Source organism: Cupressus sempervirens, chromosome 9 (genome assembly GCF_028749045.1).
Source record: "Cupressus sempervirens isolate cs-2001-9-10 chromosome 9, ASM2874904v1, whole genome shotgun sequence".
Taxonomy (NCBI): domain Eukaryota; kingdom Viridiplantae; phylum Streptophyta; class Pinopsida; order Cupressales; family Cupressaceae; genus Cupressus; species Cupressus sempervirens.
This window is the reverse complement of record NC_143126.1, coordinates 624,631,621-624,775,799: the sequence shown is the minus strand read 5'-3', so window position 1 is coordinate 624,775,799 and position 144,179 is coordinate 624,631,621. Positions and strand designations below refer to the sequence as shown.

The window sequence follows — 144,179 nt, the reverse complement described above, 5'->3', positions numbered from 1 at the left end:
TACACTCTATTAAAAGTGACCTGGTTAGAGGATTTACAAACACTCACTTGGAATGTTATCCTGTTAAAGGATTTAGTACATTATTGAAGGGCTTACAACATGGTTATTAAACCAACTTATCATCATAGGATTTTCATTCCTAATACAATGGCTAGAGAGTATTAGAAAGTCTTGACCTGATGACTTGCAATCCTCAATTGTTGATTCTAGATCCTCCTTCTGCTCTGTCTATTCTAATCCTTCCTCGATATGATATGTCTCTCCTTGAAATTATGATACTCTATTTTGATCAGCTAAATTTTGCAATGTTGTTCTTCCTTTTCTAAGTCTTTACACCCCTCTGTACTTTTTCTAACATTCTCCCATAAACTCTCACTTATGCATATGAATAATGGGGTTTCATCCTTCTTTTAAAGGTTTTGAAGACTTAGGGTTAGGTATGAATCTATAATCAATATTCATTCTTCTTTTCCCACTCAATTCTTTCACTTTTCCTATTGTTTACATACTTTCTCCATTTTTCTTATTAGATGCATGTTGATTACATAGGGAATGCAAAATATTAGATCTTATCTTCAAGATCCTTCGAGATTCATCCTAAGTTGGCTCAAAAATGGTTTACATCAGAATTTGTGAAGGCACAAACTCATATGTTGATTCTATGTTACTCGACACTTAGTAATTATTGACGCTGGACACATATAGGAATTTGTCTCACTTAGCTCCTATAGTAATTCATTTTAGCTCAGCTTCTATACTCTACTCAGCACCTATAGTGACTTGGCACCTGTTAAATTTTTGGCTCGACACAAACTGTAGCTTAGAATATTTATTATACTTGGCATCGTCTTGAGAATTAGTTAAGTGTGTTGACACTCAATTGTCAAAACTAATCTGAGACCAATAGCTCTTGTTATATTGCCTCAAGAGATTCATGATGAACCTATCTTTGAATTCCACTTTGGAATCTTCAACACTCATGGAGAATGTCTTGTAAATCTATCATGTCCCCTTTTCAAATAATTAAAAAATAATAATCTTTGCTAAGGTAGGCAGGCCCAAGAAAGTGAAGTTTCAGAAAAAGGGGGTTAATCTTTGGAAACTGTTAGACTAATAAATGAAAATTATTATTAAAATATGTTTGATTAACCTCTCTTGGACATGAGTTACGGTTATGCCCTCTTTTAAGGGGTTTGGAGGCATTTTGGGTGGATTGGAGAACTGGATTTTGCTCATTTCTTTGTTATTCTTCAGAGGCTGCCAAACCTGTGGAGAAGGAGACCCAAGAACGGGAGTTTACAAGTTTCCAAGGAGACCCAAGAACGAGAGTTTGCAGGTTTCCAGGAAGGCTAAGGATGGGATTTTGAAGCCATTCCATGTGCATGCTCATACAAAGTTTGCCTTTGTGCTGAACAGTGCAGATTTGTGGGTTTTCGGGTGTGTTTTTTGTATGAGTTTGGTGTTTTCAGTTGAGTATTTCATATCAGTTTGGGTTGCTACTGTATTTCAGAATTTAAGGTATTAAAATAGAGCTGCATATATGTATTGGGACGTGATTAAACTTATGAGATAGATTATTAGTGTTTTTGTGGTGTTTTCGGGCATTTTTGTGTTAATTTCGGGAGCCCGATGAGCATAGTTTTTGTCCTACATTTGAGAACTGTTGTGTAAAAGCTATACGGATCTGGAAATGTCATTTTTTAGGCTGTTATGCTGCTGAAATTTCTGTAAAAATTTCCACTTTTAGATTTATTAATAATAGGTGAAGCTGTGAAGCTTTTGGCACAATTTCTGGCATACCCGATTTTGGGGTTTCTTGAGAAATTTGGTAGATCTTTGTGATATTAGTTGTTTGATCTTGAAAATCTGATTAGAGGTTGGAAATATCATACAAAATCAGAAAAGGAACATTTCAGTGGTATCAGAGCCATGATCTTGCCAGCCTGAGGGTTTGTAGAAGCTTGCATGTCAGTTTTGACAACTACCCAAATCTTGCATGTCAGTTTTGACAACTACCCAGATCTTGCATGTCATAATTAATGATTGCATGCTGCTTCTAATCAGCTGTATGTCAAAATTTATGGTTGCATGCTACTTCTAATCATTTGCATATTAGTTCTTGGTGAATTTGGTGGTTGCATGTTGCTTCTAATTAGTTGCATGTCAAAATCTATGGTTGCATGCTACTTCTAATCATCTGCATGTTAGTTCTTGGTGTTTGAAGAAGTTATATCCTATTGGGGTTACACTCTACTTTATCCAGAATGGACAGGTATAGTACAGAGTCTTAGAGGACACGATCTTGGACAATTGATATCCAGAGTCAAAATAGTAGAAAGGATGGTTATTTAGACATTCGAGCTAAACTTATGAAAATAAGCCATGACATGTCTGAACAGTTGGTTGAGCACCACCGTATAATGAATGACATGTTGTCAGACCCAGCTAAGGTGGATAAGTTGACTGGATTTCTATTTGGCAAATTTTCTCACAGGGCAGATGACACAGTTACCAAGAACTTGAATGAGGAGTTTGAGAAACTAGCTTATAGCCAAGCAGAGGTCTCAGATTCTACTCTGCCATAGGAGGTGGTGGGAAAGGATATTAGACAGATTGATAGTAACGGTCAACTTGATACTCAAATTGAGATAATTGTTTACAGGTCGTCAAAGGGTGATGCCACAGCTATTCAGGATGGTATAGTTACAACAAGTAGTGACTACAGTGTAGTGAGTTCAGATGATGATTATGAGGATGTTGTTGTGCAGGATGGTGAGATACCTGGTAGAGATGAGCAGACATTGAGCATTCATGACTTTGTTGAGAAAGAGTACCAGGCACAGTTAGATGCTTCATCACATGAGGTTGAGGCTGGTAGTACTTCACATGATTTGTCCAGCCAGCTGAAGGTGAACAAAGATAGTATTGTGACTTCATTATCTCATCATGACAGGTATGTGGAGTTAGTTGGTATTGGTCATATTACTCAGGTGAGGAGTTTGCTTGAGTTACCAGTTGATTCTAGTTTACAGATATGGACTCGAGATTGTTATATTGGCGTTTGGGATTTAGTTGACTGGAGATCTTTAACACTTTTTGGTAGCAGTGTTTGTTTGGGTGCTATCATGGATTTGATTAGCATATTACACGGTGTTGTCTTTTCTTGTGCCAGTATCTTGTCCGATGTTGGCATTAGTTTTTATACACCGATGTTGGGCTTTGTTCATATATCTAGTCAACCATACTTGCTAGAATGTGTTGATGATATTTCATATTTGGCAGTGTGTATAGATGAGTCCCAGGATCATATTGGCATTGATGACATCCAGGAGGATGCAGTGGGTAGTTTTGAAGACTTAGTTTCCTTGGGTATAGAGGATTTGGACAGAAATACTAATGTTTTTGATACTCCGTATGTTGATATGAGCTTTAGATTTGATTCACAGGATATGGATGGTAATACTCTAGAGACTAATAACTTTGAGGATACTCCTTTAGATAGTGCATCAGAGGAGGTTTGTAGGAGAGAGTCAAGCCAGTGCCATCATGTGTCTAATCAGTTGAGAGTTAGTGATCGAGACATTGCTATCATTTGCCAGCATTTTGATGATGCTCGTTAGTTGTTAGCAGTTTATGGATGGGTTTCTCCTACTAGTGATGAGCAGGAAGGTAGTTATCTTTCCTTGCAAGAGATCCACTCTTTATGCGAGGCTATTCGGATTTTGAGACAAAATTATATGCAGTTGGTAGCCGACATAGATTATCTTATGGATTGGGGTAGTACAGCATATGATGCATTGTTGGCCAAGGAAGATGAGGTGAGTGAGCTTACTGAGCAGCTTGAGGTGACTTCTGAGATTCTTGAGAGTACACAGTTGGCTTTCAAGGAGTCACAGTTTCATTTGGCTAAGGTGACCATGGAGTTAGAGCGACTACAATCTTTACCTGATTCTATACAGTCATAAGCTGTGGTGTTTGGTGATCCAAGGATGTCCATGGCCGAGATTGTCAGAGACAGTGGAGATGGGGATGCATCCATCCTTGATACTAACATTGGCATATCAGGTTCATTCCCACTAGAGTTCAGTTGAGTTGGGTGTTGTAGCAGATTTTTGTGGTATGCCTGACATGGTGGTGACCTCTAGCACTAATGGCACGAAGACTAGAGATGATGTATCAAAGACCATGTGTGATGTTGGTGAGCCGATAGTTGCCATGGTTCCTGCTAGTAATACTACTCCCTTGGTGATATCTTTAGAGGTAGTAGTCAGTTCCAACTTGGTTAGTGATCGATTGCAGTTAGTTACATCTAGATTGCAGTCTGAGCCACTGACTGAGATTGGCGCATTCTATCAACATTACATTGTGAGGTATGCTCATCAATTTACCTTTGATGACCATGTTGATGAGATGATGATACAGAGATGTACTTTGGTTCCTAGTGCTTATCATCAGTTATGGGATAGTTTGATGCCTCGAGATGAGAGTTGTGATGGGCACAACATGGCGATAGGTTCTGTAGTTGATAGCTTGATATTACATGACTTAGAACAGGAGTTTTGGAGTGATGCTTCAGCGGGTGTTGTTATTGATTCTACTCCTTTGGCTATGACATCTCCTGACTTAGCTGGTGATCAATCACAGTGGGTTGTATCACTTGTTCACGGTAAGTTGTTGACTAAGGTTGGTTTTTTTTATCAACATTATATTGCAAGGTATGTACATCAGTTAGCATTTGATCCTTGTGTTGAGGAGTTGATGGTAGGCAAATTTGGTTTGGGTTCCATTTCTTGCTGTTTATCTTGTGATGGTTTTTTTCCATCAGGGGTGCATGGGAGCTATGTTATGAGACAGTGGTCGGTGATTTACAGACTTGTGTTGACTGCAAGAGTTGTACAGTGTGTGGATTCTTCATATTTGGTACAGTTTCATTCGAGAGCATTCACCATTGTTGTAGAGTTGGATTGTACATTCCGTATAGGCCAGTGGGATGCGTTGATGGTATTTTCTGTGTTGGTAGTTTGATTTGTCCACTTTACTTGGGTTCTGATGTTCTAAGAGTTTGTGTCTCATGGGTTTTTGAATGTGGTAGTGGTGATTTTGGAGTTTGGTTGAGCTATAATTGTCATTTTGATTATGGATTCCTCTTGGTCATATTGTAGAGGATATTGCAGGAGCCTGTGTTAATTGGTTGTAGTGTAGTTCATGACTACATTTGGGATCCAGGTGGATTGATTGGTTTATTGTTTAGCCATTGCTTGAGGACAAGAAATTTTTGGGAGGGGAGGACTTGTCATGTCCCCTTTTCAAATAATTAAAAAATAATAATCTTTGCTAAGGCAGGCAGGCCCAAGAAAGTGAAGTTTCAGAAAAAGGGGGTTAATCTTTGGAAACCGTTGGACTAATAAATGAAAATTATTATTAAAATATGTTTGATTAACCTCTCTTGGACATGAGTTACGGTTATGCCCTCTTTTAAGGGGTTTGGAGGCATTTTGGGCGGATTGGAGAACTGGATTTTGCTCATTTCTTTGTTATTCTTCAGAGGCTGCCAAACCTATGGAGAAGGAGACCCAAGAACGGGAATTTACAAGTTTCCAGGGAGACCCAAAAATGGGAGTTTGCAGGTTTCCAGGAAGGCTAAGGATGGGAGTTTGAAGCCATTCTATGTGCATGCTCATATAGAGTTTGCCTTTGTGCTGAACAGTGCAGATTTGTGGGTTTTTGGGTGTATTTTTTGTATGAGTTTGGTGTTTTCAGTTGAGTATTTCATATCAGTTTGGGTTGCTGCTATATTTCAGACTTTAAGGTGTTAAAATAGAGCTGAATATATGTATTGGGACGTGATTAAACTTCTGAGATAGATTATTAGTGTTTTTGTGGTGTTTTCGGGCATTTTTGTGTTAATTTCGGGAGCCCGATGAGCATAGTTTTTGTCCTACATTTGAGAACTGTTGTGTAAAGGCTATACGGATCTGGAAATGTCATTTTTTAGGCTATTATGCTGCTGAAATTTCTGTAAAAATGTCCACTTTCAGATTTATTAATAATAGGTGAAGCTATGAAGCTTTTGGCACAATTTCTGGCATACCCAATTTTGGGGTTTCTTGAGAAATTTGGTGGATCTTTGTGATATTAGTTGTTTGATCTTGAAAATCTGATTAGAGGTTGGAAATATCATACAAAATTAGAAAAGGGACATTTCAAAATCTCACCATTCAAATGGATTTTCACTATTCTCTAATTCTTTATTAGAGAAGTTTGTTAGATTATGGTGACTAATCAAAATTTGTAGATTCGTCATTCATAGATTCGGGCTGTCATGTTATAACCCTAAACCAATTTAATATTTGTATAAAAGGGCTTAGGGTTAGGGATTGTATTATAGTGTGATGCGAAATTGGTTCTTGTGGCAGTATTGAGTTGTAAGGGATTACGAATTGTAATCAGGTTGTAATCACTAGATTGTAATAAGATCGAACTTGTTGTTTGGTGGACGTAGCCCAGGGATTGGGTGAACCACGTTAAATCTTGGTGCCTTGTGTTCATTTTTGTGTGATCTATTATTTTATGTTATTGGTTAAATTTGCATGTAGTTTTTATTTATGTCCATGGTTTTATCCTAACAAGTGGTATCAGAGAGAGGTTGTCTTTTAGTTATCCTCTACAAGAAAGTCTCACGGTTGAGTGGGAGTAATGGCAGATGAGGGTAAGCTAAGGGTTGACAGGTTTAATGGGCAGAACTTCTAGTTATGGAAGATTATCTTTATCAGAAGGATTTATGGAAGTCGTTGGAAGGCAAAGCCAAGAATCAGGGATCTATGTCAGATGTTGAATGGGATCTTTTGGACAGAAAGGCACTTGAAAGCATTCGGCTATGCTTGGCACCATCAGTGGCATTTAATATTACAAAAGAAAAGATGACAAAAGAGTTGATGAAAACCCTAGTGACACTGTATGAAAAGCCCTCCGCTTCAAACAAGGTATTTCTCATTAAGCATTTATTTAATATGAAAATGGTAGAAGGTGGATCTATTGGAGATCATTTAAATGAGTTTAATACTATTACTAGTCAGTTATCTTCTGTGGGTATAAATTTTGATGAAGAAATTAGGGATCTCTTGATTTTGTGTTCTTTTCCTGAAAGCTGGAATGGCTTGGTAATGGCGGTGAGTAATTCTGTTCCTGGATCTAGTACCCTAAAATGTGAAGATGTGATCAATGTTGTTTTGAGTGAGGAAAGTCATAGGAAATCCTCAGGTGGATCTACATTAGGAAGTGCTTTGAATGTACAAAGCAGGGGCAGAACGATTGAGAGAGGAAGTAACTCTGGAAATCATGGGAAATCAAGAGGAAAGTCAAAGGGGAAAAGGTCTCAATCAAGAGGACCAAATGATTGCTGGTACTGTGGGAAACCAGGTCATAAAAAGAAAGATTGTTGGAATCGAAAGAAAAATGAAGGAGATAAATCAGATGGAGACAAGGAGGCAAATGTGGTAAGTAACAAATCCGAAGAGGATGCTTTGCTTCTGTCTTTAGAAAGTATTGATGATTCATGGGTTTTAGATTCTGGTGCTTCATTTCATGCTACACCTCATAGAGGTTATTTCATTGATTATGTCCAAGGGGATTTTGGGCTTGTTTATTTGGGGGATAATGAACCCTATCAAATTGTTGGAAAGGGAAAAATTAAGATTAAGTTGTAGAATGGGAATCATTGGCTACTACATGAGGTAAGACATGTTCCAAGGCTGAGTAGGAATTTAATTTCAGTAGGGCAACTTGGTAATGAGGGTTGTGTAGTTACTTTTAATGATAAAAATTGGAAGGTTTCAAAAGGTTCCCTTGTAGTAGAAAAAGGTGTGAAAGTAGGCACCTTATATCTTTGTACAAGTCATATTGTTCCTTCTACTTTGATTATTTTAGAGAAAAATGAATGTTCAAGAACAATTGTTGTAGTTGAGCAGGGAGAACAAATAGCTACTGTAGATTCTGATACAACACTATGGCACAACAGACTTGGGCACATGAGTGAGAAAGGTATAAAAGTACTTCATTCAAAGAAAGTTTTACTAGGTTTGAAATGTGTTAATATGGACTTCTGTGAAAGTTGTGTGTATGGAAAACAAAAGAGAGTGAGTTTTGTAAAGACTAGGAAGGAAAACAAAAAGGAGAAATTAGAGCTTGTGCATACAAATGTATGGGGACCAGCTCAGGTATCTTCCCTTGGTGGCTCTCATTATTATGTTACATCTATTGATGACACAACTAGAAAAGTATGGGTTTATTTCCTTAGACAAAAATCTAATGTATTTCAAACTTTTAAGAAATGTAAATGCTTGGTTGAAAATGAGACTAGTAAGAAATTAAAATGTCTCATATCTGATAATGGTGGTGAGTATTGCAATCATGAATTTGAAGATTATTGTGTCATGCCCAATCTACGAGGGCAAAAACACGCAAATATTTTTTTTTTTTAATTATTATAATGCTCAAGTTGATAAGTTTGCGGTCACATTACAAGAAAAGATTCACTTCATTACATCATAAGTTTATAAACTCTTGTGGAGGAATACATTGTTAAACTGAAGCTCTCAGTATAAAAATAATATCGACGTTTCCTTCATTTCATATTAATCTTAAAATAATAAATTTAAAATTTCCTCTATAACATTATAATTGAAGATAGATTGAACATGTATTACATAGCATCTTTCATCTCATATGAGGTTAACATTATAAAAGAAAAATTTTAATCAATTTCAACTAGATCAAGTTCAATTATAAATCTCTTAGACAATTATCACTTGACAATTAAATCGATATTGATAAGTCACTATAAGAAAAACAATTAACTAGAATTAAAACCTAATGTATACATAAAATTTATTAACTTTAAATATTTCAACTACTTTAACATAATAATTAACTATCAACCCTACTAAAAAAAAATTAATTAATCAACTAACTAAATTCTAACTAATTTAAAGCTTTCTAAATCAATTAAACAACTAATTTTAACATAATATAAAAACTAACTAAACTTATTATTTCAAAACTATATTAAAATTACAACTAATCCACATCATACCAATAAACTAATACCACTAAATATATCTTAAAATATAAAACAAAAACTTAAAACAAATAACAAAATGAAAAAAAACTAACTCAAACTTTAATAAATTAACTATCTACTAGTATCAACTAACAAATTTAAAATTACATTAACAACTTACTAATAAAAAAGTATATAAAAAAAAAGAAAATAACAAAAGTAACTACTAACCTAACACTAACACCTATGCTAACATACTAATTAACATCTAACACTAACTTATTTAAAAATATACACAAACTAAATTTTAAACAACAAACTAACTAAACATACTAACAACTTAACTCCTACTAACTACCTATACCCCCTACACACCTACACCCCACCCTACATCCTACCCTACTCCTATGGTCAAATCGACCCAACCCCCACCATGACATAGGTCTGTGCTCAAGGACAGAGCACTGCCCCACGCACCTGCGTGCTGATGCAGGCTTGTCCAAGCGCAGACCTGCTCCCTCAAAAAGGTGGTGTCCAAGATAAGATGGCCCAATAAACAAAAACAAACTTTAAACAAGTCAACAAAGCTGGTATAGATTAAAGCAAAATTAAATTCAAACCTTCACTCAAACCAAAAGCAACGTCCAACCCAAAAAGGACTTGGCAGGTGACGTCATCACATCATGATGACACTTGACTTGTTTTCAAAAACAATTTTTGTGTTTTTTTTTTTTTTGAAAAACAACCCAAGGCTGAGGTGAACACCTTGTTTTGACAAGGACAAGGGATGGGACATGGGGGCAGGGTGACGTCACCCCCCCCCCCCCCCCCCATGTTGATTTAATGACAAGCAAAAACTTTAAAAATAAAACCTATTAAATATTCATTCTAAAGTTGACGCCCAAGGAGAGAAAGTAAGGCATTTAACATGAAAAGTTTTATAGGTAGCCCAAAAGATATTTTAGGATATTTTTGAAAATGTTAAAGTCTATTTTGGAGTTTTGCTCCTATTTATAATTTTATTAAATAATATTTATATTCTTCAAATAGAATATAAAAAGAATCTTTAAAAGATTCTTTGTTGCCCAAACTAATTAATTTGCTCCTCTCATACAAAAGACAGAGAGTTTTTACTCTCTTAATCATTTTTTTTTTATGTAAAAAAATTCCTAAGTATAGAATTTACAAGGCAAGGATATACATACATTTTTATTTTTTTTCAAAGTGTATTTTTTTGAATAGATTTAAAACATAGATACCATAATCATTTGATCTCCTATATCACTTAAAATGGAATAATTCGACCTTTGCCATTATTTCTTTTTAAGGCAAATCTATAAGGGCTTGATACAACCATAACATACCAAGAATTTGAATTATTTGTTTTGTTCAATAATGCAATAATTGTTTGATTCTAGTAATCATCAAAACCGAATCTACATACATGATCATAATTTTCGTTTTCAACATATAAGAAAACTTGAAATTTTGCCAAATACTAAATCAACATCAATTCCATCCTATTTTTTATATGCATCCATCTAAATTTAAATCACGATTAAATCACATGATAATCAAATATACTCAAACACCAATTTTATTGGCAAACTTGATTCAAGGGCTCAGCCGAGAAAGAACCAGGAAGAAAACCCAACGTCGTTGCCATTACAAAAAAGTTTGCAATACAAATTACATAGGATATCAATCCCAAATTACAACACTTAAATTGAATTTTCTTCATGACCCTCATCAAGGGATTCATAACAATTTTTGCAACACATCTCAAGAACCATGGAGGGAATAGAATCTGATCAGGTGACCACAAGCATGACCAAGAACAATTCAACCATGCATATTCACACAAGGTTATCACTATATGATTCACAATGAATCAACACTAGGGAAAGGTGGATTCTTCCAACCAGGAGAAGTCAAGCACAACACCAAACAGATGCCCAATCGGGGCTATAAACCAAGAACTTTCGTTCTTCCATTTCAACATACCATGATCATACAAGGTTTGTGCTGACAGGTAGGGGCCCATAACACCCTACCCTTTCTCCCTCTTCTCATCCTGAGAAGAGACTCTACACTGGTTGGAGTCCGACTAAACAGACCTTTCTCAAAATTGGTCACTTCTACCCTATCCAATGGTGAGTAATACCAAAACACCCATGCAAGAAAATCTCAAAATTTCAACATAAATATGAAAAGAAATCATCCAAAATAACATGGTTTTCAAATCTTCCCAACATACCCAAAAACATACAAACATTCAAGCAACAACAAGGTAGCATAAGCATGAAACAAGAATGAAATATGAACAAGGGAGATGACAATTCCTGCCTTCACAAAGAGGTAATGGCAATGAACAAGTTTGAGTAGAGCTTTCTCCTTCCTTGCTCCAATCTTCCAAGACTCCTCTCTAAATGTAGAGATTGGGTAACCACCTCCACTAGTCCAAGAAAGGCCTCTAAATAAGCCTCAAACTCAACCACCCAAAAGGATCAATAACTACTCCCACCCACTTACAATTCTAGAAACTCCTAACTCAACCCACACTATGGTTAAACACTAAATGGAGGTGAGGTAATAAAACTCATGGGAGCCACTTGCAATTTTCGCACAAAGGCAATAAGAGACTTTTTGAGTGGCCTCAAAAGTCAATAAAAGGGGCTTAGGGGTTGGAAAAGACCCCTAACCCATACCCTTACCCTTTGGGTATAATTTTCCATGTTTTAAAGCCTTATGAATAGGTTAAGAGCCAAACAAAAGTTAGGAAATATTTAGAACCAACTAACAACTCTAAAATGCAGATTAAACACTAATCCGAATTAAGGATGACTAAACTCGATTAAGGACCCAATAAGCAAAAAGGCACTAACTTAATATGACTTAGGTCCAAGGGTTACACAGTCAACCCTAGTCAGCAAACTGAGGGACATAACCAATTCACAAGTGTCAAGCGACACTAAAAGAACATAGTCACAAACATTAACATTTACTGATCACATAAGGATACATACATACATCTCATAGTTAAAATAATTGAATTACGAACAACAAGGTTTCCAAAATTAGCATATAGAGATCAGTTATGTTCCTTTGTCAGTTTTCTCGGCTAAAATATTTGCACACTCATTACACACATCAGTAGTCCCGAAAATCACATGTACATATGTTTGTATACATATCATAAATTCACATAAATTGAAACATACATCAATCAAGGTTTCTTGCATCCTACTTATATCCTTAACCATAAAAATTCCAAAATCAATGTGTTAATCCTACATTTATTGATTTCATCAACATACATAAAACATTAAATGACAAACATCAAATATCTGAAAGTAACATCACACAATATGAAATAATGTAATATGTTCTAAGCATCAGATAATGTCTTGACATCTTGAGTCGTGAGTATCAAAATGATAAAGTAACAACTAAGGCTACGAAGGGTCGGGGCAAGGCCTCACATATTGTTCCACTAATGGTATTCGTAGACAGAAAACTGTTCCAAGCACTTCGCAGGAAGATGGAGTGGCTGAACACATGAACAGGACTATAATGGAGCGCGCAAGGAGCATGAGGTTGCATGCTGGGTTGCCCTTACACATGTTGGTAGAGGCTATCGATACTGTAGTATATTTGATTAATAGAGGTCCCTCTACTCCTTTGGGCTGTGGTATTCCAGAGGAGGCATGAACTGGTAAGAAGGTGAGTTATTATTTTCTCAAGACCTTCGGTTGTGAAGCTTTTGCTCATATAGACTCTGAAAATAGAACCAAGCTAGAAGTTAAATCAAAGAAATGTGTCTTTGTTGGATATGGCATTAATGAATTTGATTATAGGCTTTGGGATTTTGAAAATCATAAAATTGTTAGAAGTTGGGATGTCATATTCAATGAGAAAGTGTTGTACAAAAATCTGTTGCAGCAACATGAGAAGAAAGAAGATGATTATGTAGTGTTGGATGATACTCCAAAAGTTGATGTTCCAGCCATTCCTCATGATGAGCAACAACCGCAACAACAAATACCACACACACAAGTGAATGTTAGACGGTCAATAAGGCCAATTAGACATCCACAAAGATTTTCTCCCTCTTTGTATTCTATTTTACTTACTAATGCTGGTGAACCTGAAAGTTATGATGAAGTTGTGCAGGTGGATACTAAGATTCAGTGGTAGTCTACAATGAAAGATGAAATGGACTCTTTGTTGAAGAATAAGACATGGGATTTGTGCAAGTTGCCTGCAGGTAAAAAGGATTTACAGAATAAGTGGGTTTATAGGTTGAAAGAAGAGGAAGGAGGTAAGAAATGATTTAAGGCTAGGTTAGTTGTAAAAGGATTTGTACAGAAAAAGGGAATTGATTTTGATGAGATATTTTCTCTTGTTGTTAAAATGACTTCTATCCGTACTGTTTTAAGTCTTGTGGCTACTGAAGATTTGCATTTAGAGTAGCTGGATGTTAAAACAGCCTTCCTTCATGGTGATTTGGATGAAGAAATATATATGGCTTAGCCACAGGGTTTTGAGGTCAAAGGTAAGGAGAACTTAGTGTACAAATTGAAGAAAAGTTTATATGGCTTGAAGCAAGCACCTTAGTAATGGTATTTGAAATTTGACAGTTTTATGCATGAGCATGGATATAATAGGTGGCATTCATATTGCTATGTTTATTTTAAGAGGTTGGATGATGATAGCTACATTATTTTATGTTTATATGTTGATGATATGCTTGTAGCTAGGTCTAACATGGATCATATTAAGGGGCTAAAACACCAGTTAGCACATGCATTTGCTATGAAAGATTTGGGGGCAGCAAAACAAATCCTTAGTATGAAGATTTGTAGAGATAGGAAGAACAGAACATTAACGCTATCTTAGACTGATTATGTTGAGAAGGTGTTGTAATGTTTCTCTATGGAGAATGCTAAAGCTGTCAGCACACCTTTACCTGGTTATTTAAAATTGACTAAGGAGATGTGTCTTAAGACACAAGAAGAGGAGTATAAGATGTCCAAGGTACCCTATGCTTTAGCTGTAGGAAGCTTGATGTATGCTATGGTATGCACTAGGCCAGATATTGCACATGCAGTGGGAGTCATTAGCAAGTATATGAGTAATCCAGGATTTGAGCATTGGAATGTTGTCAAGTGGATTCTCAGATATTTGAGAGGAACATCCAATAAGTGTTTACACTTTGGGGGCTCTACTATTGATTTGCAGGGCTATGTTGACTCAGATTTGGCAGGGGATATTGATACCAGGCGGAGTACTATAGGTTATGTCTTTACTGTTGGTGGGGCAACCATGAGCTGGGTTTCTAGGTTACAGAAGATTAATGCTCTATCCACTATAGAGGCAGATTATGTTGCTGCTACAGAGGTAGCCAAGGAGATGATATGGCTTTAGTTCTTCTTGGAAGAATTGGGACATCCTTAGAAGGATAATTATTTGTTCACAGCTAGTCAGAGTGTCATTCATCTTGCAAAGAATTTAGCTCTGCATTCTAAGACCAAACACATACAGTTGCAGTACCATTTCATTCAGTCAATTTTGGAGGATGGACAGTTAAAGTTGGAGAAGATACATACCAATGACAATCCAGCAGATATGTTGACAAAGGTTGTAACAAGGGAGAAGCTGAACTCCTCTCCAACTTCGGTTGGTCTTTTAGACTGAACATGAATAAAAGAACAGTAGAGTCCAGGGTGGTTTGATCCAATAGAAGCCTCATGTGGTAGTAGTATTGCTACAAGATCAGTCTCCAAGTGGGAGATACATTGTTGTTTAGTGGAGCCTAATCAGTCCCCAAGTGGGAGATTGTTAGATTATGGTGACTGATCGGGATTCATAGATTTGCCATTCGTAGATTCAGGCCGACATGTTATAACCCTAAAGCAGTTTAATATTTGTATAAAAGGGCTTAGGGTTAGGGATTGTATTATAGTGTGATGTGAAATTGGTTCTTGCAATGGTATTGAGCTGTAAGGGATTACAAATTGTAATCAGGTTGTAATCACTAGATTGTAATAAGATCAGACTTGTTGTTTGGTGGACGTAGCCCAGGGATTGGGTGAACCATGTTAAATCTTGGTGCCTTGTGTTCATTTCTGTGTGATCTATTATTTTATGCTATTGGTTATATTTGCATGTATTTTTTATTTCTGTCTGTGGTTTTATCCTAACAAAGTTAAACCCCTCCCTGTATTACTATTATATATTTCTTATAATCCTTTGGATATGCTATCTTGCGAGAATATCTCCTTTTTGTCTTATCGTTCTTAGTGAATACTATCATCTAGAGTTTATAATAGTTTGACTACAAATATATTGGTGACTATACTGACGATGTAGGTGTTTGAGACTGGTTTGTAGATTGTAATGACTTGTTATCATGTTGCCCGATGAGAGGGAAAAATTATGTGCTTTAGATGTCATATAGTCCTTCTCCTACCTACGTGCCAACCTCTAGTCCTAGTCATGCTTGTTTTGGCTATCATCTAATTGGATCAAAACTCTGCTTGTTATCATTGTTTGCCTGGGTGTCATTATTCATGTGATTGTTAGATGGAATAAAAAATTGCTTCCCATGATATGTATTATCTCCAACCCTCCTCGTTGATATTCTTAGTGCGATCAGTATGTAATATGAATTATCAATTCCTATCACATCTTGGGTGCTAATAATATGTGTCTATTTGAGTCGTGCTTTGTCCACAATTAGTATTTGCTTGTTTAATTATGTTTTCTCCTTATCCCATCATCAATTTTGGTGCTATCTTCTTCTGTCGAATGTGTGTAATCGAGGATTCACATGATTTGATTTATGTCCTCTCCAACTTCCAGATATATGTGATGTATTTTCTTCCATGCCAATCATTCATTTGGTGTTTAATATCTCAGACCTCCTTGTGTTGTCTTATTTGCCCACTTCTCCAATTAGAACTTCCATCTGCCATTATCATGTCTTCCTTCGTATATGTATCTGGTTGCCCCTTCCCTTATTTGCAAGATATTTAGTTCCTTGTACAAAGTTTGCTTCTCTTCCATCTGCCATCTCCTTCCTTATTATCCTCCTCCTTTCTTCCCAACCTCGTGATTATTCCTTAATATCTCACTGGAATGCCTGAGTGGTCACGACTCTTAAGGGAAGTGTAATCATATTAATACAATTAGATATAATATTATAAACATAAGATATTCTTGTCTTATACTATTATATTTATCATTAAATTAATTATTAATTTATATATATAGATTTGACATATTATTATTTATTACTATAAATAATATTAAAAAATATCATCTTATTATTATTATTATTATTATTATTATTATTATTATTATTATTATTATTAAATATTAAAACTAAGGTTTCATATAAGGGATATGACAGTCCTACCCTCCCAAAATTGCTTGTCCTCAAGCAATCATTCTCTTCATGCTTCAAAAATTTGGTCGACAAAATTTGGGGCATGTTTCTTTCCATGCTTGGGAGCTATTATTTTAACCATCTCTTCGCGTTGAGTTTCAAAAAGCCATGTTTGTATAGTACCTTATTCACTCTTATAAATAGATATATTGTTCTTAGCTGTGTTTTTCCATGGGCTCGCCACTTCCTCCCATCATTGCAAACCTATACATGGAACATTTTGAAGAAATCACTCTCCATTCTTTTCCCCTCAGACCTAGATGGTGGAAAAGATATGTAGAGGACACCAACATCTGTTGGCCCCATGGCCGGGAAAAACTCCAAGACTTCCTCACCCATCTCAATAGCATCTCTCCTTGCATTTCCTTCACATTAGAGATTGAGGCAGACAACCAACTCCCTTTTCTGAAAATCTTACTCATCAAGAATCTGAATGGATCCATAGGCCGTCGTGTCTTCCGAAAATCCACCCACACAGATCTGTACCTCCATTCGTCTTCACACCACCACCCTAGTCAAAAATTTGGTGTTCTTAAGATGCTCATCCTGAGAGCCTTTCGTATTTGCGATGATAAACACCTAGACCTTGAGCTCTCACATTTGCGCCACATCTTCCAAATGCATGGGTATTCGAGCAGGCAAATTACAAAGACTATCAAAGACACCAAAATCTTTATTCTTTCTCAATCCAAACCCCCCAAATCTCTCACTCACCTAGGGTCTCGCTGCCCTTCATCAATGGTATCTCCCATAAGATTGCCAAAATTCTAGCCAATAAAGGCATTCATAGTACATTCAAACCCTTCTCGTTGATCAAACACCGTATCTGCTCTCTGAAAGACTCAAAAGATACCCTTTTGCAATCTGGAGTCTACAAGATTGAATGTTCATGTGGTGTTCCCTATATAGGAGAAATGGGGCACATTATTAAAACTCGATTAAAGGAACATGGGGCTGACATACAACACGATCGAGTTGCCAAGTCAGCCCTAGCTGAGCACTCCTCAACCACTAAACACCACATTTGCCTTGAGAAGGCACAAATCTTATGCCAAGAAGACAATTTCTTTAGGTGAAAAATCAAAGAGGTCATTGCAATTGGCAACCACCCATGGAATCTTAATCATGATGAAGGGTTATTTCTTAGCCATTCATGGCAACCCCTGTTATCATCTATCAGAAACTTTTCTTGCCAACCCTAATGCTCTCTCTCTCTCTCTCTCTCTCTCTCTCTCTCTCTCTCTCTCTCTCTCTCTCTCTCTCTCTCTCTCTCTCTCTCTCTCTCTCTCTCTCTCTCTCTCTCTCACACACACACACACACACACACACATCATCCTCCACTCTACCTCTCTCGCTCTCCCCCCCCCCCCATTTTTCATTCCAGTTTTTACTTAGTTTTATTTTATCTTTTGCTTTTCATATTTTTAGCTTCAAAATTTTTATTTATTTTTATTATTTATTTATTTATTTTATTATTATTATTATTTGTATAATTTATTTTTTATTATTATTGAAATTTTTTTCTTTAGTTATTTATTCATTTACTAATTTATTTTCATTTCCTTTCATTTTATTTCTTTATATATTCGTGTGTGTGTGTGGGTCAAATTTGCTCTTTGGTGTTTACGCAGGTGTCCTTGTTAGACACACACACTTAAAAGCACTCTTAAGCGTTCTTAGGTTGTATCCATGTCGTTATTGTCTTATAGTCCCTTTCTAATGTCTTTTTATTCTATTACCATTATTTCCATTATTACAATATAGTAATGATTATGAGTATATAATATTGATTATTATTAGATAATAATGACCATTATTATATAATAATAATTTCTATTATATTATTTGGTCATTACTTATTTAGGATTTTCTTTACCATTTCTTGAGGTTGTATATATATATATAATTTTATGTAATAATAAATATCATGCATATTTGTATATATTCTTCTATTGTTGTGTTATTATTTTGTTTCCAGCCTTCCTATTCACCTTTCAAGTCACCCTCTTTTGTTTTGTTTTTTTTCTTTCGCTTTGGGTTTTTATCATTAGATCTGTCATTATTTCTTGTTGTTGTTTTATCTCTTGTGGTTGGATATATTTTTATCTTCTCTTTGGGTTCTCCTTCCCTCTTTTACCTTATTATTGAACCTCAAACCTTTCTTAATTGTGGTGCACCTACCCCCCCCCCCCCCCCGCCCCCTTCCTTTCCCCACCTTTTTATTCTTACTGGGTCTGCAATATTTCCATTTTTTTCCTTCAGCTCTCTCATCCTGATGATGGATCACAAAGTGTGATCCGAAACGTTGATGCAAAAATTGTAACACAATCTACCCAGAAAACATAGCTAAGAATTCTAATGGATTGTGGAAAACTACTATCTACAGATATATTGTTATTTATAATCTTAGTTATACATATTTATATATTTCCATTCTTTAGAATTGTTTTGGACTCCATAGGATGGCAAGATTAGACTTTGATACCACTGTGATGTCATCAATTTTTAACTAGGTTCCTGCAACCATTTCTCAGTACAATATCGAAAATTGTATGTAAAACATATTGGCAACATTAGATATTAAATAAGTACTAATCTAAATACTACCCAAGCTATCATTCCTAATCCTTCAGAAGAGATCCTTTCTCCTATCACCTAACCCTCTGGTGAGAACTATGTATCGATTAGGTAATTGTCATAGAAAGAGCTTCTCCCTTAGGCCTCTTTAGGATCTTTGGTAACAATACTTGGTAGAGATCCCACCTCTACCAAGTCTCTATCTTTGACGTATGCATATGTTTGACCACTAAAATATATATTGTTTCAAGAAATTCTCTAAAATCTCTCTCTGGGATTTTGATCCCGACATTCATTCCTAAATGCCCTCTAATGTCTCTAAGAGATTCTCTAAAATCTCTCTCTGGGACTCGGATCTTGACATTCATTCTTGAATGCCCTCTAATGTCTCTAAGAGATTCTTTAAAATCTCTCTATAAATTTTGAATGTTTGTCCACTTAAGATTCTTTGTTATATATCCTTGTCCTCTTTGATATTGTTCTCTTTATATGTGGACATGCTTCTAATGATATGTTTTCCACATCTATGCTTGACTTAGTCACGTTGTCTTCAAAGCCTCTATTGGTTCTATTTGCTTGCTCCTATTATATTGCCTCTAGAGATTCATGATGAACCTATCTCTGAATTCCACTTTGGAATCTTCAACACTCATAAAGAATGTCCTCTGAATCTCAACATTCAAATGGATGTTCACTATTATTTAATTCTCGATTAGAGAAGTTAAACCCCTCCCTATATTACTATTATATATATTTTATTATCCTTTGGATATGCTATCTTGTGAAAATATCTCCTTTTTGTTTGATCATTCTTAGTGAATACTATCATTTGGAGTTTATAATAGTTTGACTGCAGATATACTAGTGACTATATTGACGATGCAGGTGTTTGAGACCGGTTTTTAGATTGTAATGACTTGTTATCATGTTGCCCAATGAGAGGGGAAAAGTATGTGCTTTAGATGTCATATAGTCCTTCTCCTACCTACGTGCCAATCTCTAGTCCTAGTTGTGCTTGTTTTGGCTATCATCTGATTGGATCAAAACTCTACTCATTATCATTGTTTGTGTGGGTGTCGTAATTCATGTGATTGTCAGATGGAATAACAAATTGCTTCTCATGATATGTATTATCTTCAACCCTCATTGATATTCTTGATGTGATTGGTATGTAATATGAATTATCAATTCCTGAGACATCTTGGGTGCTAATAATATGTGTCTATTTGAGTCATGCTCTGTCCACAATCGGTATTTGCTTGTTTAATTGTGTTTTCTCCTTATCCCACAATCAATTTTGGTGCTCCCTTCTTCTGTCGAATGTGTCTAGTTGGGGATTCGCATGATTTGATTTATGTCCTATCCAACTTCCAGATATACACAATGTATTTTCTTCCATGCCAATCATTCATTTGATGTTTAATATCTCAAGCCTCCTTGTATTGTCTTATTTGCCCACTTCTTTGATTAGAACTTCCGTCTGCCATTATCATGTCTTCCTTCGTATATGTATTTGGTCACCCCTTCCCTTATTTGCAAGATATTTAGTTCCTTGTACAAAGTTTGCTTCTCTTCTATCTGACATCTCCTTCCTTATAATCTTCCTCCTTTCTTCCTAGCCTCATGATTGTTCCTTAATATCTCACTAGAATGCCTAAGTGGTCACAACTCTTAAGGGAAGTGTAATCATATTAATATAATTAATATTATAAACATAAGATATTATTATCTTATACTATTATATTTATCATTAAATTAATTATTAATTTATATATATATATATATATATATAGATTTGACATATTATTATTTATTACTATAAATAATATTTAAAAATATCATCTTATTATTATTATTAAATATTAAAATTAAGGTTTCATACAAGGGATATGACACATTCTCCTCAATGGCAATTTCATTCCTTCTTCTCAATGATTTCTTTAGATCTTCTCTTGCTTCATTGAACTGATGTAGAATGAGTTGTATTTCAATCTCCTAGTTCTCAATGATCTTTCCCAACTTGTAGACTTCCATTTCCAAGATCATTCCTCAAAGTTGCAAAGCTTCACTTTCAAAGAACAAAGCTCTGATACCAATTGTTGGAATTACAATAGGAAAGGTAAACTCTGAGAGGGGGGGAGGGGGTGGGTGAATCAATGCTTTAAACTTTAACCCATAAAATATTCACCTCTCATCCATCTCATATATTCAATAATTAAATTGAAATACCATGTAAAGCATATGCATCTAAAGTATGTAAACAAGTAAGCATTCACACATATATGACACAAGATATAATTACCTAGAAACCCTCCAATGAGAAGGTAAAACTGAGGTGGGGATGACACCCACAAGTATTCACTACTGCAGTAATAAAGTGTATCTAGTGAAGGTTATAATTTTTTATCATGAAACATGATCTACCCTTTGAAAGGTCTGCCCTATTAAAGGCTTTCAAAGACTGTTAGGTCTTACCCTGTTAGAATCTCTCAACAATGATCCTATGGTTAGCACTCTATTGCTTGATGACAGATCACCTCTATACTGATGTGTACTTGATACTTCTTGATCAGACATCTCTCTGTTGTTAACTGTTTCCTTCCTTTATTCTCCTTTAACTGATTTTGCAATGCAATTCAGATCATAATACCTTGTTCACCATGAATGTCCTAGTTTGCACATGCAAAAACTCTCCTTGATCATTCATTCATCCCCTTTCCACATATAAGAAGTTTAGAGTTTTTCCTCCTTAAGAAGACCTAGGTGACTTAGGGTTAGGTATGAATCAACAGTTGTGATTCATCCATAATGCTGCTTAAACTTTCCCTTTACTTGATTGGATGCATGTAATACATAGGGATTATGATTTTTCCTTATTAACAAAATATCATAATTCAATCCTTAAGTTAGCCCAAAAATGGTTTACATAGTAGTTTGTGCCAATACAAACAACTATGACAAAATTGTATTACTCGGCATCTAAAGTCCCTGGTGCTTGGCACTAACTATGACTTCAATGTTGTCACTCAGCATTTGAATGAATTGGCATGCACTGCTTGCTCGACTCCTAAATCACTTAGCACATAAGTGACTCGGCATAGAGTCACTCGACACTCACTATTTACTTGGCATGATGTAACTTATATGTTGTGCTTGACATATGTTACTTGTTTGACATAAACTAAGTAAATGACCTAAGTGTATAGACACTCACTTGTCAAAACTAATCAGAGATTAACATTTTCATTAGTTTTACTTTTTTTGGTCAGTTTTTGTTTGTCAAGTCATACTTTAGGGTCATTGTAGGTTTCAACATCAAGGCTACTGGCATTTTTTCCCTTTTGTGAAGATATAATGGCATCATCCTCATCCTTAATGGTAATAAAGATAACACCAAAGTTAGCCACTTTCAAGTACCAAGGAGCACCAAAGAAGTCTTGATTCCAAGACAAACATTTAGAGATCCAAGACACCGAAACAAGGCACATTGATTGGAACATCTTTCTAACCTTGTGCAACAAACCCAAAGAGAGGTCAACCATGGTGTCAACTCTAATATGAATTGGGTTGGTGAAAATTGCTTCTCACCCAACATTAGCTCTATAATCTGAATTGATCATGACTTAATCTCTTCACTACATAACAAAGGAGAAGGTGGTCAAAACTGTGACTAGAGAAATAGTAATGGACCTCAGACTTCGAAACATTGAAGAGGTCTTCTATCTTCCATGATCAAATTAGTACCTTCAGGTCACTTATGAGGGTGCAGACACGTGGTACAAGGAGAATGAAATAGAGGCCAATGAGTTGGTACCCAATGGACAGGACACCCTTGGGAGAAGAGTCAAAAATGTCGACATGACATGTGGATACATGATAAATGGCATTGGCTACTTGATAGTTCTCTTGAGTAGAGCCAGGGACCTTCCTATAACAAGTCATCTCAAAACATGGATGGTACATTTCATTGACACCATCAAAACATGAAAGATGCCTATTGATTGGGCTACAATAATTAGTGATAAAATTGATGAGCAATTGATTTCAGTAAAAGATAACCCCCCACTTCTACATGACATCCTATATGGTATATCTATTGGTGGCAAGAGCCACACATTATTTAGGATTATATAGAAAAGGGAGCATGTAAGATGAAAATGCCTGGCCTTATGTCGTGTACCCATAGCTAGTGAAGAAGAAGCTCTCACTACAAAGTGTTCAATATAGAGTGGTCAATAATGGTTTTATATTTTCCATCATTGGGTTCATTAAGGGAGGCTACACTAAGAGAATATCAGTAGAAGTTGTCATACAGATAATGCAAGTTGGAGCATATTACATTTAGTTCGAGACATTCGCCTATCTCCAAGTAGTTGGTACCCTCTTGTTCTCAAAGAAACTCCTGTGATATCCATTGGATAGGCTAATATTATTGGAGAAAGCAAGGAAACTAGCTTATGCATATGACAGGGATAGAAAATAGCATAAGAAAATGTGGGTGTGGCCCATCACTATCAGAGCGTTTGAGGTAAAGAAAAACAAGATATTGCTACATTTGATTCAAAGTGGGATTAATATCCTATAGAATATTATCAAGCACCTTGCCCTTATTTTGACAACATTAGGATGGTACAACATCTAGTAGGGAAGAAGATCATGCCATAAGAGGCACTAAAGGATCATTGGATGAGTGCAATAGATGACTACGATGTCCACATTAGGGACTATTATAGGATGAGTCTACAGCTTGTAGAGAAGGTGTTGAACATGGAGATATCTATCAAAGTATGGGACAAGGATGCCCCTGAGATATTAGATCCCTTGTACAATAGGGACAAGATTCATGAAAGGCCCATTACGAATGCAAAAATTGGGCATGAGGAGAATGATGATAATAATCATCGAGACCAACATGTAGTTGAGCTAACAAGAGAATGGATAAAGAAGCCTATCTAGATGGATCCAATACCTCAAGCACTACCTCTTCAAGCTACAACTCGACCTAAGAGAGGTAAAGGGGAAAAAGTCACTGTACCGATCTACCCTGCTAAATCACCAATCAGACCAAAATTAATGCATCAACATGAGTGCGAGGTTGAGTACTTTGAGACACAAAAGGGTAAGGGAAAGAAGAGAAAGGAAGCCCCTTGGGTAAGAGAGGAAGAGACAGAGGCCCAAGCAAAACTAGCTACTCAAGAAGAAGAAGCCCAACTTGAGCCAGAACTAGCTCAACCTTAGCAAGAGTAGGCTCAACTAACACAAGAAGAAGCTCCACCACCTTAGGTTTGGATAGAAGAAGCCTCCCCGTTAGTACCCAAAAGAGCCAAAATAAAGACAATGGTGTAGGTGTAAAGAGGAGAAGAGTAAAGAAAAAGAGCACCCCATCACCCCAAGTATTAGAAACTATCCCTAAGGTGGAAGATGAGGAGGAAGGGGAGCAAATAGAATTTTTCCCTTTAAATAAGAGGACTCACTCGACTACAACTAAAGAGGAAGATAGGAGAAGGAGCTCGAATCAGACACTGCCTTCTCTCCCTCAAGAACCTATCCATGTTGAAACCTAGGATGAGGAACAATAAAAGTGGATTGCATAAATGGAAGGCGAGGGAGCAAACATTTTTGACCTCTTAGATGTTGACTTCATGCATGTAGGTACTGAGGTGGTAGGAGAGAAGATACATGATACTCCTTAAAATGAGCCATTAGGAGAATATTTTAATCAACTACCTCCCTTACCATAAGGGTCTCTTAGTGTTCCTCCTCCACCAACACAAGATATGCTAGAAGCATTGGATTAAGGATTAGTGGTGCTACCTCCCCTAATAGTTGAACCTGAGAGTCAAAATCTAAAGGAATGAGAATATGCAAAATTACGTGCCAATTAAGTATCTAAGAAAGGATATATTATGGAAGAAAGGAAACAACCTCCTCCTAATATAGAGGCTAAATCCCTAGCCCAACATGTAGGGAAGCTCACTTTGAAGTTCTTCCTTGACACGAGAAGATACTAGAGAGGAGTGACAAGGGAAAGGAACCTATATCAAAACCTAGCTCTTCAGCATAATACATGTCACCAATGGGGGAAACGCCATCATGTCTCAAGAAAGAAGTCCTATTCAGGTAAAAGAGATAGATGAATTTGATAGAAGAGGAGGGAATGACAAAATTGATAAAAGAAATCAAGAAGCCTGAGCCACCTAAGTGTGATGCAAAAAAAATTGGCCTTCATAATAAAGAATCAAGATTAGGATCATCTAGCACATATCATCATTCATTCGTCCATACCATGTAGATACAAAGGAATTAACTCCTAAGGATTATCAAATGAAGGGGATAATACTAGGGAAGCATACTGTGGATACCGCAAAAGTTTTGATCACCACAAGTCTCAAGTAGGTCTTTGCACACCTCAATAAGGATGAGTTAGAGCTTTTAATGTTAAGGAAACATGATAAATTATTAAGGGGATGATTGAATGAAATAGTATGTTCTATAGACCCAGATAATCCTGATATTGCTCTTAGAGCTACATTGGAAAGAAAGGAGACGATGCAACCTTTGGATTCATTTTTGGATGCCTGTCAAAAATGGCATCACAGTTTTGAGGAAAGAGGAATGAAAATAATACAAGATAATTTCAACCTTCTACACAACATACATGCTAATGCCGAAAAATTGGTTACCATTATAAACCAAAATTTTTGGCTAATGGGTGAAGTACGTACTCGACAAATGATTTACAGGCGCTAAAATCTATCAAAGGGAAAAGGTAACATATGTTGATGGAGATTTGATCAGCAGAGGAGCTATATAAGTTAGATGATTAGATAGAGAAGATATCTTCCTAAAATAAAGTCATGCACATAATATACAAGGATATTCAACAGATAAAGACTCAGGCTCAATAGCAATTTTTGGAAGTGGATAAATACTACAATGTTGCGAGCCTTGAGATTTTTGAAGATGAGTCAAGGACTAAACTTTCCTTAGTGCAACGATAGTTCAATAATTTAAGGATTCATTCAAAATAGCTTTGTTTGAAGATGATGTTAGGCAAACATTCAAAACAAAAGAAGCATTATTAGAACTAGATTCTAAGCTTGAGGATTTTGCTGACAAGAGGATAGAAGTAAGTAACTACCAACAAGTAGTTCAAAATAAATATGAGTCGCTAGATGTACTAGAGGCTAAGGAAGTAGCAAAGAAATATAGAATTTCAAAACCAAGCATCTAGACATCATTTTAGTATAAAGGGGAAGAAAACCCAGATGCTGGAAATAAAGTTTTGACACTTAGAAGATTTTTTTTAGATTTTTAGGTCCTATCATCAAGGTGCGATTTTTGAAGGCACATTTTTCCTAGGTGCACTTTTTGAAAGGTGCAATTTTTACAAGGTGTGTCGACAATTTTGCAAAAGAATCAATACGCCAACAGTTAACTGCTAGTTGCTATTTTAGAGCATTTCATACATCAGAAACACGTTTTGACAACAATTCAACTCCTAGAGACACTTAGAGAAGGCCAAGCTTCCATTTTTAGAGCTCTTAATGACTCCCAGATCATCCCATGGCTTCTATTTTCTTATCTTCTTCTTCTTTTATTGTTTTAAGTCAGGTAAAGGCTCATGCACCCATTAATTAATATAAGTAGTGGAGACCTACGTAGTACCATTTAAAGAGTCAATTTGTATGTAAATAGCTTAATTTTATTAGTATTGTAGCATGAGTTGCATTAGAAGAGCTCTCACTTTTAATACAAAGGTAGGAGATGATTTCTTTCAAATACATGAATGTAATATGTATTCAAGGCCAACATTTTTATACAATAATATATGCTACTAGTGCTCTCATTCTGAGTGTAGTATATCTTTCAAGAGTGTGTTCTTTTTGTGAATGCATGTTCATGAATAATAATGGAGGTAATAATTTTATTGTGTTGTAATGATTTTGTGATCTTTTAGTTCTAGTTTTTTCCTTATGTTAATGAATTCCACTGTTGTGACAAATTTGAGAAAGGATTGCTATTGTTCTCACATAGCATTTTGGCTTGCGTGAGTGCAATTTTTCATGGCCTCATGATTCTATGAAACTTGAAACATATTTTAATTTATTGAAGTTCCCATCGACGATTATATAATTGGAGTTAAGGAAGCATTGCTTCTAATTTCATTAGTTTCCTACCAGATCTTTTTGATAAACTCATGGACTTGTTGTTACTTTGTCCGTTAGGAATTTTCCTTTCAGTAATTTGCTTTGATCTCTCGTTACTCTATCATTTTTATTTTCTTTTCATAACACTTGGTTAGAGTAGGAATTCATATAGTTTCATTGGTTAGAAATTGCATTCATCATAAAATAGAAAATACAAAAATATCTCTTTTGTGGTTACATTGTAACAAAGTTATGCAGATTGGTGGGTACTATCAAAGGCCTCCTTGTGATCATTCTCGTTTATCTTCAATTAAGTTACCTAGCAATTTGAAAAATAGCCATCTAGATCCTCGAAGTTGGTCATTGCTCAAATTTTCAAGAGAAAGATTTGAAAGGATTTCTATTGTTAAGCATTGTGCAAAACAATCACTCAACAATAAATAATTGACCTTAGAAGTGTGTTATAGATGCAAGGAATCAAATTGTATTGTTGCCTTAAAATATGAGAAGGGGTAACACTGAGTGTTAACCCACCTACATACACCTATGGAGTTGACCCCATGGAAAATATTTGATTTGCCCAAAAAAGAGGTGAACCATTGATGAAGATCTTCCCATTTGAAATGGATGGCCCAGATGCTACAAAAATTTCCCAATGAATGATGAAAACAAAGCCATTGATGGAGAAAAATTAAAATCTGATGGTTGGCACATTTCCCAATAAATATTGGAAGAAACAACAAAATATTTGACTATTTTGCAAGTTACCAAAAATGACTCTAGCAAAACAACAAAATGGGTTAACACAAAGGTTAACCTTTTGCCACTACCAAGCCTACTTGGTAAACCATAGCAATTACCTTCACTGAGAACCCCAAAGTAGAAAGTTGAGTCACTCAATGAAAGAACACCAAGATACAAAACTGAGCCACTCAGTGGAAGAGGGTAGACATGGTCCCTTGTAGAATAGAAAAATACATACAACACACAATGTTAACTGTAAATTTGGATGTGTTAACCAACTGCAAGGAATCCAACCCATTGAAGTTTTCTCATATTAGTTATCTACGATGGGCTAAATGGGACCAAAAATAGCCAACATTTATGGCAACTCAAAGGGGATGCTTGCATGCTAAGTGTAAGATAAATGGCCTTAAGAAATCCATTGGGCATAGAATCACCAGTAGAGAATGACATTTTAGCCCACTTATAACTTCACAAAAATATGCAACTAAAAAATTGGCATAAGCTCCTGGAAGCCCTGGGAGAAGAAACCAATTATGTACATGCACTTCTTTGAAAGCTAAAAATACCTACTCTACTATGTACAAACAAACAAATTAAACAAAGCCATTGATTAGCTTGTTGAAGCGATTGTCCATCCTCACAAGCTTTTATTCCTTTCATGTATGTGGACAGTCAAATAGATCAATGAGTATGAAAAGCATATTGTTGCATGGAAAACCTTCCCAATTTTGAGAAGAATAAAGCTCTCTAGCACTGGGACATTGTATTTTTTATCAAGAAAAACTTGCTCCTTCCTTTGAAAATCATCCTCATGCTCAAAAGTAAGCATGACCGAGGGCAACATGGTGATTTTTTGTAGACCTAGATGTCTTAAAAGGCATCCTCTTGATGGCTCTAGTTCTAAGCAATCATCCTTGACCACGTTGTTGTCCTCCAGAACCTTTGTATTTAGTTGAACCAAAAAGAGATAGCTCTAATGGTACAACTGGTAGTGCTCTCTCTTCTCGTTGATGTTGCAACACATCTTCATCATATGGGGAAGATGACTTGTTAGATAAACACGAGGCCTCAAGCTCATATAAATCAATCTCCCTGATCCACTATGATATCCCCATGTCATAGAAGCCCCTATGATGGCTTAAAGAAAAATTAAACTCTTCTTCTTGGCCAATTTTCTTTGTTGTGACATTGCACATGGATTGAGGAACAACCTCATGCACATCAATGTGTTCCTCTTGAGGGACAAGGATGTCCTTGTGATGTTCTTCTTCTTTGACCTCCTACTATAACACATGTTCTTCAATTGGAAGTTGCTCTTGTGTTGTCTCTGATGTGGGTAAAGACATATCCACTTCTTCGTTAACAATGAAGAAGGGACAATAATTATGTGGGGGATCACAATCATCAACATGAAGATGAAGTGTAGACTTAGAATCTGGGTAGCTTAAAATAGTAGTAAGGGAAGGATTGCTCCTTGGAGGCTCTTGTGCAAAGTCCTATCTTCTTCTAAGGTCCTCCTCAAATTGCCTTCTATTAGACTTCTTCTTCTTGCTACAACTTGAGGAGGCCTAGTGAGCCTCATTGAAAATTTTCAATGCATCATATAACATGTTGCAGACATATGAACTGTGCTCCCACATATGCTTATCATTGTACAACTACTTAAGCTAAAAAAGGAGCATAAGAAAAGAAAATTTTCATAATCAATTTTTGGGTAAGGGTTTTCAAAATCATTAAAAACCTTTCCCAGTTCAATAAATCCAAATCCCAAACTATCTAAATTATCATGAAGCTCTCTTATCTTTGACTTGAGATCATTTTAGGGCTCTCTAGGAGATTGAGCAGGTTAGTCATTTGATGTTGTAGTGGAAACTAGACTCAAGGAGAAGTCTCCATGTAGTTTTGATTTGATCTCCCTCTCTTGTTGCTCTTGGAGAAAATGTTGGATCTCTTGGGCTGTGATGAACTTGGTGGGGGGAATTTTAACAAAATCATGGTAAAAAAAATATGATGACTTGGACCAAAAGCAACCTTATGGAAATTTGGGTAATCATGTTGATCATAGCCAGGATGTGGCTGAGATGAAGGATCAGAGGGCTAAAGAATAGCCTCTTTATGAAATGGGAGAAAGTGGGAGGTATATCTATGAAGTGGATCCATGATAAATCATTTAAGAAAAAACTTCATAGAAATCCTAAAGAAACATGAAAAACTAAATATAATTTATTCATACCAAAACTTGGTCCATTGAAACCAATCGATGTATAGAGTTGTTAAAGTGTTAGATAAATGCCTCCAAAGGGTGATTTCACTGAGAATAACACCCAAATTCTCAACGAATAATTTCATACCAACAAACTTATAAGGCTGGATCTATGTGTCCCACAGAGCATGCCAAAAATTGTTGACGCAAAAGTTTGCATCCATGTCTGACGTGTTAACCTTGTACGACCTCATCTAACATGGAAATAACCTCCAAGTGTGGGACTTACACTCTGAGGTTGAATTTATGGAGAAGGTCAACTTCCTTATAATAAGGATACTCCTAAACTAAAACATTGAGGGGAAAGGGAGAAGGAATGCATAAAAGTAAAATGCTAAAAGGGAAAAGGGTTGATACATTGAATTGAACTATTGTTACTACCTCTACCTTTAGTTTCATTAACCATCAATGAAACACTCAAAATAAACTAGTCACAATTATAATATACTCTCCAAGAACTTGCATGTAGGTTAGAACTAATCAGATGTTGAAAGGAAAGAGACTCTTAGTATACAACAACTACTAGCAGATTAAACACAACACAAAAATCTAAGAAAATGGAGAAAAAATATTCAAATTGAGGCAAGATACATGCAGATACTATTGAATAGAAAGCAGAGGTAATAATAGAGATATTTTATTAATATTAGGCAAAGGAATACAATTGCAAAGCATACAGGTGCTCCAAAATGCAAATAGAGAAGAACCAAAACAAATTTACAACTCTACCTTTTAAAGAGTTCAAGCATACCACAAATGTAAGTTTGAAGTTAAAACTCCAACCATAATGGAGTTATATTGCAAAGCTGGGAAATTAAGAAATATCAGAACAATATTTGATCTTTGTATGCAACTTGCCCATAGAATTAATAGGAAAGACCCAAAAGAATGTACCCAACAAATGAAAGAATAAATTCAAAAGATTTGATCCTTACAAGAAATAAAGAGGCATGTAGATACATTAATGTTATAGAAAAAGGCATTGAAAGTCTCTCAACAGTAAAGAATTGGCCTTAAAAGTGTGGTGTAGATGCAAGTAATCAAATTGTGTCTCTATCATAAAGCACAGGAAGGGATAACACAAAGTGTTAACCCACTTGCGTAAACTTGTACAGTTGACCCTTGTGGAAATTGATTTGATTTTCCCCAAAAAGAGGTGAACCATTGATGAAGATCTTTTCATTTGAAATAGATGACCCATATGCTGCAAAAATCTCCCAATGAATGATTAGAACACAATCATTGATGAAGAAATTCTAAAATTTGATTATTGGTACATTCCCAATGAGCAGTGGAAGAAACAACAAAATATTTTTCTATTTCACAAGCTATTGAAAATGACTCCTACGAAACAACAAAATGGGTTAACACAAAGCTTAACCTTTCGTTACTACTGAGCACACTAAGAAAACCATAGTAGAAACACTTCACTGAGAACCCCAAAGCAAAAAGTTGAGCCACTTGGTGAAAGAGCACCAAGACAAAAAATCGAGCCATTCAACACATGAGGGCGAAAAGGGTCCCCTATGAAATAGCAAAACACAGACAACATGAAATGTTAACTACAAATTCTGACATGTTAGCCCACTACAAAGAATCCAACCTATTGAAGTTTTCTCAAATCAATTATTTGTGATGGGCTAAATGGGGGCAAAAATAAACAATAGTATTAAAATGTATATATTTATTACAAAGTGAAAAATAACTAGTATGCACTTATAAATATTAGAACATAAACACGAGAACGATGCAAATGATAACATCTATGTTTAGATGATAAATCACATAGAATGAAAAGTACATTAGACATATCATTCCAAAAACCTTATTTTCTTGTGATAGACTATAGAGACTTAAGAAACCTAATAATTAAAAAAGTGAACAATGAATTGAGAACATGAAAAATTTGGAATAATATGTCAAAATATCCATGTAAGAAACATAATACACCATTTTAAAAATAAAATTAATCTATATGAAGATTTGCATCTCAAATAAAACAAAAAAAGTAATATAGAAATAAGTACTTCAAATAATGTGGATATTGATCTAATTTACATCATTTGTTAATAAAAAAATTAATTGTAAGTCTAATGCTAAATAATGAAAATATTTTATATCATAAATATTTAAACAATAATAATCCTTTATCTTTGTTTAGAACTAAAAACCCTCCAAAAGGTTCAAGAATTTGGAACTTTATGTTGAACTATCGCCCATTAATAGATAATAACTTAACTTGGGATATTGATTTAGGGAAGGATGCTTTATTTTGGGAAGATTCATGGGATAGGCTCCCTTCTCCAGATAGTGTAAATCTACCTATAAACATTGAAAAAACTCTCTTTTGGTTCAGTGGGGTAAGAATGTGAGTGATTATAAAATTAAAATTAATGATAATCAGTATAGAAGATGGCAATGAAAATCCCTAGATGAAACTCCACTTTCATCATAGGAAAAGTATATTTTAAACCAAATTTTAAAAAATAGACAAACAAATCATAAAGATAAGAAAGATAAATTAATTTGGGAGCCTCGAAAGATAGAAATGATAAAGTCAAAGTAAGGTATGAAAAGATAATAAATTCTCAAGAATGGGATAAGATTGACACCCCTCTAAATCTATGTTGGGATCTAACATCTCTTCTAAAAGCAAGTGCCTTCCTTTAACTGCTCTTCAAAAGAAAATTCTAACAACAGATAGGTTTACAAAGATGGGTTTTGAAGGACCATCTACATGCTCAGTTTGCAAAAAAAAGAAGAATCTAAAACTTCTGAACACTTGCTTTATGATTGTCCCTTTGTTAAGAATTGATGGTATTCGTTATATAAGAAATTAAATCGGCAAACCACATTCCTTGATAACCTATTAAAATGATACACACAAAATCCAACAAGATCACTAGGAAAGAATGTAAATGGGAGCTTCCTCCTACAAGATGGTCAAAGTTAAATTTTGATGGGGCTTCTAGAGGTAATCTAGGACCAATAGGCTTAGGATGTATTATTAGTTCAGATAAGGATTTATGCCTACCTGAACGCGCCAAATCTTTAGGAGTAGTGTCTAATAACTTAGCTAAATTAGAGGCTTTGATAGAAGGCTTAACTCTAAGTAGAGATATATATAATAAAAAAAAAGTTATCGAAGGAGACTCACAAATTATCCTAAATATGTTATGAAAAAGAGAGACCCCAAACTGAATCCTCAATGCTAAACTTGAATATGCCTTAACCATCGTGGATCAATTTGAAGAAATAATCATAAAACATATTTATAGGAAACGTAGGAGAGAAGTATATAATCTTGCTAACAAAGGAGTAGATGTAGAAGAGATTCTAATAAGACAAGCTAATATGATAAGTATAAATTAGACACTTATTCTTGTTGCGAATTGGTTTAATTTTAACTAATACTATGGAAGTTTAATGTTAATGATTAAAGTGACACTTTTCAATTATTTCATACTTTTAAAAATATATTATTTGATTTTAAAAATAAAATTAATAGGAGATAAGTTTCATTTTTTATTATGAAGTATACTTCTTTTTATTCTAACCACTTGATCGTAACCAAGATTAATTCTCAGGTTATATTCACGAGGAAGTATTAAGAGCAAATCTATAAATTTGGAAATAAAAAATTGGTGCTAAAATTGGTTAAATTACTCTGAGATATTTATGTAAGGGATACAACAAGGATACCTATCCATCTTTGATCTTTGGTGCCCAATTGAGATGGTTTTTTAAATCTAAACACAATCTTGCGCCTCATGACCTTTTACCTATCAATAAAATAAAATAAAATAAATAATGAAATATTTATACAATTTTCTATTAAATCCTTCAAACTATACAAATACATATATGTTTTACATAAAGAAACTTTAGAGCCCACAATACCTCTATACTTGGAAATGGTTTTCGTTTGCAAAGATAACATCAAAATGTACAGAAATGTGCAAGTTATATTATTTTGTATAGGAAAAGAAACCACCAAAATAAAAAAAGAAAATTTAGAATAAGTAAAGAAAAAAATTGCTTCTAAATGTTGCTATTTCCCGCACCATATTTTGGAGAAAAACTTCAGGTTGTTGCAATTTACATCAATTTAGGTACAAAAAAATGCAATTCATACAATTATCACATAAAATTTCAAACAACCAAAATCAATAAAGCAATTTTAGAGCATGAAAAGAAAAATCTCTGCTCACAAATAAATCCAAAACTTTATCCTCCATCCAAGCATCACACATTCCAAGGTAGCAAAGGTTGATAGCAATACTAAAAAGTAAGCTAAAAAAACCCAAATCACACCAAACTTGAAAAAAACTAATGATAAGAGATTTATTATGAAAAAGCTTAAATTCTAGTTAAAAAAAAACTCTCATAGTAAATATATACATAAGAAATATATAAATAATTGAACTAAAATAGATTTAAAACCTAACTTCATCCCCAAAAAAATTAGAGCATAGAACATATATGAATCTTAAAGACCAATTTTCTTAGTTTGAATGAAAGTTGATGAATAATTTACTTTTATAAATTAATGTCATAAGGTTAGGTGGTAAAAAACACAGATAAAAGCTAAATTAGAAATTTAAAAGAGCAAGGATAACAAATTATGAATAAAAAATACTGAATTAGAAACTCAAATAAGAGAAAGAAAAAAACTCACAAAAATGGGCAACAAATATAAGATAGCTAAAAACCAAAAAAAAAGTGTTTGAATAAATGATTGGGGAAAAAAAGACAAGAGAAGGACTGTTGGGAGCAAAACTAGCACACACACTATCGACTTAAATATATTTAAACTAGTAGTTGCGTATTTTTGTATGTGCAACAATGAGTTGATATGAGGCATGTGCTTTGTAAAATGTGTTAAAATGGTGTAGAAGGGCACACAGTCCACATAAATATTAATTATTTTGAATTTTTTAAAACTGAAATGAGGATTAAAAAACTTTGTTGAATAGAATATTTCATAAGTGAATATTTACTTATAGAAACTATACAAATATTGTCATTCGAAATTGCAAAAATACTGTAATAATTGGAATGGAATGTGATGCTTCTAAAACTCTGTGGTTTTCTGAAATGTGTTTAAATAGCCAATATTTGGAGTTTAAAGAATCTATTAAGCTAATTTGGAAAACATTAATATATTGTGTAAGGAGCATCATAAATTTGAATTTAATTCAAGGTAAATAAGATTATGGAGAGGCATGTAGTAATAAATAAAATTCTCACATATTGAACAATTATGAAAATGAATTTTGTAACAACTATGGAAATTAATTCTATAAAAAGTATAGATATAGTGAACTATAATAACAGGTGGAATATAATGAAGCATTAGAAGTTGTTATGCAGGTATTAGCTATAATGAGTCACTTACTAAATTTTAGAGGCAAAATATAATGAAGGATAAGAAGTTGTTATGCAAATATTATCTATAAGTGAGTTGAACCAATTTCTGTAAATCATGAACTCAATTGAAATTCTAGAGGCAACATACAATGAAGTATTAGAAGTTATTATGCAAGTATCAACTATAAGTGTGTTATGAACCAACTTTTGTAAATCATGAAGTCAAATGAAATATTAGAGTAATTCGTCTATTGATGTTGAGAAAATATTTTGTAATAGTTTAAACTATAAATATAGATCATAATAATAGAGTTTTAGATCCTCCCAAAAACAAATTCATTAAGACACTCAAATTTTTGACTTTCGCTATGATCTTACTATATTAATTTACATGTAAGCAGCTCATAGTACTTGGCATTTTAAACTTATTTAAAGACAAAAATCATAGGAAGCCACACAAGAATACGATATGTATTGGCATTCAATCACGAGGATATAATACATTAAATAATATGGGAATAGAATCCATTGCATCAAGCAATAATGATTACAACAAGAAATGAAAGTAAATCTGACTAAGAAAAAAAAGTTGGTAACTCAAACTATAATGGAATAAACTAATGCAACCTGCCATCACTTCTTGTAATTGATTTTTCAAGTTGAAGTGTACTAAGCTTGGAGGATTGCAAAAATCATATCTAATATTATGAAAGTAGTTATCTACCAAATTAGAAAAGCTGGACAAAGAAGCATAGAATAGGCACTATAGTTGAAGCATATTAATGATTAAAGAGATAGAATTTGTATAGTAAGAGAGATTTCACAATTCTTGTAACCATGTTATGCTCTTTATCATAATCAAGGACACCCCAAAGAGGAGTGAATAAAATTATAAATAAGCATAGTTCAACAACACATTTTAATCAGCCAGAGCCCTTATAATATAATGAGGGAAAGTTAAAAATGAAACCTGATTATCAAGATCACTAATGGATGTAGGTATCCATGAAGCCCATTTAAAAATCTCTAAACATGAAACCACTCTAGACTGGATGATTCGACAGGTGACTAATGAAAGGTTGGCATGTTAGTAGACTCTTGACTAGTTTATAAAACTTAGCTATCAATTTTCACAATTTACTTTGGTCCTTACTTGATAATCCTTATAAAGCAAAGAAGCCTTACTTGAAGAGACTAAATCCTACCAAGTATGATGCTAAATATATTTTGAAACCTTCTTAGCAATAGAAGGTTATTTTTCAGCCATGGGGCTGATGTGTTTGAGTGTTTCCCCAATAATTATTTAGATATTTATGTAGTTTCATTAGGCTCCAAGATTATATAAAGCACTCAAAAAACTATGAAATGAAGCCAAGTACAAATGAGTACACTTTTGGGGATTGGCTCAAATTTTCTACCTTGAGAGTCCAACTTGCAACAGTAAAATAGTAACACCTAAAACTAAGAACTTGACAAGAGATTATGAAGGTCTGAGTAGACACCATCTTGAGAAATCTAAAGGGGAAACACTCAATTACCCGTTATGTATATTAAGTGCAATAGGCTCTGCCACTTCACATTGAATGTCTTTTCAATTATGTTATTTGCAAATCAATTTTATATATTGGAGATTCTCAATTGCAATAAGTCAACTAATTCATTTTTCTGTTGTTCATCAATGAACTAATAAACTTTAAATTAAAAATTATATATTAAGTATGAGACACAAAATGTGCAAAAGAAGCTAACCCATTTGAAGATTAGACTAAAAATTGAAAACTCTTTGCTAAAAACAAAAAGTAAAGCTTAGATTTATAAAGACATTGGATTTAGAAGAGTTCAATGTAGTTGTTTAAGTATTCAATCAACACTTCTATTTTCACATTTCCCATATGTGAAAAACATAAATAATTATTATTGTTGCATACCATTCAAGACAGGATTGCTCAAACTTTAGAAGGGCAACTAAAACATAATTGCAGGAAAACATGGAATCATTTCATTATGGAGTCTTGAAATGAAATCATAGAAGAAATAAAATTAAAAAAAAACTTCGAAGTGAATCGTGATCTAAAACAACTTGATAAGTAGGAGATAATTTCCACAAGTAGTCAAATTGTGATATTGCTATCAAGATCTTAATTGTGTAATTTTGAGTCAAACTCATTGACCCATGTTTCATGAGTAGTGATTCAACATGAATCCATCTCTCATGATAATAAATGGAACACTTAGCACTCATTGGATCTACGTGATGCTCATAGGGGTGAAGCACCGGGACTTCCTGAGAGGTCACCCATCCTAGTACTACTCCAGCTTGAGCGTGCTTAACTACGGAGTTTCCTCCATGGTTAAACCCAAAGCTTACAACCCCATTTACAAAACCTTCACCAAGTGTTGTGCCTTATGAACCATTCATTAGAAAGCCCCTTAAGCCCATTAATTGATAAGTAGGAGATAATTTCCACAATAAGTCAAATTGTGATATTGCTATTAGAATTTTAACTATGTGATTTTGAGTCAAACTCATTGACCCATGTTTCATTAGTAGCGATTCAACATGAATCCATCTCTCATGAGAATAAATGGAACACTTAGCACTTATTGGATCTAGGTGATGCTCATAGGGGTGAAGCACCGGGACTATCCGAGTACTACTCCAACTTGATTTGATGTCATTTGGATAGCTCTTATATGTAATGGCAACAATAAAAAAATGACAATTTAAAAAGACTAAGTGTATGGGAGGAAAACTCTAAAATGACAACTTACCAAAAAAGTAAAATGCCCGGATTTGATGTCATTTTGGACAACTCTTAAATGCAATGACAACAGTTAAAAAATGACTATTTAAAAAGACTAAGTGTATGGGAGGAAAAATCTATGTTGAAAGGAAACATGATAGAACCAACAAAAATAGAAAAGAAATAAGGCATATTGATTTATTCCAATAACTAAAGTGGTAAATAGAAATGAAATGAAATAAATAAATGAATTTTAAAATAGTCAAAAAACATTAAGAAAAAAATTATAAAATCTGAAGCAAAACTCCCACACACATGAGCCTATTGACTTAACTATTCACATAATTTCCTATCGACTTTTTCCTCAAATCTCAAGTAAGTGTATTTTTCTATCAACCTACCCATTGCAACTTCTTTTAGTACAAGTACTAGTTATCTCTAAATTGATATATAGCATGGATTTTATAAACTAGCAATCACATGTTTTTGTACATGCAATGAGTGCGCCGATAGGAGATGAGATTTAAAAGAAAAATGTAGAATGAACATTAAATAATATAAATATAAGTTTAAAAAAAAATGAAAATACAAAAATAAAAAAGTTGAAGATTAAAACATAGATATAAAATTTACAATATTTAGAAAATTTGAATATTGCTTAAGAAACATGTTCAATAATTTCATTTACAATTAAATTCAATTGGTCAAATATGAAAGAAATAATCATTTAAAAAAACCCATCAATAATTTTATTACGAAAAATTAATAAGAAAATTAAAAAATAATAATATGAAGAATAATGACATCTCTAACAAATATTCTATTGACAAAATAAATTATAGAAATTGAAAAACAATATTTAAAGAAAAAACTAAACTAATATAAAAAATAATTTAAAAACTAAAACCTAAATCAATTTAAAAAATTGAAAGTTTAATAAATAGAGACCACAACGCATAATGTAATGTGAAGATCACAAGTAATTAGTTTTTAAATAAATAAGAAAAGAAAAATAATAATTAAAAGTGGATATTTAAATTATAAAATAAATTAGATTATTAATAATTTTTAATTTAAATAACATAATATTTACTAAAATCTTTTAAATAGATTAATAAATATTATTTATTTAAATTAAATTTATCAAATATTAAAAAATTAATAAGAGAAATACAAAAAAATATGTCTAATAAATATTCTATTGACTAAATAAATTATATAAACTAAAAAATAATATTTAAAGAAAATATTAAACTAATAAAATAAAATTTAAAAACAAAAATCTATTATAAAAAATTAATAAGAGAAATATGAAAAGAAAGTTTAATAAATATTCTATTGACTAAATAAATTATAGAAACTAAAAATAATATTTAAAGAAAAATTAAACTAATATTAAAAAAAAAAATTAAAAATTAACATCTAAATCAATTTTAAAAATCAAAAGTTAACTGAATAGATCACAACATGAGCTAATGGGGAGATCACAACTAATAAATAGAAAAAGAAAAAGAATAGTTAAAAGTGGAGATAACAACTAATAAATATCAAAACAAGAGTAAATAATTAACGTGGAGATAACAAGAATTAAAAGTTGAGATAACAAGAGTAAATAATTAAGTGAAGGATTTTCAATTTTTCGATCAAATTATTTGTCAAAAATTTAATTTCCTTTCCACAACTAGCCTATCGGCTAACTATAGATATACAATATTAAAGAAACCTCAAAATCCAACTATAGATATAAAATATAAAAGAAACCTCAAAATCCAAAATAAGAATTGAGGTTAAATCCATATTTTATTCCGTGTTTTTTATACATCCCTTGAATATCATTTTGTGACAGACTGAAATTCGAAACAAAGCGCTAGCAAAATGGTTTGTGCATTGCTTAGAGGGTTAGAATGTGGATTTATGAGGGCTAAAGAAGTTTAACCTTGGGGTCCCATGGGGGGGCTTGGGCTCTATATTTAAGGAGCAGGAGGTCCCATGATAATATTTTGGGAGGGCTAAAGCTTAATTTGGAATCTTTTCCTATTAACTAGGAGCCCCTACTTTTTAGTTGAGCGGATGCAAAAAAAAAAGGGGGTTGGAAATAGCTCCTACTGTTTAGGAAAGAATTTTGCCACTTGGCAACAACCTACCCTTCATTTTCTCTTCAAATTGAAATCATTCTACCAAAAATTTAAAAAATAACAATTTATATTTTTAATATTTCTTTGAATTCAGGAGCTAATTTTTTAAAGCATATTTATATGTAATGTCATGAGACCGCTCCCTTTTAAATATTCCTAAAAAAGCTCAGCGGCACCCGCTCTATTTTTAAGCAAACGGGTGCCCATGGGACCCGAGGCTAAGTGATAGGAGGATAAATTCTTTAGGATGAAAATCAAGGCCTTTTAGTTAACGGGCGCTCTGGATTGAAAACGCCCCTTTTCCCGTATGGAAATCTGGGCAGCTTCCTCACCCATACTGGTAATGACGAGGATAATTTCTTAGGAAGAAAAGCAAGGCCTTCTGGATAACCACGTGTTCCGCTAGCTTTGACTAAATCTCAACAGTGCACCTTCGGAATTTGATTTACGGATCCGTTTGCAAAAGGACCCCGCAGTATGAATTTTCTCGGCTACCTGCCCTAAGCTTAAAAATCAAGAATTCTCACAACTTTCACAAACAGATGCTAGGTCCCAGCCCGGAAATAGAGATTTGTACTAGATATTTGATTCTGAGAGTGGGTGTTTGTTTGGAGTTTTTAGAGGGAGAGATAATTCTTGCGCAGCAAATAGCGAAGTTTTTGTAGGAGAAATGGGTGCAGGAAGTCACCTAATACTGCAACAGCTCTTCCAACTCAAACTGCAAGGTGTATTTACTTATCTTTTGAGTTTCATAATTTGCACGGTTCAAATCGGAGATTTACATTTTCGGGTCAATAAATTCAATTTATGTTTCTAGTGTCAGTCTCGGGCATTTAATGGAAATAAGACTTTTCTTCTCTCGTGATGGGATGGTTACTGCTATCCATCTCTGGCGTGACTCGAACCTGTTATCACTGGCTTTAAGTTAGTTTGATTACCGGCGATCCACATTGCTCAGGCTGAAGTATAGACATTAGGAGGCCAGCTCAGTTATGTGTTCAATGAAATAAACCCTAGTCAGCTGTTTTAGGCGGAATCTTTTGATTAGGTCTTTTTCTGTGGGAAATATGTAAAGGGGGTTTCGGGTATGTGTTATTATTGTATGGCGCAAACAAGGGCAGACTTCTGCTTTGACCTAAATTTGCTATTACAATCAAACGTGCTATTTTTTGCTTACAGTCGAATCAGATGTATGATATCCTTTTGAAGAGGCTCACGGAGGGAGTTCTCTCTGTATTTTTTTATTGTACATTACTTCGTTTTTAAACCTCACGACTAAGCTCTGAATAAATAGGGCAACCATATTTGCTGGTTATTTCATTAGTTAATATGTAATTTTATTATCACAATTACAGTTCTGGCGAAATATTAACTATAGGGCCCAGGTGAGTTGCAGACAGGAGGGTTTTATTATTTATTATGGTATTTCGAAATGTCAAATGAGTTTTAGTTTTTTCTATTTACGACAAAATCTCCTAGTTTTTTAACATTATTTTAAAATTATTTCTTGAATTTTACAAGCCAACAGGGCTAACTATATATGCAGGTGCATATTTGAGAGCAAGTAGGGTGAACAAGCCTTCAAGTTAATCGCAGTGGTTGCTTCATTTAATTCAGCTAGGGTGAACGAGCCTTCAAGTTAATTGCAATGTGCGCTCCATCCAAAGCAGCCAGGGTGAACAAGCCTCGAAGTTAATTGCAATGGGTGCACCATTCAAATCTCCCCTTTATGGTTAGTACGTTGATAAGTAACCTTTTGCCTTTACTTTTTAAGTATTAGATAGCCAGCTAGGCATGACAACTTGTTTTCAACGTTGTTTGTTTGATGGTTTTATTTTAAACATAATAACACGACTACGAGAAAAACTGGATTTGATTATTACAACTAAAAGACCCCAAATTGATAGCGACGGGACTGTAGAGATCAGAATGCAGAACCGTTGGTGCAGATGTTGTTGGATGCTGTGGGTGTTCATTGAGGAAGAAATGGATGTGCTTCCATATAACTTCAAGCTTTTTAGTATTAACAATTATGCCCATTAATGTATCGAAGATATCTGCTTGCTTTAAAGTACTTTCCATTGATTCCCTAATGATATTTTGAAGATGTGGCCTTTAATATTATCTGCCAACTGTGAGAAGGTATCTTGGTTTGAGACGGCCAGGTTCTGAACAGAAATACTTAAACAATAAATATCGAGAATTGTTTTATGTCTTTCAATGCATCAGCTGTTAAATCTAGAGGCCCAGAAATCAATGGTGATAAACAACAGTAAGAATAAGACAAAAACTGAGCCAATAAAACACCAGAAATATCCTGAGAAAACCCTTCGAGAATGAAGGGAAAAACTCAGCCACACAACAAAAAATGTATCTTTATTGATAATGAAATGTTCAAGTGTACAATATCCTTTGTTTGATGAGAATATATAAAAATATGAGAGACTCTTCATATTATAACCGAAGGTCTCTTGAGATTCTCATAACTCCTATAATTAATTATGACTCTTCGAATATTCATGCCTCAATGCATGTGAATGACATATGTCATATACATATATTATTACAAATTAAACTTCAGTGTCTTTTACAGCTGAAGATGACAATAACAGTAATAACGTCTAAATTTCGAGAAATAAATATCTCTATCGCAGCTACAAACTTTAACACTCCCTCTTAGCAAGAGAGAGATCTTTAGCTGAATGGTCACACAAAGCTGCAACCAAAAATGTCAATGATAAATTTTGAATAAATGAATTCAAAACATAATTCATGGAGCTACTTAACATGAAAACCTGTAACAATTACTCATATTCATGGAATCACTCAACATGAAAACTTGTAACGAGTCATATTCATGGAATCACTCAACATGAAAACCTATAACAATTACTCATATTCATGGAATCACTCAACATGAAAAGATTTGTAAGACTCAGCTAAGCCTTTTATCACGGACTCTCTCAATGTGAACTGTCTTGGAATCTCTCAACATGACATCCAACTCCCATTACGAAATCTCTCAACGTGATGACATCATGGACTCCCTCAACATGATGTTCACTATCGCATAGTGAAAGAGTTATCATAGCTGATCTTACAATCTCATTATTCATACAAGAATATGTATAACAAAATAAAACTGTTTTCCATTTAAGTCAAATTTTAAGCATCACAAGCATATGTGAGAGTGGTGGGGATTCCATAAGTACTCCGTTTTAATTATGTAGCCTCCCTTTGAAGCTAAAACATCTCCCTCTTAATCATTGCTTTTCTCCCACAACGAAAGTAGATATTAATGACAATTCTAATAGGAATCAATATTAGAATATTCACTATTCCTAGTGAAATGACAATTCAAAAATAAGTTGCAAGAAAACACCATGCATGTCATCAAGAGATATTTATTTTCTTGAATAAATTTCTTCAGCAAACTCCATCATAATCCTAAAATAATAATCTGAGTGATTCTTCTTTCAGCTAGTACAGCCCTCTCATTGCCAAAAATGGTTTCCTCAAGTATCCATCCTAAAAAAAAATTAAAATCAGAGGTCACAAAACTCAGAGTTTTACACAAAAATACTCATAAACTACTCCTCAATATTTGATCATTTTAAAATTTGAAGACTGTAAGCAAATATCACAAAAGAATATGTAGGAAACTTCCCTCTGAATGCTTAAATCTCCCTCTAAAGCTCAACATCTCCCCTTGAGCTCTAATTCATACCTTGATATAAAAATTTAAACATACTTCCCAAATATAAAAGTCAGAATACTTATCTATTTGAAGAATAATCATCTTGATCATGCATGCAACCACATACAGCACTAGAAGTAATGTATGCAACCATTACATATAACTTAAGATTGGATTAGAAAATCAATGTTTAAAAAATGAAAACTTATCTTAGAGTAGATTTCCATATCTTTCTTCTATGGTATCACAATTGTGCAATATTTGTCCCCATTTTATTTACCTCTTCTTCACTCAAAACACGAAATATTTCAACCACCTGACCAGCCACTTTGTTTAGAATGTGACTTTCATCATTCTCTAGATTAGCATCCTTAGTTCCATTGGCAACACTCTCTTCTCTAAGCATTTCTTGATGGATATTATACATGCGCATTTCATGATCAGCTGAGCCAGTAACAAGGAAGCGCTCCTCAGGGTCCACACAAATAGACCTGAATTCACTGTGATGATCTGATCTCAATGACCATGAAGACAGAAAGTCCTGCTTCGCCGACTGCATCCCATATGACAATGTCTGTGTCTTTGCTTCCAGATGCAAGCAAGTGACCTGTTTTGCTATAGCATAGCACAGTAGTGGCTCCTTTATGCCCGTTTAAAGTAGTTTCACATGTACCTTATCTGTATCCCATATTCTTATACTGCCATCAGCATATCCACTAGCAACCGTAGAGTTGGAAGAAGGCATGCAGACAATAGAAGTAACAGCAGGTAGTGCCCCGGTGTTTGCAGAAGTCTGCATAAGTTTATTCACACATTCACCCGTCTTGACATTCCATAGAATCAGCTGCTCCAATGCATCGGATAATATCAGTTTTCCGCTATTATCAAAGGTGATGTTAGACTTGTGAGATTGTACGACTCCAAAAATGCTTGCTGCCTCCTATCTCAAATATGCTTTAACCGTTTTTCCTACTATCTGTAAACACAAATGCTTCAACAGATATTGTGCAGGCTTGAGATAATTTTCCTTCTCAGCTTTTTATTTTACCGACACATACCTAAACACTTCAAAAAACATACGATGGATGATGTCAAGAGACCAGATTGAATCGGAAAACTAAGTTGAGAATACTATGATCGATCGAGATGAATCTCAAGCAATGCCAATACTTTTCCATTCATTGCTTAGCACCCGATAAATGACAGAAACGACAAACACAAATAAATCTTCTCAAGAAGAAAAGAACGGAAGAAGCTATGGACATCAGAAGATGACATGCAAAAACTCCCAGAAACCGATCGTGATTAACATGAACAGATTTAACGAATGATGAGAAGACACAACGACAAGGAGTCAATTGCATATTGACATTAAAACTGAAATGCCACACATTATGCTTAATGGACGGTGATACGATAGTTGGCAGTTATGAAGATGAAAAAGTTCCGAATAGAAAAATTTAAAAAACTGTCGTTACACGATCCTTTACAAATGAAAATTGGAGACCTTGTAAAGAAAGAAAAACCCAGCAGTAACAAAAGATAAAATAAATCAAACCATACATGATCATATATAATATCTTGAAACAGACTACGATGAATACATTTTTACTATAAAAACAGTGCCGAGATGGCAGCACCAACGAACACATATGATCTAGATAGCGACCAAAAAAAAACAATGATCAGGACCAAGACTACTGCAACAAGTTCAGAACCAGAATCTTGAAGCTGCATAAGACCATGGTACAAAGAACATGGGACCTGTGCGTGATTCCTCACTCGATATCCAGAGATTAGAAGCTTAGAGATATCCAGAGATTAGAAGCTTTCGATGTCCCTTATAAATGAAATAGAACAATCAAAGAAACCTCTGAAGAATAAACCAAAAGATTGAAAGCATTATCATATGCATAAAAAAGGAACACAGATAGCCAAATAAAATTGAGAGAGAAGCAGCTAGAACCAACACACATTGAAGATATAGCTTTAATGATGTTATCAACCTGTGCTCTGATACCATGTTAAATCTAGAGGCCCAGAAATCAATGGTGATAAACAATAGTAAGAAGAAGAAAAAAATTGAGCCAATAAAACACCAAAAATATCCTTGGACCCCTTCAAGAATCAAGGAAAAAACCCAGCCACACAACAAAAAATGTATCTTTATTGATAATGAAATGTTCAAGTGTACAATATCCTTTGTTTGATAAGAATATATAACAATATGAGAGACTCTTCATATTATAACCGAAGGTCTCTTGAGATTCTCATAATTCCTATAATTAATTATGACTCTTTGAATATTCATGCCTCATGGCATGTGAATGACACGTCATTTACATTTATTATTACAAATCAAACTTCAGTGTCCTTTACAACTGAAGAGGACAATAACGGTAATAACATCTAGATTTCGAGAAATAAAGATCTCTATCGCAGCTACAAATTTTAACATCAGCATCTTTAGAATTTAAGTCCCCCAAGTATTCTTTGTTGTGCTCACCAATCAAGCTCCCATGAACCCTTTTACTGGGACAAGAGATCAAAGGTATTGCTGTATTTTTATTTCTACTTGATGGAGGGATGATGCTCTGGGAAAACTTGATCAGTCGTACTTTCAGATTCTCTGAGGTGGACAGAACATACTGATTAGTAAGGAGGTTCAAATTGTGGGGAGAATTGAATGAGGAAAATCGGGAAGCAGACATCTCTCTCCTTGCATGCCTCATCCTCAAGAATCATATTAGTTCGAAGGCTGCCCATGGGAGAGCTTGTGCTAAAGAGGTAAGAGGAAATGACATGTCCGAGATGCGCCATAAATGTTGACAAGATATAGCCAATTGTAAAGTGATGGAAAGTAGCAAGCATGTTTAACATGATGCTGTAATGAACAAAGAGATATTACTTAATGCAAAGAAAATAAGAACTTCAGCTTTAGTAGAGACTGAAATTGTAGGTGAAGGAAACATATATAAAGGAGAGCCATAGACAGTCCCAAAAATTGCATTGTTTCTCGAGGAAAAGTTATATCGATCACATTTAGGGTCGTCATTTTTAAACTTATTTTTGGATCTTAACATTAAAACAAGGTTGCTGCATTCCTCCAAGAAATCATCGTCAATTAGAAGTCTGCATTATTACTCTGACTGTTGCTGAGCACTTCCATACAAGAACAGAAAGCTGAGGTGGAACGATGTCTGTCTCCTTAGAATACTACTTTCCTTTTTGAGTCAGGGCTGTGAATTGCAATTTCTAGCAGGTTTGTCAGATTTAGGAGAAGAGTAAAAGAAAAAAAGAAACAAAACTTTAGAACTTCTATTACTGTATCCATACAAAGTAAAATCCCCTTGGTTGGGATAATTTTTCAAAATCAGAGAAAGGGTGAACAATATGGAGTTAACATTTCCTTCTGTCATTTCCACGAGCTGCTAGAGTGAAACAAAACCTGAGTTAGATTCAACAGCTATGTTGTCCCCTCTGTAGTTGCTGAGATTCGGTTACAAGCTGAGGCTGGCCAGCCAATCTGCACCTTATTTTTCTCCATTTCTTCTGATATGCTAACAGCACACATCTGCAAGTTTCCTTATTTGAGATATGGCCTCCAGTCTCCAGCCTAAGTATTTCAAACTTCCAATATGAAGGCTTGCCAAACTTATACTTTCTTTAACAAATTGCAAATGATCTTCTTCATGAGGCAGTGGCTTTGGGAAGCCACAAGTAGATCAATATTAAGGGTCATTCCTTTCATTGCAGCAACATTGTTAGAATTGGATTTTCTTCTTTTAGGTCGAAAACTAATAGTAAAAGCTCCCACATGGCAAATGATTGCTCCAGTCAAAACAATCCTCAAATTCTTCTTTGTAGCTTTGTCAAAATTCAGAGTAGTTCATCTTGCATGTGATTAACCCAATCAACATCTTGATTCTTATGTTTGACTTAGGCTTATACAGAAGAAAGGAATTTTTTTCCAGAGGCTAGTTCCTTAGGATATTGAGATCATTTGATATGTTGAAGTATCTAGGAATTGCCATCATATTGATGATTTCCAAATGCAGATTTGAGGACTTGTAAATATGAGAGGAGGAGATGTGTCTCACGAAGAGACATGTCTCTATAGTTAATCATCATTAGTTAGTATATTAATAATATAAATAACCATATATATATATATATATTATTACATATATAATATAATATGTGTAATATATATATTATATACATAATTATATATTTATAAGTATATTTATCTAAAGATGATTTATCATCAATATTGAATCTCATGATCATATCAATTTGACTGAACTACCTCCTACTTCCTAATGATCTAATATTTATAAATCTCCTACCTTCTTTCTCCATTGACAGGGTGTTCCTTTTCCAATCATGCTTTACCTTAGCTTGCACCGGCCACCCCCGTCCTAGGATGGTGTCGTACCCTCTTCTCTTTAATGGAATAACTACAAAATCCAGTAAAAATGGTTGTGTCCCAATTGTTACCGGTTGTGCCATTAGAGTGCCCAAGGGTTTTATCCCATGTTGATCTGCTGTTAGTAACTGAAAGGTGGGTGGCCATAGTGTTGGTTGTCCAAGTTTTTTCCAGATATCTTCCGGCATCACATTCACTCCCGATCCTCCATCTACTATTGTATCTGTTAGCACCGTACCCAGAATGCCCATCTCCACCATTGTTGGGTGTCTACCTGTCGTAAGTGCTAATAACATCGATTCTGTTGCTGCTGCTGTGGTTGTTTCCGTACTATCCTTTGCTTCCTCCGTTACTCTTGAGGACGATGTCATATTTATAATAGCTGTACGCAGCTGTGGCATGGTGAGAAGAAGATCATTTAATTTAATTGGCACTTCCGTTTGCATTATTTGTTTCACCATGTTTTGTTCCGCCAAGTTTCTCTTTGGAGTTTCAGCAGTGTCTTTTACTTGTAACTTCTCCACTTTCATCTGCTTCTTTATCTCTGTTCAGGCTTTTTGTAACCTCTCCTTCTCTTCTTCCGCATTCGGATATTTTGTTTTCCTTGCTTGCTCCCGCGTGATTGCCAACACGTTTTCATCACATGTTTCAATACTTAATAAATTTACGCCTTGTTTTGAACATTTTGAATCTTCATGGTCCCTCGGACTACACCATCTGCACAATAGTTGCGGCGTCTCTTTTGTAGTACAGTCCCTCGGGAAGTGACCCCAAAGATTACATGCCCGACACTATATCATTGGCTGTCCACTCGCATCATATTGTATTCTAGTTTGGCCTCCATTGTTATTGTTATTGTTTCCACCCCTTCCGCCTCTATTATTATATCGATATCCACCTGAAGTTGCATCATTGCCTGCGTTGTTGCTATTGTTCGACGCTTCCTGCGTTAGTAACACCTGTTGGTGTCCTTTTGTTTTCAAGTTAAACGGGCACTCTTTCAGGGAATGCCCCGCCACCTGGCAGATGTCACAAAACTGCTTCTTCGGGCATGAACCCTTCGTATGGCCGTCCTCCTTGCAATCTGTACACCACAGTTCTCCTTTTACTGTATCTGGATTCTTTTTCAAATTTTTGAATTCTTTCGTCATCCGCAACATGTTTTTCTGTAGCGCTTTCACCTTTTTGTTTGATTCCTCATCACTACTACTACTCTCTGAGGATGAATCATTTGAATCAGAGGACTTATGTTTCTTCTTCTTACTCGTCTTCTGTTCGCTTTCTAAATCCATGGCACGAGTATATGCATCGGTTTACGATGACGGTGGTACAATCTTCATTTTCTTTTTAAGAGTCGGCCGTAGCCCCTCCACGAACCACCGTTTTTTCAACCCATCCGCTGGTTGACTCTCCATCTTTTTCGATCAGTTCTTTCAGTCGCCTAGCATAGGTTCAGACTGTCTCATTCTTTCCTTGTTTGGTGCTGTAGATTTCTGCCACTATTTCATTATCATCTCAGAGTAATCTGAATTCTGCTATAAATTCTTTTTTAACATTCTCCCATGCATTAAGTTTCTGAGGACTAGTGTCAGAAAACCAGTCTATCGCCACACCCCGTAGGCTCGTTGGAAATTGTCTTACCCAATCATCCTCATTTGTCACACCATTTGCCATCCATATGGTTTCACACGTTTTACAATGTCTGATAGGGTCTGCTAAACCATCACCGTGAAACTTGGGTAACTTTTCTTTAGGGCCAGCCATCGTTACTTGTCTTGGATTCTTAGGTACTTGTGTACTCGCGCTATTTTGAGCTCTCGCGCTGTTCTGTGCTCTCGCGTTGTTCTGGACTCCCACGTTGTTCTATGTTCCCACGCTGTTCTTAACTCTCGCGTTGTTCTGTGTTCTCGCGCTGTTTTGGACTCTCGTGCTGTTCTGTGTTCCCGCGCTATTCTAAACTTCCGCGCTGTTCTGGACAACAGTCTTGTTTCCAACAACTACGTTGTTTGGTGAAAAGTGTTCAAGTGACGTTCTATTCTCCGCCTGTATTCGTTCGTCTGGTGTATCGAGAACGAAGAGATCCCTCCACGCTCGTGCCCCCTCGGCACTCCGAGCCGTGCGAGTTGCTTCCCTTCTGTTCAGACACTCTCCCCTCGGCGTATACAGGTTAAGGAATTCTTCCCTTGTTTCCTCCACCAAATTCAAGCGTTGTCGAGTTTCTTCCAGCAATTCCTCGGCACTCCTCAGCCTACTAGGTGAGTGCACTCCCTTCGTTTGTGCCTCTTCACCCCTTCGGTGCTCCTCGACAATCTGCTGAAGTCTTTGTCTGCGTTCTGCTTGCTATGTTAAAATGAAAATTTCTTTTGCTGTACTTAGTTCATTCTTATCTTTCACCTTATTCCGATCTTTGTTTGACAAATTTGGCATCAATCTTCATATCATTCCTTCGTTCCAGGTTCGTCCGGCAACGACGCCAAATGTTTTACCGTACAAGGTAAGAAGTTCAACACATGTATATCACAATTCAATTAAGAACAAGTACTTTATTCATGTATGCACTTTCAGATTACAATCCGATTACAATGACTACAATGATCTATCGATTATAACTCCTGATTCCAAAGTCCATCTCGGACGTGTACATATACCTTTCCGAAGGGGTGACTCAAGCGTTACGCACCCGTTCGGATACTACTCTACCCGTCGGCTACACTATACATTTTACCGACAACACCAAACTTATACTTTCTTTAACAATTTGCAAATGATCTTCATAAGGCAGTGGCTTTGGGAAGCCATAAGATCAATATTAAGGGTCATTCCTTTCATTGCAGCAACATTGTTAGAATTGGATTTTCTTGTTTTAGGTCGAAAACTAATAGTAAAAGCTCCCACATGGCAAATGATTGCTCCAGTTTAAACAATCCTCAAATTCTTCTTTGTAGCTTTGTCAAAATTCAGAGTAGCTCATCTTGCATGTGATTAACCCAATCAACATCTTGATTCTTATGTTTGACTTAAGGCTTATATAGAAGAAAGGAAAATTTTTCCAGAGGCTAGTTCCTTAGGATATTGAGATCATTTGATATGTTGAAGTATCTAGGAATTGCCATCATATTGATGATTTCCAAATGCAGATTTGAGGACTAGTAAATATGAGAGGAGGAGACGTGTCTCACGAAGAGACATGTCTCTATAGTTAATAATCATTAGTTAGTATATTAATAATATAAATAACCATATATATATATATATTATTACATATATAATATAATATATGTAATATATATATTATATACATAATTATATATTTATAAGTATATTTATCTAAAGATGATTTATCATCAATATTGAATCTCATGATCATATCAATCTGACTGAACTACAAACTTAACACTCGCTCTTAGTTAGGGAGGATTGATATGGAACACATTATGCTCTTGAGAATATGAAGAGATATCATATCAGTATTATATTCCTAGAATGACATATTTAAAGATATCAACATAAATCCATCAACACACACACATATATATGGAATTTGCTTCGATTCACAATGAGGCTAATTTTCTCAATACTCCCTCTTTAGCAATCTGACTGAATTACAAACTTAACACTCTCTCTTAGTTAGGGAGGATTGATATAGAACACATTATGCTCTTGAGAATATGAAGAGATATTGTATCAGTATTATATTCCTAGAATGATATATTTGAGGATATCAACGTAAATCTATCAACACACACACATATACATGGAATTTGCTTCGATTCACAATGAGGCTTATTTTCTCAATACTCCCTCTTTAGCAAGGAGGGAATTGAAGCACATAAAAAACAAGATTAAATACCACCTTAAGTGTGGTATGTAATAGATTTACGTCATGGTGTGCGGCAAGATCTAGCCCGAAGAACCATAACAAATTGATTTTCATGGTGTCTAGCAAAATTTGGCCCAAAGAACCATGATAACACTTGCTCCTAGACATCCAACACATTTTGGTGCTACAGGTTAATGTAGCATATCTAAGAGATAGGTCAAACTATTAATAAGATTGTCACCTTACAATAGTTAGCTTTTGTTTGTTATCATAACTTTCAACACTCTGGGACAACAACTTAATGTAGTCTGTTATGATAACAGGTCCAACTATTGATAAGATTGTCATCTTTCAATAGCTCCTCTCTAAATATATACATCAATAAAAGATCGTCAACTTTCATGACATAATCACAACAACATCATGGAGTAACTCACATGATATCCACCATGAATCAAGTTAGAGGGTGGACCCACCATAGTTGCTACTAGAGGGTGGAACAAGGGTTTTCACCTCAAACTGTCTCATAGGGGAGAGCATATTACAAAAATTTCACTTAGAACTTCTCCTCATAGAGAGGATATCATCCACAAGGGATTGCATCTCAAAATTTCTCTCTCTGAACAATGATCCTGGGAAGTCAAGTACTGTAGTTACTCCCTAGAGGCTCTCTTCGCCCAAGGATGTTTGTCGGACTCCCTCTGAATTTGATATCGATCTTTCGACGTTTTGGTGATAAGTCATTAATTCCTCACTATGTACACAGGGGTAGGCCCATCAAAATTATGCAGTCACACACATGTATTTCTAGACTCCCTCATAGTATCAATCTTCTAAGCTCTTGCGTTGCCTTGAAGAAGTGTCAGACTCCCTCTTAATGGAAGAATACTCATTTTCAATCATTAAGATTATTTGCTTCAAGAGCCTTACTTTATCCAGTCTGATCATCATATGACTAATGAATTCTAGATCCTATGTTCTCGAGGATGCGTACCCAGCCTAAAAATAGGAGTTTCGGAAATGGGGACTGGGGGACGGGTATGGGACGTCCCCCAGCTGTCCCCAAAAAAGACAAATTAGCAAGGGACGTCCCCGAAACTTGGGGAAGGTTGCCAGTCGCCCCCCGGTACGGAAATGGGACGCCTAGACGTCCCCCAACTGTACCGAGTATGGCAAATTTTTTTTTTTTTTTTTAAATTTTTTTAATAAAAAATAAATGCTAAAAATTAAAAAGTGAATATTAAAAAATAATTTTAAGGCTCCTTACTAGGTTGCCGAGGTGGGCCCCACCCCTCCAAATGCAGTAGAGGCAGAATAGGAGCAGTAGTCCACTTCATCTTTCTATGTTATGTTTTTTATGTTGAACTTGAACATGATTATGATACATTGATACTTATTACTTTATGGCAACCCTCTAACCTTTGGATGTGTAGCTTTAGGCATATTTAGATTTAGATTTTCAGATTTATCATGTTTATCATTATGATATTGTTGACTGATATTGATATGCATTTTGAATCGGATATTATTTCCTAGATGGCATTCAAATGTTATATGTTATGGTTCTATAATGTTTAAATGACATGCTTTGTGCTTAGTTTTATATGAATGACGTGTATATTTGCAAATTTCAATGTATATTTTAAAATTTTCACACACACACACACACACACATATAGCTGTCCCCGTTTGCCGTCCCCCCCCGGTCCCCAAAATCACCAAAAAAATTTGCTGTTCTGGAAACCCATCCTGCTGTTCCCTGCCGTCCCCGTACTGGAAACTTAGGGGAACATAGTCTAGATTATAGCATCTTTCAAGCTACTGTCATAAGATTGAGTCTGCACAATATTTTGGTACCATGTGTAAAGTACCAACCTTCCTTTCCTGCAAGAACATCCTCAAACATAAAGAAAAAAATCAAGGCAAATAACTCTTCTAGTATGTATAGAATCACAAATATGAGAGAGACTACAATAAGTAGACAAATGTAATGCTCAAGGATAAGAATACTTATCTACACAAGTTACTCCAATGAAATGGTATGTGCATCAAATCGGAAAATACCTCCATATAAGTATTTGTGAAACAATGGGAATGAAACATTGGTTATTATTCCCACCACAATGTAAAATTCTCACTCATTCATTTTATTGAGTTTGCAAGCATTATCAAGTCCAATCATGCATGAATAATATCAATTTGTTAGTCATAAACCTCTCTATAGGAATGAGGAAGAGTATTCACTTCCACCAATCCAAAACTCTTCACATTGCATGTTGAGGCCACAATTTTTCTAAGACTCTGCTTCAGATTCAACTATCTTCAAGATTGATTCACATCAATATTTGAATTGTCTAAGGCTTCCAATTCTCTAAATTTGGGTCCATAAACTTGAGTTATCTTTGCACATAATAATTTAAACATCCAATCTGCTTGTAAACTTTTGTCATTGAAGAATGATGATTCCATCCCATTTTTAATGATTAAATACATGTCAAGCTATTTAATTTCACATAGTAATGTTCTGCTCCTTCCTACTTGAATTCCCCATAATTTATCTTTTAAACTTGATAAGCATTCCACCTCATTTGTAGTTTCTAACTTTAGCATGTCATGATGTTAATATGAATCATTGTCTCTTATTGGATGTCTTAGCTACTGATGGTCTTCCTTTTATCTCAATTTTCTGATATTTTCTATCACCATATTATGTTGTTGATGCACCCTATAGTCACTATTCATACTTGGACAGAAGGCATGTTAAGTGGTGCCATATATTAGCTATTTGTTGTACACAATCGAGGGGATAAACTCCTGTGCTGTCAGTGTCTTCCTTGCTTGATTACATATTGCATATCACCCACAGTGTATTCTTGATGACAATTATTAGGAAGTACCATTCTTGGAGTGAATGCATCCTCCATATATCACTGTATTCTTTATTGCTAATGGATTATTCGCATGTGCAATTTGCTTCTACCATGCAGCCTGGGTACCTTTGACCGTGAGATTCCTTGACTGTTCGTTTTGTGGTGGTCCAGTTTGTTGTATGGGAGTATCTAGTCATTTTTATTGAGACATAATTAATCTTTTCTTCTTATAAATTCCAAATTCCAATCTTTGGTTATTACTCCTGCCACAATATACATTAAAATAATCATATCTCCTCTGTAGTATTACTCATCTTCCTTGTATTATCTCTGATTTATCCCGAGACATAATAATCAAACCGAAATACATGTTTCCCTGCAAATCATTCTGGTAAAATTCTAATTGAATATGGGTATGGCACAAGGATTCTGGCATGTAATAAATGCACTTTCGAGCCACAAACTTCTCTATATTCAATTAATTTGATTCTTTTATCTTTTCTTCTTTCCAAAACTCTAGGGTTCAAAATTTGTTTACGATCTACCATATATATAACCTTTAATGCTTACCTTAGTCACCGTACAAGTTTGCCAGCAACATAATGTATTAACACCGATATTAGAGGGGCGGTGGGGTGGTTGTCTTTGATAGACTCCAATACAAAAGATACACTTTTTTTCATTTACCATATAATATTTGATTTCTTTGAAATTTATATTACTCACAATTTTCTATGTGATTCACTCCCTATTATAATAATGCCTTCTGTTTCTTATCGTGCTTTCGATGCTACGGTATTCAACAAAAGAAGAGATCTCCTTCCTTGTAACTGTGTGAAAGGATATGGTGTGGATGTCTGTGGGTTGGTACTTGCAGTATAATGAAGAGATTGGCTTCCACTGGATATCACCTCCATCATTTGTTATATCCATGATTTCTCCTTCAACTTTTGTCCAGGTCTATCATGATGCTCATCACGATACTCATCAGCAATTTATATCATGCCGCAGTTGAATGCCAAACAGGTATATATATTAACAAATAGCTGCCTTAAAAGACACATTGTTTGAAGCACCGTTTCATTAATAATTTGTTTTGCCTTTATTTCCTCGTTGTATGTCTATGTTCCTGACAAGACAAATTTAATTCCTTTAATACTACTGTCATTCTCCAAACGAATTCACATGTCCTGCTGTATTACACAACTTTATGCCAAGAACAACTATGTTATGGGCATTTCGAACAAGACTTTATTATATCGCTCCAACCTATCTGTCGTCAGAAATAAATTCCGTAACACAGATGTTATCACCATTCCACCATGGAACTTAAGAATAGGACAACAAGCTTTTATGTTTGTTTTTAACTGGTCACAAAGATCTCTTTTTATTAATTTTTTTTTTGTATACCCGATACCTATCGGGCTAGCAGGCAGATAAACAGCTCTCTTCAGATAAAACAAAGATCTATTCAAGGCACGTGTAGGAAGCCCAATTGATTTTGTCTAGATATTTTAGTAGTAGATTTGGACACCAATATTCATCAGATGAAGACGAAGTTTGAACTAAAGTATCAACTGTACACATCCTGTCAGCTATAATGAACTACCTGTTGCGAATATGCTAGTTCCTGTAAACTTTTGTAATCTTTGTTCTGTCCATTTACAAAAATCCATTATTATTCAACAGATTCAATATCCTGAATTATATTTTTTCATCAAAGACCATTAGTCTAATAACTCTTTCCTTGCACAATGATGACCTATTCAGAATTTTTATTTTATCTCTGAATTTTGCCTCTTAGGTCTGATTGCCCTTATTAAATTTTATTTTATTAAATTCGCCCTTTCAGATCTGGAAATCACACTTTGTTTGACGTAATTTACTGGATTTTGCTGATGATTCACTATAATTTGGATCTCATCTTTCTTCATCTGATTTCATTCGCCTCTAAATTGATCCAATCACCCACTTTAATGGCTGCTGGGTCTGCTCTTAATTCACATTTATTCAGACCTGATTTGTATTAAATTATGCTTAAATTAATCAATATCTCCTTCTGGTTCTATTCTTTCTTACATTTACAGTCTCTTTGTTCTTATTTCTTGTTTGAAGAGATAAAATCTGAGAGCAATTAGTTGAAAATTCCACCTGAATGTAATATATCATATTCCCAAGTAGGGTTAATAGAACCATAAGTATTTCCAAAAATAGGGCACAGAAAAATCTGAAAATTTACTTGTATATAAGAAATTTAACAACCAACTCAGATTTATAATCAGATTAATGATCTTATTTTTCTGCTAGTACAAATAATCACTGAGCTTGGGAAAGTACAGAAAATCCCTTTAATTCTGGTCAGAAATTTCAGAAATGGATTACATTGATTTCCTCTTATTGTCCTGAGATAAAGATGATTAAAATATGCAGATAAGGATACAAATTTCTCAGTGTTGATCTTCAAACCTTATCCGTCCTCAAAAAAGCTTTCAAACCCTGGGCAACCTTGTCAAACTACCTATAAATCAGTGCTAGGTCTGATAATCTTGTCCTTTTTGTTGCTGTCCTCAATGATGGTCAGAAGTATGAAAATACCTTTCTGCAGGTAGTCCAAATCCGAACTTGTAACTCTGAATTTACCTCTTAATCATTGTCCCTATGAAGGTACCTTGCTGTAGGTAGTCCAAATCTGAACTTGCAACTCTGAATTTACCTCTTGATCCTCCCCAAACCTAGTAAATAATTGCAGCCCTGAAATATGATGTACCAGGGTTTTATAAACCAAAGATTTTACACAGTATCACCCCATTCTTACTAGGGGGAAGCCCATATGTCCCTTTGAACCAAGGGATACCTAAGGGTGTTATACCATAAGCCAAGATTGCAGCAGCAATAGCTAACAAACTCATAGCATAACATAATGAGGTCTAAAAAAACCCCAGAGAGCTATATGATAAATCCCAAAGAGATGAATTAACATCTGCAATGTTCCCTTTCTCAAGTAGTATACTGTATTTATTAACAAATAGCAATAATAAATTTGGAAGACAAAAATAAGGGTATGTGTGTAGCTGAGTTGCTGTGAAGTCTAATGTTCCTGGTCTATGCATCAACACCGGTTTGATTCTCGCTGGATGTATCACAAGCCCTTTTAAAGGGCACATGTGTAGCCGAGTTGGTGCGAAGGCAAGTCATGAGGCATACTGTTAGGCTAATGTTCCTAAGACTACGCATCAAATCTGTTTCGATTCTCACCTGGCTAACCACAAACACTTTTAATAGCGCACATGTAGCCAAGTTGGTGCGAAGGCAGGTTGTGAGGCATAGTTTTAGACTAATGATCTCAATGTGTAATGTCCCCATTTTAGCAGTTGACCAAGTGTGTGTGCGTTAGCCTTGTTCTACATGGTCTCGAGGGCTAACGAAGGGTTTAATGGGATCTTGGAGTGTTTTGGCCTAGTCATTTCCAGTTTGGGCCAAAACGAAGTTGATTTACTCAGTTTCAGGCATACTTACTATTTTTAGTAAGTCGGCAGGACACAGTGCAGGTCAATTTTGGTGATTGGATTCGATACTCCTCGGTGAGAGCTTTCCGATGAGCTATCACTCGCATTATTCAGAGTTCGATTGCTAATACATTTTAATGCCTGAAGTTTTATTAAAGTAACGTCTAATTTAATTGTAAAATATTAAAGTGTTACTTTAATATTTATTTTATGGTGATGTGTACCCAAGGGAGACATAAGGGGTATTTTAATATATGTTTTATATTACACATCTTTTATCCCACATTGCCCATATGAGTTGAGCGGACCCGTGGGAATAGAATAAAAGGAAGCATCTGTGGCTTCATTAGGCAGGTTGAATATGAGAAGAAATTGGTATGTGAGTTGCAGCTCAGTTCTTGGCATTTGAGGACGTCTATCCTCTCTTGTAACATTCTAGACGTCATTCCCTTGGGGTTTGGCCTTTGGAATTCTTTCTTATTGGCTTTAGTATCAGGCAGTTTAGTTGCATTTCCGGCTATAGGCAGATTTGATATTTTGCTCATATCTTCTTCACTACTTGTCCGACGCTTATGCCGCTTGGAGGGAATGGTATTATGAAGGTAGTGGACTGATTGGAGGACAAAGTATTGTAGCAGCAAGTTCGTAAGCATGGGCTGGAGTATTATGACAATATTGCTGAAGTAATTAGTGAGTTGATAAATTTGCCATGCATTTGGTTTTATGAATTCTGAAAATAACATTTTATTAGCAGCAGTTCATTTCCACTTTGCATATTGTTGTAGTTTCTCTCTTGTTTATGTTGTATGATACCAATTCCACGCACGAAACACAACAAACAAATAAACGTTTGATTTCCAGAGTTATAAGGGGTTTTAAGAGGTTGCATGCAAACCGTTTGACATAATTCCTTTCAGCAATTTGGTTTAGTTTTTGGGACATTCAGGGGTGCCCATTACAGTGGTATCAGAGCTATAAGTCTTGCCATCCTGTGGAGGTCTTATAGGGAATTTGGAACAGCCGGATAGAGGGAAAAAGTAAGTAAAAAACACAGGCTAAGCATTTATGTTTGAGCATGCGACAGGGGTCTTATAATTTTCGCGATACCAAAGCAAGACAAAATAGGATTTCAGACTTGCAAAGCAAACAGTCTAGTACATCCGTGCAAGGGGACATTGAATTCAACCATACAGACACAGAGGAGATATTCTGTGATCAGGACAATAATATGGGTGATCGAGATGACAGGAATACAGGATTAGGCGGAGGCAGAAATGCTGGTCCAGATCAGGAGGAGGTACTGTTTCGACAGTTACTGGATACATTAGAGCAGGGGCAGCGTATGCAGCAGGAGCAGAATAGGCGAATGGACATGATGTTGCAGCTCATGGCTAGACAGATGGGTGTCAATATTAATCCAGGTGATGCCAACAACAGAAACAATAACAACGGGGGAAACAATAACCATGAAGGCCAAGGCAACAACAATGGTCCTGAGAATAACATTAATGGTAATAATGGACACGGCAATAATGGGAATGAGGCTGATAACTTTAGACACGTTGCACGCCCAGCACGGACTGCGAGCTCGAGACCTCTTCTACCCACTTTTCCACCCAGAGATCCGGTTCATCCAGTAAACGAACCGCAGATTACCGAGTTACAAGATCAGTTCAGGAGGGACTGGGAGGCTAGTGGACCAGAGTTTCAGGCGGATATTTCTCTTAGAGATTATATGGACTTGAGGATGAGACACATGCCTAAAGCAGGAGGGAGGAATCAAAACTTTGAGCTGAGGAAGAAAGTTGGAAAACTTTCTTTACCTTATTATGATGCTTCAGGGAAGATGACTGCACGAGCTTGGGTGCAGAAGGTAGATACATACTTGCAGCTAAATCCTATGCCTGAGGAGGAGGCTATCAAGTATGCGGCTATGCACTTGGATGGCATTGCACATGAATGGTGGCATCATGGCATGGTGACTTTGGGGCATAATCAGATTACATCCTATGAGGAATTCACTGAAACATTGATTGGGAGATTTGACACTAAGGATCCCGAGTTACATTTCAAGGAGCTAGCACAGTTAAAACAGTCAGGTTCTGTGGATGCTTACATTGCCGAGTTTCAGCGCTTGTCTGTACTTGTTACTGATATCTCTCCTAGGAGATTGGTGGTGTTATTTTGTGATGGTCTTGCTGATCCATTACGAGGTTGGGTGAAGGGACATGATCCACTCACGTTAGCTGAAGCAACTAAAAAGGCACGAGATTTAGCCCCTTCGGTATACAAAGGAAAAAACCATTCAACAGATTCTTCCTACCGCAAGGACAAAGACAAAAAATCATTTCAGAAAGAGTATAGCAAACCCAAAGAAGGATCAAAAGGACTAGACAATGAAACCTTGAATGAACTTCGAAAGAAGAAGCTGTGCTTCCATTGTAGAGAGCCTTGGGACTTATCTCATAAATGTTCTCTCAAGGCTAAGGCAAATCAAATGGAGTATTTTTCAGCAGAAGAGTCAGAGTCAGAAGGGGAGGATCAGCACTCCGATTCAGATGAGGGTAACACTATAGAGGAGAGCAACATTCCTAAGGATGATAGATCGTTGGCACGCTTGACAGGGGCCCAAAAGGCAATCACATTTAAGGTCAGGGGTACTATCCAGGGGCAGAAAGTGATATCTCTTATTGACACTGGGGCTACACATAACTTCATAGATGCACAGTTGGTAGCCAGGAGAGGGTTACAGACAGAGGAGCATGATGGGTTTAGAGTCATGGTGGCTAACGGTGATAAGTTATTATGCACTCGGAAGATATCTAATCTTCGCATCAGGTTTGGAGATGGCTACGAGTTGGAGGATGAGTTCTATGTTGTGGACATGGGAGATTATGATGTCATCCTTGGCATGACATGGATGGCTTCACTAGTTGAGTTCACACTCAATCTAGCAAAATTGGAGATGAGATTCCAGCATGAGGGGAGAACTGTGGTACTTAGAGGGCTTTCAGATGGAGGTTGCAGAATAGTGTCCTTGAGGAGAATGCAGAGATTTTTTCGTCATGATGACATAGAGTGGGCGGCAGAGTGCCACATTATGCCAACTTCACCAGAGCCACAAGAAAAGAGTCATCCACTAGATGTCCAGAAGATACTCGATAGACACGCTAAAGTATTTAGCGATATTCCTCATGGGGTTCCTCTTGACAGAGGGATGGAACATGTTATTGAGCTCGAGGAGGGAGCCAAACCAGTTATGATTACTCCCTATCGTCATCCTAAGAAACACAAGGATGAGATAGAGAAGGCGATTAAGGATTTGTTGGAGATGGGGCATATCAGGCCCAGTAAGAGCCCTTTTGCTTCAGCAGTAGTATTGGTAAAGAAGAAGGATGGGACGATGCGCATGTGCATCGATTACAGGGCACTGAATAAGAAAACAATTAAAAACAGGTATCCCATTCCTAGGATTGATGAGCTGATTGATGAGTTGCATGGGGCATGCTTCTTCACCAAAATTGATTTGCGATCCGGATATCATCAGATCAGGATGAGAGCAAAGGACATTGAGAAAACAGCCTTCCGATGTCACTATGGCCACTTTGAGTTCATGGTTATGCAATTTGGTCTAACCAATGCACCTGCTACATTTCAAAGTTGTATGAACCAGGTATTCAGGAAGCAGCTGAGGAGATTTGTCTTGATCTTCTTTGATGACATCTTGGTCTTCAGTAAGACCTGGGAGGAGCACTTACATCATCTAGAGGAGGTGTTATCTATTCTGGAGAGAGAGTCATTGTATGCCAAGGAATCTAAATGTGAGTTTGGCATGACTGAGCTCCTTTACCTGGGGCATATCATTAGTGCAGATGGCGTTCGGGTTGATCTCGAAAAGATTAGAGCTATTGTAGAATGGCCTACTCCCACAAACCTTACACAGCTTAAGGGATTCTTTGGTTTATGTGGTTTTTATAGGAGGTTTGTTAAGGGATTCTCACAAATTGCTACACCCTTGACAGATCTTACCAGGAAAGGAGCCTTCGTGTGGACAGGGGCAGCACAGAGGTGTTTTGAGCATTTCAAGCAGGTAATGTCTTCATGTCCAGTTCTAGCTCTACCGGATTTCACGAAGCCTTTTGAGCTTCATTGTGATGCATCTGGTGATGGGATTGGAGCAGTATTGATGCAGGAGAAGCATCCCATTGCATTCGAGAGTAGGAAGCTCCGAGGAGTTGAGAAAAGTTATTCTGTCTATGACCGGGAGATGTTGGCCATAATGCATGCATTGGCCAAATTTCGATCATATTTGGTAGGTGGACGTTTTGTGATCAAGACTGATCACAACAGTATTAAATACTTCATGAGCCAGCGTGATCTTAATGACCGGCAACAAAAATGGGTGACTAAATTGCAGGCTTATGACTTTGACATAGAGTTTGTCAAAGGTAAGAAAAATGTGGTGGCTGATGCCTTATCTCGGAGACCTCACTTATGTGCTCTGGCAGAGATTTCAGGAGATTGGAGAGATCGGATTATAGCAGAGTATGTCGGAGATGCTTGGGCTTCTGGATTGATTTCAGGTACCATACAGGATGATCGCTATGAGGTGATAGATGGATTGATCAGAGTTCAGGACAGGGTTTATTTGATTCCATCATCACATTTGAGAGAGGCGATACTGAAGGCATTTCATGATGCACCCACAGCTGGACATCCGGGGGTCTTCAAGACCTACAGGCAGATCCGAGAGCGGTTTTCATGGAAAGGGCTCAAGGATGATGTTCAGAGGTATGTCAGGGAGTGTGTGGTTTGTCAACAGAATAAGGGAGAACACACATTTCCTGCAGGTTTATTACAGCCCTTGCCCATTCCTGATAGGAAATGGGAAAGTATTTCGATGGACTTCATCACTGGTTTACCACGAGTACAGGGAAGGGATTGCATCTATGTGGTGGTGGACCGCTTGACGAAGTTTGCTCACTTCATTGCTATTCCGTCCACTTACACAGCAGCACAGGTGGCAGAGCTTTTCTTTAAAGAGATATTCAGGTTACATGGGTTGCCTAGATTCATTGTCAGCGACCGGGATAGTAAGTTTATGAGTGTTTTTTGGCAAGAGTTGTTTAGGTTGTGTGGTACAGATCTTACACCTAGCACTAGTTATCATCCGCAAACAGATGGGCAAACAGAGATTGTGAATAAATGGGCGGAAGGATATTTGAGGAACTATGTAACTACACAACAAAAGGCTTGGATCAGATGGTTGCATATGGGAGAGTATTGTTATAACACCACTTATCATATGTCCATCAAGATGACTCCTTTCATGGCACTCTATGGTTATGAAGCACCTAGCTTCATGGATTTAGTTTTGGGGGACAGTAGAGTGCCCAAAGCCAAAAACTTATTGCAGGATAGTCAGGACATCCTGAAAGTGCTCAAAGAGAATATACAACAGGCCCAGAATCAACAAAAATTGTATGCTGATCAGCACCGAATAGAGCGTAGCTTCGAGGTAGGGGATATGGTTTACTTGAGGCTACAACCATATAGACAGTCATCGCTCAAGAAGAGCGGAGCTGAAAAGTTGAAATCTAGATTTTATGGTCCATACAGGGTGATTCGCAAAGTGGGCAAAGTCGCCTATGAGCTTGAGCTTCCAGAAGGCAATCGAGTGCACAATGTGTTTCATGTGTCTAGGCTTAAGAAAGCCATTGGTCAGAGTGTAGTGCCTTCTGCAGATTTACCCCCTTTGGATGAGGAGGGGAAGCTTGTGTTAGTACCTGAGGCTATTCTGGATACCAGAGAGAGGAAGCTTAGAAGCAGGATAGTGAAGGAGTATTTGGTCAGATGGAAAGACCTGCCGGAGGAAGATTCTACATGGGAGAGTGAGCAGGTTATTCAGCAGGCTGGACTGAGATTGCTTGAGGACAAGCAATTTCAAGGGGGGCGGACTGTAATGTCCCCATTTTAGCAGTTGACCAAGTGTGTGTGCGTTAGCCTTGTTCTACATGGTCCCGAGGGCTAACGAAGGGTTTAATGGGATCTTGGAGTGTTTTGGCCTAGTCATTTCCAGTTTGGGCCAAAACGAAGTTGATTTACTCAGTTTCAGGCATACTTACTATTTTTAGTAAGTCGGCAGGACACAGTGCAGGTCAATTTTGGTGATTGGATTCGATACTCCTCGGTGAGAGCTTTCCGATGAGCTATCACTCGCATTATTCGGAGTTCGATTGCTAATACATTTTAATGCCTGAAGTTTTATTAAAGTAACGTCTAATTTAATTGTAAAATATTAAAGTGTTACTTTAATATTTATTTTATGGTGATGTGTACCCAAGGGAGACATAAGGGGTATTTTAATATATGTTTTATATTACACATCTTTTATCCCACATTGCCCATATGAGTTGAGCGGACCCGTGGGAATAGAATAAAAGGAAGCATCTGTGGCTTCATTAGGCAGGTTGAATATGAGAAGAAATTGGTATGTGAGTTGCAGCTCAGTTCTTGGCATTTGAGGACGTCTATCCTCTCTTGTAACATTCTAGACGTCATTCCCTTGGGGTTTGGCCTTTGGAATTCTTTCTTATTGGCTTTAGTATCAGGCAGTTTAGTTGCATTTCCGGCTACAGGCAGATTTGATATTTTGCTCATATCTTCTTCACTACTTGTCCGACGCTTATGCCGCTTGGAGGGAATGGTATTATGAAGGTAGTGGACTGATTGGAGGACAAAGTATTGTAGCAGCAAGTTCGTAAGCATGGGCTGGAGTATTATGACAATATTGCTGAAGTAATTAGTGAGTTGATAAATCTGCCATGCATTTGGTTTTATGAATTCTGAAAATAACATTTTATTAGCAGCAGTTCATTTCCACTTTGCATATTGTTGTAGTTTCTCTCTTGTTTATGTTGTATGATACCAATTCCATGCACGAAACACAACAAACAAATAAACGTTTGATTTCCAGAGTTATAAGGGGTTTTAAGAGGTTGCATGCAAACCGTTTGACATAATTCCTTTCAGCAATTTGGTTTAGTTTTTGGGACATTCAGGGGTGCCCATTACACAATGCTACAGATCAACTCTGGTTTGATTACCCACAAACCCTTTTTTGAGCCCGGATGTGTAGTGGAGTTCGCTTGGACTGTGGGTTTGCTCCCAATTGGTCTCAGGTTTGACTCTGAGGCTCAGAATCTACTGATGGATCTGAATTACGGGCAGCTTGGTACATCTGCAGGGATTAGTCTCGCCTCAGCTTGCCACAGGAGGAAATCTGTGTTGCTGGGAGCTGAAGACATCTAAGTATCATGTTATTGTGAAGTCTCTGAAGAGACAAAATTGGTAAGGGTTGGAAAGACAATTTTAAAATTAATCCCGAAGGCCGCATCTTTTTGCAAATGAGTTCTGATATTCTGAATAATGTAAGTGTTGAGAACTGATTTAGCCTAACTAAAATATTTGTGAATGTATCATCTATTGAGCAGAAATCAGTGATATTGTTAATTGAGATCATATTGATTGATTAATAAGTGCCGACTCTGTTGACTATAAGCCGTCTCAAGCAAGAGCTCAAAGATTTTGTTTTGTTTTGTCATGGAATCAATTTCATATGAATTTGTTATGATTGTTTGAGGATTATCTTGGAGTGTCGTGAGACATTATTGATAAAAGGTTATACTTCTGGCTAAGAAGCAGCAGCAAATATTTGTGCCTTGACAATAGAGAATACAAAGTTGAGGATAATTACTAATCCTGCAGATTGAATACAAGTCAGGCTATGAGATATTACAGTGAAACTATTATAAAAGAGTGGAATTATATCATTTATTGGAATTATGCCAATAAATGAAAAGAATTTGCGATGGAGGAACAATGGATAAAAGAAATATGATATTAAGCGACTAAGACATGGAAACACTGGTGATGGAGGTAATAACAGCAAATATTAGCATACTGGCTATTGATCCTTGTTGAAGGAAAAAATCAATTGTAGACATCTATGAGTCACTATTATTATTGATACACAATCAATAAGATTAATCTGGTCAGCATCGATTAAAGCTACTAGAGTGTCGGAAGAAATGATGCCTCTTCATCATATGGTCAATGATAATCAAGAATAGCGAATTGACTCATTTAAGTCAGCGATTAATAGTTATTAAGAAAGGATGCGATCACATCATAAAGCATCCATTTGCCATAGAAGTAATGCATCATTTAGACTTGAATAAAGATAAGGAAAAATAATTAAGTATGGAAGAATGCAGTTTGAGTAATAAACTTGTTTGTTTATATTGAAGAAAGGTGTCTCTTAACATCCAAAGGATGTCATGTATCTACTTAATCAGCAAGATATAAGATGGAAGTCAAATCCATCCAAGCAATCATTGAAGTATACGAATTATAAAAATTACAAAATATATCTGTCCATGTTCAATTCAATATAATTTTACCTCAGGTATTTCATTGCATTCATCATTCAATGATATCTGTCCGTGTTCAATTCAATATAAAATCATATATTCTCTTGCTAAGTAGTGTTGAGTTTTTTGAGTTGAAGCCAGATTTTCTCAGACCACTTAGTGCAGGCATGTGGTTTACAACGTGAGTTTGTAGAAAGCTTGTGATTTCTTTTACCACACAAAAATGTTGTAGTACTCTTTTGGTTTGAAAGGAGATTTGGAAACATTTTCAAATGTTTCATGACAAAAATTTTAATCATGTCATCCACTATATCTCTATAGCTTGTTTTTTGGATAGACGTATAATCTCCTTCACAATTCACCAAACTGCATTAATCACAGTGAAGAGGAGGGCTATAGGGCATGCATGGAGTAGATTTCTCTGCTAGAGGCTGAATCTTAGAAACCCTTGTAAGTATGGATGGAAGAGAACTTATAGATGAATTTGTCCTTAATGCCACCATTTACAAAGTATGCAATTTTCTTGGAGCAAATTAAAATGAGTGACTAACCTGAGGATTAATACTTCTTGGAAGGTGCTTGGAAACTGTTTTTAGCTGTAGGATAGATCCTCTTTCTCTGTCTTTATTCCATAAAATTAGTTTTTGTCTTTTGCTCTCCGTATTAAGCCATTGCAACTGTTCCTATTGAAGATCTGCCTCTGAGAGTGTATTGCATTCTCTTTGTAAAGTTTGTATGATTTTCTAGGTGCTCTCTTCTTTAATTCTTAGGGTATTGGACTTAATTATTAGGAAATTCCACCAGAATATAATAGAGCACAATGGATCTTTTGCCTTTGCTTAAAAAATGTTGTGCTTCCCTTCCCTTGGAATGTGAGGTGATACTCATCCTCTTGGTCATAGGACAAGGGAAAATCTTGTTGTTACTTGTAAAAATCTTTGGAAAACATTCTTCGTTTTTTATTTGCTTGATTTTCTGTTTAGGTTTAACCTCAAAATTGGAAAAATGAGCTTGCTCCTCACCTTCTCTGAATATTTGTTAAATGCTTCAACAAGAGATGCAGCTTTTGCTGGAACATTGAAGGCAACACTTTTGTCTTTGGTGCTCAGGGAGTTCATGATTTGTTGCTTTGTATTTTCTTGACATGGCCCCTTTGATATAACATGAGAGAATCTGGTTTTGGCTGTTACAATTGGAGATAGCGGAGTTTGGGATACTTCAATTTTCCTCCAGTGAAAATGCCACTAAATGTGTCTTTATCCAAAGTACAGTCCTTGCAACCCAAGTGCACAGAAAAATCCTCATGGTTACTGTCCTAGCAAGAGGGATTGTTTTTTTGGTACTTGGATTGATAGTGATAAATTGGTGCTCCTTTGAGAATCAATTGTCAAATCATCCTTTTTGCAGACCTTTTAGCTCATTCTGATTATAGAATGCAAAACTTTTTATTTTAGTAACTAGTTGCAGCTGTTAAAGGACATGGTGTGATGGCTAAAGCGTGGTCTTGTCATGGCCAATTCTTGTCCATTGAGCTCATGGGTTTTGTTCCACAACTGGGGTGCTGTGCTTGCTGGTTATTGCATTTTGTGTTAATGCTTCTGGAGGTCCTCTTCCATCTGTGGCCTCCTCTGGCTTGAGCCATTCTAAAAATTTCTTTGGTACCAAACAAAGGAAAAGAAAAAACTAGTACTTTCAGTTCTTTGATTTAGTAACTATTGTAATGCTGTCAGTAGCCTACTGTATAGATACAAATCTTGTGGTTCAAGTTTTCTCTTTGGAAATAGGCTAATGTGCAGCTCGTCCTTTCCAATAACTATTTTGCTTCATAGTGGTGTTGCATTGTAGAACCCTTTTTTATAGCTTTTATGCTCTGTCAAACATGTAGTTTTCACTTTTTCTTTGTCACCCCATCAAGTAATGCATTTGCAATACTCCATTTTGGTACTTTGGAGGTATTTCAATTCTATTTTTTATAAGTACTCAAGTCTGACTAATGTATGGCATTTTAAACCCAAAAAACTATGAACAAGAGTTTCCAGCCTTTTCCCCCTCAATACAAGGCGCACGAGGGTGTCAACCTTAAATGGAAGCCCTGGATGGGGCTTTGGGAACAGCTTGCCTTGTGACTATCTTCTTCTAACATCTTTGTTTCAGATAGATTAACATCTTTATTTCAGATAGATTAGTTATATGCAATCTTTGTGCTCACAAGATCTCACTGCTACCTGTTCATTATATTCTATAAATATACCTCTAACTTGAGTCCAAATCAATTTTCTATATTCTTGCAACTAAAGAAAATACATGCATGTTATTGTGTTCACACAGGTTAGATAATTAAAGTCTTACATTTTGCTTATATATCATCTTTACTGTGTATTTGCATACAGGAAGTCCAGGTTGGAAAACTCAAAAAATGCAAGTGGAAACTAAATCTTCAACGGCTTGGTGGAATTCAGATGATCAAGTCTCATCATCTTCTCAAAACAATGAAGCTTACAAATCGCAGTTAGAAAGAGTTGTTACTGGTAAAGTTTTGGATAGTGAAAAGAGCTCAAGTCATTGCAAGGACAAATCTCATAGATTGCCGCCTGGAATATATTCTCCTGATAATTGTGCACCTGATATTAACATTGTCGAAGAGATGAGCCAAAATAGTAAGGTGCGAAATCCAACTGGATTGTCAGAGCCACGAACTGGATTTTGTGTTTTTGATATGCCTCCAGATACTGTTGTTATTCTTGATGATGATACGGACACTAGAGTGAATGATTGCGATAAAAGTTCAAGTGGTGAAGGAGAAGATGATATAAGTACAGAAATGAAAAGTGGGGATGAGTTCTCCGATGCAGATGCAGTCAGTGATGATTCAGATACAGGATGTGGTTACAGCGGCAGGAGGCAAACCAACTGGTTTGTTTGGAAAAATATGGGACAGAGTTCGAATTGTAGTAGGCGAGTTTATCTCTCAACAGATGTTTCTGATGATGAAGATGATTGTCAAGTGTTTGAGCCACGCAGCCACTCAGACTTCAATGCAGGAACTGCACAGAAACAACAAAAGCAACGTTCATCGGGACATTTTCGATTTATTTTAGATTCAGATAGTGATAGTTCAGATTGTGAAATCTTTGAAAATTCTGATGGACAGATACGCCAAAAGTGGGAAGAAGCTGCTTTGAGAAAGAGAGTTACAAAGAGCACTGAGTACAAGCAATGTGAAGTGGGGGCGAAGGCTAGTATGTCTTGTTCAAATATTGCAACAGATAGCTCCGCAAGGGAAGGGGCCCCTGAAGTTGCAAGTGATAGGAAAGATGTTGGTTTTGAAAGTTGCAGTGCTGTAGAGGGTACCAGAGATGCATCAGATTTTTCAAATGGAAGTGGTATAAATGAATTTTCATATCAAATGGATGGAGATACCTTAAGAACATCAGAGTTACTTGATACAGTGTGTCCATCTACATCTGGGTCAAACAAGACTGATGGTGCTGTACCTGGCCAAGATCATTTTGAAAATGAAATAGCTTCATGTACTGGGGCAAAAGATCTCAAAGCATCTGATAAGGAAGAGGCTCTAAACAAGAGTTTCCCAGAAAATACTCATTGTCAGTCCCAAAAAGAGGAAGATCCAATCCTCAAGGAAATTTCCATCTTGGGAGGAGCTAAGACAGAATCAGTCTTGAATGAAAATGCAGGAAATTTGGTCTGTGACCGTGAAACGTTGAAGGAAACTGCAGAGTTCAGATCCGCCGATGAAGAAGAGTGGCATAATCGACAGTTGGAGTTACAACGACAGGTTCATGTTCTCCATTTTTGTTACTTATAATCTACTTTATATCTGTGATCTATTTTTCTCTCCTTGAATGAGCTTAGATGAATAGATTCATACTAAGAATCTCTTCTTATTTTAATCATGTTTTTAATTTTTTTTTCCTTCCATTATAGGAAAATTCAGAATATGTTGGAATGCTCAACAACTCTTTACTTTCAAATTAAGTAATATCGACTTTTCAAGTTCTGGACAAATAAATTTCTAGATTTTTTACAATGTGGTGAGACGTGTTCGCTACCATGGTTGGGAACATGGAAAGCGACAAAAAAGGAAAGAAATAATATTAATAGATAACCAGACAAGGTGAAGTATAAAGAATGGGCTGTAAGAGAGCATTGAAATTTGAATGAAATACATTAATAACAAAATAAAAGTATAAATTAAATGCAACTGAAAATCTCTAATGTAGTACTGGCGTTCTTAGGCATAAGTGACCATTTCAAATTAATCATGAAGTATAGTAGCTTGGAACAGCCAAGGGGGAGAAGCTTATTGCTGTTTTGTGGACTTCAAGAAAGCACTTGATTGGGTACCTAGAGATAAACTGTGGAGCAGAATGGAAGTATTAGGCATTCCAGACGTGTATAGAGCAGCAGTGCATAGACTTTATGAGTTAGAGCCAAAATCTGAAGTAAAGAGGGAATGCTCGAGTGTTTTGGTATTGACATTAGTGTGAAGCAAGGGTGCCCGTTATCCCCTACTTTGTTTGGTTTATATATTGTTAGAATTGAATCATGGCTAGACAAAATTGATGGTCAGGGGGTTCCATTGGCTGGCTATGTGGTGAAGCTTCTTCTATATGCTGACGATCTCATCTTAATATAATAAATGGCTCAGGGATTAAGAGAACATTTAGAGGCTTTGGAATGATTTTGTCAGGAAGTGGGGATGCAAGTGAACATTGCCAAGACAAAAGTCATGACTTTTTCTTTGACAAGAAAGCAGAAACATATGGACTTTCTTTTTGAAGGTATCCTGTTAGAAATTGTGAAAGAATCCAATATATGTGGATTGACTTCCATTATATGCTCATTTAGGAGACTTGTCGAGCAGAAAGGATACAATGAGGGTGGAAGGCGTCTTATCTAATGCAAAACAGATGTAGAAAGGCTGAGTTGTGGGATTGGAAGACTAAGAAAACTCTCTTTGGTTTGCTGGTCACACCAGTTGTTCTTTATGAATGTGAGGTTTGTTGGGGGGTGGGGGGGGGGGGGCGGGGGGCGCAGCATGACAAAGTGTGGGTGGAGACAGACATAGGATCTAGAAACACTTAATCACTAGCAATATCAAAGTCAAGGCCTCAGTACCATGTGAAATCCTATTAGCGGAAGCCGATATCCATTGAAGTTGGCAACAATTACACGGTTGGTAAGCTATTTAAAGAAACTTGAAAACATAGATAACCGACTTTGGCCCAAATTTGCAATGAATGAGGGTTTGGCTTGCAAGAAGAAGACTTGGATGAAACAAAACATAAAATGGTTCAGCACACTTTGAGAATTGAGTCACTTACAATTATTAGATCTGAATCTGTAAAAAGAGACAAATAGAAAAAAGGCAGATGTACCTTTATTCGAATCATATATGAAACAATAACTTAGCCTCCACCATAATATATATACTGTTTTCTGTCCATGCTTGTAAAAGCTATGGAAGAATTTGAATCATAATATGTTTAAGTCATAATTATTTTTATTGAACTTCCAGCTGTCAGCATATTTGTCACAGAGGCTTCAAGAAACAAATGATGTGACTAAATTACAATATTAAATATAGTCAAAATTTTAAGAGAAAACAAGTGGCTACGTTTTTTTTTTTTTAAATACGATATTGAAGAACTAGTGTCCACCTACAGCGGAAGTATAAAGGCTCGATAATACTCATTCATTTCGCGGGTATCTTCTGGTGTTCGCTAATATATCTGTGATGAAGAAAAAATTCCTCACAATGCCTATACAGATATACGTAGTTGTCACTGTCAAACAAGACAGTGTATAATTGTTTAGTTGTATTTCTATTTTGGGCCTTCGTATGTTAGAATGGTTTAGCAGTTAGAGTTCATGCCATGTTTTCAAACAGATGAACAAATAAACAATTGAAATTAAAGATAGTGGCTTTGCATAAATTACATAAGACTAGCCACAAAGACAGAGATTAAAGACAGTTGGATGTTACTTAAGAAGAGGTTGCTAGGGCATTAACTATACAAATGGTAGTCATTGGTTTGATTCACTTGAAATGGTTTGATTCACTTGAAATTCTCTACAAAAGTGTTATTCATTTGAGTGAGTGTGAATGATGAAAACTTGATGGAATATTTTTAGAATACGTGACAATTATATATTGTCAAGACAATTAACTCAAATGTCTTGGTATGAAGAATGGTCCATTAAATAGTTGCAGTGAGATGTGCACAGGCTGTTGACAAATATTTTGTGGTAAGGGAAGAGTTTGAAGTTATCAGGTATAAGTCTTTCTTGATCTGCTGTTAATATTTTGAAACAATATCAAGTTATATAACAGAGGCACTATTACGATATACAAGCAAATGCTTTCTGATTTATTACAGTTTGCAGGAGAAACTGTGGTGACTTTGGTTCAGATTAATGTTGATATGCATGAGCTATATTCTGATCAAGAAAGCTCGAGTTCAGACTACAAAATGATGAGTAAATTCTCAGATTAATGATTTATTTTGGGTAAAAGTTGGTGTTTGAAAGAACTGAGTAGGTGCTCAGAATTTTATAAGAGTGCTCTAGATTGGAGGTTTGGTGACTCCTTAGGGTTGATGCCCTCAAAACATTGTAATTGCAATCTTCTTGTGAAACTGGATTAGGACAGTAGATCCTAGCAGCTCGCTGTGGTTTTTTGGTATATTGGATTTCCACATCAAATATTTGTACATTGCTCTTATTGTTTGGTGCTGTTCTTGAACTTTCAGTTCAGGGTTCTTATTTCAATATTTAGTTAGAAGGTGTTGATTAAAAAGTTGTATTGGATAAAAAGTTGAAGATATATTCATGCCTTTCGTTCTTACACAGTTTAATAGAGTCTTAAAATTTCTGAATTGTATTCAGGTAAGTCAGATTTATTTAATATACTAATTTCCTCTTTCTGAATCGAGATCGATAACCTTCTTTCCACCTCTTGTGAAAATAACTTTTTTGTGCATAGTGCTGTCAAGTCACCAGATCTGTTGGGCATGATTCCAGGTTGGGATAGCGACAACACTGCTGACCTTTTAAGAATACTTTCATTGAGTCGAATTCTGCATATCCTATTTGAAAACAAGGAAAATACTGTGAGGGGGAGGGGGTGAATCAGTATTTTCAAAATTTAATGCTAATTATAAAGTTCAAGCTAGTAACACGTCAATGTGCCCCCTCACTTCTTTTTTGCCCCACGTCTTGGAGATGGGGACACACTGGGGATTTGGGGACTCTGTCCCCAGCAACGCCACTTGACTATTTGTTGATTCGACTATTATAAAGTTCAAGCTAGTAACACTTCAATGTGCCCCCTCACTTCTTTTTTGCCCCACGTCTTGGAGATGGGGACACACTGGGGATTTGGGGACTCTGTCCCCAACAACACCACTAGACTATTTGTTGATTCGACTATTTATATTCAATGTTAGATGTTCCAATTCAATGCAATGTTCAAGTATTTACTCTTTTATATCTTATATTGCAATACACCTCTTCATAACGAGCATTTTAAGTACCATATGTATAGTATATACAAACCCCCTTGTCCCCCTACCACTGTCCCCTTGCCATCCCCAAATTAAGGTCCTTCTGTCCCACTGTCCCAGAAACTTGTCGACCTGTTCCGCCTCCCCCTTGTTCTCCTGGGTGGTGTAACTATGGTTCAAGCACAAAATAATGAAGACAGTGACACAAAGAATTATCACGTGGAAACCCTCTTGGGTAAAACCACGGTTTACTAAAATCAGAATGGGCTGCTACCCAGCTCAAAAGAGCAACAACTCTCTTCACATCAACAAGCAAGCTCACGCTTCAACTTATACAACTAGAGCAACAACTCATACATTCAGAAGGCATCAACCATTTGAATCAAGGCAAGAGAATACATGAACTCAAGACAGCTTCTACTAAGCATAAGAGTTCACCTGTCAACTCATCTTATTTGTCTTTTACAATATCACAGCAACTCCTGACTTAGTATGTCTTCAAATCTCAACTTCTCCAAGAACACTCTCAGGTCTCTAAGCAGTACATGACACAGTAACGCTTTTTCACACTTGCACCCATTTTCTCAGTTAAAAATATAGATGTGTAGCTTCAGCAAAAATGACCAAAATCAAATTGCATTCTCTCCAGAATTTTCCAAAACATCCTACAAAAATTTTCGCGTCTTTTAGCTCATACTTAGACAGTCACAAAAAATTCCAGAAACATCTACTTGGCCGCTATACATCCCCATTCTTTCTGATGTTTTCATGCATTTTTAAACATAATTGCATGCATTACCTGATGCCTTTTTCTGAAACACCATGTGTATATTTTCTAAGTGCATTTTAGCTTCTGTCCAGGAGCGTTGTTTCTGGAGAAACATCATGCCACAGACTTTATTGCCATTTGCCTTCAAAGTAGACTTCACCCATTGGCCGACCCCTGGAACTGCCAGAAAAATATTCAAGATGGCAGCAATTCATTTTTTGCAGTTACAGTTACGCCCACTGAAATGGTTCTTTACCTGTGTCTTACAGTTCACATTCTTAAAAACTCGATATAATTCTATTTGAGCACATTTATTTACACCACACAGTCTTCATAAATTCGTTCCAAAAAAAGGCTTATTAAGTCTTAATTACAGTTTGAAAGGCAGCTAAAACTGCTTGTCAGAACTTGTATTTCACATTCAAAAGAAAAACTGTCCCTCTCGTCTCTCTAAAAGGAAATGAATATCCATTATATTTTCATCAACCCACGATCAAACTGTTCTTTTTTCATACATCTGGAAGGTGCTGGAAAACTTTTCTGAAACATAGTCACGACACCACCAAACAACCTTCGTTGTCACTGTATCAAAGAAGACACTAAGCCAACCATGTTTTTTGAGCACCCAATCGACTATCACCTTGAGAAAGAGTTCTCAAGGAACAGAGTTGTGTGTCAAAATCGCCCAGCAACATCTCACACCTCTTAAGTTCAGTGCTTGCGAGTTACACACAAAAGAATAATAATGGTTTCTTCTGAATTGTAACGATTCCTTCTGATTAGTAATGACAGTAATACCAACCAAAAAAAGGTTTACCGTGTCCTGTACCAAGGAGAAATGTAAACATTGATGGTGGTGAATCATTTCTCTTATATCTGTGATACACTGGCATATACAGAAGCATTTTTAATTTCCAAGCAATCTCTTAGCTGTCAGCACATAGAAAAAATTTCGAACCTTCCAGCTCGAATACACATGGCATGAAGAAAAATTCAACCAGATTGAAAGGTGCAACCGCTGATGGAGCAAAGATGTCAATCTGATGATGGCAGATAGACAAGCAGGGAGGCAGCCAGCTCAAGACAAGTAGGTACACAAGCAGTTCAGACAAGCATACAGGCAACTAGCACAACTAAACAGATACACAACAATTTTCTTGTGTTTAGAGTGTACACAAACGTAATCACGAGCCTTTTGACATCAATGATGAAAAACATCCAACACTGTTGTCCATTATGAAATCAGCTAAATTCTGAGTATACTTCTCTTCATATGGGGCTCACTACCATCATTGAAAGAGCCCAAGCAATTGAGGCTGAAGAGCAAGTAGTTCAACTGAGTTATCTTAATGCGTAGGTCACCAATGGGCAATTCTAAGGGGTAGGAAAATGGAAATTCAGAATCATCTCGGAATTGGGCAGACAGCAGAGAATGACTGCAAAAAGTTCTACAAGAACCTCCTTAAACAAATTGAAGCCACTGAGCTGCTTTTGACAATGAAAAAGTTGATTAGGGCTTGCTGAAGTGATCCAGTAGAAGAAGCTAGAACTGGCTGTTAAAATGATTGTTTCATCTGTGAACCTCCTATTGCTAATCTACTCTTCATTATGTGATCCAGTATAAGTAGCTAGAACTGGCCGTAAAAATGATTGTTTCATCCGTGAACCTCCTATTGCCAATCTACTCTTCATTAATAGAGAAGTGGAACATTAGCCGCAGGGTTAAAATTCATTAGGTATTTATAGGCTGGAGCTCAGTACAAGGGGAGATGTTCTGCAGAGCAGGCTTTACATACTGCCAAATGCTGCTGTCTTTGTATCTGCTTGGAAAACTAAGGATACTATGCTCCTTTTTACCATACTGATAGCTTTTATACATTTAGTGATCCTTTTCTTATATTACTCTCTTTTGGGCCTTTAATCACCTCTTGGAGATTTTGTTTTCTGTTTGTATCTCTGGGTATTAAAAAATCTTTTTATATCATATAATTTTATCTTCTATTAAAAAAGATTAATGTCATGGATAGCAAGTGTCACAAAAGGCTACAGGATAGTTAGAATACATATGAATTTTCACCTGTCCACAAGTACTACACACAAAAAGCACCTTAATCTAACAAAACAGTTGAATTCATAAATTAGATTTTCCATTTTGTCATCATTCTGATGATTTAAATATCTAGAAAAGAAGGGTAACCATATGCCCAAAACTTCTTATAAATCGTTTTGTTTGTCAAAGCATCATATAGTAGAATTTTTCATGATTTGTACAAAGTCCATGTGTTTCTTGCTTACAGGAAAGCCGTGTACCTTATCCATTAAATCAATCCTTGTTATTCATAGCAAAATAGCACCAGTTACAAATGAACATATAGAATGAATTTGTCATTGTATGGGGTTTCAGTATTTGCCACTTCTGTGGTGCTGTTTTTTAACTGTGATAAGTTGTACCATATGCACTGGTAATTCTTTGACTAGGCAAAGGAGGTGCAACAGTTACGTAGGAGGAAAAGGGCAGAAGCTGAACGCACGTTAGAAATGGAACGAAGACAGAAGAGACGCCTTGAAGAAATTCGGATAACTCAAAAGAAGGTAATGAATTGTAGAGTTGATTCAATTTGTCTTCTACTATATAATAAAGCTGTGAAAACTATCTTGTGGTCATTGCAAATATCTTTTCTAAAGTTGTTATCTATGCAATTTATTCTATTTTATGGTGGGAATTGTTTATTTGTGGCTTTCATTGTCAAATCATTTTCTCTATGCCCTAAAACACTATTTATTACAGGAAGAGCAAACAATGGATCAGAAAGAAAAGTTGCGTGATCAAGTCAGGTCAAGGCTTGAAGAAATGGCTTCTACATGCAAAGATATGGCGTCATTGCTTCGATCTCTAGGGATCCCAGTGGATGGAGGACCCCTACCGTCATCACAGCAGGTTCTCTCTTGCCAAGTCTCAACTATTATATTTAGAAAGTTAAATTATGCACTCTTGTAAAGCGTCCATCTTCTTGGCTTACGATGTGGCAATCTTGCCTTCCAATTCAGCTTTCTCTATTTTCCAGGCTTCCTGCATTGCAACTTTCTTGGCTTCTCATTGATGTTGAATATTTTGCCTTTCTAGCCCTCATGCCTTAGCTAGGCTTTTTTTCTGTTGAAGTTCCAAGAAGGTTCCTCGAAAGGCAACTTCTATAGCCGCAAGAGTCTCCATGAGCGGAGGTGAGTGTTCCTATCCAGTGGAAATGATAGAACTACTTGTCCACGTAGTGGCTATGTCTTTCTCTGAATATCCACCCTACTCTAATAATCCCCAATCTGTATGGCAGCCAGTCCGCATAAACATGATCAATGGTTTTGCTTCTGTTATGATAGTCTCCAGATTTCGAGACCTAGCCTGCTCCATGACCTCTTTGGTAGAATGTTCCATGGCCTGCAACTTTGTGAAAAACAACTCTGCCTTGGTTGCAAAAGAAGCCGTGTCTGGAGGTTCCCCACGCTCAGTTTGTATCTCTACCTGTTCCTCAGCAACTGCTTGTAAAGGGGAAGACACCATGCCTTCTTCCTCAAGTAACCTATCAACCTCCTACAGGACCGTATCTGCTATAGCCCCAGCCGTCATACTTTCCTGAGTGTGGACTTCCCCTTGCTGTTTATCCATTGCTCCTACTACTGCTTCCACTGGTTGTACCACGAGAGCAAGTGGATGTACTATCTCTTGGCTGAGAGGTGTTTGCAACCTCACTTTATGTGCACACTTTGGCTGGCATCTCAAATCTATTACTTTAGTATAGGACTGTTGTTCCGGATAGATTAATGGCGCCAACCTTGGAAGTGACATTCTGGAAGCTCCCCCTATCAGAACTTGTTGCCTACCGCCTGCTCCTTCCTCCACCCCTGCCTGATTTGGTTTGAAAATATCTTCCATAGTAGTTCTTTTGGGATCACTAGTCATGTTATGGTAAATCTCTGGGGATTCTGATATCCTAGTTGGAAGTGGCCCCTTCGTAGGTGGTAAAAAAGTAACTTCCCGTGGAGGCCCCTACAAGTGACTTAGGCGGATTTCTGCCTCCTGTGAGTTCGAGGAAGATGAATCCGTATCACTGCCCCCCTCTTCTGAACACTCATCATCCTCTTCATCCTCTTCGATCACCACTGTTTGTTTTGGTTTCTTTTTCTTTGGTCGCCTCCATTGTGAGATCCTTCACCCATGGTATCGAGATGGAGCCAGTATATCATAGCCGGCTTGTAGGGTTCTACTCTATTAGCCGGTACTAGTGTCCCTCGGTGCTCACTGCTCACCTGAGTGCATACTGCTTCTAAAACTAAGGCAACAACATGATGAGGCATGTAAAAGGTTGTGTTTCAACTCCATGAATTCTCGAAGTCTATTAGAAAGGAATTTAGCCCAGTTACATGCCTGTCCTTTATATAGACCATCCACTACATGCAACATCCAAAGTGCAATTTCAAAAGTGTGGCTGCCCGCAGTGAGCTTACTTTTCACCAAATCTACAATACATTGCCATTCATCATTTGCAATAAATTTTTTCTTGAGACCCCTACCGTTCTTCAAAATTCCTTCCCATTCCAGACTTGTAAGATCTTTTCGGCACATTAGTTTCAACTACTTGTCTTCTACTGTTTTTTTCCAGTTCCTGTCCTCTATCAGGAATTCCAAAAACTCTACTTATTTCTTCTGCTGAATAAGAAACTGTCACCTTTTGTTGGAAATATTGTACTATAGATTTATGACATGATTTCTTGATTTCTCATAACTTGTGATTAAATTCTGTAGTATAGGTTCAAACACTTCTAATTCAAAAATTGGCATGAAGATTATTTTGTCTACCTCTGCTGTGCGCAACGCCTTTTTTAGAGGATGTTTTGCTTTTGCTTTCTCCCACCAAGTCTTGCACTCACTTCCCATCACACTTTCAAACGTAATATTCTCAGCGGTGATTGTGATTTTCTGTGCCATTTTCCCTTTGCTTTTTGTCCTCTTCCTTATCTCTTTTTTTGCTTTCAGTGCTATAGGTTTCTTCTTTTTGGAGTCAATAATGTTTCCTCTGCTCAGATTTCTTATGCTTAATTTCACCATTGTGTGTTGAGGCATCAATTCCAAGATTTCTTTAACTATTTGTATATGCCACCTGTACCAACCTTTCTTGTGATGTGATTGCTTGTAACAAACTTCCACGTATAGCACTGAAGTACGTGTATATAGATTGTCACCGTTCGACCTTGAGTTTCTTCCTGTCTTAGAGATGAGAAGTGTGGCTGTAGGTTTTCCTTTTAATGTCTCTTGTCGTACGGACTGTACGGAATCATCCACACGTACAAGTGACCTCACTCATACGAAATTCTGTACAGATGCTTCCGCGTACGGACTCCTCGCTTACGGACTCCTCACGTACAGACTCCCCTTGTACAGATGCTTCTATAGAATCCTTTGCCTTTTGTCCTCTCATACGGATTTATCCCTTGTACGAATGTTTGTGCCTGCCTCTCGTACAGATTTCTCCCGTACTTGTACACATGTTTGTGTTTGTAGTATGATTGTGGATGCTTGCTGCCATATGACCTTTTTTTGCCTCCCATACGGATTCCTCACGTCCTTGCAGAGATGCCTGTGTTTGCCGTACGAAGTTACCACTCAATGCTTGCTGCCGTATGAATGTCTGGCATACAAATGCCTTCTTTCGTACACTTCTCTTTCGTACGGTTATTGTCTAGAAATCTCCTTGTTTGTCCACCCTTCGCTCTTGTTGTACGGATGTTCGTACGACTGCACTCTCAGTTGCTTCTTCCTCTACTTCTTTGTCAAGTATGGTGATGTTTGTGACTCCGTCTCTTTATAAGGACTTGGTTTAATTTTTTCTCCTTCATCAGTTTCACTTTTTGCTTCTCGTACTTGTTCCTTGTTCGTACTTATAAAATAGCTGCTTGTCAATTTATTTCTTTTCTCATATGCTTTTAACTTAGACCCATTTACTAGGTCTCTGATAGGTTTATTATCTAAAGTAGATAACTTTATTGCTTCATTCTCCTTTATTTTTGATACTCTCAATGGTCCTAGCCATCGAACTTTAAATTTTCCTGGCTTTATTTCATTTTTCCCATTACACCTTTGTACCAATTGTCCTTGTTTAAAATTCATTTTCTTTAAATGCTTGTCATGCCAAAATTTTTGCCTTTGCTGGGCCACCTCTGTACTCCATTGAGCTAATGTTCTCCTTTCTTCCAATTTGAGTAAAGTACATAGTCTTTCCTTGAGGCTCTCCTCATCATCCAATTTGTTTTGGATTGCCACCCGTAAACTTGGTACTATATGTTCCATTGGCACCACAGTTTCCTGTCTGTACATAAGATAAAAGGGAGTGTGTCTTGTAGTGGCCTTATACGTAGTCCTGTATGCCCAGACCACTGCGGGGATTCGTTCTTCCCAGTCCTGTCCTTCTACTCCACAAGTTTTATATAGGATCGCCCCTATTACTTTGTTCGTGGCCTCTGCTTGGCCATTTGCTCTTGGACAATAAGGACTTGAGAAGGAATGAAATTTTTTATACTCACTTGTCATCCTCCTGACGGTATGATTCACAAAATGTACTCCTCTGTCACTTGTTAGCTGGAGTGGAATCCCAAATCACGTGACTATTTTCTCATACAAAAATCTAGCCGTGTTGAGAGTCGTGTTGTTTGGAAGGGCCCGTACTTCAGCCCATTTTGTTAAGTACTCTGTTGGCACCACTATGTACTTACACCGATGACTTTTGCTTACTGGTAAGGGTCCTACAAAGTCTAGTCCCCACCGCTCAAATATTTCTTGTGGTTTAGACGAAAATAGTGCCATGAGGTCTTTTTTGAGTGGTTTTCCTACTCTTTGACAAATGTCACAACTCAATACCCATTCCCTCACATTTGCGAACAATGTCGGCCACTAGAGTCTTGCCAAGAGTACCTTCCTCTCCATAGTATCTGGTCCCATGTAACCTCCTGTTACAAGATTCAAGAAGAGTTGGCAGATTAACAGATTTTCAGATGATTCATTAATTAAATAGAGGAACAAATGTGTTCCTTATAAAGAATTACAAGGACGTTGTTTCTAAAAGAAACAATGTAGACTGAAGACGGAATTAGAAACAAAACTAGAGACAGGATAGGAAACATTCCTATCTGGACTGAAGAAAAAAGAGACGGGATAGGAAACATTCCTATCTAGACTGAAAGAGGGACTACACACAAGTAGTTGACTATTATAGAAAGTATAAGATATTATCTTAATACCCTCCCTTAATGGTCAACGTACGGATGTCGAAACATTCTGTGATAATTGAGACCCTCCCTGGATCTACAGAATGTTGAAACCAAGAAGCTTTGCAAGAAGAGTGCTATGACTCAAAATAAGTTGCAATTACAAAACTTCGTTTTTGTGGAAAAAACGGTAAAACCCAAAATCTCACGCAACCTTGCGTATTACAAACAACTTGAAATGATTTTTGATGAGAAAATCAACAAACCCAAAATCTCACACAACCTTGTGTATTACAGACAACTTGAAATGATTTTTGAGGAGAAAATCAACAAACCCAGAATCTCACACAACCTTGTGTATTACAGACAACTTGAAATGATTTTTGAGGAGAAAATCAACAAACCCAGAATCTCACACAACCTTGTGTATTACAGACAACTTGAAATGATTTTTGAGGAGAAAATCAACAAACCCAGAAAAAACAGAAACAAATTCAAAAGGCTTTGCTCTTGTCGGAAGTCTCATGAAGACCTTTTAGATGTGTCCAGATTTCGACAGCTGTCTTGCCGGATGGAATCTGATAAAGCTGGCCATCAGTTACGGATAGTTTGAGAAGCATTACTGCCTCTCGATTGTTCAGATCCCATGTATCTTGATCAGGACCCGGAGAAGTCGGACGCTGCGTAACACCCAGAACAAGTTGATCGGTGTTTCGATATTCGAAGATTGCGATGATGCGCTGCTTTCAGGTTCCATAATTGCGACCATTGAATTTGGAATTATGTTCGAGCAAAATATTTGTCAGAGATGCCATGGCACGTTTTTCAATGAAAAATTGTGAAAATCTGTAAAGGCACGTTCTTCGAGGCAAAAATACGAAAGACCCAGAAGAATCAGAGAATGACCTAGAAGAGAGCTCGAAAACCCAGAAGGAATCTATTGTCATTTTTTGGATCCGCTGGCTTGAAAATCGAGGCACCCAGAAAAAACGGACAACCCAGTTGAGCTCTCGAAAAACCCACCAAGAATTTGCAAACAAAATATTTTTTCGACCCCAAAAATTAGGGTTTTGAAAAAAAACGGCCCTAGCTGAAAAAAGCTTGAAAAAACTTCAGATTTCTTGATTAAAAATGGCAGATTTTTCTTCAAGGATCGATGTGCATGGACGAATGGGGCTAGAGTGTGCTGAACAAACACAGGCAGACTCGAGTTCGGGAATTTCTCTAGGCCGAAAACCCTAAGTGGGTTTTAGAGAAATTCAACAGAAATAATTTTGAAAAAATTTAAACAAATAATTTCACGAAGAAATTATAAATTTTTTCGAAAAAATTTAATTAATAGCTCTGATACCATGTTACAAGATTCAAGAAGAGTTGGCAGATTAACGGATTTCCAGATGATTCATTAATTAAACAGAGGAACAAATGTGTTCCTTATAAAGAATTACAAGGACGTTGTTTCTAAAAGAAACAACGTAGAATAAAGACGGAATTAGAAACAAAACTAGAGACAGGATAGGAAACATTCCTATCTGAACTGAAGAAAAAAGAGACGGGATAGGAAACATTCCTATCTAGACTGAAAGACGGACTACAAACAAGTAGTTGACTATTATAGAAAGTATAAGATATTATCTTAATACCTCTTGCCTGTCTTTCATGGGATTCGTTTAGAACACTTGGAATTTCTTCCTCCATCACACATCTCCTCAGTATTCTGTCCGGTCCCATTTTGTACAATAACCCTTCAATTAGCTGGAATGTGCTGCTTTTTAAGGCAATTTTCTCCTTTCCGCTGTAGGCATTTCTTTTGGAAAGGTTGTTGTTGATAAGTACTGTCCAATTTTTTCGTACCATTGAGGTAACACTGCAATTTGAAATAAGTGTGCATCTTGAAAATCCTTACACAACCCACTACTCGAGGCTTCTCTTGACTTGATCCTTGACAATTGATCAACAATCAAATGAGATTTTCTTGGCCGAACTATGATTTTAAATGTAAATTCTTCTAGTAGAATTATCCATCTACTTACTCTCCCTTGGATCACTAGTTTGTTTACTAAGTACATTAGTGCTTGGTGGTCAACAAAAAATGTAAAGGGTGTAGCTAGTAAGTAATGTCCGAATTTCTGTACTGCATACACCATACCTAATGCTTCCCACTCCATGGTATTATAGTTATGCTCTGCTTTAGATAGAAGCCTGCTTGCAAAATATACAGGATGATCCAACCCTTCCTTCCCTGTTTGTGCCAAGGTGACACCTATTGCATAATTGGAGGCGTCCACGTGGATACGAAATTCTTTGTCCCAGTCGGGATATATGAGGATAGGGGCCCTGACTAATCTTTTCTTCAGTTCTTGGAAGGCGTCTTTCTGTTCTTCCTTCCACCCAAATCACTCTCCTTTCTTGGTTAATTTCTCCAGTGGCATTGATGCTTTGGCAAATCCTTTTATAAACCTTCTATAGTATCCTACATGACCCAGGAATGATTTGATACTGTTACATTGGACAACACTTCCATTTCCAAAATCACCTTGATCTTATCAAGATCTGTCGTCAATCCTTCTTTGCACACAATATGCCCAAGAAGTCTCCCATGTGAAACCATGAACCTGCATTTTTTCGGATTGAGGGCTAATCTTGCTCTTCGACATTTCTCCATGCATTTTCCAAGAATTTTGAGGTGTTGCTCCTGCCCATTGTAAACTGACAAGTCATCTAAGAATGCTTTGAAATTCCCCACAGACATGCCATCGGAGATATGTAGTATGATCCTTTGAATATGGTTGGTGCATTGCATAGTTCGAAGGGCATCCTATTATAGGCATATATCTCGTCTTCAACCACAAATGTAGTTTTTAGCCTATCTTCCTCCGCAATGCTAATCTAATTGTATCTTGAAAACCCATCCATGAAGGAATACATCTCATGGCCAACTACCTCCTCCAAAATGCTATCAGTAAACGGAATGGGGAATGGGTCTTTTATTGTCACCCGCATTCAAACATCTGAAATCTACACATTCGAATTTGAGCGCCATCCTTCTTGAGTGATATGACTATAGGAGATAACCCATTCACTTTTTTGTACTTTGAATATTATCCCTGCTTCTAACATCTTTGTGATTTCTTCCCTGACCCTTTTTGCATAGTTTTTATTCATTCTATAAGGCCTTTTTCGCATTGGTCTTGCTCCGAGTACCAGTGGAATCCGATGGACACACAGTTCTGAGGGTACTCCCTTCAAGTCTTTGTACGTCCAAGCAAAGATGTCCTTATACTCCAAGAAGATTCTAAGGGTTGCAACTTTCAACATTGGGTCCCAATCATCTCATATCCATATTTCTTTAGGTTGATCTGCTTCTCCGAGGTTTAAAGCCTGGAGTTTGGCCTCTTCGTATTCCACCTTTTTTTCTAAAATGTGTGTAGGTGTCTTGTTGAGAGTTGCCAACCCTTCCTTATACTTTGTGTAACCTTCCAGGTATCGTTCTTCCAACTCAGATTTCTGTACTTCCAACATATTACATTCCGCATGGCAAACTTCATAGTCTTCCATTTGCTAGTGAAATAATCCATTAAGGGAACTTTTGTCATCTTTTGAGCATTCCCCTAATCAAAGTACTCCTTCCTCATCTGGTTTCATCCCTCCATAGTCTTCTCCTTTAGAGTCTGATGCCAAGTCCTGACTGACTGACTAGTTTTTGAGATCTATGATGTACTTTCTACCTTCGGACTCAATAGATAAAGTGTTCCGTTTCTAGTTATGGGTAGCTTTTGCTGCAACCAACCATCCTCTTCCTAATAGAGCATCCTACCCTTTCTTCTCTAAATTGATAACCACAAAATCCAAAAAAAATTGTTGCATACCAACTATGACTTTTTGTCCCATGAGCGTTCCTATACTCTTTATTCCATGTTAGTCTACTCCCACTAGTTGAAATGTCGATGATCAGAGTGTAGGTTTCCCTATTTCTTTCCATGTTTCTTCTGATTAGACATTTACACTGGAACCTCCATCAACAATAGTGTCTGAGAGCTTGCACCCTAGTATCTCCATCTCTACTACCGTTGGTGTTCTCCCTTTTCCTATGGTGAATAGGGTATTGTCTTTTGTCTGTACTTCTCCCTCCTCTTTCTTTGAGGTTATTCCTTTCAGATTTCCCCCCTGTGTTAGTGCTACTTGCAATTGGGGTAATGTTTCTAATAAATCACCTATTTTCACTGGGATAGTAGTTTCCAATACTTGCCGCACAATATTTGTTACACCCCTACTGGAAGTAGGCTTTTCCAGTTTTGTCTTGCCTTCCTCTCTCGTGCTATCTTGAATGTCTTTCTTTGCTTCTTGAAATCTTTCAGTCTTCGTAGTGGCATCTGGATAGGTTAATTTTCTGGCTTGCATCCTAGTGACTACAAGAATTTCTCCTTCTGGATCTTTAATGTCTAGCATATTTACCCCCTTCTGTCTTGGGCAATTTGCATCCTCATGATTGCCTGACCCACCCCATTTAAGATCATTCCTTCATTTTGTCTACCGTCGCTTTGACAATCTCGTGCAAAATGTCCCCATTCATTGCATCTCCTACATTGGATCATCGGCCTCCCCTTGGAATCATACTGGAGTGGATGTCGTGGTGTGTTGTTATTGCTATTGTTGCTATTATTATTTCTTCCTCTCCTGTTATTTTGTATCCTCCTAGTGAGGCTTCTGTATTTGTGTTCTTCGGCGGAGTGGAGGGGGTTGTAGATTGGCCCCCTTGGGTCAGGAATACTTGAGCGCTCCTTGTTTTTAAATTGTAGCAAAATGCTTTCTTCGGGCTTGCTCCTTTTGTATGGCCTTCTTTTTCACTCAGTACACCAAAGTTGTCTCCCTTCTTTTCTTCTTTACTCCTTGTCACTTCCTTCATCAATCGCCTCAAGTCTTTTCTCAGGGCTTGAATGGTTATGGATTCTTCTTCGCTCTCCTTCGAACTTTAACGCGCGCTTCCATGCCTTCTTGGCTTGGAAGTTTTACTCTTGCTTTCTATGTCCATGGCACGGGTACATGCATCCCCAAAGGTCGATGGTGGGACTATCTTCATCTTTTTCCCGAGGGATGATGTTAATCCTTCGATGAACCATCGTTTCTTTAGTCCATTTGCCGCCTTGTTTTCTAGTTTCCCTATCGACTCTTTCATTCTTCTACAATAGGCTTTGATGGATTCACTCTTCCCTTGCCGTGTGTTACAAATCTCTGCTACTATTTCATCATCATCCCTTAGGAGTCTGAATTCTTCCTTGAATGTTGTGCGGATATTATTCCATGTGTTTTTCTTTGCTACCTCCAAATCGGTATACCAATCAATGACAATAACTCTTAGTGTGGTTGGGAAAGCTTTTAGCCATTTTGCGGCGTCATTTTCTCCATTCGCTTGCCATATTGTTATACATGTTTTACAATGGCCAGCGGGGTTCTCTGAGCCATCCCTTGTGAATCTTGGTAATTTTTGTTTGTCTATTGCCATTATGTGAGGCTTTTTCCCTCCTGTGGGAACACTTCTTCCAACACTTCCTCCCAATGGAACACTTCCTCCGGAGGGAACACTTCCTCCTGATGGAACACCTCCTCTCGATGGAACACCTCGCTGATGGAAGTTCGCTCTCAAGGAGGAACTACTGAAAGTATCCTCTTCTTGACTTTGCTCCTGTTGGAGATCTTTCCTTGCAGGGGTCTCTGGATTTCTGTATCCCAACTTCCTTGTCGGTGTCTTTGAGATGCCTAAATTTTCTATACCTTCAATTGTATGCTCGATCAACCCTTCTTGGATTCTCATGGAATCCCCTTGTGCTCCCTTCAAGTTACGACGTCTCTCCTGCTGCTGCTGGAGACATAGTATCCTCAAGGTGACTTCTTCCTCAGTTTCTTCTCCTTGTAACCGCCTGATATATGTGTTTGGAATCAGGGGCATGAATTAGTTTTATTGTCTATTTCCCTTTTTGGATTTTTCACGTTCTTTGCCTTCCTTGGTCATCCTTTCTGCAAATTGCTGTAGTACTTGTTGTCTCCTTAGTTCCCTTTGTGTCTCAGCTCTTTCCTCTTCCACTCGTAACAAATTGCGTGCTAGCAGGCGAGGGATCTCTCCCAAGAGATCATACACCACTGGTGGTACCAAAAGTTATTTGCGTACCGTACCTTCAGGGACCGTTCTCTCACGGGCTTCCCTTTGTATGTATTGATTGATCGCAACTTCCCAGGCCATTACTAGATCATGTGTCAACTGATCTTTTTTGGTTATTTTCTCCTCTTCCCCGTCACTATTTGTTATTTAGATGAGCAGTACAAAGGGCCTTCCCATTACTCCATCCTGTTGACCTCTAGGTTCGGAGTTAGGAAACAACACCAAAAATGTAGAGTGGAAATATCACTCAAGCTCACAGAGATATACTATGCTAACCATATAGAATAACCCAATTAAGATACATATGAAGTAAAACACAGAATATACCATTCATACCACAATACTAGTAGGCGAGGGAATGATTTCTTTATTAATACCAAAATCAGCATGAGTACATTAACAATATTCCAAGTACTTATAGAAGGGTTGGTTGGTTGGGAACCAACTGACGCATTCCCTCACCTCCCAACTACCCAGCTCGACTAGCTTTAACAAGTACTAAACGTAATAGTTACTTTATTCCGACTACACTCTAGTATTTACATTTGATGTTTTTTTGAACTTCACCTTATTTAATGTGATTTTTTTCTTTTGATATTTGGTTGGACTTTTATATATTTTGTTTGAAAGAGTTATAGGTAGTCAATTTATCTAAACACTCTTGGTGATGTTTTTCTCTTTTGTACGCTAGTTGGATACAGTAATCATTATAGTGTTACTTTCTTGGATGCTGGGCAGAGTAAATTTTTTTTTCAACTCTTGAATTATACATACCATTATATTTAAACCATGGCATCATCTCTTTTTTCTTGATGGAGGTGGAAGAATGAGTGAACATAAATAAGGATAGGTTCTTAGATGGCCATTGTTTACATCTGTCATTGTCTGTAAGATTGAGCAGTAGTATTACACACTTCTATAGGAAATCAACCTCATAACAAAATCTTTTAAAATGTTAAAAGATTTCTCATGCTGTCTGCATGTTTTTTTTGGGTAACAAGTAAATATTTTGGAAGGATTGGTGCTAGATAAGAAGGTGTAATTACATTTTATGGAACTTGACTCAGGGATGGGGGGACCAAGGATCCTAGTTTGGGGACCAGAGGAGGGTGGTGCTGATATACATATTGACAGTAGTAGTATAGACTATATAGTCAGTGATAGTCTTGGAATGATTCTTATCCAAGATTGTCTTTCCTCAATTCGATCTCACCTGGTGGACATATGATGGTCCTCCCCATGCTACCATTGACATCATGTCCCTATAATAAGGAGATTGAGCTACATGTGTTGTGAACTTAGATGCCATTTGGTGAAGAACTTGCCAGTGGCATTGATTATCTCATCCTTCTGCTTCACATTGAACAAATAAATTAGCCATGGGGTTAATTTCCAAATTGTGTTTCCCCTGCATGGGCAATGGCAGCAGAAGAATCTGACACCACTTCTCTCTGGAATGGATGACTGGAAGTCTATGGATTGTCCTACTAAACATGTGTCTAATGAGATGAAGCAGTGGCTGTAGCACCAGATGCATCTTCATTAGGAACACCCCATAGCTTGTTTATCTTAGCTCTATATTTGAGGTTTTCCGCTTTTGCCAATAAAGAACATGTCTCCACAGCTCCTTGAAATAAAAGGAGGGCTACATTAACTCTAGTAATGCCGACGTACTACTCTAAATCACAAAAGTTGCATTTCCACTACTGTGTGGAACACTGGGAAGAACAGAGTAGGAATTCATTTAGAAGTATTTGGGGAAAAATTTGAAAATGGTATGATAGGAAATTTTATTTGCAACTTAATAATATATGAAATGCAAGATTTTTTAATTTTTATCACCTCTGACGGTACAATCTCTAGGTTACTAGGCTACTGGCAATTATAATTCCGCTTTTGCTTGTTTTGTAGAAGGCAAAACACATTCCGTAACCATTAGTAAACTTTGATGAACTTAACTTGTTGGTACTCTACTCCTTAACTCTCCTCTCTCCTGATGATAGATTACAGAGTGGGACCCGAAATATTGATGCGAAAAAGTCAGATGGAGTTAACACTGGAAATGAGTCTTAAGTACTGCTATGGACTGTGGAAATGTAATGTCTGTAATGTTCACAATTTGTTACGTTTTGGTAGTATCTAAGCAGCCACAATGGCTCTGATATGTATTTAGTTTTCCTACATCTGATATAGAATATCTGTATAACTATCTGGGCTGCTGGAGCTATTCCTCAGGCCAACCCAAAAGTCCCTAGTATTTTCAAATGCTGCATTTTCAATTTTATTTTGCAATTTGAGGACCTGTAATCTTAGACTGGGATGAAAAAGTGATTGGCAATGGATTGAACCACAGAAATATCTTTTCAATTGATGAGATTAAAAGGTTACAGGACTCTGAAAATGTGATAAACCTAATCAATATTCAATATATTCGTTCTCCGACGGGTAATCGAAACACGATGATCAACTTTTCACTGTTGCTCTAGTACAAGAACTGGAAGCTCTTTAATTGATGCCTTCTGAGGTATTTCCTTGTTGAAAGTTGCAGATGATTTGCTAATTTTGTCTTAGATCATCATTTCTATAAAAAATAAAGTTTGATAAATATTTGAATAGAATTAACTGTTTTGAAAATATACATGAATGCTTATATTTTTTTTGTACCAACATACCTGTGTCATAGCATATCTGGGGTTCTTAAAATATGATCAGATTGCTCTGCCTGTATCCATGTGAGTATGTTGGTAACATAGGATTTCAGGAATATTACATTGGGCTTGGTCCTGATTTGATCTAAGCTAATAGAAATATTAATTGATGGCCATCTGCTTTTGGAGGTCTGAGCTTGCTCCATAATTCAGCTCCATTGCTGACTTCATCTGACAAAACTGGTTCAATTCTACACAATTTCTACAAATATAATTTTTATAGAGTTCATCGCTGGCACTCTTTTGCTTACATCTTAATGATATGATGTTTTAAGGACAAAGGACTTAGTTTTCCACCACTAGTCATATTGGTGTTCCCTCCTTGAATGCGTCAGCTCTCTAAAAACTTGGTTAGACAGACAGACCCACCCAAGGCCCCCCCACCCCCCCCACACACACAATGATGTTTGTTAAATGCAAAGTAATTACATGCATTGGGGATCAAATTCATGATGCCAAATATAAGCTTTTGTGGGATGCCTCTTAGAAGGAACATGTGACCCTTTTGGATCCAAGAGCACATCCACAGAGGGAAAAAGATCAGGGGATGAACTTGCACTTTAAGGTTTGAATCCACAGTTGCAACATGAACATTACACTGGGACGAACACTACAGCTGAGGGAAAATAGGTCATAAAGATTGGGGGGATGAACTTGGACTAGAAGTTTAGAATCCACAGTTGCAGGATGAACACTACACTGGGACAAACACTACAGTAACATGCACACACGTGCGCGTGCACACACACACACAGTAATTATATGCATTGGGGACTAAATGTGGGATGTCTCTTAGAAGGAACATGTGACCCTTTTGGATCCACAAGCTCATTCACTGAGGGAAAATATGTTGTGGTGTCAATCTATCGTGGAAGGCGGGAAATGGAGGAATCTGTCAGTGTTGTTCCGCTTGTGTGTCTGGAGCACACGATGCTTTAATTCAAATAAGGGATGGAGAAAGATACAGAGCAAATGCTGAACAAAACGAGGTATGTTGAAGAGCTGAACAGGGCAAATTTGGAGAAATGCACTGTGAGGGGCTTCAAGGATGGGAGTCCCACAAATAGAAGTCGAATGGCCACTGTCAACGGATTCTGAAAATCTTTACAAAAGTTAATGTTGGATTTCGAGATGCTGAGAAATGTTATGGGCACTGGGTATTTTTTCTGAGGTCATTCATGAGAGGTGTGATGTAGTTAAGCAGTTTGGAAATAAGCTCACAAAATTGCATGGATTGTTCGTTGAAATGTTTGTTTTGCAACTATTTGCTATTAAATGCAAAATTTCACCATCCCAGAGGACTTATTGCACTCCAAGATCCGATTCTGGATTATAAAGCTTTAAAGGAGTGTAATGCTCTTTAGAGCTATCTTGTCACATAAGTTATATCTTGGCAATACATTTTACTGAGTAGGCGAGGATAACCCACACACCTCTTTCCAGCTGAAATTTTCTACCCTTAAAAACTGAAGCCCATTTTAAAAGTGAATGTAACTGCATCAAAAATTAATCCAGATGCATTAGGTTTTGCTTTTATGCATTTCTGAGCTACACATTATTTCATGGATCCCACCGGCCATTCCGGTCCATTTGTAGACAATAAGGTTGAAACTAAATTAATCAAAATTGGTCACTTGCAACAAAATTTAAAGCAGACACTTCGATATGAGTTACCTGTCCTCTCGATATTGATCTAAATCTTCCACGGCTGTCTTTTTCCAGTACATTATTGAAATTGGAAACCCATTGTTTAGAGTAACAGTTTAATACAGAAATGATCCATCCAAACTTCACCTATTGCCTGGTAATTGTGAATATAGGCCCTGGTTTCCTGCTCCTCGTGGTTCAAGGAATGGCTTTTTTTGCTTTTATTTACTGTAAATTATGATGGTTGATGGCTGCTTGAAAGTGCCACATATAATCAAATGAGATATTTTTTTGCAGCAAGCTCATTACTCATGATGATGCTTCTCCAAAAAGACTTTATTCATTTTGAAAGATGAACTATTCTCTCTACATTTTAATTTATCTACAATAATTTGACAAACTTAGATTATTTTACATTTTTGAATTTAAAACATAAATTTAATTTAAAATATACTATTCAAATGTAAAATACTTGATCTAATTTAATTATAGAATTGAAAATAAAATATAATATATTATTATGTAAATTAAAAAATATTAAAAATCATTTCTTTTTAAGAATGTTTAATGTCTATATTTAACATTTTAGATTTAACACTTGATTTTATAATGTCTGAATTCTTAAATGTAAATATGTAAAAGAGTATATGAATCATTGAATTCTTAATATTTTATAATAATAGATTAAATCCATAGTAACAAGGGGACGTAAGCCCAAGTGGCAATTTCTCTTTCTTCTAGAATAGGACAAGTGTCTATTTCCGATTGGCCACCATTTTGGTGCCTTCTCATTGGTTGCCACTTTCTGCACTTTTTTCATTGGTCCATTAACGAGGTGACAGCTTCTCATTGGCTGATGGGGTGGCAACCCTAATTAGGGTTTTTAGGATCCAATCTGGATCGTTGATCTCGTTTTGATCTCTACCGTCCATTGTATTTTGGCCTCTATATAAGGCCATTTTGCTCTCATTTGTGAGAGAGTTATGTTGGAGAAATTGTTGCTAAGATAATACCAAAATCGCTCTCTTTTTCATTGTTGCGACTTGCATGGTGATCAAGAACATTGGGTGTTATTGCATGTTTTCTACTTCCAAATAGTTAGAGTTAAATTTCTTTTCAAGTTGTCAAAGTTGGTTGCATTTCAAGTTGCTAAGTAGGAGTAAAGTAGATGGATAGTTGTATGGTAGCATTAGTAAATGTTTGATAGGGATCAATTACTAGACCACTAGCATCCTAGCGGCTGGTTGGGAAGCCTTGTGTGGTAAACTAGTTCCTTTTCGCTTGAATCATTGCATCTATGGAGGTGGGCCCGCTGGTTAGCCTTCATTAGATTCGATCCCCGTCCATTTGCTAACCTTCCATTCATAGAGGTAAGAGTAGAATAGTGAGCAGCTGGGTAGTCGAAGTTTAGAGAAGGAAGTTAGAGAAGTGAGTCAAGCATCAGAACACATCCATTCACCTTCCACCACCACCACTTTCCCACTAGCATCATCATTGGCAGACACATCCTATGTCACCACCACCATCAACATTATCTGCCACTTACGTATTTCACAAACCGAACCACCATCTCCATCATCCCACCAAAGTCCAAGTCATCCTCAACAATTTGCGTAAGGCCGCCTACGTGATTACCAGCGAATCACATCGATAAAACTGAGCTAGCATCCACAAGTGTAAGGAACATTGGAGTTGTTCTCATATCCCATGAGCAATAACTTTTCAAGAGAGGAATTGTATGTTTGATACTCTATATCGGATATCGAATTACTAATATGTTATATAAGTGATACAAAACTTGCATCAACAAGATTGAAGCTAGAGACATTTTTGAGGAAGATGTAGCGAGATGCATCTATGCAAATAGATTATCAATTAATAATGTTGGGTCATTGTATTGGTGAAAAATGGTGAGATCAATTAACGAGGCTCCAAAGGTGTTCAAGGGCCTAGGTTATGAGATGGTGCGCACCACTTTATTGTATAAAGAGGTGATTCATGTAAAGCTTCCATGCAACCTATCAAGGTTCATGGATCAAAATAGGTGTGACTACAATATCTGATGGATGGAAAGATGCGAGAGATCCTCCTTTGGTCATTGTTATTGCAGTATCCACAAGAGGTGCAATGTTCTTGAAAGTTGTGGATTGTGAAGGGGAGGTGAAGGACAATCCTTTCATTGCAGATATTCTCATCCAAGCTATTGAGCAAGTTGGCCCTCAAAATGTTGTTCAGGTAATAATTGACAACACCAAGAATTGTAGGGCTATTAGTTTCTTGGTTGAGGAACACTTCAAACACATTTTTAGGATGCCTTGTGCTGTCCACTCACTCAACCTAATGCTGCAAAAAATTGGCACTAAAGTTGAGTGGATCAATAAAATGTATGAAGATGCATAAGTGATCCAAACTATTGTTTACAAAAACATTATTTGGCGCAAGTCTTATTAGACACTTATCGAAATTGGAGCTCTTGAAGGTAAGTTAAATTGTTTTAAATCTAAATTTGTTTTAGAAATTTAGGCTATAGTATATTAAAGTTTTATTTTGATATTAATTTATTATTTTTTTGATTTTAAAATTGGTTGTTGAGACTTGTTTTGTCTCCAACACTAATGTTTTGAGATGCCTTGCGAAAGTTAAAAGAGGCATTGCGTAGAATGGTAATCACATATGGAGGCAATCTAGCAGTACTAGGGCAGCTGCCATTAAGGCAATGATACTAGATGACTCTTGGTGGGATCATGCTGAGTAAACCTCTTGAGGTTTATTGAGCCCATTTTAAGCATGATCTGATACATTGACATGGATAGGCCTTGCTTGGCTGATGTATATGATGGCATAAACTCCGTGATTGAGGATATTAAAAAGATCATAAATGAGAAAGAGAAAGGTATTGATTAAAAGTTCTACAAGGAGCTAAAGATAATCATTGTAGAGAGATTGAACAAAATGACAACCCCTTTGCATCTCCTTGCCTTTGCATTGAGCCCTAGTTTGTATAATCAGTCGGTCCTCATGGAAAGTACCACTAAAGTTGTCCCATACAAAGATCTTGAAGTTGCTCACAAGTACAAGGCAACCCTTCGTAATCTCGATATTGATAATTTATGATCAACAATTAGCTTTGAATTCATGAATTTGCAAGCACTGATGCTTCTAGTCTTGAGCCTCTTGAGGGCAAGAACAATGTTGATGCTTGTAAATGGTGGTACTTCTATGGGAAAATGTATCGACACTTACAACATGTTGCCATCAATTTTTTTTGCAAGTTATTAACTCTTAGATTCTAATTTTTAAATTCTTGTTGAAGAATATTGGATTTATAGGAAGATTCGATTGCCCACTTTGATACACTTGCAGTTGATGATGATGATGATCATAGGCGACCTAGTGATGTTGAGGCTGCTCCTGAGGCTGACATTGCTAGTGGCAGTTTTTGTGCTTCTATTTTGCAACAGTAGAATGATGATGATTAGTTTGATGATATTTGAGTAGTGATTGTTGATATTATTGTTTTTCAACTGAAACTTTGATATGGTGGTGTATTTTTCTATGTTGCTTTAATATCAGTATAGTGGTGTTTGAATTTATTTGCTGCTGCATACATATATACATGCATGCATACATGTATAGACAAATCCAAAATGAATCCGAACCCAACCCAAAAAACTTTGGATGAATTTTGAACCCAAATTGCAAACCAGAATCTGAACCAGCAACTTAGACCTCCATGAATAGAAGCTAGAAAATTCTATTGAAATGTGATCTTGATGCTATAGTTATTGTTGTCACTGATGTCAGCATATCTAGTGCTTAGACGTGGGTTTGATGCTTTGGTGATCTCTACACAGGGTTTGCATTCTGGGAGGTTGACTTGGAAAACACTTGCAGAGATAAAAAATATTCGATCAGAATAGAATGATTCCATTCTCAAACCCCAATCAACCCTTTTATAAAAAATTCTAGCCAAAAGAGTAGTTGACCCCCTCCTTTATTTCTTGCCTTTGGTGTTGGGCGTTTATTAATATTTACTTCATATTAGTTAAATCACTGTTATGGCCTAGGGATGATAATAACTTAAAATGAATATTTAAGTGCCAAGAATAATAACTTTGACATTTTGTTCCTTAATTATTCTCATTATTCCCCTATTATTTATTTTATTTTCTGACCTCCAAGAATAGAAGCTAGAAAATTCTGTTGGATTGTGATCTTGATGTTATCATTTTTGTTGTCAATAATGGTTGTAACTAATGTCAACATATCCTATTCTTAGATTTGGGCTTGATGCTTTGATGATCCAGTATAGTTTACTTAGGATGATGTGATGAAAAGATTTTTCTTTAGCCGTGTTCATGTTGGTTTATCTTGCAACATGAAGTAGTCCATATCTTTGGGTCTGGTCCTATTTGGAAAGCGATTGTTGTGCTTCGGTTCAAGCTTTTGCATTGTAATGTATACATCCTATCCGTTAGTTTCGAAGTTTGCGGTGAATGTGTAGCGTGCGGTTATGAGCAAGGCTTGTTCATGTTGATTTATCTTGCAACATGATGTGGTTCATATCTTTGGGTCTGGTCCTATTTTGAAAGCAATTGTTATGCTTCGGTTCAAGATTTTGCATTGTAATGTATACATCCTATCCGTTGGTTTCGAAGTTTGCAGTGAATGTGTACTGTGCAGTTATGAGCGAGGTTTGTTGTATTACTGGAGTAGAATCTGTGTGGTCCATCTTTCATTCCTTACCACCATGGGAATGCTTTGATGTTTCAAATTGTATTAGGTCGACCTAGTTGTTGGCATGGCATGACATATGAAAGCGATGATTCCATTTGATGAAGTATGCAAGTGATATGTGAAGTGAATGCGAATATGGCAAGGAGAGATCTGTGTATTGATGCATATGCATGTTTTGTGCCTACTGGTAGCAGACTATAATATCATTCTTGTGTTGCTGATTGTTGGTGACAGAGACTTTAGTGATGGATTCTTTTCATTCCTTATGTTGTGGCAGTGAACCCTTTACCGGTAGTGAGCCTTACCTGCAATGAACAAACCAGCAGTGAGTCTTTGTAAAATCACCATAACTTGTGTTCTGTTCATGAGAAATAGTTTCTCCCTTGTTTTTCCCATCTTGGGTTTTCGTGTAAATTCTTGGCATTTGGTGTTTTGTGCTTTCATGTTTATATCTGTTTTAAGTTTTTGATTGCTTAAGTATTCACCTGATTAACTAAATATAAGGAAACTGTTTATAAAATCTGATTCCCTCCCCATCCCTAATTACCTGGCCTGTTCAACAAATTCATCCGGATTAACTATCAAGCAAAAGGGGCATGTGTGCAATGTCACTTGTCACTTCATACCCCATCATATATGTGTGCTGTTGAGAGAATAATGTGAATGTGAACAAGTTGTAATCTCCATGCCGACTTTGGTTATGTGATACATTGTTGAACTGTTATTTAATTATTTTTGAATAAAGTTGGGGGTGCCAACTATGTTGATGAGGAACTATAAAGCATGCATCAATATAGACACTTTTCTCTTCGGTCCAAATGAGTCTTAAATCTCGTCATCAAATGTCAAAATGAAAACATCAATTTTGATGGTGACACAAAGTGGTTCAAGCCTCTCGGATGGTAAAGTAATGATGATCTTAACTTTCAACTTTTCTCAGTTATGAATCATATCATCTACCCTTAAATATCCCTTTTTGGTAATGGATTTTTTTAAAATTATTATGATTTATCTTTTATTATAAAAATATCTAGGGATTTGTGTTTTTCCCATCTTCCAGTTCATGTGTTCTATCTATCTAGGTGCAGTGCCTCATATGTTTTGATTTTGTAGTAGAGGTCTTCTTAAAATGTCTTTACATTGAAGCAGACTCTTTAATACCAGTTTAGGGCCTGAACCTTCCAAATAGTTGCATATTAGTGAGTCCATTCACCAATGATATGGCGTTTTTATCTTAGTGCGGTAAGCTTATAATGACATCCATTAATAATTTCACCTTTTTTTCTGCTTGCATAATTGAAATCTTGCCACGAATCACTTGTCACTGCTTCCCAAAGCATTCCATTAGAGTTACTAGGAGACTGATATTGGTACAGCTATAGGAGACTGGTATTGGTACCTGTGTGGCTATTTTTCGAAATGGGAGATGGGGTACTTGGAGATGCCAGCTATTTTAATATAATTTAATAAACCTAGTTGACCTGAACTGAAAGACTTCCCATGCCTATAGGAGACCAAATGATGTCAAGGGAAATAAAATACTTGGGAAATAATAACATGCAATCGACCTATTTGGGTTTTAACTGCCACATTTTAGCAATTATTTGTCTTTGCATCATTTTTTAGTGGGAGTCATCTCCTTTTCCACAGGAAATGGGAGGCGATGCTGAGATTCTTTCTGCCGAGCTGCTGCATTTAGATGCATCTCAAAGGACATATTTGGTACTGGAGATGCATCTCTATCTCCAATACACGTCTCATGGGGCAGGAAACACATCTCCCAGTTACCATGTATCCCATATATCCTTTATAAAGTCTTCAATTTATGTTTAAGTTTTACAATAGATGCTTCTTGTAACGAAAAAGCAAATGATTAATTAGTTATATTTTTTATATTCGATATTAGTATGTCTATCTTGCAGCTTCAATTTTTATTCTATATTATTTATGTCTATGATGAAAAAAGATTCTACACAATCGAATCCAGAAACGACATAGCACTCTAATGGATTGTGGAAATCTTATAGCTCTGATTGCATTTAGGCATTAATAGATATGCATATGGACAATGAAAACCATGAAAATGTGTTAATCTGTGTGTTTGATTCTAATGTGAAATCTCAATTCAGCTTTAATGTTACGCATTAATACTCGATAGTGTATATGATGAATGCCTTATCAATGCTAATATGAACATTCAAAAGTTGCTATATTTAACAAGTTTAACTATTTTAAAAATAGTCCCTTGATGTCCCATAAAAAATAGCCTCCCAACAAGTCCATCTCATGAATGTCTGCCCATCCCCTGCTTAGAAACCTGGGTAGCATAGATAATCCCGGTTGTACAGCAATTCAATTTTAGCTGTTTTGAAACAATGATGTTTAAACCTCATCATCTTTAATTAACCATATTGATTACATTTGATTGTTTATTTGATGGTTTTCATAGCGTCTTTGAGAGGCTTTACTATTGTTTAATGTAGTTATTTTCTTTCCCTTCACACCAAAACATATGCATCCTGGGAGTTCTATGAATTACTTATATCTCAAAGTTAAGAATTACTTTTCAATGGTGCCAGGTGAATGCAGCATATAAGAAAGCTTTATTAAGATTTCACCCAGATCGTGCATCGACATTGAATGATGGTGCGACATTGAATGATGGCTTGCGCCATCAAGTAGAAGCGGAGGAGATATTCAAGATGATTTCACGCATGAAGAACACATCGTCTCCAATTTTTGCAGGCTATGGTAATAAAACGGGCTGGTAGTGGCATGCACATCTCTATGGATATCACCATGAATGTAATTCATATGCTTTCCACACTACCAGTATGCATGTTTCTGGTTATCATTCTTGTATTTTAGAACATTATTCATATTTACAAACAAGTCAATAATATTGTTGGCTTGTTAGTTACCTCTTGTAATATTTTTCAAGCTTAATCATAGGTGCGCAATCAATTGTTAATGTGGCTTGTAACTTTCTCTTCATGCAACCATAGTCAATACTACATGCAAAGCTCTTTATTTCATTACTAATCGTAAAGCTGTGTCTGTGTATGGTGGGAATTTTTACTTTTATGGTATAAATTTGAGACAGCCTACCGGCTTAATGATGCATGTGTGTGGGTGTGTTATTTCTTTTATGGTACAAATTTGAAAATCTAGCTTAATGGCCAGTGATCGATTTGTCAACTAATCTTGGTTGTGTATGGATGCAGCATCCTGGTGCTCGAGGTTTACTGATTATGGTTTTTCATTTTTGTTTTGGTTTGCTAATGAGGGACCTGGTAAGATCAATTTTTGTAGTCTTTTCCATCCGTTAGTATGTATAAAATTTCTGTATTGAGGACTGTAGAAATGTAATCTGCACTTTCTCAGTTGCTCATTGTAGAATTACTCCTTAATTCCAAAAATGATTGTAGCCTATAGAAAGAAAGCAAAGAAAGTTAAACTCAAAATGAAAGGGAGCGGATCCCAGTCTTCATTGCTAAGTGCAAAGGGGAAGAAAGAAAAAGTCAAAATTGTGGCTTGGCAGTTCAACATGTTAAGAGATCCTACTATCTTTGCCATTAACTCTTGTTGGTGGGGTGTGGATATGGAAATTGATTTGGGCATGGAACACTGGAATTTAAGCCCATTTATTTGTTTGCGCATTAAGCAATACAGTGACAAGCTTTAAAACATCTTCTCTATTTAGAGTGAAAAACTTGTTTCTTTTTTGTTGTTAAAGTGCAATTTTTCGCCCTTCGAATACAATTCAATTTGTTGCAATTTAACGTCCTCTTCTGTGACCTCTCTCACCGCAGCATTTTGAATATCTACTGTTCAACAGCTTGATTAACGTTAGTTTTTGAATTCACATTTTTGTGTTAGCTCAATTTACGACCCATTTTTGTGTATTGATAAAATTTAGGGTCCACTTTTAAGACCTAGTTAGCATGCATATCAACGTGACTACCTGGTCTTTTATCAATGCGACTACCTGGTCCTTCTCACATTTGAAGGAATCCTTTTATGAGGGTACTTTCCTTTGGTTTTAGGGAACGTGTCTACCTTTGAGATATTATCTTATTCGGTGTATTTGTTAGCACCTGTCATCTAGTACTAACTATTGTTACAACGCTTCAGCAATCAAATAGGTGACGCAAATCATAGTAAAATAGCTAATACTGGAGACAAGTGAAAAACGAATAATTCAATATAAATTGAATTTTCGGAAAAAAAAATGACAATGCCTACATAAGTGCAACTATAATAAAAAGTTGGCACCAAAATATCCTATTTTTGTGGAACTCCCTACTCTTAAAACACGATCGTTGTGATCACTTGCGTTTGTACGGGGGCATCAGAACACGCGAAATCTATTGTGCAATTAGTTCAATGTTAGAAACAATTTAGATAATCATCAATTACGAAGTTTATGATAATACAAACAAATCATTTGGCTTGAGGAATATGCCTACTTGATAATACAAGTAATAATATCTATTTCATCAGAGTATGCTGGAAGCATAACCATTATGATTAAGCGTAGATTTCTATATACCAGTTGGCATCGTTAACAGAGACATGTTGGAGATTCATATCATGCATGCCCCTTTATGTAAGCAAGGACGAGTCAGTCTGTCCGTAGTCTTTTAACGTTAACTTAAATTTGTAGTTTGTATCGACGTTGTTAATGGCAATAAGTGGCAATTACGTTAGTGAAAAATTATCTCTCTCTCGTATGTTGTATTAAAGATTGCTTATATGAATGACGATTTTAGTTGCATACTGAGCTTTTTCCAGTTTGCAAGGCATATTGCCAGCTTTGAATAATACTAAAATAACTAGCATATGCTTCTATGTTTCTTGCTGCACTTGGATTATCTTATTACAATTAAGCTGTATAAAATCAACATAAGAGCCTACAATACAGTCGTAAATTGTGGTTTCTTAATTGGGAAATCTTGGCTTCAACTCTATTTGAACACATAATAATTAATTAATATCATCAACAATAATAATAAATAATAAATAATAAATATTTTAAGCTTCGAAAACCGATATAAAAATAATGATAGATTTGTTTTTCCTGTACAGTAATGCTTTTTGTTTTATGGCTACATTGTCTTTCAAATTTTAAAACTATATATATATATATGTATTCAATAAAACTTGAAGGCGTATCCAAAAGTTAAATTAAGTGGATAATCTGTCAAAATAAAAAATCATATCCGACAAATCAAATTAAATATGACAGGAAGAATCTTCAATGAATTATATAAGTCTCTATGCATCTACTTAAGGTAGGAAATATCATTGAGTTCATTCAAATCCCGTTTTTTTTAACTCTATATATCTAAAATTTCGAAGTTTGTAAGAAAATTTACGAGAAAAACCAAAATAAAGGATAGAAACATATAAAGATTAACGTCAAGCAAATAATATGAAATATAAGAGATATAAATTGAAAAAAAAAAGATTTTAAGATTGTTTGAACTTTAATTTTAGGTGAAATTTTTTAAGGGTATTGTATATGGACTTCTTTGCAGATTAGGTTCTTAATATGTAGGACCTGAAATGTCAAGGGAAATTATGCCTTGAGCTTAGTGAATATGTTGGGAGGTCATTAGAATGAACTCTTTGAATTATATAGTTAACTCTTTGAATTACACAGTTTTAATTCGCAAAAAGAGGGGTAAAAATTTATTAAGACAGAAAGGAATACAACAAGGAGAGCTCAACAAGGAGCTCTATCTTGAGCAACAAGATCATCAAATTCTTGCACCATCTCAAAGGACAGTTGCCTCCTATCCCTAATATTCCAACCCAGATAATGACTAGATGCCCATTTGGCTAAACAATCAGCAGTTCTATTCCATTCACAAGGAATATACGTGAACCTAATGAACTGAAAAGAGGAAGAGAAGAAAAGAATATGCTTAACAACAGTGGCCAGCTGCCAACTAACATCCTCAAGCTCTTGCGAAGAAAGCATGTTCACCACCACCTGGGAATCAGACTCACAGATAATCTTACTCCATCCCCGCAAGCAACACTGTTCCACAACATATAAAATAGCTTGAGCTTTCATGAGATTGTTAGTATAATCACCCTTATGAACTGAGAAGAAAAATTTAACATCCTCAGAACTACAACGAGCCACTCCGCCAATACCAGCCAGACCAGGATTCCCACGGGAAGAACTATCAGTGTTAATTTTTAGAACTTCACAGGGAGGAGGAGTTGAGTGCCCATCCTGGTTAACCCGACCCTTCCTCTGATGGTGAAGCTGCCTGGACATAGAAGGAAACCTATGAGCTGCAGCCCCATCCTGCAGATGAAAATTGAGGCGATTACAGATAGCAAGATCAACCGGATCTATACCTCCATCAAGCTCACACTTCACAAGAATAGTTTCCTGAAGAGAATGTGATATTTTCCAACAAAGATGCAAAACACCAAGCCGAACATCTTGGAATATGCGACGATTCCTCTCCAACCAGATATGCCAAAGCATGAAAGATGGGCCAGCAATCCAAGAAGCATGGAGAAAAGAAGACTTGGAGGGAGCAGTACCCAAGCGGGCCCAAAACTCAGGCAAAGAGGAAGCATGTCGACAAGAGCAACCCTAAGCCCTCCACCAAAGGTGCCATATCTGAGTAGAATAGGAGCAATGGAAGAACATATGAGAGACATACTCCTCTCCATTACCACACAAAACACAATAAGAGGGCCCCTGAAATCCACGTTTACAAAGATTATCCCAGGTAAGACAACGGTTGTGAGCCACTAGCCACATGAAAAAATTGCACTTGGACCAAGAAAATTTATTCCAAACTTGCTTCCACCAAGGGACCTTAGCATCCCCAAATAATTGTCTAGTTATCTCTTGATACCCAACAGAGACATGATATTTACCAGACAAGGTACCGCCCCAAGCCAAAACATCTGGACCAAGCAAATAAGAACACTCTCTAGAGGCCAGAATTCGAGAAAGCTCCTGACGATCCATGTCTGTACCTCTAGGAGGCCAATCAGAAGAATGCTTCCATCCGTAACCAACAACAGGTCCCAATTGATAAGGAGTCTTGTAATGAGCCACTTTATCCCATCCAGCGGTAAGAAAAGAGTCACAAAGAGGTTGAAGATGAGGGCATATGGATAAAATGGAAGGGAATCCATCCCAAGCATCAGACCAAAACAAAGCCTGAGAACCTCCTTTACATATCCAAAACAGACCCCTCTTTACCAACATCGCACCTGTCTTCAAAGTATGCCAAACCATTGAGACACGACCTTCAAGAGGAAGTGTAGAAACAGAGCAAGGATCAGCACCATGAAAATATTTATGAGTGATAATACGAGCCCAAAGTTGATGTTGTCCAGAGCACCATCGCCAATAAAGTTTAGCAGCCAAAGCTTGACTACTCAATAGAGCAGATCGAAGACCAAGACCACCCTCCTTTTTAGGCCTACAAACAGTTGCCCAATTAACCAAGCTCCATTTAGTACTACGCAAATTACCACTCCAAAGGAATTGTCGAGAAAGAGCATCAAACTCCTTGAGAAAGTAAATAGGTGCAGCGTGAACCATGCTTCGATAAGTAGGAAGAGCTTGGATAACAGCTTGAAGAAGAGTAACCTGGGCAGCAATAGAAAGCCATCTATGAGTCCAATGATTTACCTTATCCTGAAGCTTGGTAATCAAATTTTGCCAAAAGAGACGTGGCTGCCTGGAAACAGCAATAGGGATACCAAGATAAGTCAAAGGAAGTGATCCTATCTGAAACCGTAGGATACCAACAATCCTGTGCTGAATAGAATCAGGAGTGTTAAAAAAGTAAATGGAAGATTTGTGCTCATTAACTTTCTGGCTTGAAGTTGCCAAATAAACATCCAAAGCATGTCGAAAGGCTTCAGCTTCCTTGATCCTAGCAAGACCAACAAGAGCAGAATCATCAACAAATTGAAGATGGGAAAGAGAAGGTAAGCCATTACCCCACCGCCAGCCTTGAATAGAATTCTGGGACACCTGATGCTTAATGAATCTGCCCAAGCCTTCAACCATGGTGATGAATAGATATGGGGAGAGAGGGTCACCCTGGCAGAGGCCTCTAGAAGCACCAAATAGTTGAGAAGGTTGACCATTAATAAGAACAGAAAAAGAGGCAGAAGTAACACAACTCATAATCCAACTCACCCAGTCAGAGCTAAATCCAAAAGAAAGAAGAATACTCCTTAGGAAGCTCCATTTAACTCTATCGTAGGCCTTAGCCATATCCAGCTTAACAAACATGGCTCTCTCCCTTGAAGTAGCCATAGAGTGAATAGCCTCAATAGCAATAACCACCCCATCCAAAATTTGTCTGCCAGCAACAAAACCACCTTGTTCTTCTGAGATAATAATGGGAAGCCACCTTTTCAATCTCTCAGCAATCAACTTAGTAATAACTTTGTAAACCACATTACATAAGGCAATTGGTCTAAAAAACTCCAATTGATTAGCACCCTCTCTCTTAGGAATAAGAGTCAAGAATGTAGAGTTCAAAGCTCGAAGCATCTGCTTGCTAGCATAGGATTCTTTAACCACCTCCAACAAATCATGATTAATGATGTCCCAAAATTCCTGAAAGAATTCAACTGGAAAGCCATCAGGACCAGGAGCCTTCCCCTTAGGCATGCCAAAGACCACCTCCTCCAGCTCTTCCAAAGAAATAGGACGCATGAGATAATCATTCATTTCCTGAGTGATAAGGGAAGGAATACAGGACAAAATAAGATTTTCTTCATTATCAACAGGAGGAGAGTCCTCAGAGAAGAGGGTAGAGAAGTACCAAATAGCCTCCTGGAACAAAGCTGGCAAGGAATTCAGTTGGATACCTTGAGAATTAACCAAAGAAGAGATAGTGCTCTGATTCCGGCGAGATTGCACTGTTTTATGGAAAAAGGCAGTGTTACGATCACCTTCCTGGAGCCAATCAACTCTAGCCTTTTGCTTCCAAAAATTTTTCTCTTGAAGTTCCAATTCTTCTAGAGCTCTAGAAGCAAGGGATTCAGCCTTGCCAAGATCCTCTGAGAAACCTCGATCTCTAATCTCCCTTGTGATGACATCAAGATCTTCTTGAGCAAGCCTCTTCATAAAGTGAAGGTTCCCAAAGCATTCCCTATTCCATATCTTGAGCTGCCTTTTAACATATTGAAGCCTTTTAGAAAATGAGAACATTGCAGTACCATATGCAGGAGCACCATCTTTCCACCAACAAAAAACACAATCATGAAGAGAGGAGTCCCGAAGCCACATCAACTGGAACTTAAAAGGAGGATGCTTCAGAACATAAGCCCCTATAGCGGAAAATTTGATTGGCCAATGATCTGAACCCCTCCAATCAAGGATTTCTGAAGAGATAGTAAGGGTGCCACTAACCCAGAAGCAAGAAACAAGAAATCTATCCAGACGTTCTGAGATAGCAGCAACACCAGTCCTGCGATTATTCCAGGTATAGAGACCATTAGAAGGCTTAACATCAGAGAGATGCAAAAGAGATATATGTTGCCGAAGAAGAGCAGAAGAAGGCCCCAATCTAGCCAAACCACCATGCTTCTCCTCCAGACTTAAAACTGAATTGAAGTCCCCTGCTAACACCCAAGGATGATAAGGATGACAATTTCTAACATATTGAATATGTTCCCAAAGTTCCTCCTTTCCCACAAGATCAACAGGTGCATACACATTAGTAACCATGATTACCTCTCCTGAGTCTAGAGCAAAAGCTACCATAGAGAGAGCTGAGCGAGAAGACATCCAGCTAAGAGGAGAAATTTTTTGAGGATCCCAAAATATAGCTAAACCTCTCGCACTGCCTGTTGCCCCAACACACTGGCATTGGCCACGAGACCAAATACTAGAGGCATGTTGGACCATAGACTCCACAGAGAGCTTAGTCTCTTGGATACAAAAAACATCAGGGCTATGATCAACCACCAAGTTATGAATAGCCTTTTGTCTAGGGATGCTATTCAACCCCCTTACATTCCATGAGAGAATAATCATCATTGGGTAGAATTGGGAAAATGAGAATCCAAAGGTTTCACTGAACCAGACTCAATCAATATATCTCCTGTGAGTTTAATCTTCTCTTGGTCTGTTTTGCACCCACTCCTTAGAGGAGTAGAAGAAGCCCGCTTAAAGGGTCGAGACATCAACCCCAAGGGGAGGGGAGAACCCTTGCCCTTACCTGATGGTAGCACATCCTTAACCAAGTCAGCTAAAACAACATCATTATCCTCCAACACTGCAGGAGTCACCAGAGCCTCTGTCACAGGAGTTACAGGGACCTCACAGTTCTGATATACTACAACTTGGGATGCACCACAAGCATCATTAGGAACAAATCTCTCATCTGGGCAAACTGGATTAGAAGAGATAGGAGGAGGAATACCCTCCTCTAGAACCATACTATCCAGCACCTTAAAGCGGTTAAAACCTGAATCAGATAATCTTTCTTTCAAAGGCCTCTTTTGACCACGGGCCTTAGCACGAGGGCGAACAGGGGTAAATCCATCATTATCCTGCATTTGAGCCTTACCCTTACCTGTAGCATCTTGCGGATTCATCCCCGTGGTAGTATTAGCCATTTGAGATTGTCCTTTCCCTGTAGTATCTGCCAAACCACCAGTATTGCCAGCTGTAGAACCATCCACTCCTTTGAAACTTGAGTTACGGGGGCACTGACGCAGTAAATGACCATACTCATGACAAATCCGGCAATGGAAAGGGAGAGATTCATAATCTAACTGCTGCACCCAAGAAAAATCCCTCATACAAATTTCCAAAGAATCTGGTAATGGGTTATTCAAATTAATTTCAACACAAATTCTAGCATAAGAAATAACCTTTTTATCGAGGGATTGATGTGCGATTGCAGCCGGCTTCCCCAACAAAGCAACAATTTGTCGAAGGATGTCTTCACGCCAAAATTCCAAGGGAAGACGAGGCAAGCGAACCCAAACTGGCATTGTTGAAGGGAGATCCTCAGCAGAATTAAAACTTGAATGCCAAGGTTTGACAAATAACCCCACATGGTTGTAGAAATAAGGGCCTCCTTCAAAAACACGATCCCGATCAGACATGCAAGAGAATACAACAAAAAAATAACTATTCCCTGCCAACATAATCTCCATATCGCCTTCCACCTGCCATGAGCGGCGGATCCATGCCTCAAGAGCGGATAGGGAAATCCGGATTCCAAGAAATTTGCATATCAAAGCATGCTTGGTCCAATAATCAATGTCCTCCATTACAACCATTGGAGGAATAACCAGAACAGGGCGATCATGGCTACGCGGAAAACAACCATTAACTTTTTTCAGTTTGGAGCTCTCCCTTGAATAAAACGATTCAGATCGCATTGCATGCATAGTTGGAGAAGAACCATCTATTCTCACCAATGGAGAAGAAATCCCAAGCCCTGCCATGCAAACAATAAAATCGCAATCCAAAATTGACTGCAGAAGATTTTCAAAAACACCGACGCAAATTATGTCCAATAGCTAGCAATCCAAACAGAACAGAAAAATAGTAAAGATCAAACACCAAGAACAGGCTAGGGGAAAAACCCTAGCCCAACCAACAGCCAACGCTTCTCCACATTCTCCCAATTCATCAGCTATTTCTCAGTTATCGTTGATGTATTTCTACAATTTTGAAAAATTAGAAATTAGTGTTTTGTGTTTAAACACACTCTGTACTTAATAGAAAAATTACATGGTATTCTCATTAGTGACTACACAAGACTACCTTCTAAAGGATATTTGGGAAATTAAAAATTAGTGTTTTGTGTTTAAACACACTTTGTACTTAATAGAAAAATTACATGGTATTCTCATTAGTGACTACACAAGACTACCTTTTAAAGAATATTTGGAAAATTCTATATTATGTATGTATACAAGCTAGCTTAGACGAATTTAGATAAAATCTTCAACAATCAGATATTATTGCATTTTTTAATAATTTGTTATTTATTAATGAACTAGTTTGAACTTTTATTTCTATGTTATGAGATTAACAAGGAGAAATAATTTGCGCCGCTATGCTTCCCAGGCTTTCGTTTCTGCTGACTAAGCCGTTGATGATTTCCCTCTGCTGCCTTTGGGGTCTACTGCGGTGGATGGTGTCATTTGGGGGGGGGGGGTAGGTCTTCCCTCACGACCTCTACTAGTGGAGTTTGTTGTCCCTCCGACCCCGTTGTTGTTGCTGAGGTTAGTGCCATTTCTACGGTTTCCCCTTGTGGCTGTTGGTTTGCGGGCAAGGGTTTCTTCCTTTGATGATGTGGCCGCCTTTGAGGCCGTCTTGCATGGCGTTGTTCCTCCTGTGCGGCTCTCTTTTGGGCCTTCTCGTCCTCGAGAGGCCTCTCTGATGAGTGTCTCTAACCCAGCAAGGGTTATTTTAGACCAAGATATTGCGGATGAAATTTTTAGTACGATAAAGGAGTTCTTTGCCCTAGCCGCTATTTTTTGATTTCGGAGTTTTTGGCCCTCCCATGTTGTGATCTCTGAGCTTTGGGAACCAATCTTAGACCATGGTGTTCAGATCTACCCGAATGTTAAAGGATTCTTCATTGTCAAGTTTGAAATTGTTGAAGACAGGTTGACTATTTTGTGTGATAGTTTCTCATGGCAAGATCGTTACCCACTCATGGCCAAACCATAGTATATGGATTTTGACCCACTCAAAGAGTCTTTCAACAAGGTTCTTGTGTGGGTTAGGGTTTCAAATCTCCCTATGCATCTCTGGCCTGACTCTGTTTTGCAATCTGTGGGGAACGTTATTGGAAATTTTTTGTTTGTGGCCTTAGGTACTTCTAATGTTCTCCATTCAACGTGTGCTCAAATTTTTGTTGAGTTGGATGTCTCAAAGGGCCTTCCAGAGAAAATTTGCTTGGCCTTTTCGCGGGGCTCCTGGACTCAAATACTGGATTACGAAGGTATCCCCTTTTGCTGTAGGAATTGTCAGATGACAGGTCGCATGGTTGCTCGTTGCTCTACTGTGAAGACCAAGCTAAGGCGACCTCCTTCTTGGTGGCAGGGGGCCTCCTCCGAGCATTATACTGTGCATAACTTGGAAGTGTCCCCGGATCTTGCGGATAGCTCTCCCCTTGTGGTTGGCTCTCTCTCGACTGATGCTTCTTTGGGGCCATTGGTTGCTAAGGATGTCCCTTGTTGTGCCTGGTTTTTGGAGGTGGAGTCCACTGTCGGATTCTTTAGCTCCTAGTTGGACGTTTTGTTTTTGTTGGTGATAGGCTCTTCTGTCACCATGGTTACCTCTCTTCTTGGGGGTAAGCAGATCCTTCTTAGTCTGTTGTTTCTTTGTCACAGTGCTTATTGAAAATCTTAAGATTTGTACAGGGTTTTAGGCACCCTTCAAAACCTATTTTCCTTAATCAAATACTTTTATTTCTATGTTTTTTCAAGTATAGATTCTATTTGGATATATTATAATTTGAAATTGTTTTGAGGCATTAATCCCTACCTTATCCTTGAATTTTGCTTTGTAGTGGAGGGGTGGGTTAGGATAACAGTTATTTGACATACATATGTCATATATGGAATGTATATTTAGATGTTTTCCTAACTCAAGCAAGCATCCTTTATTGGCTGAAGTGTTTGCAATTCCATTTGCTTCCTTGAAGCAATGTTGAATATGGAAGTTGTCAAAAAGGGGGAATCATCTGCATGCTTCGTTAAGAATATAGTTGAATTTTTAACTTAAGGCTTCAAATTTTGTGGAGGCTGCAATAATATTTTGTGAGTTGCCTTCAATGATCAAGTTTGTTATGTTATGAGTGGCAACAAGTTTTGCTCCCTCGAGGAGAGCCCCTACCTCTTACCATGCTGTTCATTGTTTGCATCCTCAGGGACCTTTAGAACATGAGTTGCCAATATGACACCATTGGATTTTCTAAGCACACTGCCACATCTAGAGATACTAGGATAATCTTTAAACGTGCCATCAAAATTCAATTTGATGTAGTTTAGAGTTGGGGGTTTACTTCTCATCTCGTTTCCATTTGTTTTCTTTGCTTTGTTTGAGAGAAGAGTACCTTTAAAATGTATCAGAATATGTTCCCACTCAACCAAAATCTTGGAATGTGTGGAAGTGAAACACGAGTCTAGGTTTTTGTTCTTAAGATGGTAGGCATGCACTGCTTTAGAGATAGAAGCTTCGATTATTTGAATAACCATATTTGATGAACAAATTTCATTGTGAAACTTTCTCCTATTTCTCTCACCAAATCTTCTAAAAGAAGATAGAAGGGGATATAACCCAAATTGTAGTAGCCAAAGATTTTTTAAAAGGACACAACCAAGAACCACATGCCTTGTGCAATTCATTTGCAAGAGGGGCAAACTAATTGCAATTTTCCTTTAAGCCACTTCGAACAAGTTTTGGCAAAAGGACAATGAAGTATAATATAATTAGTGATTTCAAGTCGAGCACCACTGAATTTACAATTGAGAGCACAAGCTATACCAAGCCATACAATCTTATTACTAGTAAGTATTCTTCCTCTTAAGTCCCAACCACATGAATGAACCAACCCTCTGAAGAATTTTAGGGGCCCAAAAAAGTGTAAACCTTATTGAATTTGGAATGTGATTTTCTCTAGCTATATCTTGATAGCCTTGTTTAACTAAGTACTTCCCCAAAGGCGATGATGACCAAATAAGTGGATCTTGAGAAGCCTTACAATGGATTATTCTTGTTGACTTATCGTTGTAAGAATAATATTATACTTGTCAAGGATGGGAGTGGCAATAAGATATTTTCATGAAGGTTGTGTTAGTCCATTATGAGTGGAGATAATGAAATAATCCATGATGGATTATAGAGTATGATGTAAAATGTTGATGAAAAAATACTCACACAATCGATTCCAGAAGCAACATTTAGTAATAATCATAATTTGGACCCCCACAAAGTTGTCAATACCTCCTTAGCATGAGCAAGGGAGTTAATTATGTTTAAAGGTGGAAGTTGTTGTATGAGTCGCCCTAGAAATCCTATTTGCACCAATAAAAATTATCCCTATGAAATTAGGAAGAAATGCATCTTTTAATTTGGTCACAAAGTTCCACATTTGAGATCTTAGAAGAGGATTGAAAAAGGTGAATATTCTCTTGTGGTTATCCTTATATAAATACTCTTTCTTTAAGATGGCAATCCACTTCAATTGGAAATTAGAAAACAATTTCCATATTACTTTAGTACTAATTGCCAAATTTCTACATTTAGCTTATGAATGCTTGCCCCCACAAGGCCTTATGAGAGAACATTTTATCCCAAGCCAAGAGGAGAATCTTTTCATGAGATTTTTTTGAAACCTCTCCAAAGAAAACTTTTAGGTTTTGTTTCTATGACTGACTGTATCCCTTCAAGTAGTGGAAGGTCTAACATAATATAGTTTGGGATGCTTGTGGAAAATGTTTTTTATCATACGAATTTTGCCTGCACATATAACCAAAAATTTTTCCAAGTCGCAATTTTACTGTAAATAGATTTGATTATGGGCTCCCAGAATAGATGTTGGTTAGAGGATTGTATTGGATTCAAAATTAAAATGACATTTAGAAATGAAAGAAAAAAAGTACAGCCTTATACAAAGTTCAAATTCAATATATACTTTTTAAGACTTGAGATTATCAACATATTTGTGAAAGTCTAATGAGAGATTCTACTAGGGGATTCACAATAAAAAGTTAAATTGTCATCAATACCACTATATCTCTCATTCATAACGATCATCTACACATTGTGGTCGAAAATGCAAGGATAATGTATGACACATATTCATTCAAGTAAATTAATTTAAGAGATGATTAATTGCTAAAACTCTCCAAAAGAGTAGTATGACTTATAGATAATATCTACATAAGATAGAATTACACTTTTAACATGCACGACGTGTAAGACACTATAAGATTATGAAGAACATAAGTTTTGACTTGCATCATAAATGATACATCTCACTTGTAAACTTAGCGAATCATTGCGAACATGACACAATCAGGTACAACGTAATTAATAATAACCCCTTTCACACTAACTACCCCTACTTAGGTGCAAATGGACAAGTACAATTAAATGTTGATATGGTATATGTTCCATCACATTTAAATGGAAGTTATTAACATTTGCATTTGTCTTGTACATAGGGAGAAAACATTGATATCTCGTTTAAGCCAAAATGGATTAAAAACACTTTAGCATTAGAAATAATTCAGATGATGTACAACACATAAATATTATTTAATTTTATCACTTTGACAATGATATTGATTGTATACATATATAGGACTTTGTGATAATATATATGTAATTTCTTGTAACAAATTCAACAAATGAAACAAAAACAAAACATTCAAATTTTCCTTGTGGAGAAATAAGACACCATATGGTTAAATATCTCCACAAATATTCAAATAACAATCAATAAAATGGGAAGAAGCACTTAAATAGAAACTCAAGCTTTTTAGTGAATGAATATAATGAATTATCTAATGAAGAAGATCAAAATCCTTCTAGAAATATGATTGAAATGACTCTATATAAGGAAATAGAGACTCCTACTAAGAATACAAAAAAAGATTCAAAGATGATGGAGAAAGTAATTCATTTGACCATTCGATAAATAAGAGGAATAAAGAATTGTTGAAAAAGTGAAATTTATAGAAATGTTGATACTAAAATGAACATAGAAAAGGTTTGTGAGAAGCTTGAAGCAAATATTTTCACAATAAGTAAAGGTCTTGACAAAGGCAATAATCTACCAAAGTTAGAGTTTGAGAAATGTGTTGAGCACTAGATCAAATAGTTGATCATGGAAAATAAAAACCATGATTGGTTTCACTAAACAACTTGGAAGCAAGTTGAACATACTATAAAGGTAGATTATGTTGAAGACAACCTAGTGTTCAGAGGGGGGTGATCAACACAATTCAAATTTTTAACAATATTATCCTAAATCTAGAATATCTCAAGTAATGCTAAAAAAAGATGAAGTAAAGATTGCATATACCCATGAACACATAAGGACCTCAAATTTAGGTGAAAACCCCAAGATGGGAAAAAACCACACTAAGAAATGTACTCACTATATCCAAACATTTGAGTACAATGTTACAGGCTGGAAAACACAGAACTCATTGTGCCTACCAATTTAGGTTCAATGCCAAGGACCACACTTGTCTCTATTAAAAAAAAAGAATCTCATGACCAACAATAGTGATCCTCCAATATAATCCTTCAAACAACTTTCAATTTCTAACATGTTTACACAATCTTTCCTTCTCAAACAAACTTTGCAGCTATTCTCACACTCATTTATATAATTCTCATTCTTCTCCATTAAAATATATAGTGATTTGTCCATTGAAAATATTAACATAACAATTCAAGTTATTCTCCAAGCATGTCCAAACCATCCTGTCTTACTACCTTATTGTTATGCAAATAACATATTATATATTTGACAAACGTCAGTATGAGAATCTGTACAATTGACATTGCAATGTTATTAAATGTAGAGTCACAACATCCATCATTTCAAGACAATCTTTGATATGATATTGAAATATTGTTTCCTACATATTTGAGTCTTTTAGATTTAGTCTTCTTCACCATTCATGAGCTCAACAAGTCAATTCCTTTCTAAATCTTCTTAATCAATCAATTTTATTTCCTCAAAACTTCATTAATTCTATTTTCAAATATTATTGATCAATCATAATTGTTAAGATTAGAGAGACAAACAAATAATTACATGCAAATATATCCAACATCACAACAAAAAAACACACATAAGTAAACAAGACACAAAGATTTAATGTGGTTCACTCAATCCCTAGGCCACATTAACCAAACAATAAGTCTAATATTATTATCCAGTGATTTCAACTTGATTACAATCTACAATCCCTTGTAACTCAATACTGCCACAAGAAGCTACTAAATCATCATACATTATAAAATCTATAACCATGAGCCATTTTATACAAGATTTATGATGTTTACAAAAATTGGGGCTAGAATATGTTGTCCAATAAATAATAGCTCTTGACACATTTTATAATAGTAAATTAATTTTTGGTCTCAGGGATGCTGCCCATTGACCCCTCCTTGTAACATGACAACACAACCCCAGGACCCCTCCTTGGGTGCTATCCCTAAACCTCGCAAGGGGCACTTTCCCTTGACCTAGTAAGTGTTAGAGTAATACGATATTGCCTTATTAATTAAATCATTTTGATTTAATTATTAAGTCACTTATTATCTTTAGTTTACTTAAGCTACATTTTAGGCATATAATAATTAATTGTTATCATGCAACCTAGGTTTTACCTATTAGGGTTTTGATCTCCTTTTATAAGGACTGATCTCTTTGTAATTTATTCATTCACTTTTGATAATAGCAATTTCTCTTATTGCTCACAAGAATGTCTTATCTATGGATTTGGCAATTCCAACCTCCATAGCTTTTTGCGTCTTTCTTTCTCCGTGACAGGAGTTTGCGTGCAGGTGATTCTTGAGAGCTATGGGGTTGATCTTTCATCAACTTCAACATGGTATTAGAGCTCATCTAGACTTCGTTTTTTGATCTGAAAGAAGCGTCGACAAGATGATTCTGAGCCCATCATGATGGTGCAATTTATTTGGGATTTTGATGTTGTTTGGTGGCCTATTATGGCTGTCAAAGTTAAAAGTTCTATTTTGCACTCCAAGAGACATATTTTGAGACATTCTATTTTCCAAATTCTATTCTAGGCATATCCCATTCAATTTTTTTGCTTTTTTGCATTCTGATAGATATCTTGGTTGTTTCAGGTTTGAGGATTGATTTTGTTGTTTCAGATAATTTTTCATGGGTTGTAATATCTATTGTATCAATCTTATGTCTCTTTTGATATTTTTTGATATCCTTTTATAGTATTTTTGCAAACACATTGAGATAGTGTCACTCTATTGCATTTCGAGATCTTGGACATCTTTATGTTTTATTGTAATCGCACTATATTATAAAGTGCCTTGAGGGGTTTTATTTTGGCCATATTTTCCATCTTCCTTTGTCAAGTGATTGTTCCTTCATGACATTAGCCTCATGATGTGTCGATGACACGTGCTAGTATAGGTGTTTGTATTTCTTTTGCACTCTCAATGTTCCTAGTTCTTCTTTTTGTATGAGATATTGCATTCAATTTCAGTGTTCATGTCTTACCTCTCAACATTAGAGGGGGGTTATGTTGGTTCTATTTCTTTATTGGTTTGATGGAGTGAGCTGTGTATTTAGTATTTGATCCTATGTACTAGGTGATTGCAGTGGCTGGATACCTACGCGTTTTGGTGAGATGGATCATTTACCATATATAAATTCTTTCACTCCTATTTTTGGAGGCCATGAAGATACCTTCCATCTTTGATTGATTAGCTCTTTAGACCTAGTCTTCTCTACCTGGTCATGTTCTATACGATGGAGGTTCTTCAAATCAACAATTCAACAGTGTTTGCAGCTTCATACTTCAGTGGTGTTCTTCATGATCATCCTTTTGTTCCTATCTTGTGGAACATTTTTTCCATCTCTTTTTGGAGTAGGGTTTTTCCCATGTAATTTTCTCTATTTCTCCTCTTTATAGAGATTTGGTTATGCTTGTGTACCTCATTAGGCCTTGTTGCTAGGATTGAAATTTCTTTCAATAGTAGTTTCTAGGTTTTTATCTACTCCCTAAGTTTATCTTGGGGGGGGGGGGTGTTAGAGTAATAAGATATTTCCTTATCAATTAAATCATTTTGATTTAATTATTAAGTCACTTATTATCTTTAATTTACTTAAGCTAAACTTTAGGTATATAATAATTAATAATTTTTTAAAAATTATTATCATGCAACCTAGGTTTTACCTATTAGGGTTTTGATCTCCTTTTATAAGGATTGATCTATTTGTAATTTATTTATTCACTTTTGATCATAGCAATTTCTCTTTTTTCTCATCAAGTTTGTCTCATCTATGGATCTGACAATTCCAGCCTCCATAGCTTTTTGCTTCTCTCTTTTTTTGTGATAGGTGTTTGCATGTAGGTGATTCTTAGGAGTTGTGGGGTTGATCTTTCATCAAATTCAATAGTGAGGAGCATTGCCCCTATCATGGGGGAGCTACCCCCAAGCCCCTGTAGAAGAAATCTGGTGCGGGGTGGGGAGATCACATTGAAGGAAGTGAGAAAAATTAACCTTTGAGTCTTCTTAGGCTCCACATAACAACAATATTTCACTTGTAGACTAATCAGACTCCACAACAATAACCTCCCACTAGAATGTAAAATCAGTTTGGACTCTGTTGTTCTATTATGATCTTTAGTTTAGAAGATGAACCAAAAATGAAGAGGAGTTCAACTTCTCCCTTGGCACTGCCTTTCTAAACATCCATGCTAAATTGTCATATGTACGTATCTTTTCTAGCTTTAAGTGCCCATCATCCAAAATCGATTCAATGAAATGGTACTAAAACTATATCTATTTTGTATTGGAGTGTAAAGCAAAATTCTTGACAAGATGAACGACACGTTCGCTATATGTATACACTTAATTAAAAAAGAAGAAGTGGATGTCCCAACTCTTCCATGAAAACTCGAATCTATATTATCTCTTTGGCTTCTTCTTTAGTAGTAATATACTCTACCTTTGTAGAGGATAAAGCATTCACCTTCTATAATTGAAAAATTCAACTCACTATTTTCCCACCAACAATAGATACATATGTTGTAGTACTCATCCTGGTATCTAGATCCCCTACTGAAGTTGAGTCAACATAGCCTTTTGAATCAATAGTAGAGCCCCCAAAATGTAAATATTTACTGAATGTACCTCTCAAGTATCTAAGAATCCATTTGACTACATTCTAGTGCTCAATCCTAGGATGACTTATGCACTTGCTAATAAATCCCACAAAATGTGCAATACCTTGTCTAGTACACACCATGACATACATTAAACTACCTATAGCTAAAGTATAAGGTACCTTGGACATTTTATTTTTCTCTTCTCATGTCTTTGGACACATCTCCTTTGTCAATATCAAACTACTAGGAAAAGGTGTGCTGACAACTTTGACATTCTCCATATGAAAATGTTGTAACCCTATCTCAAAATAATCATCTTGGGATAGAGTTGATTTTTTATTCTTCCTATCCTTGCAAATTTTCAAACCAAGGATTTTTTTTTCTACCCCCAGACCCTTCTTAGCAAATGAATGTGCTAACTGTTGTTTCATTTCCTTGATGCAATCAATGTTAGACCCATCTACAAGTATATCATCAACATATAAACATGAAATATTATAGTTGTCATCATCCAACCTCTTAAAATAAGCACAATGGTCTAAATGACACCGAGTGTATCTTTGCTCATTCATAAAATTGTTAAATTTCATACCATTGCCGAGGTTCTTGCTTAAACCCATATAAACTAATTTTCAATCGGCATAGTGAATTCTCCTTACTATTGACCTCAAGTCCCTGCTATTGTTTGATATATATTTCTTCATCCAAATCATCATGAGGAAAATAAGTTTTAATATCAATTTGTTCCAAATACAAAACTTCAGTAGCCACAATACTTAGAACAATGTGAATAGAAGTCATTTTAGCAATTAGAGAAAAGATCTCATTAAAATCAACACCCTTTCTTTGTGCAAATCAACTAACATGACTTTAAATCTTTTCTTACCTCCATCCTCTTCTTTCATCCTATAAACCCATTTTTTTTTGTAAATCCCTTTTATTTGCAGGTAACTTACATAAATCCCAAGTTTTATTTCTAAGAGAAGAGTCCATTTCTTTTTATTATTGTAGATTTCAACTGAATCTTTGTATCCACCTGCACAACTTCATCACATCCTTCTAGTTCAACAACATCTATTAATAAAATAGAGTACAAAGAAGGATAAAATCTTTCTAGAAATCTACTTAGTCTTATTGACTGTCTAACATTCATTGGGGTTTGTGGTATTTGTTTTTGTTGTTGTGGAGCATAAGGGACTGTTTAAAATTATCCTTTTGAGTATCATCTAGTACTACACAATTATTTTCTTTCTTCTCATGTTGTTGCAATAGATTGTTGTACAATACTTTCTCATTTTCAAAATTTATAATTTTTAAAATTCCAAAGCCTATAACCGAATTCATCAATGCCATATCCAAAAAATACAAATTTCTTATATTTAGCTTCCATCTTGGTTCTATTTTGAGAATCTATATTTGCAATGCTTCACAACTAAAGATTATGAGAAAATAATAACTCACTTCCTTACTTGTCTATGCTTCCTTTGGAATACCACAACCCAAAGGACTAGAGGTGTTGGACTTTCAAGTCTCATTGGCATGAAGTTTATAAATTTGTTGAGGCTAACACTTAACACATCAATGTGTTGTCATTGATTGAAAATCGGTCAAGAAAGATGAAGAAATTGTAAGGTAACATTACCACAAGTAGAAGAGTGCATTGATATACATACATGTGGTAAAATAGACTAAGCCACAATTGACATACATGCATAAAGTTTAGGTTGTCATGGATAATCTTAAGATGAGTCACCATGAATGTGACAAGACATAAGGCTAGATAGAGTTGAAATAATATGGATACAAGTTAAAGCAATAGAAGGATGCAAGAAAAATGCTACATGTAGGCTCACAGATGGATTGACGGGGCTACCAGTCTAAACCCTCTTGGTAGGTGTCATAGGGTCTTTGTGAATAATCCAACTATGGATTTTAATTTCTAAATTGAGAAGGATTTGATCTCTGGTAACTGTGCCTAGGCATTGCAGAGTGTATAAAGGTACCTGAACTTCATTAATGAAGTTCTTGTTATTGATATGTTTTTGCCAAGGTAATTTTGGTGTTCTTGTTCAAAGTGCAAGTTAGTGAAGAACACAATTGCAAAGAGGATAGTATAACAATAGACATGTTGTTTGAAAAAAAAAGACAAAAGTGAGACTTAAGTGCTCACAAGGTAAGCAAAGTAAGGAGCAAGATCAATGCATCTTCAAGATTACACAAAAAGATCTACAAGTCAAGAGCATTCTATTCATAGGTTCTTCAATTATATTGCTTTCTTATCATTTCATCCATTTGTAAGATTCTAACAAGGAAATATTCAGTAGAAAGCTTTTGTAGATCCTCTAACAAGGTGTCTTTCGAAAAGAGATTTGTGAATCCTCTAATCAATTAGCTTTCACATGCTCTTGTAATCCTAAAAGGTTATAAAAATTTCTAACAGGATCTGTGCCTAGAAGGAATAACTGTAGCTCTTAACTGGACAACCCTTTACATGCATTATAAGGGCCAGTGGCTATATTACTCCCACCATGGTTTTCATCCTCTCATCAAGGGTTTTATGTAGACAATCAATGTGTCACTTGATGTATACATTTGAGTGTGAGTTTGTATGCTTGTATTTAACTACTTTTATTGTTGAATTACAATTGAAACAACTAGTGTTAAGAATATATTCTTGTGATAGCTCATTTTACCAGTAGAAAAGTTAGAATTGGTTCATGCCCCTCTTAGCATGAGTTGGGGCCAAAAATTGGTATTAGATCTTAGACCCTAGCAGTGATAATCTAGACACCTTGAGGGAAGATCTAATGTCAACCTTCATATTGAAAAATCAACTCGATGAAGCACTCAACACTATTGAAGGTTGTATGGACTTAGTGAAAGCCAAGAAGTCATAGAACAACTAGAAGATTACAATGGATCTAAGGAGTCTAAAGAATCCATATTTGATTTAATGGTTGACAATAAAAATTTAAAGGAAACTAGTATATAGATGAGGAGAGAGAAATAAGAGATAAAAAACAACTGAGAAAAGATCAAGAAGAATGAGACAATGAAATCTTAGCTAGAGATGAAGCTGAAGCAACAACAAGAAGAAAAAAATGCACAGTTAGATCAGAGAAGAATAAACATCCTCACATAGAGAAGTTTAGGTAGCTAAATAGACAAGTACTCAAGATGAAGGAAGAGAGTAGGAGTACAAATGAAAGGAACAAGAGGTTGAGAAAGTTCAATTGCAAGCTCAGAGAAGATCGATCAAAAATTGTGAGCTCATAGAAGAAATGAGAGTACCAGTGGTCTTGGATATGTAGGTGAAAACATGAGTGAAGAAGGAGAGACCTCAAGAAGGGAGAACCTAGATTACGAGCATACATGAAGCACATCTCCAAAAAGAAATAAAACTACTAAACACACCTATTATTATTGTGGTGAGAAGGAACACACATCAAGCATGTGTTAGTTTATGCGAATACCACTTGTCAAGCATTGTACCTTTAATGGGTACTATAATGACTAACATCTATATGGCCACATGCCACAAAAGTGTATCTCATTTTCATGGGAAGAGGATAGATGAACATTTCTACTACTATAATAAGTACGACTATGAGGCCAAGGACTGTAGATTGAGAGAAAGATCTAATAAGTCATCCTTATAATTAATGAGTTCGACTAGAAGGGACAAGTTCCTCATATCAGTTTGCACTACCTTTGGGAATGATGGTCATATAAAAAATTAATTCAAGTTGAGGATGAACCAAAGGATCAATACTAGACTATGGAAAGCTACTATAGTGACATGCTACAAGGGTCATAAGATTGATCATCTAGAAAGATATTACAAAAGTAGTAGAAGACCAAGAAACAAGTTCCATGTTGGAAAATAGAAGAGAAAGAATACAAAAAAATAACAATATGAGAAGGAATTTTCCAAAATTTGGACAAAGAAGAGTGAAGTGGTAGACACACTCAATCTTGATGAGGTTGTAAGCTCATCAATCATTGGTGGGATCTCATAGAAAAATTAAACTAAGATGTAGCTTAAAGGAGTTAAGGAAGAAAATAAAAACTCTAAATGATCCCCTAGTCTAATCTGATAAGTCAAGTTGTAATAATTGATGATGTTGAGTGGTTGATTCATGAGAGAGTATGCACCATCTGTATTTCAGATGATGAAAGGTGAAAAGTAACCATTGCTTAACAAATTGAAAGCATTAATGACTCATGTCTAGTGGTAGGTGATACTTTTTGCTAACTATTGTACGTCTAATGTTATACTTCCTACATATAAATATATTCATTGTGAGTCATTTTTCACTTTGCAAGATTGAAATCACTTGTGCTTTCAAATTTTTGAAACCTTAGCTTTCTAAGTGAATTTGTGAAGCACTATGACTAAGAAAACAACTAAGTGTAAGAGGAGAATAATAGAGGATAAGTGACAAATTGAGTAAAGAGTAACCAATTGAAAGAAAATAATCCAATGACTGAAGAGGTTAACAAAGTAATGTTAATTAATAACAAAGAAATTGACCATCCTGGTTACTAGGGCATACTGTTGAAAGAAAATAATGTAGAAGGAGGAGGATTTCTACCCCTAATTAATGATGTTCTATGTACAAAAGATGAAAGTGTGTACCTACAAGAAGTGGTTGACAAAGACATTCATGTGTTATACAACTCATTCTTCTCAAAAGAGGTTTTGAAAGAATAACACAAATAGTTGGAGAGGTCTACCCTAAGATGATTAGTAGATATAAATAATTTCTTCAATGAGGAATGGGCAATATTTTCATTAAGTCGAGTCCATGATCAATACATGTGGTTAGATAGATCTTACAAAATTTTAAAATATGTAATATAGAAACTGGAATGCTAATGGAATTGATTTATCCATGAGTGTAATTTTGGAAAAATAAGTGGAAGGGATCACTAAAGGACATCTGATATAGAATGAAGGGGCATGCACTATAAAGGATATTCTAGATCTAGAAGTGAGATTTGTGATGATGGTAATAAGGTAAAGATTGTATCACTCGAATGGGGAAAACCATTTCCCTAGTGGCACAACCTATGAAGCACATAAATTCATCTATAATTGATCAGTGATTGAACCAAGTGGTTTTCTTTTCTTCATGGTCAAAGGATGAAGAACTTAGGTATGATCAAGAAATATAATGAAGGTCAAATTCTAAAGTTTGGTTCCATATTGCTTTGCATACTCTTCTATCTTAGAGGAGAATTCCAAAGTTATTGACCCTTCAAGTGGAAGGATTATCAACATGTCAATGCATAGATATGAAAGCTATATAGGAAACTCAAAGGAAGAGGTAATGCTATTATGTGGGAATATTTTAGTATTTCCAGAATAAAATGCATCACATGCAGAGGATTCCTACTAGTTTGGTTGAGAGATACATGAATGATTTATGTTTCCTATAAGGTATAGACAAATGCATTATTCATATTTTACAACCAAGTATTCACTAGTTTACACCTTTTCTATGTGAAGTGAAGAAGAAAAATATCCACTCATAAAGTAGCTAAATGCATTATTCATATTGTACAACCAAGTATTCACTAGTTTACACCTTTTCTATGTGAAGTGAAGAAGAAAAATATCCACTCATAAAGTAGCTAAATGCATTATTCATATTGTACAACCAAGTATTCACTAGTTTACACCTTTTCTATGTGAAGTGAAGAAGAAAAATATCCATTCATAAAGTAGCTACTGGCTATGCCAAAAAGTCAAATCCTACTAAGGTTTGACATCTGCTCAAAGATATGAGGAAGTATTATTCAAGAAAAAGAACAAGATAGAGGAGAGTACGTTAAATAGGGTAACTAGAATCCAAGTAATGAAACCATTCAAGGATGCACAGGTCAAAGAAATTGAATCAAAACTTGCCAGAGGATCCCATGCAAGCCTCAAGTAGGGTGGAGGAGAAAGGACCACCACCAACACCATAAGAAAAAAGGATCATCAAAGACTGAGACATATACAGAGGTAGAAAAAGTAGTAAAGAAAGGTAAGAGGAAATCTACCTCACTCTCAATATATGACATTGTAGATGCAATAGTCAAGAAAAATGATTATGCGATATTGAAAAATAGATTCTCTAAGTTTACTAAAGAGAATAAAAATAAAGCCATAAAGTTAGTCTTGAAAAACATGAAAGCAGTCGACAAGAAACTAGCAGACATAACAATACTGATAACCAAGTAACTAAGAAAAAAACTATATGAGAAGTGGAGTACAAGTACACATAGCTTTGGAAATATTTTATATGAATTTATCTAAGATGATGCCTAAGATAAGAAATATTGGTGTAGGAGCACCTAGGGTCTTGGTCTAACCCTATGTCAAATTTTGGCTTGTAGTGGTCCTAGCCAAACCACAAGTGAATAAGGTCTTCTAAATAGTCCTAAGTGTGTGTAACTAGGTTATTAGGAGATCAAATATTGATTTTGACTTTGATAAGAGTAGGATGGTGCTAAAAAATAGTTAAAAGTACTATTGAGACCAAACTAGGCCCAATGAAAGTGGTCATGAGTTTCAAATCCATCAAAATGACATTGACAAAAATGTGTGCAACTCACCAAGAATTGGTTGGAGGTTCAGTTCAAAGACTTGGTCCATGAGCACCAATGCTGTATAAGATAATTTCAAATTGTATTGATAGGTTGGAGTTCATTGTGTATGCATTTGGATTTTGAAACAAACAATTTTACTAGTAAATATTATCACAGTTGCCTTGCAACCCTGAGATCCATGTGATAATGGATTGAATTGGGATTCTTTTTGTGACACAAGGAGAGATCGAATAGCTAGGGAAAAGGCATGCCTAACTATCCAATCATCTTACTGAGTAACACACTGGAAGCAAACAAAAAAGAGAAAAACACTAAGGAGAGAAGAAACCTCAAAATGCTTTATTGATCCATCAACTTATTTGCATACATGCCCAACTATAAGGCCTTGTGGGTTATGACCAACAAAACACAATTTCAAAATCCACAATCTAGCTTCAAATTCGCTATTCTATGAACATTTGCTCTCAATGCTCTAAGTCCTTCCCAACCTAAACCTAAACACCCTTATTTATACTTTCCAAAATGACTTACAAATAATTCTAGATCATTACATAATAGAAAGGTCAACCTTAAAATGGTCTGCACACATCCCAAGATAAGATCCTAATATTACATTCATGATCCAACTTAAATACATAATTAGACTCAAACTAAGAACCAATCACAAAAAAACTTGGTCAAAGAAGGAACTGAGCATCAATAAATATTAGGCTCATTCAGCACATGAAGGAACACTAGACCAACATTGGACAACTCGACATCAACTAGAACTTGGCAATAAATGGAACTTGATAGTGGAAAAATGAACAAAATGAGTAGGATTACAAGGCAACCCAGGATGCTCTTGCATTAGACAACCAGGGTTGAAAGAAATGATTTTCCTAAATCATTGAGATATTAGAACCTGAGCTAAATCCAACTCAAATTGAGAAATCCATGTAGCATCTTCAACTTGTCTATTCTTCCACTTCACTAAATATTCATAGTAATCTCTTCCTCTTGTGCTCTTACTAACTCTCTAATCCAATATTTGTTGAACCTTTTCAATCCACTTCTTAGGATAATCATCTAGTACAACAACTTCACCATTTGATTCATGATACTTATGAAAATCAAAAATATTGAATATAGGAGATATATCCATGTGATTAGGTAACTCAACTTCATAAGCATTACCACTATCAAACTTCCTCAAGATCTTACAAGGTCCAAACTTCTTCGTTTTTAGCTTATTGTATGTTTCAATAGGAAATATGCCTCTCTTCAAATGAACCATCACCTCATCACCTACTTAAAACACATGATGTCCTCTAGAATTATCAACATTCTCCTTATACTTTTGATTTCTTTGTTCCAACTTCAACTTTACTTCCTCATGCAAAGACTTCATAAAACTCGCAAATTCTTCCCCTTCAACACTTCTCTTCTCTTCACTAGCAACATCCCTCAAATCTGATACTCCTCTAGGTTGCATTCTAGTAACAATATCAAAAGGTGTTTTTCTTCTACTCCTATTCACAAAATTATTATATGCAAACTCAACTTGTGCCATTACCATATCCCAATTACTTAGCTTATCTCCAACTAAACATCTCAACAAATTACCCAAGCTTCTATTCACAACCTTTATTTGTCCATCTGTCTATGGATGGAATGTAGAACTAAACTCTAACTCAATATCCATCTTCTTCCATAAAGTCTTCCAAAAATAACCAACAAACTTATTGTCTCTATCATAAATAATACTTTTTCATAATCCATGCAATCTAACAATCTATTTGAAGAAAATCTTAGCAAAATGCACAACATTTGAAGTCTTCTTACATGGTATGAAATGTGTCATCTTAGAAAATCTATTCACAATAACAAATATGGAATCATACCCTCTTTCTATCTTAGGTAATCCAAGAAAAAAATCCATACAGATGTCACTCCAAGATTTTTTAGGAACATAAATAGGTGTATACAATCAAGCAACTCGATGAATTCTGCAACTCCTTACAAACTTCTTAGCATCCTTATACATCTATGGAAAATAATACTTATCCTTAAGAAAAATTAATGTCTTATCAATTCCAAAATGTCCAACCAAGCCACCACAATGCTTTTCCTTGATCAAATTAACTCTCATAGATGTTCTTGGTATACACAATTGAATTATTTTGGACAACATATCTTGTTGAATGAAATACTCATCATACTTACTCTATTGATTTAAAATATTTGGTGCTCTGCACTCTCTCCATGCCTTAGAAAAATCAGGGTCAATATCATACAATTCCTTCATCTCATCAAAACAAAAACTTCAACCTTCATCTTAGTCAACAATGAACATCATCTGCTCAATACACCAACAACTCGGTTAGTAACTCCACTTTTATGCTTGATCACAAATGTGAAACTTTGCAAGTACTGAACCCACTTCATATGTCTTTGATTCAACTTATGTTGACTTTCCCAATATTGTAAAGCTTTATAATCAATATATAACACAAACTCCTTAGGAATTATGCAATGTATCCACTTCTTTAAGTCTTGAATAATAACATAAAACTCTTGATCATACATAGAATACTTCCTTTTAGCATCATTCAACTTCTCACTAAAGAAAGCAATAGGTTTACCTTTTTGACTCAACACAACTCCAATTGCACTATCACTTGCATCACATTCAACTTGAAATACCCTACTGGTATCAGGTAAAACCAATATAGGTAACTCAACAACCTTTTGTTTCAAAGTCTCAAAACTCTTGTCAGCTCCATGTGTCCACTTGAAATCCTCTTTATCTCCTTTCATTTTCTTAGTCATAGCATTACAAATAGAACCAAAATTCTTTATAAAATTTCTCTAGAAACTAGCCAAACAATGAAATGAGCTTACCTCACCCACATTCTTAGGTGTATGCCATTCCAAAATTGCTTTAACCTTCTTAGGGTCCATTCTCAAACCATATACTAAAATAAAAAATCCCAAATACACAATTTCCTCTTGAATAAAGGAACACTTCTTCGTATTAATCAACAACTTCTCCTCTTTCAATCTTTTCAATACTTGTCTAACATGCTCAAGGTGTTGCTCCTTAGTCTTATTGAATATCTGAATATCATCCAAATAAAAAATCACTAACTCATGCAAAAATATCTTGAGAACTTCATTCATCAACCTCATGAAAATTCTAGGTGCATTAGTCAAACCAAAAGGTATAACAAAACCATTTACACAAACCATCTTTTGTGTTAAAAGAAGTCTTCAAGTCATCGCCTTCTCTAATTCTGATATGATGATAACCACTCTTCAAATAAGTCTTGGTAAAATACTTTGCTCCACTCAAACAATCTATTATATCATCCATCCTTGGCACAGGAAACCTATACTTCACTGTGATCTTGTTAATAGCTCTAGAATCACTACACATCCTCCATTCACATTCTTCTTAGCTTAGGTGCTAATAAAATAGGTACAACACACATACTCAAACTTTCTTTGATGAAAATTTTCTACAACAACTCTTGCACTTGACTATAAAGTTCTTCATTCTCTATAGGTGTCAACTTATATGGTGATTTGTTTGGAAAACTAGCTCTAGAAATTAGATCCATACAATGACTTATACTCTTTACTGGCAGTAAACCATCAGGTATATCTTCAACAATAATCTCCTTGTACTAATTCAATAACCTTTTAATTTATGTTTTCACTTAGACTCCATAAGCTTTTATTGCTCAGAAATCATTGTTTGTTGTCACTCAGTTGCTACTACCACAACTCTTCCCCTTAAGGATTACAACAAAATACACTTGGTTCTTCTTCAACCCCTTTTCAAATTGTTTCTCATTGACCACACAAGATCAAACAGTAGTATAATTAACCTTATCTAGAATTTCAATCAAAGGAAACAATACTTGCTTTCTTCCATTCATGCAAAGAGTATTTTGATTCAATCTTCCATCATGCATAACATATCCATCATATTGCCAAGGTTTAACCAATAGAATATGACAATAATCCATTGGTATAAGATCACACAGAACTTCATCAAAGTAATTTCCAATCTTGAACTTCACAACACATTTTTCACTTACCAACAACTTATGTTCACCCTTGATCCATGAAACATGATAGGGTTTAGGGTATCTTAACCTCTACAATTCAACTTTGTAATAGGATTTTCTAATGATAAATTTGCTAAACTTCCATTGTCAATAATCACTTTGAAACATTTTCTAGCCACCTAACATATGGTCTTGAAAAGACTTCTCCTTAGGATAGGTTCCTCATCAATTCCCTTATTATACAAAGTTATCCTTACAATCATATTTTCTCCAAACTTAGGTTCACTTGATGAACCTCAAGATATTCTTGAATCACAACATTTTGGTTACCTTGTTCATTCTCACCAGAGTATCTACACTGAAAGGATCTATGGCCTTCTTTTCCACATCTGAAAAAATTACCACGAAAACCACCTCTAGAATAAGAATTATCTCTTCCTCAGTAAGAACTAGTACCTCCTCAGTAAGAATTGCCATCTTACCATTCGGTCTTGCCTTTTTCATTATTTTCCACTTAGGTTTTCCCTTATCTTGCATAGAATTCTCAAATTTGCCACTTTCTCCATAAAATCTACCTCTACCTCCATGGAATCTACCACCTCTACCTCTTTATCTTTGTTCATGCTTCTTTGTCAAAATCTCCTTAGGTTTCAAGACATATTGATATGCTTCTTCCACACTTTCCAATTTTGCAAAACTTATCTCATCTTGAATTTTAGATCTCAATCCATTTAGATACCTTGCAACTTTCTCAACCTCAACATCTACATGTCCAGATCTGATGTCCAATATATATAATTCCTTAATATACTCTTTCACTGTCATGTCCTTTTGTTTGAAATTTTGGATAAGCCAAGTCTTGATCTTTTCTTTTCCTCTTCTCTATCTATCAGTTTGCAAATTATTGTGCCATAATGAGGCATGACCTTTCAACCTAGTGATTACAATCTTCACCTTCCTATTATCAAGAGTTCCTTCAAAATCAATAACTTCTCCATATCAAGGATCCAATCCAACATAGTGTTGGTGTCCAATTTTCCATCATAAGGAACAAGTTCCAAAGCATGCTTTGAATGTGCCCTAGACAATACTCTTAAAAATATTTCCTTGTCCTGATCTTCATCAAGCTCTAGATTAGGGTTTGGTGTTATTACTGCATCATCACTCACATCATCAAGATACACTCCTCTCCATTAGGTTGTCTTCACAACATCTAATCTAGCTACAATTTGTCTCAACATGTCCATTATAGTAGTGTCAGCATTTCCTCTGCCTCAAATCATCTTTACATATAGGTTCCTGCAAGATCATAAATCTCTACAAGTTATAGGTCAAATTTGCATATCTACCACCCTAAAAACAAATCCAACTTAGGGTTCTATATGATGCAATATCCAAAAGGACAAACCTCAAGCTATAATACTACTTGACACAAGGAGGGATCAAATAGCTAGGGACAAAGACACACCTAACTATCCAATCACGTAGATGAGTAACATAATGGAGAAAACAACATATAGAACAACACCAAGGAGAGAAGAAACTTCTAAATTCTTTATTGATTCATCAAATTATTTGCATACATGCCCAACTATAAGGCATTCTAGGTTACGACTAACAAAATACAACTTCAAAATCCACAATCCAACTTCAGATTTGCTATTCCAGGAACATCTGCTCTCAACTATCTAAGTCCTACCTAACATAAACCTAAACACCCTTATTTATACTTGTCAAAATGGATTACAAAAGATTCTAGATCAATATATAATAGAAAGGTCAACATTAAAATGGTTTACACACATCCCAAGACAAGATCCTAACATTAAATTCATGATCCAAATTAATTATATAACTTGACTCAAACTAAGAGCCAATCATAGACAAACCTAATCAAAGAAGGAATCAACCATCATCAAATATTAGGTTCACCTAGCACATGAAGGAACACTCAAAAAAAATTTAATAACTTGAACAATACTAGATAGCTCGACCAATACTGTACAACTTGGCAACAATTGGAACTTGGTAGTAACTAGAGCTCGACAATAACTAGAACTCAGTAGTAACTGGTAGAATGAACAAAATAAGCATGATTACAAGGCAATCTAGGATGCTCCTGTATCATTTTGGTAGATTAGATAGGGTTTTTTAATCTAGTTTCTTGATGTGTACTTTTTTTACAAGTTCTTTATTTTTGATAGGTGTTTAATAAATATTTTCATAGTGGCTAGTTCACTGTCTTGTACAAGGTAGATAGAAAAATTATGATTCCTATTTAGTTTCTACTAACTGAACCATTACACCCTTTTAGAATCAACTAGGGAACTATAAATACTATGTATATATGCATTTTGGAGTCCATATCAAGTGGTTTCCTATTTTTGGTATCAAGCCCTAGGTGAGTGCTAATACACTCCGCTAGGTGTTTTTGTTGTTGCAAAGCTTGCATGGAGGAGTAAATTGATTGGTTTGTGCCAATCTAGAACTTGAGCTTGGAGGAAATTATATAAATGTCCTAGGAGAAAAAATTGAGCATAAGATGAAACATATTGTGGATACGTTGAACTCTTGCAAGAACGTGTAGTCAATATAATGACAAAACCCTTAAAAATAGGCCTAGTAGTGGAAATAGGGTGTATGGATAGGTTGGGCACCTAAACCATTGAAAATTTTTAGTTCTCCAAAAAGGGTATCAGGGACCCTAGTTTTTTGGAGCTTTAAGAAGATTTTTGAGTTATTTGTAGAAAGATCAAATAGGAGACCTAATTGGGGGCAAAAAGTCTACCAGCCCTAGAACAAGGGTTTGATGAGATCGATAAGAAAATGATGGATTTTTTGAACAAAAAGAATTCCTAATTGGTAAGATGGTCTTTTAAAGAAGCCTTCCACCCTATTGTAACAATGGTGAATCCTTGTTGAGTGGAATGAAGCCTTGATTCTACTAATGTTTGCATCATAGTGAAGAGGTTGGTTGTAGTAAGTTGGTAGAGAGATCCTTGGAGAGGAAGGAGTGGAGTAAGAATCCTCCTAGTGTGGGTTCTTGGCGTGAACCCTAGGAAGGCGTAGAGTGGAGCCTCGAGAGGTCCTAATAGAGATTAGGACAAGTATTGAAGGATATTCCATGTCAAATACATAAGAAAATATGTATAGAAGTATACATGAACATTTTTGGTATGCACAAACATTTGATCAATGTAATAATTGATTGCATAAAAGAGGCTAAAGAAAGTGTGGCTAAGTACTTATGTAAGGTAGCTCATGAGATAGATGAGTATATCCTGAAGAGCCAAAAAGGAAGTGTCAAAGAATTATTAGGAACAAAAGAAAAGGAAGAACATAGGGAAAAAGAAGGAAAAAGAAGAAGAATAAAGCATATGCATAGGAAAAAGTGAAGTAAGACATGTGGAAGACGCACAAAGTCTTGAGAGAGAAAAGGAGCCACATGAGGAAGACAAAATACAAAGGAAAAAAAACAACTAAAGAGAAGTCTCTAGAACCACAAATGCAGTGAAGAATAGTAGAAATTCAAACCGTGAATTCTAAACAACAAGACAATGCCTTACAGGGTACACATGAAAATGTACAAGCCACTGACTCCTTAAGAAGGAAATAAATTATGGACATTGTAAGAATTCGGCTCGAGTTTTTGCACCATGTAAGAATTTTCCCAAGGCAAGAATAAAATGCTAAGATCTAGAAGCTCAAGATATAACACAAGAGAGACAAGATACGATCAAATGAGAGTGAATTAATCAGATAACTTGATGATTACATCATAGAGGTTGCTTGTATATAAAGGCAATCAATATGTCTTGGACTCATAGAAGAGATAAGCATATCAATTAAGCATGTGTCCACAAAGAGTGGATTATCCTCCATTATGCATGAATGTACATGCAATAATGAGAAGATAAGAATACAAAGGTGTATCTCATAAATAGATGCAGTAGACAACATGTGTTCAATTGGAGTGCAAACTACTATGTTGTCTACGTGACAACTCATATGAATATGCAAACAAATAGGTGTCTATATGACAACTAATGTGAATATGCATTATCCTAATCAAACTAAAGTAAAGTTTAAATAATAAATACTTATTTACACCATCACCCCTCCTTAAGTGAAACTTAGGGGAATGCACTTAATCTCACAAAATATAGATAATAATGCAAGGTGGGTCCCAACTACTAGGCCATGTTAGGTATCCATGTACAAACTACAAGTGCAAAAAATGTGCAATGCAATCTCTCATAAAGAGGAGAAAGGGGAAAACCACATGGGAAAAATCCTCCCCTTAAAAAAAGAAGAAAAATAAAGAAATATGCATGTATGGATGGAGTAACCAAGACCCCCCTATTATGACATACATCATGTATATACAATAGAGAATCCCTCCATAAGAAGGAAATAAGGAGAAATGAAATCCCCCCATGGTGAGTGACCTCCTACAAGTATGAAAAGTGCTTGAAGACTAAATATAATCCAATGTCTACAAATTTTATTTTTCCCCTTAGGAAGAAGATATGCCAAATAAAAATGCAAGAAGGCTTCCCATTGTGGACATGAAAATGGAAGGGGAATCCATATGAAATACAGTGTCTCTAAAATCTAAAGATGTGTCACCATGTACTTGAATAATGAAGATGCGATGAACCAATCGAGATCAAGACTAACAGTAGAAGGTGATAAGAAAGGAACCAATGATAACTACACCATGGAAGAATTTGGTTCAAAATCCAAAGAAAAGTACATGTCTCTTCAAATGAAGAGGGAAGAGAAGAAAAGAAGACCCCCTCAATATAGAATTTTCATCCATAAAAGATGCTCTTGGATCAAAGTAGAAGTTGTACCATGAAAATTGAAAGATGTTCCTCCCATTAGGGAGAAATTGTGTCATAGGTGTATTAAAGAATCCTCCAAAATTAGTAGGAAGAGCCCTTAAAAGATATGATGTCTTGGGAAACTGACTAGGAATTTCCAACACATGAGTATGATCAACTATGCAATATGACATCTCAAGTAAAGTTTGAGATTCATGTAAACTAATCTTCAATGACTCAAATATCTTCTCTAAAGTGAAAAAGACCTCGTGCAAATGTTGTAAGAAAGTATCCACAATCATGCCAAACTCAAAAGAAAGATCGAGTAGAGAATCATAAGGGTTAGAATTTTTCCTCACAACATTAATTGAAGAAGGATCTTCTTCAATAAAGAGAAGATGAATATCGTCAATAATATCTCCCAAATATGCAAGGTAGGACTCCACAAGCAAATTGTGAATATTTGTCAAGTAGTCTTCCCATGGAACTAAGTTTGGAAGAGAATGAATATCCTACTATAGTAAATCATCTAAATCTATGGTTGTATGAATACAAGCATCATAAAAAAAAATAGTAGATGTAGTGATATCAATTGGAGAGGAAGGAGCTACAACTAGAGGCAAAAGATTTTTTGGGAATGGAGGAACATGTGGATCTCCATAAATCTCCCAAAGATAGATCCAAATATTAGAAGGATCAATTGACTTCATGTCATCAAGTGAATCCATAACCTTCATATCCATATGTAGATAAAGTTCTTGACAAATGATTTTAATAGTGTCATCATTGTATGGAAGTCCTTTCACATATGGCAATGCATTATTCTCACTAAGATATTAGTGAGAACTAATTTAATTCATTGCTTATAGTTTTGTGTTGTCAAGGTAATTGAATCATCCTGATCCATGATTTACTAATCAATGTACCCCCAAATATGCAAAGAATCAAGGAACCACCCACCCCCCCCCCCCCGCCCCCCCCAAAAAATATTTTTGATTTTGGCACTTTATACATAGTGTGAATACAATTGCCACTTGCTCAATTTGGCCAAAGTGGAATCTTGACTATGATGATTACAAAATCAAAAGTGAAGCAATAATAGACTCAATACAATTAGGATACAAGATCTCTAAATGATCTAATCAACTACAAGTACCAAAATAGGCCAAAAAATTACCAAATATTGAAAGTGCTATGTCCTCTCAATATTACTCCAAATTCCTACCAAATTTGAAAATTGGAAAACAAGTCACACACTTGAAAAGAAATAAGCACCTAAAAATGTGTCTGTATGAGCCCAAATGAAGCCTCCAAAGTTGTAAAAATTGAGATTTGTAATTTCCATAAAAATTCAAAAACATAGATCACAAACAACCTACACCAATGTGTAGATCACATAATTCTACCCTAAAACAAAAAATATTGCTCGAAACAAGGATTATGTATGAGGGAGATATTGTTGTTTAAAAATCACCTCTGTAATTATTTTTTGTGAATCGCCATTGTCGCACCTCTAAAAATCAAATGACTCTAGTTTTCACTTCAAATATCCACTTTTGATGAAAGAAAAGTCAATTTAGGGTTTTTTTAACCTTTTGAATGTGATGCCAACATCTGATTTGCTCCAACAAGCTCCAATCTTGACTTGCAATGAAATTCTCTCTAATGGCTATGCAATGAACACTCCTTTGTCTCTAATACTATATAAGAATATGATATAGCTCTAATACCATGTAAGAATGTTCCTAAGGAAAGAATAAAATGCCAATATCTAGAAGGTCAAGAGATAGCACAAGAGAGATGAGATATGATCAAATGAGAATGAATTAATCAGATAATTGGATGATTACATCATAGAGGTACCTTTTATATAAAAGAAATTGGTATGTTTAGGAGTCACACAAGAGACAAGAATAAAAACTAAGCACATATCCACCAAGAGGGGGCCTCCCATCCAAGGAGTGGATTATCCTCCATTGTGCATGAATATACATGCAACAATGAGAGGATAATAATACAAAGGAGTATCTCGTAAAGAGATGTAGTAGACAACACGTGCTCAATTGGAGTGAAAACTACTATGTTGTCTACATGACAACTCATATGAATATGCAAACTACTAGGTGTCTACATGAAAAATAATATGAATATGCATTATCCTAAGTAAACTTAAGTGAAGTGTAAATAGTAAATACTAATTTACACAATTAGACATATGTAAGTCACTAGACATCATGACTCAACAAAAAATGGATGAAACCATCAAGGAAACAACTCTAGTAGTTGAATCATCTCCTAAAAGGTAAAAGGAGAAAGAGAAAGTGCCTAAAATAATGCAGGTACAAGAAGAAGAACCCCAAAGAAGAAGACTTCAAAGAAGGAAAAAGTTCAATAGGAGTCACCGAAAAAGATGAGAGATCTAACTTTGTAGTAGAAGAAGACCATTAAGGTGATAAGGTCAAGATATTCAAGGTCCATAATATCAGAAAGAAAAACCCTTGGACAAAAAAACATGGGGAGTGCAAGAAGCATATCCCAAATAGAAAGAGGAGAACCGACCAAGAAGAGAAGAGGAAAAGGTAAACAATTTGTATCATCCTCATCATCTTCAAGCTCAAAAGATGAAGGATATCTCTTCAAAAGAGAAGCATAAATAGAAGAAGTGAAGAAACTCTGGATACAATCATTCTAAAAAAGGAGCCAACAATAATACATATGGATCTAGAGGAACTTAAGGAGTACATAAAGATTTTGAAGAGGTGTAAGAAGCTTAGTATGCTGAGCAAGATACACACAAGGGAAAGAGTATTGGTCCTCACCAGAGATATCATTATAGAACTAGCCTTAGATGCCACATATGATCCTAATATAGATCTAATCAGTTAACCTACTATTCTAGTTGATGATATCAAGGAGCAACTAGGAGACATTGAGGTCCTAGTAGAAAAGAAGGTGGAATTTAAGAGAATTGAAAAGCTTGTAAAATTGGCCGAGCTTAGAAAAGCCACACTACAAGAGGTGAAAGATGAAATGATTGAGAAACTAAAGGCCATTACATTGGTACAACAAGCTTAACAAGAGATTAAATATTATGCAAAGAAAATCCAATTTAGTAACTAATTCAACATTAGAATATGTAAGACCCGTTGACCACTGTACTTAATTCAAAGAGTCAAGGTTGAACAAGAAAAGTGGATTGTATGAATTCTTAAAGTGCAAAACATACTATCAATCTTGGAAGGTATCATTCAAGAATAAACTAAGGATATAGAAGTAATAAATTATAGAGTATCATCATGATGCTAGATGGACTTAAAGAGATCTTGATAGATATCAAAAGTGAGACCATTTCTCTCACAAAAAGAAAGACATAATGGACAACCCATATTTCCAATACTTAAATTCAATGCGTAGATGTATTTGACAACCTATAACTCTTTGTCATTGATGAAAAAAAGGGAGAATGGGATAATAATATAGGGGGGCAAGAACACAGAACAAAGAAAGGGGAGAATGAGAATAAGGAGGAGAATGACCTAAGGAGGAGAACATAAGAGCAAGAGGGAGAAGAACAAAAAAGGAGAAGAAGACTCTGAGAAGAAAAATGAAGAATGATCAATGAAGAACACCCATAAGGGCATTGTAGATTTGGATAAGGGGAATTTTTACGGTTGTCATTAACGGAAACATAACACTAATTTTGAGATAGTAGAAATCAAAGTTAAGTTTGGAGAAAGTATACTTAGAAACTTGTCTCTAATTATAATATTGGTTAACAAAGAATAAACACACATTTTTGTTTGGAAAGATTCACAAGAAGCATACCAAGTTATGCAAGCTTAAAGGGATCTTGTATAGACATTGTGATGAAAATTTAAGGATGGTCTATGGATGGCCCAATTATAAGTTCAACAATTTGTGCAAGTTGTCTAGTATTTCCCAAGGCCTTAAGCACATAAATACCTTCAAAACCTAACAAGACCTCCTCCTCAAGGTTCTAAATTCTAGGTTTGATATATTTTGATTGTTATGAATTTTTTTAAAATTATTCTTGAGGTTTCAAACAGGTTTCAACTGTCCAACCCTTCAAATCTCCTAAAATTGCCTTTTAGGCCTAGTTGCCCTAATTAGGCCTCCAACAATAAAGATGCTCATTTTACTCAAAAATTTCCCAAATAATTAACTCAACTATATGTCTTTTTGGATACCCATTTTTCCATTCTTAAACATATCCAAAGATTACATAGGGTTCTTTTGTATCAAATCTAACTGTCCTTATAAGGTGGCTCTAAAATGCATAAAAGTGAGCAATTTAACAAAGGAACTATTAATTATCTTCACTTTCCATTCTCCCCACTTTAGAAAGTTTTTTCTTAGGTATTAAATGTAATGAATTCAAGAGGAATTATACTCAAAGTGCTTGCAACACCAAAAGCGCCAAATTGCTTCCCCCAAACGCTTAAAACTAGTGCTTTCTAATTAAATGTTGTCTTGACACTTCTAGGATAAAAAAGGGTAGATTCACTTTGTCCTTGGAATATTAAATTAGTTTAAAACATTAAACCATATCCTCCAATGGCTATAACTTTTGTTGTTGCTCCATACCTACACTTTAATTCACCATTCACACTCCTTTCTTGGGTGATCACCATCAACAAACTCTCATATCCACATGTATGGGTTAGTACATCATTGTATAGGTTAGGGATGAGTCATTATATGATAATAAACAAGTCATTCATGGAATGATCACCCAAACATCAACTTTTTGTCAAAATCAGCAATAAAGAACATTGTTCCTAAATATTGTCCGCATTAAAATGCAATACCAGAAATTAGAAAGCAACTTCAAAGCATATGAAATGGATTCATACAAGGTATAATGTCTAAAAATGATCAAAACACCACTAGTTCACAAAGAAAAATGGAAAAACTTCAAGTTTTAATCACAAAATCGAGTTTTTCATCAATTCCAAGAACAATCTGTACAAAATGAAGCTCTCTAATTGCTTCCTGTCATACAATGCTTCCAAAGGTTCATAAAACCTCCCTAGAAACTACTCCAACTGATTGAAATCATTTTTCAACCTTAGTTATGCATAAAACAACTTAAACAACTTTCCCTCCAAAAGAGAACTAACAATTGGAATTCAAGAATTTGAATTTCCAACTTACATTTTATTGTTTAGAACAATTATTTAACTTTTCCTACTTACCTATTAGGTCCTTTATACCAAATTAACAAACCTATGACTCATAAAGATTTCATTTGAATCCATATGTCCTTTCTACCCGTAAATCCCCATTTGAGATCCTAAGGCCCTTTACAGGCCCTTTAGGATTCATTACTTCTTTGGAATTTTTAAAACTTCCTAAGGTCATGATAGGCTCTAGAGCATGCCAATTAACTTATGCATAGTTTTATTTTCCATTTATCAACCATTATTCTTCCATGTTGATCTTTTCTTGTGCTGATGCTCTGACATCATGATCCCCTCCTTCAATGAAAATCTTTTTGCAAGAGTTGATCTTCTTAGACCAAGCATTGACCTATGATGGTTGTTGATTTTCTAGGTTGAAGTTAGCTTCCAAGGTGACTTGCTTCTCCATAAAATTTCCTATATTCACACAAAAAGGATTAGAAAAATAAGGTGTCCTTGCTGATTTCTTAGATGTAGGAAAACAAGATGGATTTAAAGCCTTTATTGTTGATGCACTCCTTGGATAAAACATCCACCTCTTTGTTGTTGTTGTAGTTCCATGTAGTGGCCTCATTATAGGACATTTCATTGCCCCAACTTGCACATATTTCAGATCCCAAAGCTTTCCTCCTTTAGGACTATTTAGACTTCCTTTCGACTGCACTTTCTTCATACTATTCCATCCAGTATCATACTGAATCAACATCTTTAATTTTTGCCCAAAACACATAATGATCTGATCTTCTTTCTCCTTAACCAAAAGTTGTAACTCATACCTCTTACCTTCATGGTAGACTAAGTACTTGATGGTAAAACCATCATGTATAACTCTTCTAGACCATTGCCAAGGTCTTCCTAAAATCAAATGTCCACAACTCATATTAAGAACATCACACCATACCTTATCCGTGTACTTTCCAACTAAAAAATCAATCATGACTTGATCAATAACAAGAATATGCTGATCCATGTTTACCCAAGTAGTACAATATGGTTGAGGATGTGGAAAAGCTTGTAGGTTCAACTTCTTAACAACTTCATAAGACACCATACTATGACTTTCCCCTGAATCTATAATGAATTGACATACCTTACCTTGGATCAAATAAGTGGATCTGAAAATGCTTGGATTGTATGGTTGTCCTCTTCCCATAGAAAAAAATTCCCCTTCTTTAGGTAAAACCATCATGTTTCTAGATTCCTCTTCTTCCTTTGATTCGTCTTGGGTTAAAGTGACTCTTCTATCTTTTCCTTTTTCTTCCATCCACTTAGGACATCTGTATGACCGATGAACCACTTCATTACAAGTGAAACATCTCCTAGTGAACACTCCATAAGTTCTTCCTCCATGTTTTCCTCCCCTATATCTTCCCCTATAGCTTCCTCTAGCCTCTGATGTGTATGGTTCGTCCCTATCCTTATCATTGTTGTTCTAAAAATTAGTAGTACCTCTACCATCTCTTCCTCTCATGGATGAACCTCCTCTTGTGTTACTCTATCTCTCTTGCCTTCTTCTAATCTTTTCCTCAGCCTTGATGGCCAATTTGTAGCACTCTTCAACTGATCTAGGGGTAACAAGACTAAGTTCATCTTGGATACTGAATCTAAGTCCCCTCATGTACTTTGCAATCTTTTCTTCTACATCTTCATCATGACTCACCCTTATGTCCAATTTGTGAAACTCTTCAGTGTAATTTTGTACATTCATGTGTTTTTGTTTAAGACCCTAAAACTTCTTGTATAATTGTACCCTATAATCATTAGGTAGAAATTTTTCCTTCATCTTATCCATCATTGTGTACCAAGATGTAATTTTTGGCTTCCTATTCCTCCATCTCTCTACTTGAACACAATCCCACTATAATAGAGTGTGTCCCTTCAAATTTGACTTTGTTATCTTAAACTTATATCCCTCTTAAATATCCTCAAACTCAAAGAAGTTCTCCGTGGCACTTACCTAGTCTATTAACTCTTCATCATCCATCTTTCCTCCATACATAGGCAAATTTGCTCTTGCCCTTGTATCTCCACTCTTTATGACTTTTACAAGCTTACCCATCCCTATGTCTTTAGGATATAGTTGTCCCTCCTCTTGGGGTGCTTCTTCCTCTTCCTCTTAAACTTCTACTTTCTCATCCTGTATTCTTCCTTTATCTCTTTTATCTAATTCCAAGAGTCTTTCCATCATAATCTCTAGTGTCTTATCCTTCTCATGACTTTCCTTCTCTCTTTTCTCTAGTGTTGCCTTCATCTTCTTGTTATCAACCAAATATTCTTTGAATATACTTTTCAAATCCATATTTTTAATGCTTGTGGACAAATATCCTTCTCCTTCAGACATGGTTCCTAATCTCCTTGACAAGATGGATCAACTCAAGTGCTTCTCCTCAAAGGAAACTTCAACTCTAAGGGCTAACTAATGACCCAAACTATCAATGTTCTTAAGACCACTTTCCAAACTTCCAAGGGATTCTTGTTGGCACACTAATACCACTTGATTTAGAGATAAGGTTGGTGTATGGATGGCTCAACAATAAGTTTAGAAATTTGTGCAAGTTGACTAGTATTTCTCAAGGCCTTAAGCACACAAATACCTTCAAAACCTAACAGGACCTCCTCCCCAAGATTCCAAATTCTAGGGTTGATATATTTTGATGGTTAGGAATTGGATTTAAGGATTCTTGAAGCTTCAAATAGGTTTCAACTCTCCAATCCTTCAAATCTCTTAAAATTGTCTTTTAGGCCTAGTTGCCCCAATTAGGCCTCCAACGATAATGATACTTTTTTTACTCCTAACTTTCCCAAAGAACTAACTCAAATATATGGATTTTTGGATATCCATTTGGTCATTCTTAAAAATATCCAAATCTTACCTAGGGTTCTTTTGTACCAACTTTGATTGTCCTTATAAGGTGGCTCTAAAATGCATAAAAAGTGAGCAATTTAACAAATGAACTATAAATTATCTTCACTTTCCAATCTCCCCAATTTATACTTTTTTTCTTAGGTCTTCATTTACATAAATCCAAAAGGAATTAGACTCAAAGTACCTACAACACCAAAAGCCCCAAATTGCTTTCCCCAAACCCTTAAAACTAGGGCTTTCTAATTAAATGATGTCCCCACACTTCTAGGATCAAACAAGGATGAATTCACCTTGTAATTTTCATAATCAATTATTTTCAAACATTAAACCATGGCCTCCAATGCCTAGAACTCCTACTGCTACTCCATACCTACACTTTCATTCACTATTCACACTCCTTTCTTGCATGATCACCATCAACAAACTCTCATCTGCATATGTCAGGGTTATTACATCATTTTAAAGGTTAGGTATGAGTCATTGCATGATAATCAGCAAGTCATTCATGCAATTATCACCCAAACATCAACTTTTTTGTCAAAATCAGCAATAAAGAACACTATTCCTAAATGTTGTCTGCACTAAAATGTAAGACCAGAAATAAGAAAGCAACTTCAAAGCATATGAAATGGATTCATACAAGCTATAATGGCTAACAATGGTAAAAAAACCACTAGTTCACAAAGCAAAATGGAAAAACTTTAAGTTTTCATAACAAAATGGAGTTTTTCATTGATTCCAAGCACAATCCATACAAAATGAAGCTCTAATTGTTGTCTACCATACAATGCCTCCAAAGATTCATAAAACCTCCCTAGAAACTACTCCAACTGATTGAAATCAGTTTTCAACCTTAGTTATGCATAAAATAACTTAAAACAACTTTCCTTCGAAAAGGGAACTAACTGTTGAAATTCAAGGATTTGAATTTCCAACATACATTTGATTTTTTAAAATAACTATTTAACTTTTCCTACTTTCCTATTAGTACCTTTATACCAAATTAACAAACCTAGGACTCCTAAAGACTTGATTTGAATCCATATGTCCTTTCTACTCATAAATCCCCATTTGAGATCTTAAGGCCCTTCACAGGCCCTTTAGGATTCATTAGATCTTTGGCATTTTTAAAACCACCTAAGGCCATGATAGGCTCTAGAACATGCCAATTAACTGGTGCATAGTTTTCTTTTCCATTTATCAACCTTTCTTCTTCCATGATGATCTTTTCTTGTATTGATTCTCTTACATCACATTGTAGATGATGTGTGCAAGGCCACTAAAGATTATGTTAAGATTTGCATCAATTTTGGAAGGATTTCCAGAGACAAATATAATAGTATAGAAGAAGGCAACTGATAGAGTATTAAGTTTTTCTGTTAAGGAATTATTTTAACTTGACAAAATAAGTACTTAAAAAAGTAGGGATAATATCATATATGTTATCTGTAATGTCCCTTCTCCTATCTTGACTATTTGATGCTTAAACTATGTAAAACATGTTAGTAGATGGAAAAGAAAACATAAACATATGAGTATAAAATAATTATTAGAAACTAAAAAGATGAATATTATTGAATCATCTAAGTACTAGTTCCCTTACTAAACCCACCTAATTCTTTGAAGGAGGCTCTACTTAGATTTATCTAACTCTCTAATTAGAATAACTCTTAGTTAGGAAATAATCATGTTAAGTGCACCTTCTAAGGCC

The 144,179-nt window shown here is 36.1% G+C and overlaps 2 protein-coding genes across 4 annotated transcripts; both read left to right on the top strand.

Moving 5' to 3' along the window:
• The first annotated feature begins 40,673 nt into the window (after positions 1 to 40,673).
• On the top strand, positions 40,674 to 101,078 carry LOC149540257 (uncharacterized). 3 transcript variants are annotated; one of them, XM_089801397.1, is made up of 6 exons: positions 40,674 to 41,219; positions 42,041 to 42,226; positions 69,639 to 71,044; positions 78,022 to 78,135; positions 78,332 to 78,481; positions 100,623 to 101,078. In XM_089801397.1, the coding sequence occupies exons 2-6, from the start codon at positions 42,196 to 42,198 to the stop codon at positions 100,812 to 100,814; spliced, it is 1,893 nt and encodes a 630-aa protein (XP_089657523.1). In that variant the 5' UTR covers positions 40,674 to 41,219; positions 42,041 to 42,195; the 3' UTR covers positions 100,815 to 101,078. The 3 variants fall into 3 exon arrangements, with proteins under 3 accessions (XP_089657523.1, XP_089657524.1, XP_089657522.1); XM_089801398.1 differs by having other exon boundaries at positions 40,751 to 41,219; positions 42,023 to 42,226; XM_089801396.1 differs by lacking the exon at positions 42,041 to 42,226 and having other exon boundaries at positions 40,751 to 41,219.
• Positions 101,079 to 101,151: 73 nt separating this feature from the next.
• Positions 101,152 to 101,820, top strand: LOC149540256 (uncharacterized). Its single transcript, XM_089801399.1, has 2 exons — positions 101,152 to 101,336; positions 101,472 to 101,820. The coding sequence occupies exons 1-2, from the start codon at positions 101,258 to 101,260 to the stop codon at positions 101,726 to 101,728; spliced, it is 336 nt and encodes a 111-aa protein (XP_089657525.1). The 5' UTR covers positions 101,152 to 101,257; the 3' UTR covers positions 101,729 to 101,820.
• Positions 101,821 to 144,179: the final 42,359 nt, after the last annotated feature.

What these genes read in the sequence shown, in the direction of transcription:
- LOC149540257 (XM_089801396.1), top strand. Translation starts at nt 41,165, where the DNA reads ATGGGTGCAGGAAGTCACCTAATACTGCAACAGCTCTTCCAACTCAAA. An exon ending in CTTCCAACTCAAACTGCAAG is followed by an intron (nt 41,220 to 69,638) that starts GTGTATTTACTT and finishes ATTTGCATACAG; the next exon opens with GAAGTCCAGGTTGGAAAACT. An exon ending in AGTTGGAGTTACAACGACAG is followed by an intron (nt 71,045 to 78,021) that starts GTTCATGTTCTC and finishes TTCTTTGACTAG; the next exon opens with GCAAAGGAGGTGCAACAGTT.
- LOC149540256 (XM_089801399.1), top strand. Translation starts at nt 101,258, where the DNA reads ATGGATGCAGCATCCTGGTGCTCGAGGTTTACTGATTATGGTTTTTCA. An exon ending in GTTTGCTAATGAGGGACCTG is followed by an intron (nt 101,337 to 101,471) that starts GTAAGATCAATT and finishes AAATGATTGTAG; the next exon opens with CCTATAGAAAGAAAGCAAAG.